This window comes from Lycium barbarum, chromosome 6 (assembly GCF_019175385.1).
Source record: "Lycium barbarum isolate Lr01 chromosome 6, ASM1917538v2, whole genome shotgun sequence".
Classification (NCBI taxonomy): Eukaryota; Viridiplantae; Streptophyta; class Magnoliopsida; order Solanales; family Solanaceae; genus Lycium; species Lycium barbarum.
The window spans coordinates 124620184-124763199 of NC_083342.1; the positions used below are offsets into that span (position 1 = coordinate 124620184).

At 33.9% G+C, this 143016-nt stretch overlaps 14 protein-coding genes and 2 pseudogenes across 19 annotated transcripts in view; 9 read left to right on the plus strand and 7 right to left on the minus strand.

Moving 5' to 3' along the window:
* LOC132598599 (mitotic spindle checkpoint protein MAD1) overlaps positions 1 to 462 on the minus strand; it is a 12029-nt gene extending 11567 nt beyond the window's left edge. For all 3 annotated transcript variants that reach the window (XM_060311569.1, XM_060311568.1, XM_060311566.1), the window contains exon 1: positions 191 to 462. In XM_060311569.1, coding sequence (XP_060167552.1) covers positions 191 to 367 — 177 coding nt within the window. In that variant the 5' untranslated portion in view covers positions 368 to 462. The remainder of the gene's footprint in view (positions 1 to 190) is intronic.
* A 5429-nt stretch (positions 463 to 5891) lies between these two features.
* LOC132644586 (DELLA protein GAI1-like) lies at positions 5892 to 6513 on the minus strand (annotated as a pseudogene).
* A 16297-nt stretch (positions 6514 to 22810) lies between these two features.
* LOC132598600 (auxin response factor 1) lies at positions 22811 to 29777 on the plus strand. Its single transcript, XM_060311570.1, has 15 exons — positions 22811 to 23094; positions 23644 to 23788; positions 24303 to 24421; positions 24650 to 24745; positions 24844 to 24900; positions 25013 to 25165; positions 25278 to 25362; positions 25786 to 25876; positions 26049 to 26213; positions 26582 to 26701; positions 26828 to 26903; positions 27352 to 27517; positions 27601 to 28049; positions 28361 to 28551; positions 29059 to 29777. Exons 2-15 carry the CDS (start codon positions 23743 to 23745, stop codon positions 29204 to 29206), a joined length of 1962 nt encoding a protein of 653 aa, XP_060167553.1. The 5' UTR covers positions 22811 to 23094; positions 23644 to 23742; the 3' UTR covers positions 29207 to 29777.
* An 8450-nt stretch (positions 29778 to 38227) lies between these two features.
* LOC132600127 (non-specific lipid transfer protein GPI-anchored 30-like) lies at positions 38228 to 39838 on the plus strand. The gene is made up of 2 exons (XM_060313236.1): positions 38228 to 39039; positions 39493 to 39838. Exons 1-2 carry the CDS (start codon positions 38718 to 38720, stop codon positions 39594 to 39596), a joined length of 426 nt encoding a protein of 141 aa, XP_060169219.1. The 5' UTR covers positions 38228 to 38717; the 3' UTR covers positions 39597 to 39838.
* Positions 39839 to 41429: 1591 nt separating this feature from the next.
* On the plus strand, positions 41430 to 42306 carry LOC132598602 (uncharacterized). Its single transcript, XM_060311572.1, has one exon. It carries the CDS (start codon positions 41549 to 41551, stop codon positions 42065 to 42067), a length of 519 nt encoding a protein of 172 aa, XP_060167555.1. The 5' UTR covers positions 41430 to 41548; the 3' UTR covers positions 42068 to 42306.
* A 230-nt stretch (positions 42307 to 42536) lies between these two features.
* Positions 42537 to 54352, minus strand: LOC132598601 (DExH-box ATP-dependent RNA helicase DExH9). Its single transcript, XM_060311571.1, has 15 exons — positions 54057 to 54352; positions 53304 to 53591; positions 52498 to 52698; positions 52192 to 52410; positions 47654 to 47992; positions 47216 to 47320; positions 46954 to 47064; positions 46081 to 46331; positions 45530 to 45653; positions 45129 to 45411; positions 44893 to 45047; positions 44478 to 44627; positions 44159 to 44391; positions 43323 to 43587; positions 42537 to 43053 (listed from the first exon to the last, which is right to left on the minus strand). The coding sequence occupies exons 2-15, from the start codon at positions 53568 to 53570 to the stop codon at positions 42775 to 42777; spliced, it is 2982 nt and encodes a 993-aa protein (XP_060167554.1). The 5' UTR covers positions 53571 to 53591; positions 54057 to 54352; the 3' UTR covers positions 42537 to 42774.
* A 1432-nt stretch (positions 54353 to 55784) lies between these two features.
* LOC132598605 (zinc finger CCCH domain-containing protein 5) lies at positions 55785 to 64067 on the minus strand. 2 transcript variants are annotated; one of them, XM_060311575.1, is made up of 9 exons: positions 63519 to 64064; positions 61787 to 61939; positions 61559 to 61696; positions 61224 to 61382; positions 59528 to 59620; positions 58690 to 58806; positions 58304 to 58378; positions 57880 to 58103; positions 55785 to 56979 (listed from the first exon to the last, which is right to left on the minus strand). In XM_060311575.1, exons 1-9 carry the CDS (start codon positions 63879 to 63881, stop codon positions 55962 to 55964), a joined length of 2340 nt encoding a protein of 779 aa, XP_060167558.1. In that variant the 5' UTR covers positions 63882 to 64064; the 3' UTR covers positions 55785 to 55961. The 2 variants fall into 2 exon arrangements, with proteins under 2 accessions (XP_060167558.1, XP_060167559.1); XM_060311576.1 differs by lacking the exon at positions 58304 to 58378 and having other exon boundaries at positions 63519 to 64067.
* Positions 64068 to 65299: 1232 nt separating this feature from the next.
* On the plus strand, positions 65300 to 70387 carry LOC132598607 (NADPH-dependent pterin aldehyde reductase). Of its 2 annotated transcripts, XM_060311577.1 has the most exons (6): positions 65300 to 65427; positions 66486 to 66747; positions 68210 to 68279; positions 68771 to 68964; positions 69509 to 69681; positions 69925 to 70387. In XM_060311577.1, exons 2-6 carry the CDS (start codon positions 66490 to 66492, stop codon positions 69992 to 69994), a joined length of 765 nt encoding a protein of 254 aa, XP_060167560.1. In that variant the 5' UTR covers positions 65300 to 65427; positions 66486 to 66489; the 3' UTR covers positions 69995 to 70387. The 2 variants fall into 2 exon arrangements, with proteins under 2 accessions (XP_060167560.1, XP_060167561.1); XM_060311578.1 differs by lacking the exons at positions 65300 to 65427; positions 66486 to 66747 and adding an exon at positions 66764 to 67654.
* Positions 70388 to 71067: 680 nt separating this feature from the next.
* LOC132644587 (disease resistance protein Roq1-like) lies at positions 71068 to 73029 on the plus strand. The gene is made up of 3 exons (XM_060361185.1): positions 71068 to 71081; positions 71180 to 72281; positions 72368 to 73029. Exons 1-3 carry the CDS (start codon positions 71068 to 71070, stop codon positions 72644 to 72646), a joined length of 1395 nt encoding a protein of 464 aa, XP_060217168.1. The 3' UTR covers positions 72647 to 73029.
* A 5849-nt stretch (positions 73030 to 78878) lies between these two features.
* On the plus strand, positions 78879 to 81186 carry LOC132598604 (disease resistance protein RPV1-like). Its single transcript, XM_060311574.1, has 3 exons — positions 78879 to 79537; positions 79868 to 80972; positions 81047 to 81186. The coding sequence occupies exons 1-2, from the start codon at positions 78960 to 78962 to the stop codon at positions 80934 to 80936; spliced, it is 1647 nt and encodes a 548-aa protein (XP_060167557.1). The 5' UTR covers positions 78879 to 78959; the 3' UTR covers positions 80937 to 80972; positions 81047 to 81186.
* On the plus strand, positions 81050 to 83759 carry LOC132598603 (disease resistance protein TAO1-like). Its single transcript, XM_060311573.1, has 4 exons — positions 81050 to 81448; positions 81537 to 82442; positions 82532 to 83216; positions 83302 to 83759. Exons 1-4 carry the CDS (start codon positions 81254 to 81256, stop codon positions 83424 to 83426), a joined length of 1911 nt encoding a protein of 636 aa, XP_060167556.1. The 5' UTR covers positions 81050 to 81253; the 3' UTR covers positions 83427 to 83759.
* A 613-nt stretch (positions 83760 to 84372) lies between these two features.
* Positions 84373 to 85411, minus strand: LOC132600128 (putative germin-like protein 2-1; annotated as a pseudogene).
* Positions 85412 to 87083: 1672 nt separating this feature from the next.
* LOC132600129 (putative germin-like protein 2-1) lies at positions 87084 to 88153 on the plus strand. Its single transcript, XM_060313237.1, has 2 exons — positions 87084 to 87276; positions 87403 to 88153. Exons 1-2 carry the CDS (start codon positions 87153 to 87155, stop codon positions 87948 to 87950), a joined length of 672 nt encoding a protein of 223 aa, XP_060169220.1. The 5' UTR covers positions 87084 to 87152; the 3' UTR covers positions 87951 to 88153.
* Positions 88154 to 93809: 5656 nt separating this feature from the next.
* Positions 93810 to 101784, plus strand: LOC132598608 (uncharacterized). Its single transcript, XM_060311580.1, has 12 exons — positions 93810 to 93967; positions 94738 to 94875; positions 95104 to 95277; positions 95686 to 95768; positions 95889 to 96087; positions 96882 to 97003; positions 97635 to 97701; positions 98703 to 98753; positions 99653 to 99705; positions 99855 to 100065; positions 100299 to 100469; positions 101354 to 101784. The coding sequence occupies exons 1-12, from the start codon at positions 93914 to 93916 to the stop codon at positions 101414 to 101416; spliced, it is 1386 nt and encodes a 461-aa protein (XP_060167563.1). The 5' UTR covers positions 93810 to 93913; the 3' UTR covers positions 101417 to 101784.
* Positions 101785 to 102094: 310 nt separating this feature from the next.
* On the minus strand, positions 102095 to 114786 carry LOC132598609 (dynamin-2A). 2 transcript variants are annotated; one of them, XR_009566615.1, is made up of 23 exons: positions 114125 to 114786; positions 113115 to 113165; positions 112866 to 112986; positions 112643 to 112732; positions 112125 to 112186; positions 111924 to 112038; positions 111437 to 111779; positions 110996 to 111143; positions 110341 to 110442; positions 110114 to 110233; positions 109091 to 109174; positions 108884 to 109011; positions 108538 to 108622; positions 108219 to 108357; positions 107699 to 107775; positions 106420 to 106476; positions 105118 to 105265; positions 104878 to 105029; positions 104451 to 104564; positions 104306 to 104373; positions 103859 to 104031; positions 102521 to 102798; positions 102095 to 102404 (listed from the first exon to the last, which is right to left on the minus strand). XR_009566615.1 is itself a non-coding variant. In XM_060311581.1 (22 exons), the coding sequence occupies exons 1-22, from the start codon at positions 114269 to 114271 to the stop codon at positions 102638 to 102640; spliced, it is 2685 nt and encodes an 894-aa protein (XP_060167564.1). In that variant the 5' UTR covers positions 114272 to 114786; the 3' UTR covers positions 102095 to 102637. The 2 variants fall into 2 exon arrangements, 1 of the variants encoding a protein (XP_060167564.1); XM_060311581.1 differs by having other exon boundaries at positions 102095 to 102798.
* Positions 114787 to 118721: 3935 nt separating this feature from the next.
* LOC132598610 (chloride channel protein CLC-c-like) lies at positions 118722 to 126933 on the minus strand. Its single transcript, XM_060311582.1, has 7 exons — positions 126506 to 126933; positions 125476 to 125676; positions 124680 to 124857; positions 123105 to 123367; positions 121840 to 122109; positions 119627 to 120755; positions 118722 to 119138 (listed from the first exon to the last, which is right to left on the minus strand). Exons 1-7 carry the CDS (start codon positions 126706 to 126708, stop codon positions 119049 to 119051), a joined length of 2334 nt encoding a protein of 777 aa, XP_060167565.1. The 5' UTR covers positions 126709 to 126933; the 3' UTR covers positions 118722 to 119048.
* Between the last annotated feature and the right edge of the window lie 16083 nt (positions 126934 to 143016).

The following is a 143016-nucleotide window of genomic DNA, read 5'->3' on the forward strand; positions in this document are numbered from 1 at the left end:
TTGAATCCATCCCCAACAGTGGAATTCCACAAAGTGGGGTACCTTGGAGGTAGAGAGGTGACCCTCGGCTCGAGGAAAACCAGGTCTCAGCAGTTAGGAAAAGGAAATACGATAGTGGAAGTAACAGAAATAGTTGAATTGACCCTAAAAATGAATTGGATATTGGGGGGATTGGCAAGTGAATAAATACCATTTGGCGGCATTGATAAGTGCAGAGCATTTGGTCGGAAGATTGAGGGTGATTGTGATGGTGAGATGATAAGGGTGTGTCCTCGAATATGACGAGCGGCCTATTGCCCCCGGAGCTGGGACTACTTCCATCTTCCTGTTCCGCTTTTCGCTTCAATGGTGGTGTTCTCACTATCATTATTCTTCCTAGGGTTTTCACGCACTATTTGCTTTCTGTTGTCTCCTTATGGAGTATCGGAGAAGCAGCTGCTCCCACTATTTCCAAAACTCACGCGCCAATTCGTCATTTACTGGAATAATCCCTCGTCATTTTGATGACCCGAATCCATTTGGGCAACTGCTACACTCGTGGGCTTCAGCCCAGCACGCACATGGAATTAATTGGGCAATTCGCAAACTTTTTTTGGGGTGGTATTTAAATTTTGCCCCTCATATTTGTGGTATTTAAATTTTGGGCTCAAATGCGGATATCGAGCACCAACTAGAAAACCAAAGAACATGAAAATTGAGGTAGGAGGTTCGATAGTTTTTCAAAAGTAGACCTTAAAAACAAAAAACAAAAATTAACTTAAATAAATAATATTAGGACCTAAAAGTAATTAATTAAAAAGTTTTAAAAAAATTCAGAGCAAGAAGATTTTTGGACCTAAATCTGTATTTTAAAGCCATATTTTAGACAAAAATACAAACTAGTTTCACTTAATTTTTTATTTTTTTATTTTGGGTAATGAAAGATAATTATTTAGGTGTAAAACAAGAGTTAGAAAAATTATATCCGGAATATACTAAATTAAGCAGTACCAAAGAAAACCAGTTAAGACTACAAGAGTTAATAGATATAATATCATGATTAGAATATAAATTACTACGATATATAAAATCTAGAAAAACTTTAAAAAACCAAAAGCAATTTGGACCATATTGATTGTATGAGAACACTACCCTTTGTTAGACAAATACAAATCAATCATTGGTATTTATATAGAGATATAAAGGAAAGACGAGAAAATCAACAAGTAGAAAAAGCCTTAAGTGCATATTTAGAAATAATAAATTCAGAAACTTTATCATCACTAATACAAAATAGACTTTTACAAAGTCAAATTAACGAAGAAACAATCTCTGCTATAACTTGGGAATTACACGGTATAAGAGAAGATATAGAAAGACTTACAACTAGTATAGAACATCATAAACAAGTTTGTAAAATAAAAATCCCGTTAGGATAATAAATAAAGCTAGAGAAATAGATATCTTAAAAAATCTAGAATACTTAGACTTAAAAATATACCCAGAAAAGAAGTATAGAGCATTAACAGACCATAGTATTATAAAGTGTAACTTTAGTAACGGAGATCATATATTACATAGTGAAGACAAACAGTTAAATACATTAGTAGATTTAGTCATAAATTTCAGTGAAAAAATACAAGAAAATAATAAAGATATCACTAGAATATTAGAAGTAGTAGCTACATCTCAGACTAAGCAAAAGAAAACCTTTGAAAAATTAGAACAAAACCTAGATTACTTAAAAACACAAGAATTAGAATTAGAAAAGAAAGTTCAGACTCTAGTTAATAAATTTAATCTAGAAAAATTACCTACAAAAACGGAAATAGAAAAGTTAGTTAAAGTTATTATAGAAAAACCAAAAGAAATAGAACTAAAAACAACCCACATAGTCTCTAAAATAACACAACAAGTAGAAGTTTTAACTAGTGACATTAGAGAATTAAAAAAGACATTAGCAGAACTAAAAGAAATCACTCTTTCATGAGTAGACCAACATTAGTTCAAGAAGAAGCCTCAAAATTAATAGAAAAATCTATACAAGCAGACTATAAAGATTATATACCTAGCGCTAAATCGGACCAAATAATAATACAACAGAATACTACTATAATTTCATTAATATTAGAAATAATAAAGAAAATAGAAAAAATAGTACCAAGGTTAGAATTATTAGACGAACGCATTTCGTGGTTGACTGAACAACAAAGAGAAAAAAATAAAGAGACGTTTAAAAATAAAGAAGTTGACGAATTAATAGACCAATTAAAAAAAGGTAGAAATAACACCTCAAAAAGATAAAGTTAAAGTAATGGACCTTCTTTCAACTAGACAAAGAAACGAAGGAGGATCAGAAAGGCAAGAAAGACAAGGAGTAAATTTTTCAGATAATAGAATAGATAATAATTTCTTATCAAGAATTTTAAATAGAAGAACCCCAGAAGAAAATAATCAACAGTTAAGTGAGGTAATAGACGTAGATAGAGATATATAAATTTTCCAACAAAACCAATTGAAATTGTTAAATCCAAAAACTTTATATAATATAAGACAGTTTTCAAGTACAGCTCAATTATATAGACATTATAGAGAACAACAAATATCAGCCATAGGAAATAAAATTACTACCATAAATTTAATAGACCCAGTAGCTGTGAGACAAATAAAAAATACTAGAAGAAGTTTAATGCATATGGGATTAATAGTAGTAGGATTAAAAGGACTAACTAGAAAGAACTTAGGAACTAAAGTTTTAATAGTAATTTATGACGATAGATGGTCAGACATGAAAAAATCAATAATATATATATATATATATAAGATGATGGCATCATAGAGATTTTTTTAGAATAACGTGTCTCTTAAGTAAATGAACATGATACCATATTAGTATATTTATATATCGTGTTGATATCATAATTTTGAGGGCATTTTAGATAAATAGTTGAGGGCATTAAAGTGAGGGAGGAAGAGCTAGTAATTATTTTATTTTTCGGAGACAATGACATTTTTTCCCCAATTAATAACTCACATTAAATGTCTTTTGACAAAGGGTCATTTGCACTTTCGTTTCTGTTTTGTGCTGCTCTTTAATTTTTGTCTAATGCCTTTCATAACTTATAATCTTTTTTGCATGGCATAAATTATTATTTTCACATCATAATATCCCACAAGCTATACTCCATCCCTTACTTATGTCGTATAGACATAAATTCGATTTTGAAGGATACAAATTAAAAAACTATCCATTTGAAGGAAAAACCGCATCAACTTCTTCTTTGCGAAATTATATACTATGTGGTACTACCTTTTATTCTTGTTCTAAAAAAAAAAAAAAAAATAAAAAAAATATATATATATATATAATTATAAATCCATACTAAAACAAGTAGTAATACCTCATCACTTATCATTTCATGCATCTTATAGTTCTCTCTCTATTTCCCAACATCGTAGTCTTCTAATTGACGAATTGAATTTGTAGATCAGGATAAACATATAGTTTTATCTCATTTTGATAAGCTAATGCCAATGTTTAATCTACTTGCGTTGATTATTTGTTTAGTTTATTGTTTTTCCTTAAGATAATAACACTGCTAATATTTATAATATTAAGGATGTTAGGAATCTTATTGAAATATAGCATCATATGTAAAATGATTAAAATTTAAATTTATTAAAATTTAAATTTTGACACAAAACCCTATCGATCACATAAGAGGGACATAATTTAAACAGAAAAGTGTCAAATATACTCCTGTGCTCTCAGAAATGATTTAAATATAACTCTCATTATACTTTTGGTCCAAATATACGTCTGCCGTTATATTTTGGCACTGATATACCCCTCGTTTTAATAGAGGGACACGTGTCATCATCTTATTCACATGTTTTAAATATCCCCTAATTAATAAAAATACAACTCATAACCCGAATTCCAATTAAAATAGTCTCAAGCTCCGCTTAAGTTATGGGAAATTTAACAATGTAATGAAAACACTGTCATTGATTACAATTTAACTTATACAAGTGTATTAAAATGTGGAAAAATTAGCATACATATATTAAAAATACATGCATCAGACTTGGGAGTATCTAAAGAAACATGTTTTAAGAAGGGCAATTCCACAAAACAATACATGTAACATTATTCAATCGTGCACATTTTTTTTTTGTGTTATTATTCACTACACAATAATTCATGAATTCTAATTCCAATATAATTACCATGCAAACCAAACGATCCTCTAAACTGTTTTTTTTTAGAGAATCTAACTGCATACTACATGTTATTACACTTGTCAATTATATAAAAGATAAGCTAAAATAAAATTCAAAATAGCAGTGCTTACTCCGGTGCCTTCTTTTTTTTTTTTTTTTTTGGTTAAAACTCCGGTCCTTTATAGTTGCCATGTTTGGCTTTTACGTACCTTTTAAAAAACATCACTAGGAAGAGTTCTTTAGCTAATTTATCTTTGTTTATTTTTTAATTGTTAATCATATTAATGGATCTTCAAAAAATATTCACTTTATTTATGTGCTTTATCCGTCAATTCACGCGTATGTACTCTTGAAAATTCAAATTTCTATGCTATTATATGTATGTCACTTTCAAGAGCAATTAGTGTTAACGATAAAATGAGATATTTTAAAGATATTTCTATTTTAAAGATACTACATGTATACCCCTCAACTTTGTGATTATTAAGGTAATACATAAAAGACCATTTTTGATATGTGATGAGGTATTACTACTTGTTTTAGGATGGATTAAGGTACTACATAGACCATTTTTGCCAAAAGGATATATTTGCACTATTTCTGTAACGATAGGGGTATGTTTGCATCATTTGTGTAACAGCAAAATTATAAATGTATCACTTTTTTAACGAGAGGTATATATACTCTAAATCGCAAAGTTAAGGACATATTTACACTTTTGCTTTTTTAATAATAATTATTAATGATCATGACAGTTGACAAGTCAAAAATGACCCAAAAAAGTACCAACTTGTGAATTTTGAGACTCCCAAAAGGTCCCTTACAAAATTAAATCCGTGCAAGACTGTCCACAAAAATGTAGCGCCAAAAAAGAAAGACAACTAAAGATAGAGAATTCCATACTGGCCGGCAAAGTGGTACGTGGCAATTAACTACGGTCTAGAACTTTTTTTTTTTTTAGAAATATCTCAATATGAAAGAAAGCTACTTGCCTGTTCTTATTTAGCTGTAACCTGTATGTATATTCATCCCAGTAAACTCAGGATTTTAACCATGGTTAGTTTTTTGTCTGGGCTATTGTAGGTATAAAAAGTTACAAATGTACCCTTCCAACAAACACACAAAAGTTTTGTCTAGTTACTTTGGAAGTAGCTAAGGTTCTTCTAAAGTAAACCCAAACAAACATGTGGAGTTCATTTCATGGCTCTTCCATATTGGGCCACGCTTCTATACTTTCACTTCCATTATTGCTTCTCAAGGATCTCCATCCATTCTTGTCTCTTTTTGTTTTTTTATTTTTTTAATTTGTTAGTAATGTTTTATTTATTTATTTACTTTTTGTGGTTGGCTTCACTGTTTGAGTGGGCTATGCACTCAATTTCCCAACTATCGTGGGGCCCTTTTTCCCCATATCCTCGTTCTCCTATTAGTTCGACCCATTCCACTAAAGTTTTGACCAAAATGACAAAATTAGGTTCTTGCTAGTTATAATACCATTTCTACTAAATTCTGCTTAAATAATTTTATTGTGGTGGTTTGGAGGACAGACAAAAGGTACGTAAACTCCGCGGATGTATTAAATACAGAAAAGGGTCATATATATTCTTGTACTTTGAGAAAAGGTTAACATATGCCCTTCATTATATTTTTGGGCTAAATATACCTCTATTGACTAACAAACCACTAACGTTCCACTATTAACGACCAATTAGTTTCTAATCAAGATCAGCTAATGAGTTTGCAACAAAGCCTCTAAATTCGAATTCAACATTGATTGAATCTGACAATTCAGCTAATTTCCACCCAACTTCTTGTAAATGGTTGGTATTATCGTGTGATGGAGAACCAATTCTAGTTAATCTGAAAAATGGTGGACCACCTGGTCTTAATGCTAAAGCTTGTAAAAGAGCAGGCCATCGCATACCTTGTTTCATACTGAAATCAATAACGTGGACCTTAGTCTTGTTTGCAAAAGCTTCAAGAATGGCTTGATTAGCAGTGAAATGAGCAAATTTAAGGGAAGGGCAAGTCTCATAAAACTGCATTTGTAGTAGGTCGATGAGAGCAGAATCTTAGGGTTTGAAGGATACAATCTGTAAACTTTTCTAGTAAGAGCTTCAACAAAATATGTAGCGACTTTTTTCATAGCCCCAGCTTGTGAAACAGCTAAGAACCCAATTTGCTTCAACTAATCATGTTTTCTCGTTGAATTGCTTTAGCGCATGCCATTAATGTGTGCACTAGCCTTACGTCGTCTATGGAGGAAGGTAAGTTTGAGCTAAAATTAAAATTAAGACATATGGTAGTCATTGGTGTTAATCAGATTGATTAGAAACTAATTGGTCATTAATAGTGGTTTGTTAGACAAAAGGGGTATATTTAGCCCAAAAGTATAATGAAGGGCATATATAAACCTTTTCTCAAAGTACAGGGGTATATATGACCCTTTTCCGTATTAAATATATAGCAAATGTAACTATGAAACCTTATATAAGAGATTATGGAGGATGCATATTAAGTGTCACACCCCAAACTCGGTGAGGCGTGATTGGTACCCGGCACTCTACTGGGGCCGAGCGAATCAAACTGTAACTCGCATCATCTATGTCTCGATGGCAAAATAAGGCCAAGAAGGCCAATTATGAATATAATATCATGCATATGTATATATACAATGGGTCCACGATGCCGACATAACAACTGACAAAGCATGACTAAGCAGTATACAGGAAACTGTCTGCAAAGCCTCTAAAAACATGACCAAAGTACATAAGTCGGGACATGGCCCACTACAACAAAATATAATATTTAGCTACGAAAATAATAGCTACGGTGCAAAATTCGTCACTAATTATTCACTTTTCGTGACAAAATGTCACATTTTGTCCTTAAATACACGAGGCACATATTTTTAGTGACGAAACACAAAATTTCATAGCAAAGTTTTGTCCCCTAAAGTTTTCCTCCAAAAAATGAGTTGGCGCCATTTATTGAGTACTATTAGCCACGAATTTAAAGTTATCAGTGACACATTATTTTGTCATTAATGATGTACCCAATTTGTGACAGGCTGATTTTCGTCCTAAAATTAGTTAAATTTTGGAGACGAAAAACTTTTGTCGCAAAAACCGTGTTGATACATTAGCGACAAATTAAAATTTGTAGTTAATCATTGTAAGTTTTAGCTACAAATTTTTATGTTTAATTGTGACCTTAGTTTTTGTCACTAATAACATAAACAATTAGTGACAGACAATTTATTGTCTCTAATCAACATGCGACTTAGTGACAACAAAATTTTGTCACAAAATATGTAATGTGTTAAATAGCGACGATTTAAAAGTTGTAGTTGAATGATTTAACTATTGGCGACGAAAAATTTGTGTAGCTAAAATCAATGATCTTTGTTTACTATTGTTTATGGCGACAAGTTATCGATGTTCAAGTGTGTCCAGATAGCGAGCATTTTCAGAAAAACTAGGATATTTATGAAGAAATCAAAGCGGGGCGAAGAAAGGAGGAATGAGATGATGTTTCAAGTTGGAAAATCAGCCAAATTCAGGCGTCCCTACAACAAACATGATATTTAACTATGAAATTCTTAGCTACAACATAAAATTCGTCATTAAGTATATTTGTGACAAATCATTATTTGTCTTAGTGATGAATTTTAGCTACGACACAAAATTCGTCACTAATAATTCACTTTACGTGACAAAAATTGCATTTTGTATTTAAATACAAGAGCCACACATTTTTAGTGACGAAACACAAGATTTCGTAGCAAATGTTTTGTCCACTAAAATTTCCCACCAAAAAATGAGTAGGCGTCATTTATTGAGTAACATTAACCACAAATTTTAAGTCATCGGTGACACATTATTTTGTCACTAAAAGTTTACCCAATTTGTGACAAATCATTATTTGTCTTAAAATTAATTAAATTTTAGGCGCGAAAAAGTTTCGTCACAAAAATATGTTGTTACAATAACGACAAACTATATAGTTTGTAGTTAAACTATTTAGCCACAAAATTTTATATTTAATTGTGTCATTTACTTTTGTAACTAATAATATAAACAATTATTGACACATATGTTATCGTCTCTAATTGACCTGTGAGTTAGTGACAACAAAGTTTTGTCACGAAATATGCAATGTCTTAAATAGCGATGACTTAAAATTTATAGTTAAATAATTCTACTATTTGCTACGAAAAAAATTCGTAGCTAAATATGATATGATCTTTGACGGTGATTGTTTATGATTATAAGTAACAACTTCAAATACTTTTTCAAGTGCTCTTCATAGAAAACATCCGGACGAAATCACAAAATGATGCGGTAGCGCCCAACACTATATCTTGTATATGTTAAGGCAAGTGTCAATGCAAATATAAAACATAATGTGAGTCAGGACGTGATTCCGCAAAGAGAAATTATACGAAGATAATGTCAACTTCCAAGCCTATGCTTTTCAAAGGTGCTAAATGTTTGTCGTTTTTTATTAACTATTTACCGCCAACATGAATTTTTTTTTTCAGAAAAAAAAATGAAAGAAATTAACCATCCAAAGGCTCTCCACTTTTTTTTTTTTTAATTAAATTGTTAAACTTCTTGAATGTTAAACAGAGAAATAATTATTTATAAAAGTTAAGAATATGTTCTTATTAATTTTTGTGCTATTTTGTCATTTCATTTGGGAAATATACCCTAATATGTATTATACTTCTTTACATAATTAATATATCTATTTTGTTTATATAAATTAATTACATATTATTTCCTAAAATACATAACGTATCTAGTAATTTGAAAATCAAATCATTTCAAGAAATAGGTGTCTAATTGTGTATGTATTCAAAATTTTCAATTTATAATCATTTACGGCTTAATTACTATATTTACTCTATTCATTATATATATATATATATATATATATATATATATATATATATATATATATATATATATATATATATATATATATATATATATATATATATATGTTAAGTTCAAGAAGCTTAATTCTGCACTTGTGAGATTACACTAGGTATATTATTGTTTTGGTTTCTCACTCGGTGTCTAGTACCCGCTTTAGAATCCTGCTAAATTTAGATTCGCGTCGGGAAGTCTCACGTTGAGGGGCAAAACGCTCCCTAACAACGGTGTCTCCATACCCAAGGGGACTCAAACCCGAGACCATAACAGGATGAAGGAGGACTTACCACAACCCTTGTTGGTATTACACTTGGTATGTTGTTGCTGTTGGAAGTTCAAGAAGCTTAATTAATTAATTAACTACTTAATTTATCTCAATTTGATTGATTTTTAAATTATATTTCGAAATTATTTTAATTTACAAAAAATTGATTTTGATTTCTATAAAAATTGGCTATTGAGCAACAATTTGGTTACAATTAAAATGAAAGAATCACGATTTAAATTACAATTGTAACCATATTTAACGCCTGAACATTTTGCTGATTCGCCAATTTTTCTCATTGTAGAGGCCTCAAATTAGTCAATCCGTGTGTGCCACGTAGCCTCGCACGTGGGATTTTACTTCTCATTATTAACTACTTAATTTATACTGGGTATGTTGTTGTTGTAAGTTCGAGAAGCTGAATTAATTAATTTAATACGTAATTTATCTCAATTTGATGGATTTTTAAATTATATTTCGAAATTATTTTAATTTACAAAGAATTGATTTTGATTTCTATACAAATTGGCTATTGAGCAACAATTTGGTTACAATTGAAATGAAAGAATCACGATTTAAATTACAATTGTAACCATATTTAACGCCTGAACATTTAGCTGATTCACCAATTTTTCTCATTGCAGAGGCCTCAAATTATTCAATCCGTGTGTGCCACGTAGACTGGCACGCGGGATTTTACTTTCTCATTATTAACTACTTAATTTATACTGGGTATGTTGTTGTTGTTGTAAGTTCGAGAAGCTGAATTAATTAATTTACTACTTAATTTATCTCAATTTGATTGATTTTTAAATTATATTTCGAAATTATTTTAATTTACAAAGAATTGATTTTGATTTCTATACAAATTGGCTATTGAGCAACAATTTGGTTACAATTGAAATGAAAGAATCACGATTTAAATTACAATTGTAACCATATTTAACGCCTGAACATTTAGCTGATTCGCCAATTTTTCTCATTGCAGAGGCCTCAAATTAGCCAATCCGTGTGTGCCATGTAGCTTGGCACGCGGGATTGTACTTTCTTACTATTAATCTGGGCCATCCAAATTTGATCCAACGGGAGTCTCTTCCTTTTTTTTTTATTCTTATATATATAATTAATGATCACCGTCTGATCATTTGATCATACAGTCATGTTTTATTTAGACACTTAATATATAAAGCTTTTTCCATTTTTCTTGTGTCTGAGGAACACTTTGAGTGTGTACAATCTTTTACTACGACATGAGCCTCGTTCATAATCGAACATACAAGAGTTTTTATTTTTAAATTTCTATTAAGTAATTTAATATAAGAATTTGGTGGGTTATCATATTAATAGCCAAATAGTTAAATCGATTTTTTAATTTTTCTTTTCATTTTTACAATTCTAGTATGTATTATATGATTTATTTATGTTTGATTCCCATTGTTAAATTAATGGTGACTTAATTAACTCAATTTGGAAGAAAAAAACACAAAATCAATAACTTGGGACATGAAGCATAATATGCTCTTAAACAAAAAAGAATTACACAATTTGGTGGTACGTATGTAGGACCTTGATTACCCCTTTAGTATTAGTTGGAGATAAATATTAATGAGTGTAGTCTGTAGAGGGAGGGAGAGATAATCGTAGAATTAGGAGAAAAATTTGGGCCAACCACTTCTCCACTCCCTATGTTTATGGAATAATCTATCCCACCACTTACCTTCACATGATACAACTCTCTTCAAAGTTCAAACTCAGATTCCCACCCAAAAAAATAGGTAGCAATGTCTTTGGCTCAGTAACATAAAAAAGAAAACTGTCTTTTGGCGCATTTTATTTTAAGTTTTTAGCTCCAAATGAATTTTAGAATGACCACCATTTATATGAGAATACAAATGAAAAAAATTACATTGCAAAGTGAAGCCTCCTAAAGAAAGAGCAGGTATGCATTTGAGGAGATCAAACATGTGTAATATTATCTAATTCATTCGTTACTATTTTGAATAAGATTAAACATATATTATTTGAGGAGATCACATGTGTAATATTATCTAATTCATTCGTTACTATTTTCTGCTTAACGTCTTATGAATGTTAGGTGCGTGTTGAGTATCAAGAAGTCTCCTAATGTAAAAGTTGAGTATTCCTTAACTTTAAAGAAATGCGGAAGTTGAGTTTTTAGAAGAAGGGAAGCCTATTAAGGTAATAGTTTTGTGTGTGAATGCACATTTCAAAGTTAATAACTAATCAGTTCTACATGTTATTGTAAGTTTATAATCTCTTTTAGCATCGGGTTGCATTAAACTTTATGTTTATATTTTTCTCATTCATTTTCTTTTCCAAATTTCTATTACTCTTTATGACTAATTAAAACTCTATATTTTTAACAATTAAGAAGACCTCGTAGTTTACCAATTATATTTTGTTTAGGTTATGAAATCATAAGTATAAAATCTAATCAAATCTTATTTTTACCCTTCTCTTATATGAAAGTGAGATTGTATCAAGACCTACTTCAAGTATACCTCGGTTAAACTTCCATATTCGACATATTTTACTTTCTTACGCCTTTTTATTTTTATTTAAAAAGCTTGTAATGAGATATGTATTATCTCAATAAAACTTTGGTTCTTAATTGTATGGGTGAAAACTTCTGTATAAATGCAAGTGCAATGTAAGTTTTCATCGTAAAACGTTTACATGCATTAACAATTATTTTATCTTTAAATATGAAAAAACTTATCATTTTTAAGAATTCTCAAATTAATAGAAAACAATATAAATACAAATTATAAATATCGCCGCTATGAATTTAAGCGTCATCAAATATTTGTAATTAGTGACAAAAAACATTTATCATTGAAGGCTTAATTTATAGCGACAACTAGATTATTCTTCTCAAGACAATCACATTTTCGTCACAGGACTTTATTTCGTCATAGATTGACTATATTTAGTGACAAAAACAACGTTTGTCCCAGAACTGTCTTCTTATTGACTACAAATTAACTTTGTATTGTATGACAATTCTAATTGTCCCTAATGATTATAATTTGTAGTGACAAAATTATTTGTCGCTAAAAGCAATATTTTTAGCGACGAGATGATAGTTTTAGCTACAAAATTGTAAACCATTTTTATAAAAGCAAAGTCGTCACTAATTTATATATTTAGGGACAAAATAATTTTTTGTGTATAAAAAGTAGTCTTTAGTGACAAAATTATGTTTGTTCAACCACGAAATACACATTATTTTAGAGACAATAGATTTCGTCACTAGTTAAACTAAATAGTTAGTAACAAGGTAATTTCGTCGGTATTAATGACCTTTTTAGCGACAAAAACACACAATCAACCACAATTTTTATACTTTTTTTGACGAACAAGTTCGTCATAAATAGTATGCATTTAAGGACGAAATTATTTTTTGTAGCTAATAAACTTTATTTAGCGACGAAACACTAAATTGTCTTTGTATACTATTAGCGACCCATGTTTAGGGACGAATGTTTGACGATTTTTTTTTCGTCACAATTTTTTTTTTTTTTTTGTGACGAAATATGAATTTTAAGTGACAAAATAGTTTTATCACTGATAATCAAATTTGTTGTAGTGGCCCCCGACATACCGATAACGCAAAAATACATACACAAACCCAGACTCGGCAATGCTCCAGGAAGAAGTGGAGTTTACCAATCTAAACTGGTACCTGGAGGCAGCCTACTGTGGAGGGTCCTCGCCTCATTTGTCTGCTCCTGCGGGCATGAACGCAGCGTCCACAAACAAAAGGACGTCAGTACAAATAATGTACCGAGTATGTAAGACGGAAAGCGTAACATAATAAACCTATACTGCAAATAAAAAGGATAAGAATCAACCTGGCACTTCTGACTTACCAATGAGAATCTAGTATGCATATCTCTCTATACTCTCATATATTTAACTACATCTATGTACAATACTGTGTCTCTAACTTACTTATCGTCCTGCTGCTAACTACCCAACTAATCAGTGGTAACTGTCCTACCGGCCGTAGCATGGTGGTAACTACCCAACCAGCTATAGCATGGTGGTAAATACATATCGGCCATAGCTCGGCGGTAATAACTACCCAACTGGCTACAGACCAGTGGTAAATATGAATGCATGTGCTGCAGAACGTGCAGCCCGATCCAAATACCCCCTATAGGCACCCTTTATAGACTTCTAGTACTCATTCTTTACCTATTAGCTTCTAAGCGCTTCTCATGGTCATCACTTATCTGTTAATGCCTACATGATCACATAAGACTTGTAAGCATATTTCTGAGCCATTAGGACTTCTTCCCGATTAACTAAACCTCAAACAAATCCTAAGATACATCATAAACCTCTCTTCTAGAATTAAATACCTCATTAGGGGTCTTCTACTAGCTCACTATTCATGCCTTGCAAAGCATTCCTTAAGAACACATTTCTAAATTCATCGGAGTGACGTAAGGTCGGTAAACCTCCGATTTCCATTATGGAGCTAACATCATTGGCATATCTCACCTTGAAGGAATAGCAATCATAAGGTGAGACCAACATCAGTAACATTTTAAGAAGATCAAGAATGTAAGCTTCTAGCATTTCTATGAGAGGAATCGTTATAGACATCATTTGTAAAAGTTCGTAACAATAAGATCATGCCTTAAGAAAAAAAAGGGACAGCCTTAACATACCCTGTCGTCTCCTTACTACTTAACGCTTATCCTCCCGAACTTGTAAATCTACATTCAAGATGATTTTCACCAAGGTTAAGTCGTTGAAACGCTTATAAGATCAAACTACTTCAATTGGTAAGCTAGCAAAAATTGGACAACATTTCCCCTATATCATCTACTTCCTCCAGTTTCCAAAACAACTCCCAAACATCAATAACAACGTCAACAACGACATAATCAAGATACTACATGACAAACATATACAAATACATCCGAAACTTCCTTCGAAAATCAGTCCATAGGCCAACAACATCAACATATCAAACTACGACCTTTATGCCACATTTTCCTTTACCTTAAACCATTAAAATCCTCCAAAAACAACTTAATATCAAAGTCAAGATGAAGAACATATCTTATACTTGAATAAATTCAACTCACACAACTTGCTTCAAAACTAAACTCACCACAACATCACGTAGAAGCAAGAACAATCACTTTCCACGGACTAGTTTAGCGTAATCTTGTTGGATCCTTAATCTAATAGGCTATAAGTGCTTAGGGGATTTGTTGAGAGGTTTCTAGAACTCTTGGAAGTGTAGAATGATGAAAAAATGAGGTGGATGGGGGTATTTATCCCCCTTTAAAGTCGGCTCCACCGACTTCAACTTTAGCCTTCGCATTCGCGAAGAAGCTTCTGACGGCCAATTTTGAAACGTCAATAACTTTCTACTCCGATGTGATATCAACGAACGGTTTGTTGCATTGGAAAAAAGACTCGCTGAACTTTAGTTTACATAGGTTATGGATTCCGTTACTCCTCGTATTCTAGAATATATGCCTCTCTAAAGCTGACCCAAAATTTCTCTCCAAAATTCTGCCAGATTTTTCCAAAATTTCGACAAACTTATTTTCTTCAATTTGCTTGATCCCGGAACCTTTAGATACTTGCTTAGCACTTGTTAAGAGTATTCCTTAACCTTATAAGGGTTCCATGACCTCTCCGAGCTTACGTTAGTTTACTCACAACGCAAACGACGCGAAAATTTTCGAGGTGTAATATTAAGATAGGTGGCTAGTTAATTGAACGTAGTTTCACTTACCCTTCCATACTATAGTTGCAGTACTAATCTTGTAGTTTCTTGTTCTTCGATTTCTGCCATTATCCGTTATTTCTTGTATTACGATTGTACTATTATTTTTGTTGTAGTTGTTGTTCCTTTCTAATAATGTTTTGTCATGCTATATTTAGCTAGCGTTTGACCATAAATTTCCATTTTTTTTTTTTGAATAACTTGATTTGGGTGAAGTTTTTTAAGTTTTGAAAATGTGTTTGTCCATAGTTTTTCAAAACATATTTCACTTTTTGTTTTGGAAAACATGAAACATTACTGATACCCATGAGTTCTAAAAACTATCAAGAATACTAAACCATACAAAACATACATACTTGTTAATCCCAAATTATGCAGAACATGATATTTTAATAACAATTGCTAATAACACACTTACTAGTTACTACAATTCAAATTACAATACAAAGATCAATTAGTTGGTTGAGCATGGGTTTTCCATAATGGAAGTCTCAGGTTCGAAGCCCCCTGCCTACATCAGCCAGGGGATTTGCCTTATGGGTCAAGCTCGTTGCACGGGGCTTGCCTAGTGTGGATTATCTCTTCTGTGTGGTTTACAGGCTATTACACAAGAGCGGGGATTACCCTACGTACCCGAATGGTAGCGGATGCGGGTTCCCTTGTCATATATAAAAAAAGGATCCATCAGTGCAAGAAAAAAAAAATAACAATAGTAACTAGCTATTATTTAATATAATCTTTCCAAATTGTACGAACAATCTCTTCACGACGAGCATGCATTTTCAAATCAGATGACCGAGGAACATGGTATATAGAGTTGGTTGAGTCATAAATAGATGGTGCCTTTTATAAAATACAAAAAGTTTGGAGGAATTTTTAAAGTTTTCAAAAGGACAAAACATAGATCTTGGGCCAAAAATAGATTTTGAGTCAGAATTTGAGATTTGTTTTTAAAATCTGTCAAAATTTTATGGCCAAACAAAAATTTGAACACAAATCTTCAAAATATGGTCCCAAAATCTATGGCCAAACAGGAGCTTAGTATTTTGTCATGACTTTTTTACTTCCGTACTGATATGTTTTTCTTGAGCTGAGGGTCTATCGGAAACTATCTCTCTACTTCCCAAGGTAGGGGTAAGATCTGCGTACACACTACTCTCCTCATACTTTACTTGTGCGATTATACTAGATATGTTGTTGATGAACTTTTGTCACAAATTATTGTAAGATCATGAATTGTTATTGTTAATTTTCAAATGTCGTATTACGAATAAAAATAAAAAGACTTGTCAGTCTACAAATTTACTAATCAATGAAGATATGAGGGGTTGCTCCGATGATAAGCATCTTCCACCTCCATAAGTTCGAGCCACTAAGGAAGCGAAGAGGGGAAGCTTCTAGGGAGAGTTACCAAAAAAAAAAAAAAACAATCGATCAAATTCGATCTGAGCCTGATAACGACGACGTGAGGGTGCCATAATTTCCCAACTTTTAAAGTTAATATAGAAGTGTCTTTTTATACATATAAAACCCAACAAATTCTTCTCTCTCGTTCAACGTGGGACAATATCCCTTCATTTTCCTTTTATGATCCAAAAACCCAACACATTACAACACATAACATGTATTGTATTGTAAATGTACTTTATACTTTACCTTAGAAGTTTTGTAACCCCATAAACTCACCTAATAGTCACAATGGAAAGAGAGTTGTAAGCAAAAGGGTACTTGCTTAAATTGGCGCTTCAGGAGCGTGCGTGCATGTTAACATCGATAAAAAAGAGTTATATATATATATATATGTTAAATAAAGTGAACGAGTCAAATATACCCCTTTACTTTAGTTTATTGGCTAACTTTGTCTTCTGTTAGTCAAAGTAGTCAAATATACCCCTCCATTAGCTGAAGTATACACATATATCCTTGAATGGATGGAAATCCCCAAATCAGCCAAATTACCCATTTAACTAAAATTACCTATGCCCCATAAGTTATACCAGACCCGACCCCAAAAAAAAAAAAAAAGCTACATGAATTAACTTGTAAAACTGCAAAGATATTCGATTAATCTCCTATTACAAGACAAATAATTTCTTCTGTCGTTTCTTCTTAACATAATACTATGCAAATTTATGCTTAGAAATTAAGAAAAACAAGTAAAGCTAAAATTTAAAAACATGTAACACCAGTAGTAATAACCACAAACGTACTCAATTAATCACACTATTACTCGATAATATTTTTTTCTTCTTAACATCGCAAAATTCTGCTAAAACATTAGAATACACACACTTGCAAACCAATAAAAGATACATAAATTTCATTTTTACAGATATATAAACAAAAATGAAACGATGATTAAAACTGATAAATTATCTGCAATTGAAAACATTCAATGTGATGATGAAATTAGCTTCGACAGAGTAAATAGTTTTTTTTTTAGTTTAAAAATAAAATAAAACATACACTACAAATTAGTGCTTAGAAATTAAGAAAAATAAGTAAAGATAAAATTAAACAACACATAACACTACGATAATATTCTTCTTCTTAATTAGCATAGCAAATATTGCTTAAATTTAAGAAAACATGATCACTTGCATTTTTTTTAAAGCTACATTTTTTTTAGGTGTGGGGGAAAATTATTTTTTGGGTTGGGTCGGGTCTAACTTATGGGGCATGGGTAATTTTAGTTAAATGGTTAATTTTAGCTAATTTGGGAATTTCCATCCATTCAAGGGTATATATGTATACTTTGACCAACAGAGAGGTATATTTGACTACTTTGGCTAACGGGGGGGGGGGGGGGGGGGGGGGGGGGAAAGTTAACCAATAAACTAAAGTCAATGGGTATATTTGACCCTTTTTACAACTTAATATAAGCGAGGATGTGATGGTTTTGTCGTCCTCACATCCTCACAGCATCATGTAGAATTCTTACACGTGGCTGCTTTGATTTGTCCTTGCATAGTTTCATTTGCTTATTTTTGCTCTCATTATTAGTGAAGACCGCTTCCACGTGGGCATGTATAATTGATGTGTTGTGTGGTTGTTTCAAAAATCTCTTCTTGTTGCTTATTAGTCTATCCCTTTGATCTGTATTATATGTTGTTTTAACTTTTATATTTAATTTAAAATAATTAATTACTTATATAATCAAGCATGTATTATTATTTTTCCATATTTTGATAAGTGAATAATTTCAAAAGCAAGAAATGGTATTAAATTGATAGTATTTAATTAAGGATTAATATAGTCAAAAGATTTCTTACTTTCTAGGGGTGAGTAATTTCTGAAAGGGTGTGCCCAAGCTAAAAACACCATATAATGTGAATTCGAGGAAGTACCTTTTAAATTATTTGTCCTTAGAAGGGTAAAATTTAGGTAATTTGTGAGCCAAATTTTCTTTTTTCAACTAAAACATTTATTAGGTTTTATTTTAAACGTCTAACATGTTGCATCTTTAGTGAGATTGCATGTGCTTACAAATACAAAAAAGTAAAAAATTATTGGATGGTGTTGTATAATGTTGAAGATGAAGGTAGGATTACCATTCAAAATCAAATTATATTCATTATCTCTTCTTTGATTAACTAAAACTAATTATATGAAGAATGAATTAAGGTCGTTCCTTGAATTTCGTCTAAAAGTAAGGTTATTTTATGTTTCGCCTCGAAACATAAAATAAATGAGTGAAAATTTAATAAATATTAAAAGATATCTATTTCTATCTATAAATAAAAATCGCATTCTCACAAAATCATAAAAATACTAAATGATATTCGTCCAGTTTTAATTATCATGCTCTATCATGTTTATAGAATATAGAATCACTTGCGTCCCTTTGATATTTGCGAATGTTTCTTACCAAACTTGCTTCCTCATAAATAATTTAAAAATTATCTAATTATATGATGAAGAAACTTTAATAATTATGAAAACTTATCAATAAAATATATTTAACCTACAATTACATTAAATTAATTATATAATAGACAAGTATAACATAAATTATACTTATTAGATAAAATTTAATAAGTAGGTCCCTTAAATAAATGAAGGCCAAATAATAGGTGCGCAATTTCAAGTCAAAATGCAATTGTATTACGTGATTGCTTCATCTGTCCAACTATTAGAGTACACGTATTTTCTCGTGTCAAAAATAGATATAAGTCAGAAGCATATTATACATGTGTTAGAAACACATCTTGCTTGCTTGGTACAACGAAAATCTTGCTCGGTTGTAGATTAAAACAAAAGGGAACGGTTGTAGGGGATGGCAACTCATATCATACTGAAATGGGAATTGACTAATCAGGAGAAAGGACAATAAATGAGGGGACTGAGATGTCATTAAACCACACAATATGTGACATTAATGTCAAATCCCACTCAAGCCATCATCAATAATGAAACACACCCACACAATTAAGCAATTAAATAGTAAACCATTAATTAATTAAAAGCAACCTGTCAGATTAACTTAATTAATCCAATTAATTAAAGTATCTAAGGAAAAGAAAAAATCGCCAATTCCCAATAGAGTTTGTTTTAACGCGCGTGGACACTGGAGAGGAAACCTGTTGGCGTTTCGGGGCACGCTATTCTTCTCTGTTTCTTATTTATTTATTATATTATATTATTATTTATTTCTTCCTCTACCCACCCCCCTACCCGGCCCAAATCAAAAGATCGGATCTAATTATGAGTGCAAATGAATCCATTCTTTTGACTTCATTTATACATTAATCAATATCACATCAAATATTTTTTCAGTCTAATAAAGCAGTTAAAATCCAATATATACATTTTTGTTTAAAGAGAAATATTCTTTTTATTTTTTATTCCCCTTAGCCTCTTCCTTTTTCCCGATTCCCTTAGCCTCTTTTCTTCCCCTCGATTCCCTTCTCGTTGACATTTTTGGGTAAAAGGAAACTACATATAACACATCGAGAGGCAAAAATAAAATAAAATTTATGAGTTCAGAATTTCAATTAGTTTAAGTTATTGAGATCTCAGTTAATAATTCACACATATTCAATTAAATTCTTAAGACAAATATAAAATTTGAACTGAAGGGGTTTGATTGAACCGATAAATTCTAGGCTAGCTCTACCTGCACAGGCCTTAGTATTTTCTTGACATGTCTTATATTATCAGACTATAAAAGCTCTAAAAGTTAATTTACATCCCAATGAATTTTGATGGGTAATTATTTGGTATTATTGTATTTGTGCGAGAAAATAGACCTCTAATAAATTAATTAAAATAGATAAAAATTGGTTCGAACACTATCCTAAAATTATAAATTTTATTGTTTTTAACCGACATAGCTATAATTGTTTGTGGTGGCAGTTGATCTATACTCGACATATAATGAATGTATAATAAAATTATAATCAGTGCACACTGGTTAAAATCACATTAATTTGATCCTAAAATTAGAAATTTTATTGTTTTTAGCCAACCGCTAAACCAACATGGCTATAATTGTTAGTAGTGGCGGTCTATCTATACTCGACATACAACAAATGTATAATAAATTAATAATAAGTGCACACTGGTTAAAATCTCATTGATTTGATCCTAAAATTAGAAATTTTATTGTTTTTAGCCAACTGCTCAACCGACATAGCTATAATTGTTTGTAGTGGCGGTCCATCTATACTTGACATACATCGAATGTATAATAAAATTATATTAAGTGCACACTAGTTAAAGTCACATTGATTTGATCCTAAAATTAGAAATTTTATTGTTTCTAGCCAACCTCTAAACTGAAATAGCTATCATTGTTAGTAGTGATGGTCTGTTTATACTCGACATACAACGATTGTATAATAAATTAAGTGCACACTGGTAAAAATCAAATTGATTTGATCCTAAAATTAAAATTTTTATTATTTTTAGCCAACCGCTAAACCGACATAGCTATATTTGTTTGTAGTGGCGGTCGATATATACTCAAATCAGTGCACACTGTCAAAATCACATTGATTTGATCCTAAAATTAGAAATTTTATTATTTTTAGCTAACCGCTAAACTGACAGGGCATAATTGTTAGTAGAGGCGGTTTGTCTATACTCGAAATACAATGAATGTATAATAAATTAATAATCAGTGCACATTGGTTAAAATCGAATTGATTAGATCCTAAAGTTAGAAATTTTATTGTTTTTAGCCAATGCTAAACCGACATAGCTATAATTGTTTGTAGTAGTGGTAAATATATACTCAACATACAACGAATGTATAATAAAATTATAACAGTGCACACTGGTTAAAATCACACTGATTTGATCCTAAAATTAGAAATTTTATTGTTTTTAGGCAACCGCTAAACCGACATAGCGATAATTGTTTATAGTGATGGTCGATCTATACTCGACATGCAACAAATCTTGATAATCAGTACACACCGGTTAAAATCACATTGATTTGCCTAAATTAGAAATTTTACTGTTTTTGGCCAACCGCTAAACCGACACAATAGCGATCTATACTCGACATACAACAAACGTATAATAAATTTATAATCAATGCAGAATGGTTAAAGTCACGTTTATTTGCACTGCATAACAGTTAAATTTCTAAAATAAAAAAATAACTTCTTATTATGAACTTTGCTTCGCTATTGTGTAATGTAATAATTTCCTAAAAGATAATTCTTAAGTAAATTATTAAATTTGTCTTTACAGTCACAAGGAATTACCGAGTGTAGCATTAATCGTTTGTTTTTATTTTGACTGTTCTACAGTAATAGCACTCCTTCCGTCAACTTTTACTTGTCTACTATGAACTTTGCACATTTTTTAGAAATACTCCTCTGTCTCGTAATAAATGTCATCTTAGCTATACTTTTTTGTTCCATAATAAGTGTCACTTTAGAATATCAATGCATATATTGAATAGTTTTTTCCATCTTTGCCCTAGGATAAAAAATGATAATTTTTTTTATTCAAGGCCCAAAGTTGGATTCACAATGTCAAATTTTGAGTTAACGTGACAATGAAAGTTTTGGTCTATGAAAGATAAGATTCGTAAGAGGCAAAAGAAATAGTAGTACTTTAAATGATGATGGGTGGATTCCCAATATCAAAAGATGAACTACTTGTACATGCTCTAATCATCAATTTTTTTTTTATTTTTTATTTTTTATATAAGGATAATTTGGTAAACTTTGCACTTCATCATTGATTTTTTAATATGCGTGTTTTTAGCTAAGGTAACATTTATTATGGGATGGAGAGAGTAAATAATAATTGGTATATAATTTTAATGGATTTAAAATTATTTGCAATAAGAAATTAATGCCAAAAGTAAAACAGAAAAAATAAATAATTTTTTTCTTGATATGTGAATGTGAACAAGTAAAAATGAAAATTTATGGAAAAAGTGAAAAAGTAAAATTGAACGGAGGAAGTAATATTTTTGATTTATATTTGCAAAATCTCGAAATCAAATGCGCATTGTTTAGCCCCTGTTATTATTGCTGCTGTTCAAAGTCTAACTTGCTTGACGGTTGACACCGCTGCTCCACACAGTCCAACATATCAACCCAAAAAAGAAAAAGTAGAAAAGAATTAAATAGAAAAAAAAAAGTATGTACATATATACAGATTGCGTGAATATTTGTAGAAAGAGAAACAAAAGGAGCACTGTCGGCTTCAACCAGGCAAAAAACCAATCACCATTTTCTCTCTCTTCCTCCATTATAGCTTTACTCTCTCTTGTGAACATAAAACCCTAACTTCAGCTCTGTTTTTGTTCAACTAATCGATCTATTTATACTTGGAGCTTTCTTCTGTGAAGTTTTTAAGCTTTTTTTGAGTGTGTCGTGCATGGAAATGAACGTTTTTTCAGCGGATTATGATGAGATATTGTGAAATCGAGGTGAATTCTTTTTAAGGTAAGCTTTTTGTCTGCTTTGAATTCTGATTTTGCCTTTTTGATTCTTTTTTTTCAAGAAAAAACTCGCTAACCTTTGAATTTCCATATGGTGAGTGGTTTCTGTATAGATATATGAATTTTAGTTGTTAGTGTTTGTTTTGCTTTGGTTTAGATCTAGGAGTTGTCTTAAGTGTTTCGATCTGTAATTAATTTCCAGTTTTTTGAGTATAACTTGTTAGTTTTTTTTTTTTTTAATGTTTTCCTCTTTGTGAGCAGTTGATGTGTGTTTTCTATATCAGTCTTCACTTGTGTTGTATGAATTGGTGAACACAAAGTCTCTTCTTGAGCTCTAAAATCACCATTTTTTGGGATCTAATTAGGGCTTTACCTTATGCCTTTGTAATTTTTCAATTTGGGTAATCTTATGTTTTACTGTAAAAGGGGCTCTAATATATACATAGCAGGTGTTTGTGCCCAATTGTTTTTAAGTTAAGCATATTATTTGAGGTCATAATCTTCATTTGTTCACTATTACTTGGTGTATTCTGATTCTTGTGGGTTTTGGCAGTTGGATCTGATTAATTTTGCTGGGAATTCTTCGAGAGGTATAATCGTCTGAAGACACAGATAATCACTAAAGGGTTGGTGACTTCAAATTGATTTTCTTATGGCACACCTTGCTGCAAATCACATCGGTGGCGGGGTTCATCAAGGTTTGAGTTATTTCCTCTTTCAATTCCGATACTGTTATGTTAATAAATAAAATACTTCTAGTAGTTTGTGCTTATATAGATATTGCTGACTTGTTTTTCCAAATTCATGTACTATGATGCATCTATTGGGGATCAATGAACTCATCAAGCTGATAAGCTACCTGTAAATGTTACTGATTTAAAAAAAAAAAAAGAAGCTACCTGTAAATGTTGGTTTTTCTTGTACCTATTTATCTTCCTCAACTGACATAACCAGTTATATGCAAGTTCAATTGAATTAGTCCTCACTGTGGCTTGCTTTATATTAGTTTTTCATTTGTTCATGTTGCTTAGTAATGTTTTTATAATATGCACATAATGCTATCCCTGTATGCTTCTTCCTTAATACATTAACACTGATTGCACTTGTATGTCGTTTGTATGCTAGTAGCCAATTCCTGTGCTATCACACTGTGTAGTCCAATAAATGTGTTACTTGTAAAAGTGAAAGTAACATTGTTTGATCTTTCTGTAGGGTCTGGTCCAAATGAGGCATTATACAAGGAACTCTGGCATGCCTGTGCTGGACCTCTTGTAACAGTTCCTCGTGAAGGGGAAAGAGTTTATTATTTTCCACAGGGTCACATGGAACAGGTATTTTTCATTTTTCTCTCTTCTTTTATCTTTTCAGGTCTTATGTGCACTTTCTAATTTTATCGCGCAAACGTGTACGATATATAAAACCTCAATCATAGTGTGATGTTTCATTATGTTTTTTCGTTGCATTTCTACAACAGTTTCATCAAACAGACGTTTGATATCTGGTGATGCTTTTCTGTCTCTAACTCATTATGATTCTATATGATTGCAATCTGTTTCCAGCTTGAAGCATCGACGCACCAGGGATTAGACCAACAGCTTCCTTCTTTCGATTTGCCGGCTAAAATTTTATGTAAAGTGATGAATGTTCATCTTCGGGTAAGTGCCATCATGTTTTTTTTTTTTTTTAAAATAAATAAATTAGTTCTCCCTTCCTATGTTTGAATTATGGTAATAAGTACCATTATTGTTTTTAGGCCGAGTCCGAGACAGATGAGGTGTATGCACAGATAACTCTGTTTCCCGAAGAAGATGTGAGTGTCACACTTTAAATCTTTGAGGTTCTTTATTTGTCATATGACAATTCCAAAACATGCATTTTTTTCTTAACATCCTGCATTCTCCTTTTGTCTTCTGTGGATTTAGCAAAGCGAGATCACAAGCCCTGATCCTCCTGTCGCTGAACCTCAAAAATGCACTGTCCATTCGTTTTGCAAGACCCTTACTGCATCTGATACTAGCACCCATGGTGGGTTCTCTGTGCTTCGGAGGCATGCAGATGAATGTTTGCCTCCACTGGTAAGCTTGTATTTCATAATTATGCCTTGTCTTGGCTTCACCCTTCTGAACTCCTCTACCTATAGCTATTTATTCTTCTTATTGGTAGCTTAATTTCTTGCTACATGTTCAGGATATGTCTCAACAGCCACCGTGGCAGGAATTGGTCGCGAGTGATCTGCATGGCAATGAATGGCACTTTCGCCACATTTTTCGAGGTGATAAGTCAATTATTTTGCTTTGTTTCCTGTGGTTGTCATAACTTGGACTGCAGATTAAAGTTATTGTTGAGTTGTGTCGGTAGAGTTGTTCGTAGATGGAGTGAGGAGGGGAAGGAGAACTTCTTCTTTCAATCTAGTGGGTGAAACTTCCGTTAGGGTGTGGTGTCCGAGTGGGAGATATGACTGTTTGTTGGTCAGTTCGTAGTAGGAGTCAGACCAGAGATCATTATTTTGTTTTATTTCCGTCGGAAAATGGGTCTTTATCTTTGCTGTGCTGCATTTTTCTTCGTATTCCAATCAGATTTAAGACCTCTACTGTGTATAACTCGTGTTTTGTTGTTTTAGAGTGGAAAACCTAAAGTTATGATATACTGACTCTTTAATCATTATTTTCGTAATGAATGTTGTCTCCATGTTCAGGTCAACCGAGGCGCCACTTGCTCACAACTGGGTGGAGTGTCTTTGTCAGTGCAAAGAAATTGGTTGCTGGAGATGCTTTCATCTTTCTCAGGCAAGTTTATGAGTAACATATCCAGCCATATTTTTGTCTTAAAAAATAAAAAATAAAAAAATTAAAAAATAAAAAAATAAATATCCAGCCATATTTTACTGGAAGTGTCATTTACTTTGTTTTATAAAATTTCTCTTCCATAACCCTTGCATCGTTTCATTTATCTCTGCAGGGGAGAGAATGGGGAGCTTCGAGTTGGTGTTAGGAGACTCATGAGACAGCTAAATAATATGCCATCTTCTGTTATTTCAAGTCACAGTATGCATCTGGGTGTTCTTGCAACTGCTTCTCATGCTATCTCGACTGGGACCCTCTTCTCGGTGTTCTATAAGCCTAGGTAGTTTTTCTCTCCATTTTATTGGATGGAGCTTCCTGTCTCGATGTGTCAATTTTTCTGCAAGGCTTATTGTTGGTTTCCTGTTCTATGAAACGCGATGCTAGTCTGATTTCACTGAGACTGGCTATACCAGAATTTGCTTGTAGTAATTATTTGTTCAGCGAGCATTATTTTATTTGCAGGCTGGTATAATATTAGCAAGCAGGAATAGTGACTGACCTGAGCTTTTAAGAGACTAGAGTAGTATGCATGTTGTGATACTTGGTTCTTATTGCTTGGCAGTCATTTCAATTTCTTTCCTTGCTTCTGAATCTAGATTCTTTTACTTTCCCTGTGGATTTAACTGGTACTAAAACTGCTGTTTTCAGGACTAGTCAGTCAGAATTTATTGTCAGTGTTAACAAATATCTTGAAGCACGAAATCACAAGCTTTCTGTTGGGATGAGGTTTAAGATGAGATTTGAGGGCGAGGAAGTTCCAGAAAGAAGGTAAAACATCCGAATATAATAGCTAGCTTTTAGGTCTTAGAGATCTGTATTACATTCAGCCAAATTACTTGAAGGACTATTGGGCTCAAACTCAATTAACCCTTGGCTACTTTGTCTGTTTTATAGGTTCAGTGGAACAATTGTTGGTGTTGGTGATAACACATCTTCTAGATGGCCTGATTCTGAATGGAGATCCTTGAAGGTATTCTACTTTTTTTTTTGTATTTTTTGTATTTCCACGAGTGACCATTCAAGCTTGCTGTTAATGGTCATTTTAGGCCTCTTTGTGATCTTGTTTTGGTTGATGAATGCTGTTTAGAGGTCGTGAAATTTACTCTTCCCAACCCACTCTCTTTTTGAGCTGTTGCCCACTAAACAACATTCTATGTTCTTGTTTATGTTGGCCCAGAGAAAGGATAGCAACCCCTCTAGTTTTTAAGTATTCGGTAGCTCTACACGTAATGTTATTGTATTCTGCGATATCTACTTAGATTTTACTGCAATGTGGTTTACTATGGATTATAGAATTTTGCACATGGAGTTGTCACCTGTTGCTGTAACCGTTGTTTTTACCTTTCTTCCCATTTTCTTTGCCACATATCCTGTAGACAATAGTTTACAAATCCACTTTATGCATTTGACTCGTTCAGGTTCACTGGGATGAACCGTCGTCAATTTTGCGTCCAGATAGGGTTTCACCATGGGAAATGGAGCCGCTTGTCACAGCAGCGCCTACAAACACCCAGCCTCCTCAAAGAAATAAGCGTGCTCGACCGCCGGTTTTACCCGCGCCGGTGCAAGAACTTCCCGCTTTAGGTCTGGAATCTTTCTCCAGTGCTGTATTATTGTTTCTTCTAATGTAATAACACACATTCTCATTGACAACTCTCATTTTGTAGGAATGTGGAAGTCTCCTGTTGATTCTCCCTCATCATTCTCATACTGTGATCCATCTCGTGGGCGAGATCTCTACCCTTCACCCAAACTTTCTTCTGCCGCAAAGGGTCTGGGGTATGGTGAGAACGGTTCCATGGCTCTTTCCACCAAATCGATGTTCTGGTCAAGTCAATCGGAGACATGTACAGAGTCTGTTGCACCTGCTAGTGAAAAGAGACTGGCTAATGGATATAGGTTATTCGGAATTGAGTTGATGGATCGTCCAACCATAGACGAAAATTCATCAGTTGCTATGCCGAGTGCTGTAATGGAGGATCAGCCAGCTGATGTTGATTCTGACCGAAACTCAGATCCATCAAATCCAATTCCTTCAGTAAGTTGTGAGCTTGAGAAGTCGTGCCTGAGGTCTCCCCACGAGTCTCAAAGCAAACAGATCCGGAGTTGCACGAAGGTACTCTAACCTTGGTCTATTACTGTTTTGAATTCGTTCTTTCACAAGCAAATGATTATCTGGACTATATTTTTTCAGTGCAGTGATTTAGTATTGTCAATACATATAGATTAAATGTTAACCAACAGCTAGCTCCTAGCTTGAGTTATGACACTAGCTTAAAAAGAGTTGGGTGTATAAAGATTTTCCCACCTGTAGAAGCCTACTACAGTTGCATCGCTTATTGCCTTTCTGGTGAAGTAGTAGACCTGTTTTGTGGGGCCTTTGTTTTGCCAAATTGATTGACATGAGATTCTTGGTATTCTTCTTAGGTGCATATGCAAGGGAAAGCAGTTGGGAGGGCAGTTGATCTCACAAGATTACATAGGTACGAAGATCTGCTTAAGAAATTGGAAGAGATGTTTGAGATTGAAGGTGAACTTCGTGGATCAACCAAGAAATGGCAGGTAGTCTACACAGATGATGAGGACGACATGATGATGGTTGGAGATGATCCATGGCAGTAAGTCTGACAACCTTGGTTATGTTCCACTGTTCTATTTTTCATTACTATATTGTGCTTAAACATTCAATATTCCTTGCATAGAGATAGCTACTTGCATTTTCTGAGTAATATGGATTATAGACAATAATCAATTGTCTTTCATAATCCAATACACACAAAATTGATTTTTGGAGAATTATTTTTGTGGTTCTGTTATGTCTTCGGGAGCACAGTTTTGACTAGCTGTCAGTTTCTTAGAGTTGGTTAATACTTGATCAGTAATTTGTCCAGTGACAAGTCAGGTTATCACAGAGATAAAGGACAGTAAAAGATGATTGAAAACTGTACAGTAGTTTTCCTGTTAATATCTTTTTCAGAAACATCATTTCCTCACTGTGAGAAAAGAAAGAAACGGAAATGGCCTTTCATTCTTGAATTAGTTTTATAAAGTATCTAAACGAGATAAAGTTTCCTTATGTCCTACTGACTTCGATTCATTTGGTGCAATGGAAATGTGGTATATAGTGAATTCTGCAGCATGGCTAGAAAAATTTTCGTCTATACAACTGAGGAAGCGAAGAGACTTTCACCAAAGATAAAACTTCCTGTCGAAGACGTGAAGCCAGGCAAACCAGTTTCAGATGCAACTGTTAGCAACGAGGAGAAGGCATAGGAAGTGGGTCCAGTTACTTAATACCTATAATTTGTAGAGGAGTGGGGAAAGATGGATCTGACATCAGTCATAGTTTTGGTTTTTTTTGGATGTGCAAGTGATGCCGTGCGTGACAATTAGCCCATACTGGCATGGCTGATTCAGTTAAGGATGCTGGGCTGGCAAGACAAAAAAGGTCGGCTTTTCATTTTTTTTAAATGAAAGTATTCCTTCATCTGGCAGAATCTCCATCCTAGTATTATCTTATTGTTATGATTTCGTCAAGAAAGGGGAATCTTATAATGCTTGCTTGTTTGGACCTCAGATAGACGGGAAAAGTTTGTCTGCACCCATCTCTAATGGGGAGATGTGGAGAGATACTTGCTTTACTTTCTGTTGCATTTCTTTTTCTGTTTGGGCCTTTTTAAGGCTTTTTGTTTAAATATGAAGTCATGTCATGACAAAGATGGCTTCTGTATATATTATTATAAAAAAAATAGCCTTTGCAATTACATTCGGGCTCTGATGAATTATCATTTGTATTTAGGTATCTTTTTCATGATATAGTACTATAATATTTTATTCCAAAGTATTCCTTCATCTGGCAGAATCTATTGATTAAATAATATATAAAGCAATGTCCTCGACATTTCTCTTTCATATCTCTTCTACATGGCACAACGAGGTTCTACATATTTAAATGACGCCAGCATGTACACCTTTTATTGACAAAAGAGCTCGTCAAGGTCAAATCAACGTGTCATGTTGAGTGTTGCAATTGGCTTCAAAGTAGACTTATTGGAAGCGTTAAAGGTTCGGTCAAGGAAAATATTATTATAACTAAGATACATGAATCGAAACGCATGGAAAAGTAAATACTTTGTTTCAATATATATGAACTTATGTTTTTATTAGTTCATGTAAAGAATGATCTCTTTCTATATATGGAAACATTTATTTTTATGTAATGATTTATAGTCACACAAAGTACATGTGACTTAGGATCATAAGTTTAAAAGTTTTCTTTACTTTTTTAAATTTCATGTCTAGTTAAATGGGTTCATATAAATTGAAACGGAGGGATTATTAATTTTCACTTTTCGACTCCAGTTTCTCTTTTCCTTCTGAATAGTTTGTTGTCTCACCCAAAATTTTACTTTTCTTGCGTTGGTTAAATTTGCGATACGTGTATTTAGTTCTATTTCTTCTTTTCTAAAATCCTCATTCTCTAGGATGGTTCTCTACAATTCAAGCTACGATCCTGTTGAAATACTTACATGTTACGAAATTGTGATTTGACTTGTATTATAAGTACTATTTTGCTTTCCATATTTAGTAGTTGTAACTGAACATGACTAATTCGCAAGGTAAATAGAGAATCGTTTACCACGTGGTTGATAAAAGAGTCATGAAATGATGGGTTTGAGCAAAAGTAAAAGAGTATAGAAGATGGTTATAGGAAATATTCAGAGAATCAAGGCTCTTACAAGTCACATCTCACCAACCAAGCAACTTCCACAAATAAGTAAACAAGTAAGACCATATGTCGGCCCCGGTTTGTTCACTTTACTAGTAATCAATGATTCACATTGACATAATTGTGCTGGACTTGGCATAAAAATAGTAAATTTTTCCCTTACAACACTATTACCTTATTAGTCCGTTCAAGGAAAAATAATAAATTTTTAAGTTTTCTTAATGAAATTTTTTATAACCAGACAAATGCCATGGCATATTTAAGATCAGACCTTTTAATTTTTTTTATAGTTACACAAATATTATAACATATGTAAGACCACATAAATCAAATATCTTTTTTTTTTAATTAAATTTTAAGTTAAATCAAATTATGAAAAATAAAGTAAAACGGAGAAAGTACAATTTTTGACAAACCACTATGAACTATTCTAAAAGGAATTATGCCATTGAGGTTTTTGGGGTAGTCAAAGTTCTTTATGGTTTCCGCGTCCATAGATGATGCTTAGCATATCTTGGGGTGGAATTAGCGTGAAAGAGAAAGGAAAAAGAAAAGGATGACATATAAGGTTTTTTCTTTTTCAAGTTATGCCTATCTATTACGTATTATGATTCGAATTGTATAAACATGTAATGTGTATAAGGTTTTGAGGTTTTAAGATTCTAGTTCTTTTCCAAATTGATGTTTAATCATATCATCTTTGAACTATATCACATATATACAGTTAATTTTTTTTGATGAAACAGTTTTTTTTTTTTTTTGATGAAACAGTGTTGAATGTTAACAGCACTTGGTCTAGTATGCCTCCCCACTAGGGGACTTGAATCATGCCCCTAAGACTTACGACGACTCCTAAACTCTAAATTTAAGTAGTGTAGATTAAAGTTGCAACTATTACAAAGTTTGGCATTGCTCACAATTACGTCTTTCTTTTTTCTTTCTGTTTTAATTTGTCAGCTTATAGAAGTTGTTGGCTAACATAAGATAAGAGTAACATTCGAATTTCATTAATACCACCACGGCCGAAAAACTTATTCACACAATTAGTAAACATAAATTTATTTTATTTTTTAAATATATTTATTATATATTGGGGTAGGAACTTATAAGATGAGGAATCAAACTATCACAGTAGTCAGCCGATTTCACTACCTCTACCCTTTAAAAACCATTCTTAGAATAACGAGTTATAGCTAAAAAAGCCTTTAACATGATTCTAAAAAAAAAAAAATTCACGGATAAACAATTTTGGCCTTGCCCTTCAAATTAGACGCGGATTAATGATTTGAAGCTTATGTATTCCTACAACGATTTTCAAGTTTACTTTACAATAATAACCTGGTTTACAGTCAAATATTTATAAATATTTAATATTCCATCTGTTTCAATTTATGTGAACCTATTTGCTTATTAATTTGTACCAAAAAGAATGACCTCTTTCTATATTTGAAAACACTTTACCTTTAGGCAATGATTTATAGCCACACAAAATAGATGTGACTCATTTAGGACCACAAGTTTAAAAGTCTTCTCTTCTTTCTTAAACCCCGTGCCTAGTCAAATAGGTTCACATAAATTGAAACGGAGGGAGTAGATTTTTTGATATATATACAAGGTATAGAATAAAGCTACTGTATTCACGTGAATCAGAAACGACACTCTAGATCCGCCCCTGCTCAAAATGGGTCATTTGCACATTACCCTTCAAAGGCACTGGTCTTTAATTTTTGCCGCTCAAATTGGTGGTTTTTAATTTTTGTCCTTCGCTAAAAATCCCTTGGTTTCGGGTTCGAACCCGCACTCAGTCAAAAATAAAAATAAAAAAATCACAAGGTAGAGTTTGGATTCGCAAGGCGGAGTTTTGCATGCCAATCTCTACCTCAGACAGAGTTTCAAACTCTACCTTAAAGCAGAGGCAATTTCTTTTTTATTGGAATTTTACAAACTTCTGCCTTAAAGCCTCACTTTTGCCCGAATAGGCCTAATTTTGGTTAAAAGTTTGCCTTAACGCAAACCTCTGCCTTAAGGCCTAACTTTGCTACAAACCTCTGCCTTGTGATTTTTTTTTTCATTGAGCTGGGGTTCGAACCCAGAATCTCGGGATATTAAGTGAAGGCCAAAAATTAAAGACCAACGCCTTTGAAGGACAATCCGCACAAAAAAATGGCTCAAAACCTCAAAAAATACCTTTTTTTTTTTTTGCACAAATTGCCCTTCATTTGGGGTGGTCTTTAATTTTTATCCTTCGCCTAATACCCTGAGGTTGTGGTTCGAACCCGGAGGTTTGCAAAATTCTGGCCAGGGTAGAATTTTGCAAATCTGTCTAGGCAGAATTTGGGCCTTAAAGGCAGAATTTGCAACTTGCAAATTCTGCCTTGAAGGCCAAAAGTTAAAGACTACCATTTTGAGGGACAGAAATTAAAGACCACCCCCAGCGAAGGCCAATCCTGCAAATTACCCAAATAATACAACATAGGCCCGTTAGTTGAACCCATGATCTGGATTTGGGCCTTACGTTTAGCAAAATTTGATCCATAATTATTATTCGATCGTTTGTTCATGGTCCCGAGTGCATGAGATAGTTAATAGTTTGGGAATTGTTGACCAATCGTGTGATAGATGCCAAAGCTGGTTCAAATTTGCTTACATAAGAACAGTTGAAAATAAAAGAAAGAAATATGGTTCTTTATCTTGCTAAGAATTTCATATATGTATTTGTTATTTAGCTCCACATTTTTTATCAGTAACTCCATATGTATGAGTTTGCTCACATTGTCGATCTCAAATTCGAATAAAAGAGAAAAGTTGCAGTAAGTTGATAATTATCATAAAACTAATCAATTTATGGTGAATACAACTAGGATTCCTATAGTAGACGTCAGTTTACTTAGAATAGAGGAACACTTGTTATTTTTTGTATGTTTGTTTACTTAGAATAGAGGCACAATTGTTATTTTTTGTATGTTTGTCATGTGCTCGTCGGAGAAAAGTTGTTTTCACTATATTAATTAAAAAACAAACTAAGGAGCCGTTTGGACAAGGTTTGAAATCATGGATGATTTGAAACCATGTTTGGACATGTAACTTGGATATCTTAAGTTGTATTTTCTCTTATAGACATAAAAACTCCACAAGTTGTGAAAACTATCAAAACATTCCCAATTCTTATACAATCTTACCAAATGAGCAAGTCATAGTTCATAACAAAATTAATTCGCTACTAGAAGGCCTTTCTAAAAATTACAACATCAATTGATCAAACTTTAGTTCAATAAAAAAGGAAAATTTAACATGAATAGTAATGTAACTACTTTTTAATATAATCCTCCCACATGGTAGACATAAATAAAGGTTCGTGAAAGTTAATGAGGTTGGTAAATGGTTGGTGGGAGTAATTGTTAAAAATATTTACCAACTTATGGGTCTTTTTTTTAAAATATAAACTTATGGGTTAAGTTTTATATTTTTTTTTTTTTGAAAACATGGTTTGAAACCCCAAATCATGCCTTTTTGGATGATTCGTGGTTTCAAACCAAACCATGAAATGAAATGCATGTCCAAACGCTGATTTCATCTCATGGTTTCAAACCGCATGTCCAAACGCCTACTAAACATATTTGTTCCTAACTTGTCTTGGTGATCAAATATACATTGAGTCGCGAATCATATTTCAACCCCGTAACTCAAAACACTTTGTAAACAATCTCGGGTCATTTGCACGATTGCCCTTCAAAGGCACTAGTTCAAACCTCGGCTCAATAAAAAAAAAAAAAAAGAATTTCGTAGCAAAATTAGGCGTATTCGGTGAAAATTTAGGCCTTAAGGCAGAGTTTTGTAATTTTTTTTATTTTTTTTGCCTTAATGCAATTCTCTACCTTAAGATAGAGTTTCGCCTTCAAGTATAAGGCAAAACTCTGCCTTGTAGAGTTTCGCCATGCCTGAAGGCAAAACTCTACTTAAGGCAGAGTTTGAGGCAAAACTATGTCTGGCTAATCCAAACTCTACCTTGCGTTTTTTTTATTTTTTATTTTTTGACTAAACGGGGTTCAGGCCCGAAACCAAAGAGTTTTTAGCGAAGAACAAAAATTAAAAATCATCAATTTGAGGGGCACAAATTAAAGAACAGTGCCTTTGAAGGGCATTCAGCACAAAAAAATGAACAATCTCTTGTTACCGTTGGTTAAAGAAAAACTCTATTCAATTAAGACATTTTTTTTTTTTTTTTTTAAGTTAGAGAATTAAGTAACTTATATTTTGCTTATACCTTCAAATAGCAGGTTACGCGCATCAACTTGTTGGGTTGAAGTCTTTTAGCCCATTTTAGTCTAAATTTGACAAATTAATTTGGGCAATTCGCAGCAATGTCCCTCATTCAGGGTGATCTTTAATTTTTGGCCCTTAAATTGCTGGTCTTTAATTTTTGTCCGTCGCGTAGAAATCCTGAGGTTCTGAATTCGAACTTCGGCTCCTGCAAAAAAATAAAAAATAATTTCTCAAGACAAGGCTTGGGAAAATTTATGCCGGATCCGGCATAAATTTTATGCTTTAAGGCAATTTATAAGGCAGACTTTTATGCCTTAAGGCAACTTTTGCTGGAGACAACATAAGTTGTCTTAAGGCATAACTAAAGTTATGCCGGATCCAACATAGGTTGCCTTATAAGACAAACTTTTAGTTATGCCTTAAGACAACATATGCCGGATCCGGCATAACTTTTGTTATGCCTTAAGGCAATTTATGCCGCATAAGGCAGACTTTTCTCAAAGCCTTGCCTTGCGAAATTATTTTTATTTTTATGTCTGAGCGGTAGTTCGAATCCAGAACCTCAGTATTTTTGGCCACCTTTTCAAGCGAAGGACAAAATTTAAAGACCACCAATTTGAGGGGAAAAATTTAAAGACCACCTCAACAGAAGGGCAATCCGCGCTAAAAAAAATGAATTAATTTGGTCTCAACCCATTGTTACTGCCCTTTTGATTCTAAGAGTTACCCGACTTGTAAAAATATTACCTATGTTACATTGAAAATGTATATAATTTAAATTAAAAAATATATAGTATGCGAACGTATCTATACATTTTTATACCATTCAAGTCTCAAGATATGTCTTCACCCATTTGCATAAGTTGGTGAAAATGGTTGCCCCACACCACGCGTCTAATTCTGTTAAAGGTTGTTCTAGAAATACTTAAATCAAATGCACACGTACATATAAATACTTTAAAATATATGGAAGAGGGCCTTACGTTTTCTTAATCATTATTTTAAACGTACACTATTCTAACTGTTTGTCGACTTATATAATAAACTAGATGGCGTATGCCCGTGCACACTCTGAATTATATGATGTATTTATGTGTATGTAGTTATGTACAATTGTAAAGATTTATGTATTGGGTAGTGATAATATATATATTTTATATTGCTAATAAACATATCTAAATTTGCACCATCGATGCATATATATAGATGAACATTAATACATATAAACAAATGTTATTTGTCTATTAAGTGAAATTATGTGAGCATGATAAAATAGTGAAAAGTAAAAGGAGTGTAAAAGTGACACGTGGCCAAAAATATAATTAATACCTGACACTTGAAATGACATCATCTGTTGTGATGCAATTTTTATGAGCAGGGGCAAAATAGGGAAAGTACGAATATATTTAATACCAAGCTACAGTAAGATTCTACTTTTAGCTAATGAAATTATTCAATGGCAAGTGCTTTGACCAAATTTCCCTTGATTTACGATCCACTTCTTCAACTCATGCTTTTATATAGTTTAGTTTTAAAAAAAGGAATTTGTCTATTACAAATTAAAAACTAAAAAAATGGAAGAAATTGCACGAATTGTCCTTCAAATGGGCTGGTATTTAATTTTTGTCTTTAGCAATTAATTTTAGGAGTAATTTCAATAATATACAATCCAGCATAAAATATTATATCCACGTAGTTATATTTTTAATTTACATCTGTATAACCAATTTTTTTTTACAATAGTGTTTATACACACGATATACAACATTATATACTTACTGTAAATAATGTGTCGATCTTATATAAAAGTGTATAATAATGTATAAAAAAGTTATTTTGGGTAATATTAAAAATATGAGTCATTTCAGGTAAATATTTTTCCAAATAGACATGGGCTGTTATTTTTCCTAAATTTTATACCTAGTGGCCATAAGTTTTTAATGGTGCGAAACATAACTTGTGAGATATTATGATACAGAAATATAAATTTATACCCCACAATTTTTTTTTTTTTGGAGGGACAAAAATTAAACAGCAACACAAAATAAGGGCATAAGTGACAATGAGCCTAAAAAATGGGGAGAAAGTTTTGGTAGGACCCACAGCACACGTGTGGATCCCCACCTTATTTTTTTATTTTTTACATGATTAGGAGCTGGATCTCCTAATTCTTCACGTGGATCTACTATTATGAAAGAGTGGACCCCACCTTAAATTTGTATTTTTATTGGTACTATTATGGAAAGTGGGCCCCAACTTAATTTTTTTTAAAGATTTTTCTACTATAGAAGAGTGGGCTCCACCTTTTTTTTTTTAATTTTTTTTTTACTATTATCGAAGACTATTTATAATTCGTCTTCTTGATGTTATTCCTCATTATTTGTGTGAGACGTATGTGTCTAAACTTATACCCAAAGGTATAAGTTTTAAATCTTTTGGTTTTATGACTTCTTTAGCCGTTTTTGTGTTCAATTTAAATCGTTATTTCTTTTTTCCCGAACTTCTCTTCTTTACATTTTCTCTAAGCGTACCTTTACCATTTTCTGAACTTATTATCATTATTTAAATATCCTTTTTTTTTTTGCAATTGTCTCCTAATTCTCCACGCGGATCCACCTTAATTTTTTTTATAATCTTTACTATTATAGAAGAGTAAGCCCCACCTTCATTTTTTTTTCATTCCTACTATTGTAGAAGATTGGGCCCCACCTTTTTTTTTTGTTTACAATTTTTCTACTATTAAAGATTAAAGAAGATTGGGGCTCACTTTTTTTTTTTTTTTTTTAGTGACTGGCGACCAAACTATATAGAAACTATGTTTCTATATAAGTAGTAATGAACCTCGAGATTTAGTGTTACAAAAACCATGTTTAGAGGATCAAATGATCAACCCTAAAATTATTCTAGAAATTAATGTAAGAGAATACATAATAATTCATTTATTAATTGGATGCAAATAACGATAATAAATTTCTCCATATAGAAACGTGGTAGGTGAGTAGGTGACTTGTGCTCTGTTGAATTGTTTATGCGTCAGGATAGGAGAGCTACATTCGTGGAGAAGGAAAACAAGTGGCACACAGTGGGATATTCTTTTGACTTTGTAGTTTTTGTTTCCTTTTGCATGGTTAAGGAGTAATTAAAGGCACTATTGAAAAATTAATAATATTTTTGATACACATACACTGCCAAATTTTAATGGAACAATAAGTATTTCTCTACACTAATTGTATATTTGATACTGCTGCTTCATTGTGCAGCTTCTTGAAATGTTGTCTTCAAGTATTATTACTCAAAAAAAATAAAAATAAAAATGTAGCTTTGGTTCTTCTGCAATATTGATTATCTATTTACCAACCTTGCACATTTAATTTCTAGTTAAGAAGAAATTGCAGATTCAAATACGACACATGTACTAATTAAGTGTATGCCGTCTCCAAATAGACATGTTAATTCCCAGAAAACTGTTTATCTATATATAATTGCGAGTCAAATAATTCATTGGACTAATTTGCCAATTTGGGTGGTGATCATGAGAGAGTGGAAAACTGAGGAAAAAAAGAAAGAAAATGCCTACTTAGAGATTTAAGGTATGTAGTAGCTCAACCTGTCTTATCTATATTTTTGCCGTCTTAATTATAATATGTCTAAATTATCAAAACTTTGAGACACTGTTAGATCAACAACCAACCATCCAAGTCAAACTTCCTTAATATTTAAACATAAGTTTTCATGCAAGTATTCAATACTAAAGAAAATCAAGAACAAAAAAGAATCAGACATTGATTAAAAATGGAGATAATGAATAAGTTTATGATGATGATCATACTATTGTCATCTGGATTAATGGTGCAACAAGCTTTGGCTCAGAACAGGAACTTTATAAACAGTTTATTTCCATGTATGAATTTTCTGAATGGATCAAGAGGGGATCCACCAGAAAGTTGTTGCAATCCATTAAAGGATATGATAAAAAACATGCCTGAATGTTTGTGTCAAATGGTAAGTATTAAAGGGAGCAATGTAGCCGAGCAATCTGGGATTAACATGAATGAGGCGCAAATGTTGCCTGCTAAATGTGGACAGCCTGTTAATTACATGGGATGTCTTAAAGGTATGTCACTCGAATCATATATAGGCAGATTTAGAATGGGTTCAATTGAATGCCACTGTATGCTTGTTTCATTACCCTCGAGCTTGTAGTTAAATCTATTTTTTACACACTCCAATTTTACGCGATCATTTTACACACCAAACATTTCTACGAGTGTATATACGTCGTCAGCGCGTGTTTTACCAACAAAATGAAGTGTGTGAAGAGTAAATATATATTCTTATCATTTATTCGATCAGCCAGATTTGATAAATTGATCCAACAGTTTAAATTGTTTTTTTTCACATCCCCACCCCCCGGTTTTTTTTCCATACTTTCTGCCCTTTTTCCTTTTCCTAAACTATAAGCAAGATGTCTAGTTTTTGAATTTTTTCTTGATGCAATTAAACTCGACTGTCTTTTATTAAAATCCTATAGTACTAATTCTATTTCAAATTTTGTTCTTGGTTTCAGGAGCATCTAATTCAGATTCAAATTCAGCTGGCTATTCAATACGGACTTCAAGCATGACAATATTGCTGGCTGTTGCTTCTCTGATTTTTGCTCAAGTTTTATGAACTACAGAAATACAGCCTTAAAGTTTGTGCTTTTCGGGCTGGGCTCTGTTGATATTCATCATTATATTTTAAGTACCTTTTTTGGAGTTAATTGTTGAATATTTAGTTAATATAAAATTTATTTACTTTGCGTTTTTTGTTTTTCTCCAGCTATAGTCAATTCATCACGTAAGCTACATGTGTATACTCTGGCTTTTAATTTTTGCTGTTATATTAAAATCTCCCTTTGTATTATCTATCATGTAGTAAACTTAAAATGTTTATTTTAGACTTTACAAAGATCAAGCCCTTTTGTAAAATAAACTGTTGACAAAAGGAAGAGGCGCTGCATAGAATTCTTTTTCGTTCATTGTTGAAGTAGACAAAAAAGATGGGCTAAAAAGTCAGCAAAACAATCCAAGATTAGCACTAAACATTTCACTATTTCCTCTGTTCTAATTTGTTTGTCTGGTTTTGACTTGATACGAAGTTTAAGTAAGTAGAGAAAATTCTTGAATCTTATGATCTTAAACTAAAAATATGTAGAATGTACCAAAATGTCCTTTAATCTCATGGTCTTAAACATTTCAGATGAAAGATTGAAATTAAAGAGTTGCCAAAAAAGGAAAAAAACACTTTTCTTTAATCAAACTAAAAAGGAAAGTAAACAAACAAATTGAAAACTATTTTCAAAACGGAAAACGGCCAAAATTACCCCTGAATTTTGAGAAATAGTTTATTCATACCCTTCGTTATACTATTGGGCCAATTATGCCCTTACCGTTATATTATGGTCCAAATTTACCCCTAATCTAAACAGACTGCCACATGTCCTAATCCTACACGCCCAACCCATTTCCCCCAAATAATTTCATCCAGATCAAATAATTATCCGGATCCGACCCGGATGAAATTATTTCACCCAACCCGTTTTGGCTTATTTCAAACCCAAATACAATCCCTTTATTTTCCAAGAGATGGCATCTTCTCGGACAATCTTGCCTGACAATTCTGAACTACTGATTAATCTCCTCTCGAAACAAGGAATTACAAAATTTCTTTAAATTTGTGAACCACATGATTGACCAGATAAAAAGTTCAATCCCAATTCGGGTCACGAGGCTTCAACTTAGTTAAAGACTGCAAGGTAAAATCACTGAGTTCGACCATGTAATGAAATCCCTAGCGAAGCTCAACTTCAGTGGGTTGTTCCTTCACTCTGTAAATGTAAAATCAGTGCCTTCGGTCAAGCCAAGATTAATACGTTCACTGAATGATGTTTATATGAAACGTGTTTCATTTTTAGAATGAAAACAAACCATACAGAATGCTCTTCAGTTAGATTCACTTTAACTAAGTCATAAACTAAAGCTCTATTGAAGTTCTTCATTTTTCCGATCCACAAAGTGCTCTTACAGAACAGTTATACCACTAATAAAAAAGATATGTAAAAGAAGATAATTACTGTGACATTGAAATCTTAGCTAAATGATAAAGGATTGTATTTGGGTTTGAAATAAACAAAAACGGGTTGGGTGAAATAATTTCATCTGGGTTGGATCCAGATAATTATTTGATCCGTATGAAATTATTGGGGGGAAATGGGTTGGGCGTCTAGGATTAGGACATGTGGCAGTTCGTTTAGATTAGGGATAAATTTGGACCATAATATAACAGTGAGGGCATAATTGTCCCAATAATATAACGAAGGGTATGAATAAACTATTTCTCAAAGTTCAGGGGTAATTTTGGCCCTTTTCCGTTTTGAAAAAGCTGGTGGAACTAGCTTAGCAAAAAGGAAACGGTCATGAAATTCGAAAAAGCTTCTCATTGTATTCTCTTTTTAACGGATAGTATATCATTTAGTCCCATCTCTTCTTTCCCTTAATTTGTGCCCACTTTGTTTACACATACTTCACAACAATCATCATCTTAGACACACACCCTCAGTCTTGAAAATAAACACCAAGTCTATGAAGATAACAAAAGCCATGAAGAAGCTCAAGTTTTGGTCAAAAAAGAAGAAGAAAAAGAGAGCACCTCTTCTTGAACAACCACCATCACCACCACCGCCGCTCCTTCCTTGCTATTATCACTGCCCTTATTATCCAATTCAGCCGTCAGCACCACCTTTGCCACCGTGGTTCGAGTACGAGCAGCAGAAGCAGCAAGCAGCACATGATGACTCAGTTTTCACAACAGAACAAGGTTCAAGTTCAACATCAGTCAATTTGAGTCAAACTCTTGGTACTGATTCGCAGCATTCTAATAATGTTGGTGAAATCAATCAACCAAAACAGACACCGTTGGATAATACTTTGCCTCAACAGAATATGGTTCCGAATCAAGTGTATGGTGCACCAGTAATAGGAGAAGCAAGAACTGAGAGAGCTGGTGGAGCTTTTGGATGTGTGATTAATTATGGAGCTCATTTATTCCGTTGTTTCTTTCCTTGTTTTCACATTCGAGAATTGTCTGCATGGAAAGGCTGAAGCAAAGCCCATATCAGACTACCATTTCATTTGCTGGATAGTTGATAACCCTTGCTTTCGAGGTGCGACCACCAATTGTATAATGGACTCAAGAAAGCTAGGACTGGTTTACTTACCTTTTGCATTTGCCTCTATCCGGAAACTAATTTGTTTCAGTATTTTTCGAAGAGACACACCTTATATGTTTATAGTAATAAAAGTTACGTTGTATAAATATATTTATGATTCTTCCCTTTTAACATTATTTAGGAGTGATTTATTTATCAGTTTAATCATTTAAGTAAAATAAGTTTGATTTGAAAACATACACAAATGTAAGGGTGTTTTCAGATTTATGAACATGAATACTGTGTCTCATAGCTATAGATTAAATCATTTTTTTTTATTCTAACTGAACGTATACGTCAAAAATTGTCTTCAGCTCTAATAGATTGAATGAAATTAATTTGTATTTCATGTGGAGGAAAAATTGAAAAAACCAACTAAATTTGAAACAAGAATAATCCGTTGGTTTATGCTGTATATCTAATAAATAATAAACTGACATAATTAATTTGGTTTTAATTTAGCTGAAGAAGAGAGTCGTGGATACCCCCCCCCCCCCCCCCCCCCCCTACAAGATTTGAGCACTTAATTAGTGGCATCACCTCCATCTAACCTAACCTCTGTATATGGACCATCGACAGAGACGCCTCAATATTATATATCTACAAATAGAGAGATGCAGCAAAGACAATGTCCCTCTTGATCTTGGCAACAGCCTCTTCAAATTTTGCCTCAAGCACAATATCCCCAATGGATTTTGCAGCTTGTATTAGCTGCTGAAGAACTTCCTCCAATCTCCTGATAGCCCTGATTAGACTGCCCTCAAACACCGGAGTCATTTCCATGATCTCATAAAACTTAGATCCTCGAGCCCAGGCATAGACGGCCTCCATGATATCAGGTCGGAAAGAACTCACAAAGTTCTCAACGTCTATTTGGACCTATTGAAAGCACAACAGAATTAGACAAAATGGTAAATATAACAGCAATAGTTGCTCTTTTGGTTGTGGAATATGGAGGGTCTTCGTTAATTAGCTTCTTAATACTATTGAACTGATGTTACGAATTCAAAGCGGTGTTAATGTAAACATGTTCAGTTAGCCCGAAAAACTGGTAGATATTACACGGTAAAACACGTTCATTCAGCTATGGTATTCTATACCATAATTGTCAAGCTTTATCAGCATATAACCATTCAGATGACACATACCTTGCTCTCGAGCTGAACTTTTGCCACCTTCCTAGCTGTATCCTGTAACTGTGCAAAGAGCAACTCAAGCTCTTCCCGGGGTTTTTGAGCATCTTGAAGCTTTTCTTGCCACACAAAACAAGAGAGAAGAGAGACCATCTCCTCCACTTTAAGTTCGCTGAAGGTCCCATTGAACATCAATTCAGTCAAGGTCAACTCATCTGCGCTGCTGATTTCACAGGCAACCTTCCCTTTTGTCTCCACAAATTCATCCCTTGTGATGTGTCTGCATAATTCCCAACTTTATAAGCACTTTCATGCAATCCACCAATCAGAGCAAAGTCATAAAGAACAAAAGAATTCCAGAGCAAGAATCCGTGAGAATAGATGACATGAAGAAGAAGCAAGTACAATACCAAAAGAGTACCAAAGTGTATTGCAGAAACAAAGATGGTTCAATAACTCTCCTGAGGTCTATTTTACATTGATTATTATCCCAAGTTAAACAACTGCCATACCACCAAGTACCACATATCAAAGGAAAGGATCAGAATTACAGTAATTACTTGGGAAGCTACGGGCTTATTACAACACAAGAAACATTTTGTATGTTCCTACACCTTTGAAAAGGTAAAACAAATTGCAATATAATTCTGAAGTAGAAAAGAGGGGAAAAAAAAAAAAAAGGGTTCAACAATGGAAAGTATCAGTAAGATATAAGAGCAATAACAATATTAACAGCATGTATACTCTAATTTTGACAGCTGGAATAGCCAACACAGTGTAACTTCAAAGAAGAAACAGAGCCTGTCAGCAAAAACAATATGAGGTCGGTAAGATAAAGGAAGTAGATTTACCCGAGTCTCCTAAGAGCTCTTTTCCTTGCTTTAAGTTCATCTTTGAAAGCTAAGATAGTTGAAGTACGCATTGTTCTCTTAATTGATTTGATTTTACTAGTAAGTTCTTTCTTCTTATGCAAAACCTTAAGCTTCTCATTTATAAGGGGAGACTTCGCTATCTCGTACTCTTCAAACAGACCCTCCAATGCCTCTATCCTATTTGAGGCCTTCCTGTACGAGCTACTTTGAACCTGCAGAACATGCATCGAATGAACACCAAGCTAACCAGCAAGTTAATACCAACAAGTGGGGGAGAGAGAGATAGACTGCTTCTGACCTTCATGTCATCTTCTGGGTGTAAGAGAGGCATGCCCTCTCTTGAAAATCTATTGAGAACTTCTGAAACCTTCTTTAGTGTATTTTGTCGAACTTCCGAAGGCAAAAGATCCTTTGGTATCACAAGACGGACACTGCTCAAACTATCAATCTGTCAATAAATTGTTTAGCAGAACATACATTAGCTAAGCCACACAAGCGGAACCACAAGCACACATTTAAGGTGCATGATTGTCAGAGTAAAGGACAGCAAATTTATGTCATCAACCATTTCTATATTGTCTTTCATGACCTACCAGATAGAAGATACATGGAACATATGATAACAGATCTTCAGATCTATGAAAATCAACGGATTCACATGCAGAAAGAGAAGGCAAAAGGCATAGAAGGCTAAAGCGGCCTAAGGAGCTTACCTGGGATAAAGGAAGAGAGACAACAGCTGGTTCCCCAGTATCCTTCAACTGGACAACTTTAATTGTTTTTCTACCAACTTCATCCTTCTGCACTATACATCTTGTGAGTACATCTAATGTATAGTTCGCGTCCTCTGGTTTTTTGTTTGCATCATCTGACCATGACATTCAACTAAAAGATAAGGAATCTAACTAACAAGAGAACCCATCTGACATCGATTTATAACTCATCTCACCTTCAGAAAGACCTTTCACCCTTTCAAAATTAATTATTACTCCCCATGTGACTTCTTCCTTGATGGAGAAGGTTGGAACATCAACATCAACCTTTGTACACTCAATGCATACAAGCCTACCAGGCTGCAAGAAAGGTAAGCAATATTTTGGAGAGAAAACAATGCCACGTACATCCCTCTTCAAGCTCTTATATTGTTCTAGCAGATTATAATATCTCTCAAGGCTGTCTTCTTCTTCAATCACAATTGAGTCTCTCTCCTCTTGAAGAAGTTTTGCTTGTTTCTGGCAAGAAAAAGGAAAAATAAAAACAAGTCCCAGAAGAACTTTACCGACAGAGAACCCGGAGTTGAGACTATGATATTTAAAAAAGAAAAAAGAAGAGTTGAGTCAATTGACAAACCTCAAGATCAGGAAGTGCACGATCTGCTTGAAATTGATAAAACGAGTTACGGAGCAGATTTTCGGGATGACCGTCTTCAGACCGTATTTGATTTAAAAGCATGTTATAGCTTAAATGGAAGGCACTGATATACACAAAATAGAAGTCAACTACAAAGTTGAAAGTGTTATACGATGATAAGACAGTTTTTTTTTTTTTTTTTGTGTGGGTGGTGGGGGGTTGATAAGACAACGATAAAACAGCTTTATTCATTTTTTATGACCAAAAAATCCCCGGGGCCAGTGGCGCACCCTTCGAAACTCGGTGCATAATGAACTCGCCCCTTACATAGCCATACTTATTTATTTAACCAACTATTCATTTTTCAGCAGTGCCAAATAGCTGTATAGTTGTTATCAATGCATTATTTGCTGTCTCTGTCTTATTAACTGTACGTTGAAACTTCTTAACCTAGGGAAAAAATAAAGAACATATTCTGCTCCTCCTTAAGAAAAAGAAAGATAATTTACTCAAAAAAGTCTAGACTTAAAATGAGAATTCAAAATTGGTACCTGTTTAATGCATCAGCACTTCCTTTTAGCATGAATTTAGCTGTAGAAGGTTCAAGCTTCTCATCAACCATAAGGATGCAGATCCCACGTTCATCAATTCCCCGACGACCAGCACGACCACTCATCTGAATATACTCACCACTGGATATCCACCTAAACTTGTCTCCATCAAATTTACGAACATTTGTGAAGACAACAGTTTTTGCAGGCATGTTCAACCCTATACTGAAAGTCTCTGTGGCAAACAAACACTACAAGAAAATCATATAAAGCAACCTGATCAGTATTGAGATTAGTAAGAATCTCTTACAGAGGATTAAAGTATACATGTAGGAAATTTATGCATATGCAGGTCCAAACTTGCATGAGTAAGTATCTATGTGTATCTATGACTTCAGAAGTACTTAAAGTTGAGGTAAACATCTCTGAATAAAAAACCAAAAGAGATGATATATATATTTCTCCGGCACCTTCATAGAATGATGGCAGAAACATATTTCAGATGTAGAGCCTAAGCAGGCAATGGACACTTAAACAGGAGTATAGGTCCCAACTCATGGTCCCACTATGAACAAGAACTTTCTCGCTAAAACAGAAGGTGACCTAAGAACCAAAGCATCATTCTATCACTTAGTTGAGATACTATTAGTACTCTATCATAGCATTAATAGATTTGTAGATTTTGAGCATTCTCATCTACTCCATAACTGCAGAAAATTTTCAGGACACAAGACAAATAGATCTTTGTAAGCAAGCATAAACTTAATTCTCTTCTTCTGAGAATGAATGAAATCAAGTAGTCACATAAAAATACTTCTCCTAAGAGTAATAGGATTAATTCTTCGAAGCAATTAAGGATTTCTTTACTCCAACCTTAATGAATCCTTCTTGGAACAGGATTTCAATCACTTCTTTCAATATAGGAAGCAAACCAGAATGATGCACACCAATTCCACGTTTCAAAAGGGGAAGCATATTTGAGACCTGCAATGTCGAATACAGCAATCAACAATTAGCAAGTACTCTATCCAAAGATTTTTAAACTATGAAACAATAATCTTCACATAACAGAACCAACTGCATAACCTAATATCTCAGCTATATGACTAATAAAAAATAAATATAAGATGCTCACCTGGGGCAGCTTTTTATCATCATCCGACAACATGTCCATGGCACTCCAGAAAATAGTTTCAATATTCACCTTCTCGTCATCATTATTTAGATCCATTTTGGCCATCTATTCCATATTCAAAAGGCAAAATAGTTGGCCTATTAACCCAAGAACCACCGTATTTAAACAGAAATAAATGCTCTCATGTGCCAACAAATAAAAAAATCCAAATAATCACGGAGTGTTAGTTTTTAAAAGTGGATGGAACAAAATATATTTCTACAGTATGGAATGTCATGTCAAAAGTTGATGGCATGTGCTCTTCTCTTTGAACCAGGTGAGAAAGGGGTAAAATAGAGAAGAAATCAGGAAATTGGTATGCTGGTATGCCAACCTCAGAGTACAGCAATATAACCATTTACGAATTATACGCTTCAGCAAAATACACAGAAAACACACCTGCATTGCTAGAAGTTCACATTCTCTTTTGCTGAAGCTGAAACATATTACAGGATCATATTGCCGCTGGATAATCATTTTAACCATCTTGAATATGTCACTATCCTCGCCAGATTTGCCAACAACCAAACCCTTCTGCCACTTCCCATTCTCTCGTTTCTTATCCCCTTCATTGGCGGGAACAAGAGCATTCAAAGCTTTCTGAAAACTATCCTCACGAAATTTCCCTTTATCATCAACCACCATGTATAACCCATCACCACCAGAAGGAAATATATAATGCTGAAGTGGTGTGGGTCTATAGTCTGTATAAACAATGTGACATGGCTGCTGATGGACCTGCACTATGACAGACCAGATTATTATCCCACCATAAGATTCATAAACAGGTTAAACTTTCATAAATTAGTATCTCAGAAAAACAAGAATAACTCAACATTGGTCTTTCTAAGTGGTGAAATATTTTAGTAATAAAAGCTCTCCTCATCGTTTGCCATTATGGATTACTTGATGCCTCAGTTAGAACTGACCAGAGTAATTGGTAGATACAGCTATTGATTTGTCACAAAAAGGGGAAGAGATTCATGAGTCATGGGACTCCTGAATAGGTAGGGAAAGAGAGGCAAAGGGATTAGGGGAAACCCCCTAAGCTTCTACAGTAGTTAAGTTTCTTTTGCAGTTCAGGATGAGCCAGTGGTCCAGCTGGATCTAAATAATGGCCTTGTACCCCTATGTCAATCTTTAGTCCAAAACTCTTTTCTTGGATTCTCTCTCAGAGCATCATCCTTAACTAGCCCACGCTACATATTCATGTTCCCATTAAAGGGAAGTGAACCTAAAAATGCCCATCAGATACTTGGGCTTCCGTATACATCCATAACAAATACGCATCATACAACAAGCAAACATTTTTATTTTCCTAAGATATAAATAACAGGCAAATATTACACAATTTAAATGGAGTAATGTCTGGTCACTGAGGATTCATATAGTGGCGACCCAACTTGTTTGGATTGAGGTGTAGTTGTTGTAGGCAAATTACAAGATTTTTTTTAAACCTGGATGGTAGCATCTTATAATCAAATAACAGCCCAAGATTACAAGATGTCAGATTATTACACTTACGTTTTACATTGTAAAGAACATGCTAGTAACTTTGTAAAGAGTACAAAGTTTTTCCAAAGAATGGCCAACTCTCATAGAAAGGGCAATACCATTGACAGACTCAAAATAGGGAATGAAGTAATTGAAGACAAAGGAAGGATCAAGGATGGTATTCTGGAGTACTATCAACAAATTTACAAAGAAACTGAATCTTGGAGACCCTCAGCTGTCTTTGAAGGTCTGTCAAGTCTCAACACAGTGGATAAAGAGGACCTTGAACTTCCTTTCACCGAAGCTCTCATGACTTGTGCCCCTGACAAAGCACCAGGCCCTGATGGTTTCACTATGGCTTTCTTTCAAAAATCATGGAACTTCATCAAAGCAGACCTGCTAGCAGCTTTTAATTTCTTTCATCAGAACTGCCAAATGGTGAGATCATGCAATGCCTCTTTCATTGCTCTTATCCCAAAGAAGAAAGGGGCCGCAGAGCTTAGAGATTATAGGCCTATAAGTCTTATAGGCAGTGTCTACAAATTGCTGGCCAAAATTTTAGCTAAGAGGCTCGGAAAAGTGGTGGATTCCTTAGTTTCTGGACAGCAGAGTGCTTTTCTGAAGAATAGACAGATCACTGATGCATCTATGATTGCCAATGAAGTGCTAGACTGGAAAATTAAAAGTGGTGAGACTGGGATCCTATGCAAATTAGATATTGAGAAAGCTTTTGATCAGCTTAACTGGGCTTATTTAGTCAACATTTTGAAGCAAATGGGTTTCGGGGAAAGGTGGATAAGGTGGATTTATTTCTGTATTTCGACAGTGAAATTTTCAATTCTGGTGAACAGAAGTCCAGTTGGGTTTTTCTCTTCTCAAAAGGGACTCAGGCAGGGGGATCCATTGTCCCCTTTCCTCTTTATCATTGCGATGGAAGGATTATCTCAGCTGTTAGCAAAGGCCAAAGAACTTCAGTGGATTCAAGGGTTCCAAGTGGGCAGAAATCCTTCCACCTCAGTCTCAGTCTCTCATCTACTCTATGCAGATGACACCCTTATATTTTGTGGAGCTGATTGTCAGCAGGTCTCTAATCTCAACACCACCCTCATGATCTTTGAGGCCATCTCTGGACTTCATATCAACATGCTTAAGAGCACTATATATCCAGTGAATGAAGTGACCAACCTAGAAGCTCTTGCTGATATTCTTAGCTGCAAAACAGGCTCCTTTCCCACTACCTATTTGGGACTTCCTTTAGGTGCTAAATTCAAATCATCTGGGATATGGAGTGGGGTCATTGAAAGAATGGAGAAAAGACTAGCCACTTGGAAGATGCAATATCTCTCATTGGGTGGCAGGCTCACCCTCATCAAAAGTGTCCTAGACAGCATTCCCACTTACTTTATGTCACTCTTCCCTATGCCAAGCTCAGTTCTAAAGCAAATTGACAGGCTTAGAAGGAAATTCCTATGGGAAGGTAACAGTGTTACTCATAAATTCTCTTTGGTCAAATGGCAATCAGTTATTCAACCCAAAGGCCAAGGGGGGCTGGGGATTAGAAATCTTAAGTTTCATAACAACAGCCTACTCATGAAGTGGCTTTGGAGATATGGTCAAAATGAGGCAGGGTACTGGAAGGAAATCATCAAAGCTAAATATGGTATTCAAGACCACTGGACTGCAAAGAAAAGCAATGAACCACATGGTGTTGGAGTATGGAAACACATCAGTAGTCTCCAAGAGGAATTCTTCCAGGCTGTCTCATTCAAGGCTGGAAATGGGCTCAAGATCAGATTTTGGCAGGACAAATGGCTTGGGGACACTTTAGTAAAAGATTTATTTCCCTCACTATTTCTGATAGCTTCTAACAAAGAAGCAACATTAGCTCAATATAGAGTTAACAACTGTTGGACACCAATTTTAAGGAGAAACTTACAGGATTGGGAAGTTGATGATTTTCTTTCTCTATTAGAAAGTTTGGGACAAGTACTTTGGTGGCAGATTTTCAGGACAGAATACTCTGGGGCAATTCTAAGGAAAAGATTTTCACTGTGAAGGAATGTTACAACAACTGGTGCTCTCAAAATAGCCTTTTAGAGGTTTGGCCTTGGAAGCTTGTATGGAGAACCAGACAGCCTCTCAGAGTTACTTGCTTCACTTGGACTGCACTGAAGGAAGCATGCCTAACACAAGACAATCTTAGAAGGAGAGGTGTAATAGTCGTTAACATGTGTACCATGTGCAAGCAGACCAATGAAAGTGTCAACCATCTATTTTTGCACTGCCCTGCAGCAGCTAGCCTCTGGTTTTTCTTCTACTCTATGCTTGGTCTACAATGGGTAATGCCCTTCAACATCAAAGATGCATATGCTAGCTGGATACTCTGGAGAGTTGACAAATCCATTAAAAGAATTTGGAGAATGATCCCAGCAGTAATTTTTTGGACCCTATGGAAGGAGAGAAACAACAAATGCTTTGAAGGAATCTCAACTCCTATTTGCTCTCTAAAGTCTAGGTGTTTAGTTAGTCTTTTTAGTTGACATTTTTTTGCCCCTTTAAACAATGTGGGTAACTTTCTAGATTTTATCAGCTCCTTTTCTCTAGTTCAGTAGAGATAGGATATCTTTAGATTGTTCTACAGGTTTTGCCAAGCCTGCCAGCTTTTCCTATCTGTAACCTTGCATCTTCTTGATGTTTTACTAATGAATTTTATTACTTTACCAAAAAAAAAAAAAAAAACATGCTAGTTCACTACCAAGCATATATCAATCAATCAATCATGTCAGAAACACCATAAACATCAAATTATCTGCACTGCTGATAAAACAGAATCAAATCCCCTTGACCCTTCAATACATAGACATGCAAAACCTATCTACTTCGTGAAGTAGTTTATAAAGGCAGCAAGGTTTGTTTTTTAATATTACTTTCAAGACGTAAGCAGCAGCATTATGATCATGAGTTCTTTTTTTTAAATCAAGTAAAGGTATTTTCATTCATAAACATGGCCAAACTGGCCATATACATGGGGTATACCAAAAGGTAAAGAATCTACAAAATATGATTCTCTACAAATTCCGCCCAATCATCTATACAACAAGGAACTTTCTGTTTACACCAAAAGAAAATAAGGGAGCGGAGGCTACTCCTCAACTGAGAGAAACTCAATTCTACTCCTTCAAAAGCTCTCCTGTTTCTCTCTCTCCAAACTACCCACATTAAAGCAAGTGGAACCACTTCGTCTTCTCCTCCTTCTCCAATAAGAAGTTCTTAAAAACCAAAGGAAATCAATAAATAACGTTGTTCCAAATATACCTCAAGAATTCCAGTAAACTTTCAATGAAGGCCGTTAATAAATATAGTAGGAAGTCATATACATGAGTATATGAGATGGTTTCAAGCATCAAGCATACTGATCAATTTCAACGAGTTTTAACAAGTACCTTTGCAACCCAATCCGCAAACTCTTTAGCATTGGGCACCGTGGCTGAGAGGAACACAAAGTGAGAATTTTTGGGGGCCATAACAATGCTTTCCTCCCAAACTACTCCTCTTTCTCTATCACGCATGTAGTGTACCTCGTCAAAAATAACCCAAGCCACCTCCCTTGTAAAATCTGATCCTTTGTACAGCATACTACGCCAGATTTCTGTAGTCATTACCTGAAATCAAATCACACCTTAGCCTACCAAAACCCAGCACGGATAAGAAAAACTATGAGCAAAAGCATCTAACAGAAACTGGCATACCAGGCAAGAAGCATTTGGATCAATCGTGACATCTCCAGTCATCAGACCCACATCTGAAAACTCCTCTTTGAATTCTCTATACTTCTGATTACTAAGAGCCTTAATTGGTGAAGTATATACTACTCGCTGGTTATTTTTCAGCGACATGGCAATTGCATACAATGCGACAACTGTCTTTCCCGCTGACGTGTGTGCTGATACCTACAGGCACAATTTCCAATTCAGTCCCACCACCTTTAAATATACAATTTATCTAACAAAGGCGTGATTTAGAGAATCTGAAAAACTGTAATTTTCCGTCGTTATATAATTGCCACACATCTGCAATCTAAAGAATAAACTTACAATATTATAAGAAAAAGTAGGGTACGAGATAGAGTTATTATAAGAAAACAAGATAGGATAAAGCATAAAATATAATTATTAAATAATAAGCAAAGGCAAAATGAGAATAAGAAAATACGATAACAACGCAACGACACCAAATAATGGGACTTTTCTTTGTTACATAAAATGGGACTTTTCTTCGTTACATAAAGATCGATTTCACGATACGGTACAATAAAATTTAAGTGACAATCAATGGGACTTTGCGTTACATAAAATGGGGCTTTTCGTCCTTACATAAAGATGAAATTAACGATACAATACAATAAAATTTAAGTAACAATCAAAACAAAAATTATATTCAAAGTAATAGTACAATATAATACAATAGGTAACAACCATCCAATCAAGCTGTAATTAGGGATTGGGACTTATTTGATTGACTGATCAATTTATCTATTGGGAAAAGGCAAACTTACCATGACAGATTCACCATTATTAAGGCAGTTGATTGCTTCAGATTGGAAAGGATCGAGCGTAAAAGGGAACTCCTTAGCAGGTTTCGAGTCTTGTTGAGGCAAAGTGGAAGTTGAAGCAGAGGGCACATACCCTTCTGGATATGATACATCATGCAAACACGCCACTGGCTCGCCGACACCTAGTAAATCATTCTGTTTCAACTGTTTACTTGGAGGTATATTATCTTCATTGGAGAATTCTTGTGATTTCCTCTTAAAAGAACCCATCTTTCACTATTACTCCACAACCTATAACAATTCAATCAAGAAATTAAACCATATTCAGTCAAACTGCTACTTTCAATCAAGAAATTAAGCCATATTCAGCAAAAGCTACTACTTTCAATCAAAAAATTAAACCATATACAGTAAATATGCTACTTCCAATCAAGAAATTAAACCACATTCAGTAAAGCTGCTAATTCTAATCAAGAAATTAAACCATTTTCAGTAAAGCTGCTACTTTAAATCAAGAACCATATTAAAAAAACTGTTACTTTAAATCAAGAAATTAAACCATATTCTTTAAATCAAGAAATTAAACCATATTCAGTAAAGCTGCTACTTCTCTGACGTGTGATATAACACATGCTACAGGTACAGATACATTTATTAACTTCCAATGAGAAACCTAAACTATTTTACAACATGTATAAAACAAGAAATTATTAGGGAAAAAAAGAAGAAAAAAAAAAAAAGAGTGAGGGAAACGACCTTGTTTGTAAAGAAGAAATAAAAACTTTATAGCTATAGAAGAAAGAACTCTAAAAGAGAAGTTTAATTGGGGCAGCCCTTTTTCAATAAATATTAGTATGAAATTTCTCTGAGTTTCTTTGCCTGCCAACTTGTGGACCTAAAAGCTAAAACTTGGAGGGGCTGCTGGCGGCTACTTCCCTCACTTCGTTTTCTCAGGCGGGGAAGGCAAAAAAGAGACGGTCAAAATCGCAGGGTTGCCTATTTATTTTATTAGTAATAAATCTCTGTGTGTGTTTAGTTTAGCTCGGTGGTGATACGGCTATTTTGGTTATATGTGCTCATTTTTAAATTAAGCAAAAAATGCTAAACATTTAGGAATCATAAATATGGAGCACGAGATGTTACTTTATGATAAGTATTTTTCTTCTAATTAAATTACCCTAAATTATATGTTAATTATTTTATGTGATTTTGTATTTTAGTTCCCTTAATTTCATTTTTCATTCTATTTCTTGTCTATACTTTAATCCATTTTGACTGTAGTTTAGTTGATATAACTAAGTGAAAAGATCAACTAAAATCGAACACATACTTATCTATTGCAATCTGCAGATGATATATATGCAATAATTTAGCTTTTGGTGATTGTTGTCACACGGTTATTATTATTATTATTAGGGCAAAGGTGCAAATATACCCCTCAATTTTGCGACTCCTCATTACAAAAGTGGTATATATATACCCATGTTGTTACAAATTGACGCAAATATACCCTTTTCGCTGACGGGATTTAAAAAAAAATTATTTAGGTTATTTTTTAATTAAAAAAATGCCACGTGACTTTAAAAAAAAGTCTAACCATTTTTTTTAGTAGACATACTTTTCTAAAGCCACATAGTAATTTTTTTCTAGTAGGTTGGGTCTAGTTCGTTTTAAAAAAATGAATAGACTTATTTTTTTTAAAGTCACGGAGATAATTTTTTAAATCGAACCAGACCCGACCCACCAGAAAAAAATTACTATGTAGATTTAGAAAAGTATGTCTACTAAAAAAAATGAGTAGACTTTTTTTAGAGTCAAGTGACATTTCTTTTAATAAAAAATAACCTAAATGATTTTTTTTTTTAAATTCCCTCATCAAAAAAAGTATATTGCATCATTTTGTAACGGCAGGGGTATATATACACCACTTTTATAACGAGGATATATTTACTCTAAATCGCAAAGCTGAAGGGTATATTTACACCTTTGCCCTTATTATTATTGTTACTGTTGCTGTTGTTATTATTATCAAAAGAGTTTTTGAAACCAAAAAGAAAAGAGAAAAGAAACCCTTCCATTTATGTAGAGTAATCCTAAAATTGAGCGGCGAAAGTCAAATCTTCTTTCACATGTATTTGTATCAAAAAGAGATAGGCGCATTCAGAACTTAAATTCATTTCTCTGTATAACATCTCAACTGTATAACCCTTAGGTGTTCCTCAAAGATTGATTTTACTAAATTTTGGACATAATTAGCTCGTCCTCAAAATAGAAAAGTTTTCAGAAAGACGAGTAGTACAAAGTTTCAAATAGTACTGATGGATTAGTTTGACCCCGTTAAGTTAAGAGTTAGTAATCTGTTGCTATTGTCTAATCAGAAATAGCTGACACCTTAAGTAAGGCAACCAACGCTAGGTACTTCAGCATTGATTGGAATAAATGGCCATATTCCCAACTCCCAAGTCCCCACTGCAGTTGGGAATGTATCAGAGATTAACCTGATTTTCATTCAGACAAAGTAAAAGTCCATTATTTACAATCAAGACCAAACTCAGCAATGGTCGATGCATATAACTTCATATGCTACCCTCAAGTTCTTTCCAGCATTTCAACTGATTATATAAGGTATGAACCTCGTGAAAATAATAATGCAGTGCCGTCTTACAAGCTTAACTTAAGTTGTTTGTGTCCAGCGTAACTCCTGTCTTTTTCATAGTGCCCCCTATCATTCTCTTTAGATCTTTTTGACTTCTTTGCAGAGTCCATCCTATCCCAGTTCCCCGTCCTTTTTTGGCTAATTGATCGGCTACTCCACCTTGTTGTACTACCACTATAGCCCTCATCATCCTTCAACTCAGATTCCACATTGTGATCTTCAGAATCATCAATTACAGAGTTCTTACTAGTTTTAGAGTGTGTTCCAGTAGCACCTTCATCAGGTTCCCAGCGGCCTCTTTTTCCAATGTCTTCATTATGGTGATAATGGTAATCCATACCTGAATCGACACTCTTTTCAGAACTTGGCTTTCTTTTATCTGTGATAGCAACAGTCCAACCTCCAGTAGTATTACTATCATGGCTCCCGCTTCTCTTATCCCAGTGATCAGGTGATGATGTAACACTGTTATGACACCTAGACCTGCTTCTTCTTTTCTTGTGATGCAAATTTCTGTCTCGTTTCTCATCCAACCACTCACCACTTGAAGCTGTACTATGATCTTCCTTCCTATATCTTAAGCCCCTCTCTCTGTTTCCAGATCCTGCATCTCTACATCTACTCTTTTCTGGCAAATCATCACCTGAGTCGAAATCACTAACTACTTTTTTGATGTCACCATTACGATGTTGACGCCCCATTTTTTCATTATGGTGGTTTCTTGATCTTTTCCTTGTGCTGTGATGGCGCCTAACTCCCTCTTTCTCTCTGTCAGATAAATCCCAATCAGACTCACTACTGTGGTATCTATTTTTACCATGTTGATTTGTTTCCTCTTCATGTTGTCTTGGCTCCTCATGTCGTTTCTTATCAAGAATTTTGCGCCGTTTTCTATCAGTACAGTCACCTCTCTCTTGATGTGTCCTCTTATGAACATCATAATCCTCATCGTGAATCCTTGAACTTCTGTTCTCCCTTGAGCGAGATCTTCTCTCCCTTGAATCGGACATTATAGAGCGATGCCTGTCATTTCCAGAAAACTTAGCAGAAGTTTTACTTGAACGTATTATAAATAACAAAAAATTATGCTAATAACAAATCTACGCCTCTTCTTGTCAGCAATATTCTCTGGTGCAAGAAAGCCACATATTATAGCATAAAATGTTTTAAAAAGGGTGTTGATTGAATGCTAACCGTGCTTTCTGCACTCTATGCTTGTATTACGGAAGAAAAAGGAGAGATTTTCATCACCAACAAAAGGAGAGAGCCAGCCATTTGGGAACGCACAGAAGACAAGAGAAAGGGTATAGAAATGATATTCAATATGAATAGTAAAACCATGTCTGGACCAAGCCATTTTATTATTTGTCTTTTTAAAGCCCTTCACCACTGTTAGTTGAATCCTACTCATTCATGCAAGGAGTATTAGACCATACAGACCTATTCTAATATTCTACCAAATTACTCTATACCGGATCCAAACGACAAGTCACAGTATCTCATGCTCAAGATTGCTATGCATCCACATATTCACCCATACCTTTTGGAAACTTAAAACATGCAGGTATACATCTTTCATCTACAATCAAAAAAGCATGATGATACTGAGGGAAGAAAGAGGAACCAACAGGTCTGAGCAGAATTACATATCACCTAACCCAATTTTGGGTTAGGTTTGACCCAATTTTCTTTAACCTGTTCTTAACCCACCACATTCAACACAACCACCTGATTGCCACAACTATAGATCCAACAGGCATGTCTCAATGTGATCTCTTAAGATCAGAGAGCCCCATAACTGAAGTATCATTTTTGAGATGGGCATATCAGCATATTCTTTTATGAAGATGAAAGTATCAAAGATATGATCTGATAATCGATACATTATCAAGTTCACATGAAAGATACCAAAAGCTAACCGACCTGTCAGAATCAGCTGCCAGCATCTTGTGGGAATTCAATACCCGTTCTGAGTTTTTCCGTTCAAGCCGTCTATCATAGACAGACTCATCAGCATACCCAAACAAAGCAGCCATCTTCGTAAGCCAGTATCTTGGTGGAGGTTTGTCCAAGTCCGCCCATTCATAATCTCCACCAGGATTGCGGAAACAATGGATGAAGTTGCATGCCGTTCCACGGGAGCATGACTGTCAACACGTGTGTAATTCATGTTAAAAAAAGGGAGGAACAGAAGATCTTAATATCAGAACCAGGTAAACAATAAAGATGTTCTTTAACTAATCTACTCCCTACAAGCACTGCTGACCCCCCCCAAAAAAAAAAAAACAGAGAGTAACTAAGTTATAAACACAGAACTCAAGCAAGAGCAGCAAGATTCAAGTTGTACCTTAAGCTTAGACTTCATGAATTCCCCACATATGGCAACCTTCCATTTTGTTACACTAACAAACTCGCATGTGATCTATAAAGAACCAGATATGCCAAGAAGAAAAACAATTGTCATTAAATTCTAGCCATGTGGTTCAAGAGCAAGTAAAGCGCATATATAGGCTATTGTGATCCCTAGAAGTGTGTATTTGCATGCATTAGGGTGTCAGTATTATCAATGTCGGCTCTCCCAGGGTAAAAAGAAACAATATGATATATTCAAAAGGGGAAATTTCATGTGCTTTCACGCGATCAATTCTCTTAAAAGAAAGTTACTAGAATAACAAACAGCAAAATGCATCTCATTTGAACTGCAAACCATTAATTTGAATGTTAGTCAAATACCTGTTTGCCAGCGAAGTAACGTCCATTTATAGAATGATAAGCAAGCACCGCAGAATCTATATCTTTGTAGTGTACATAAACATTCCCTCGCAAATGAGATGAGCTGTTTCTACACACCTAAATGTGGAAACATATTAGTTGGTTACACAATTAAAGGAGAATAAGAAGCAAGCTCCTTCGCTAACAGCATTATTTTGCAAATAAAACTTTTCATTGTTATGTGACACAGCTCTCCAGAAGAGCTCCTTGGTTTACATCTGCAGATACATGTTTTAGATTCTTAAAGCTTCTCCTGAATGTCAAGATAGTTGGGGCTTTTTTTGGGGGGAGTGTGTGTGGTTGGGGGGGGGGGGGGGGGGGGAGATTTGGGGATTCCCATATTCGATCAAAGCAAAAGAAAACTAAGGAATCATTTTTGTTGCAACTTTTCCAGGACTTATTTTAGAGGAAAGTTTTCCCTGTGGAAAAGTCATGACAATTCCCACGTTTTTCCTGCTCACAAACTCACCTAAAGTGCAACGCAATTAACTTTCTAACACTCCTTTTGTTTCCTTGACAACCAAATGTACCTAAGAGAAAAGGCTAGAAATCGCAAGGCAACAACTCAGCCTTTGACATCATTCTTCTTTCAGGAAGGAGTAGCGAAACCGTGATTCTACTATATGCATGAGTTCTTACTATTTGCGACTAACAGAGGAGCAACATGCTTTAAAAGAGTAGACAAGACACTGCTCACTGCCAAGAAATATTCCTGCTGTCACTGATTTGGAACTTACATCCTAAATTGAGAACATAATAAGCAGTAAATTCAACAACAGAAAGAAAGAGACTTCACTACCTTGAAATTTATAATTTCTCCAAACTTCAAAAATTCTGTGTGAACATCCTCATAGAATTCCTCAAAACTAGATTCAACTTCTTCATCTGTATACTGTAGAAAGAGAAGAACAGAGGACAACAATTGATTGCATAAACATATGCAGGGTATGTGAAAGACAAATGGAGGTGCAAATACAACTAGCAAGTACTTAAGCGACTAAATAGCTAACAGATAACCAACAAGCTCTAACATAAGCCAAAATTGGAAAACCTCAAAGATTTTGCAGATTGTACTACAGAGAGCTACCGAGAAAAGATTCAGCACGCACACTCATGTATGCATAAAGACTACAAAGGTATAACGAATTAAATCCAATAAACGAAAATCCGGATTTGAGCATTTAGTACTGGACAAACTACTATTTTCCAGAGATAAATTAATAACCTTCAAATTTGCTAAAAATAATAGTTGTTTTTTAGCCCTGCAGCAGAAAATATAATTATAGTGAAGCTTATTAAATAGAGGCAAACTTGTAACAGAGATCTACAAGTCACTTTATGTCAGTTATGCAAATAGGAATATACTCTGCTAGATAATGGTACGGCGTTGACACAAATTCTGACACTAAAACCACTGCCATCTACTTGAAGCTATTGGAAAAGAACCTACGCTTTAAGTCATTGTGAACTATGTATTTCCCGCCAAATTAGTCACGGTATATGTAAAATGAGCAAGAGAATCAGAAGCTTGATGATTAGATTTTTGGATGATTGTTAAGACATTATCTAGCTCCTCTATCGGCTTGACTATGGAAAGAGGGATCTTGTCAATCGTCAACGAGTACCAAAGAGCTACATAGGTTGCACCAGGTACCAAAGAACTTTGTCAATCCCAGACACATCTCTAAAAGGTCTAACCCGCAGCTTCATTGCTAATCTTTAAGTTACCAATTACACGCAATAGTAATACCTTTTATGCAAGAAAGGCAGCACAAATCCCATTCAAAAATAATTTCTTATTTGTCTTCCTTTTCTCTATTACCAAGAACAGATGGGTAAATAACATGAAGAAATTGCAAAAAGATAGAAATCACAAACATACAACTGTTACATTCAGAATTCTTTAGCTCACTTTGCAAAATAGGATACAGAGTTGGCTAAGAGTCTCCAGCTGAATCGGCGCAAGAAACACGTGCCTCCAGAATTTTCAGGGCAGATATTCTGTTTTAAGGGAGTTAAAGAAAAACGAAAAGCTTCTACTGTGAAGAAAAATAAATTATTTTTTGAGTATAAAAATATATTACTACTCAAACATAATCCATCGCCCATCACTTGGATTGCAAATGAAGTGACCACACTTAAAGAAAAGGGGATACGATTAAGAAGAAAATGACCACAGAGGAAAAAAGAGGATTAATGTTCCAGCCACAGGTTGACATAATATTTCATTACTCATTGGCAATGACAACCAACATTGATCAGTACTGATGCAGCTAAAGAAGCAAAAAGGTAGACCTACCCAAAAATTGAAAGATTTATCTATTCAGGCTTGTACTTTTTTGCTTTTGTAAAGAGAAGCATAAGCAACCTAAGGAAGAACTGACCAATAATTTCAGAATAGAAGTTCCAAAGAAATGCAGTAACTGAAAACTATTAAAAATTAGCAAAAACTAAAATCAGGATACTAGAGCCACATGAAGACTTCATTAACAGACCTCAAGCCCCTCATCCTGCTCCCAAGCAAAGCCAGGTCCACAGTACATGTTCTTCATGAGCAGTGTGCAGGATTTATCGGGATAAAAGTGAACCCTACTGCAGCGTGAACCAAATCGACAAGCCCCGGTTTTAAGGTGGAAAGGGCAATGAGCTTTATCCTGCCATGTGATAACCAAGAAAGCAGATGGTCATGCTAGACAAAATGAGAGAAGAGAAGAGAGTAATTATTTTGAATATTAGAAGTTTAGCACATACGGAAATGGGAATAAATGTCATCATTATTTAGGCAGATCTATGACAGAGGGCATTATAATTAGGATTTATAGATATTTACCTGCTCAGTTCCAAAATTAGGAGTCTGTACAGCAACATTCTCCAACAGCTGTTGTGCTGAAAGAGATGATGCATTCTTGAAGTCAGCAAAGACTTCAGATTGTGGAGGCAGTGGATTGGATGTTGGCCTATTGGGATCCTGCATGAGGCAAAGGACAGTTGATTGCTGAAAGAGGACAAAGGATGGATTTGGGAAATAAACATATTATAGAGAATTACAGATTAGTACCTCTTTCACAATCACAGGATCTGGATCCTTCTTTTTCACTTTCACTTTATTCCTCTTCACAATAATCTCATTTCCTTGCCATATAATTTCAGGAGGCCCGTCTTCTACATATTCCCACTCATCATCTCCATCTTTCTCATTCTCAAGAGCAACCTGCTCAGATGCATGTATATAAAGAATATCATTTTTTTTTTTTTTTGATAAAGTCATTTACTATATGAAGTATATCAATGGACCGTGAAAATCATAGCACTTAAAAGAAGTAAGACAGACACAGCAGGTCTACTAGGGAAAGGAGAGAGAGGGGGAGACAGAGAACGAGTCACGGACATTTGCATATGCTGCTAAATTATTCAAAAGTTTTAAGAAACAATGGAAGATTTGATGTTTTTGTAGAGAACCGTGTCTTTTTGTAGGTCTCTAATTATTGGTATACCTCTTGTATATGAGATTTTTCCCATTTTTAATGAAACTATTCCTTACTTGATTAAAAAGAAGAATGATTGCAATTAAACATGGTAACATAGATTATTTGGATCAAAGGACCCATACCTGAATCTCTATGCATGTCAAACAAAAGAAATTCATGCACACATATTTTACTAACACTTGCTATACTAGATGTGGCAATAGAACTAACTTTGCACACAATAGTAAGCTGTTCGCTGAGGTCAATAATCTTGAAAACACAAACTAATTTATGCAGTGAAAGAAGCACATGATATGCTATATTTTCCACTTGGTTTATGTAAACGTATTTGAATTTTGACACTAAATTAAAATAGTTTGTGTTTACAATTTCTCTCCAATGACCAACCCCTATGTGCATTCTCTCTGCATCGCACTCATTGTTAAACCACAACATACTTTTGCATCTCTAGAAAGCATCCACCAAAATGTAACCTACTACTACAAAGTTCAACCGAGTCCCGAAAATGCAAAATTCTCTATGCTTGCTTAGAACTGACGGTGGTACAAGGATTGGGAAAGTTAGTCACTTCATATTTCCTCTTATAACCAAAAAATGCTGGCAAACTTCTGATTACTTTCATTACTTCCTCAATTTTGTTTCTCGTCACAAAAGTCCATTTAACAAACATCCAATAACCTTAGTTCCCAATATTAACAACAGCATACCCTAGTCCCATGAGTGGGGTCTGGGGAGGATAGAGTGTACGCAGACCTTACTCCTACCTAGGAGGTAGAAAAGCTGTTTCCGATAGACCCTCGGCTCGAGGAAAAACAATTCAATGCAATTTGGCAAAGGAAGTAGCGGAAATGAAGAAGTCATGGCAAAATACTAAGAAAAGCATGACATAACATTTTGAACAGTAACTACTACAAAATAATAAACTAATCAAAGTGCAAGAAGAGCATATAGTAACAGAAATCGAAGGGCAACAACCTGTAGGCAGGAGCGGAGCCAAGTAGGGCTTAGCGGTTCATCCAAACCCCCGTCAGCGGAAAATTACACTGTTTATACATGATTAAAATTATTTTTTATGCATATTTTTTACTCTTCTTATTTTGAACCCCTTTAGTGAAAATCACGGCTCCTACTACAAGTAGTAAGGAATTGTTTGGCACTTTCGCCTAATTTAATCTAACCACGTTGATAAACAGCCATACACAATCTACATAACTCAAAGTTGACAGCTAAAAAGACCTGTTCGATTGCATCTGCATATATTAAAGATAATGTGAAACTTTGTTTGGCGTGAAGTGTGTATACCTGACTTTGTTTCGCTTTTTCTTCCTCAGATTCCACTCTCCTTCGTTCTTCTTCTTCTTCTTCTTTGTTTCGAGCAAGTGCTTCGAGAAAGAGCCTTTCTCTCTCCTCAAATTCTCTCCTTTCTCTCTCTAATCTCTCCTTCTCTCTCTCCTCTTCAAGCTGTATCCGTCGAAGCTCATCGGGATCATTTAGCTTAGCCTCTTCTTCCTCACGCGCCTTCTCAGCGAGTTCCTTACGCTTCTGCTTCCTCTTCTCCTTCTTCGTTAACTTCCTTTTCTCCTTACGATTGTTGCATATCTGATAAATTGTTTGAAGTTCCGGTGCTTCCTTGTCGTCTTCTTCCACTGATATCGGTTCCGTCATCGTCGATGTCTAGGGTTTCAATAGAGGCCGTGTTAGTATGCTGGTTTCTATCAAAAATGAAATCGGACTTTTGATCATGATACGGGAGGATGGCTCAGTGTTTAACCGCCCGCGCGACCGGTACATTCTGGGTTCGAATCACACTGGAGCGAAGTATGAAAGTGTGAAAACACTATAAATCCTCCTAAAATAGGAAGAAAAAAAAAACTTTTAATTTTTAATTATTTTATGCATTTTTGTGCTTTATTGTTAAAAGAGTGTTAAAAAAAAAGTATTCCCTCCGTATTTAACAAAAACTTATTTTAGAGGAAATCTGCTTTTTCAGTTTTCACAAAAGTTGAAAATTTATTTTTGTTATTATTTAAAATTACTTATTCTTTTCACTAAAAGCTAGGCCAAATATTTTTCATCTCTAGACTCTCAAGCAACAACCACGTTTCCATACCACCTGAAGTGTTCCAAAATGCATATTACCACTAAGTATTATTTAGTTGGGATTTGCAAATGACTTATTGCTTTCCCGCAGAAGAAATGTTATATATGTGCTATTGTTGTTAACATAGAGAAGAACTCTATTTGTATTGGTCTTCAGATACAGCGTGAAATCATTCTGAGCTAAGGTAAGACTATAACAATTAAACTAATAAACGTATTTTGTCACATGTAAGGAAAACATGATTGTAAAGAATCTTGAGGAGCTGCATTTCTATCCATAACACAACTGTAGTTGATGAACTAGATACAGTAGCTTTAGTGGAGTTTTAAGGAGGAAAACATTTTCTAATTATTTCATGTTTGATTGATCAAATATCTCTATGGAAGAAAAATCTCTATGAGTTAATTAAAAATAAGGAAAACGACTTCATTAATTAGAAAAACAAGTTACACATTGATTGTGTTCTTTTATTCTCGAGCACACCTCATCTTCACCCCGTTAGCTCCGGTCTCCACCACCCACTCCCCTACCTCTACTTTCACATGTCATAGTATTTATCTAGATTATATACAAATACTTTTAAGATAACTGCATATGAAAGGAAGACAACAAAATAAACCAGACATAAGCTTATTTTCCTAAAAAATATTTTTCTGAAAAATATTTTCCTTTCAATAGCAAACACGCCTTAGTGGTGAAGTAGGATCAGATTTGGGGTCTTATTTCCAGACGTTAGCGTGTTTTTTTTCTGCTTTGTAAATACGAAATGTGTTAATAATAAAATTCACTTACCAATAAAATTAATATATTTTTCATTCTCTAAATAAGTGTACCTTTTTAAATAAATATTTTTTGACAAAAAATTGACGAAACAAGCTAGGAATAAAGTACTTTTTTTTTTTTTGAAAAAAGAGTAAAGTAGCAATTCAGCTGTGTGGAAAAAGAAAACTGCTCACTTTGATCTTAGCTCAGTTGGTTGGCGAATGCACCGCTGTAAACCCCAATGTAATTAGAAAAAGCTTTTTTTATTTTGTATTTTTAAAATACTGCTCAGAATATGAAGCCGGGGAAATGAAAAGAACCGTATTTCTTCTGCTTTATTTTTTGTTAAGACATGACAGAGAAAAGGATAAAAATGGTCCCTTAACTATGATAGTAGGTTTAAAATAGTCCCTTAACTATGCATTTAACGGTTTTAGTCCTTTAAGTTTGTTACAAGTTAACAAAAACGGTCCCTTAACTATGAGAGTAGGTTCAAAATAGTCCCTTAACTATGCACTTAACGGTTTTGGTCCTTTAAGTTTGCCATAAGTTGACAGTTTTAGTCTCGATAAAATATTCATCGAACTCTATTTGTTAGATTTGACGAGAACTATGAAAAAAAGAGAAAAATTAGTGAGAACTCTAGATCGGTCAAATAACTCGGGACAAAACCGACGGACGTTAGTCGGTTATAGGAAAAAACTGAGGAAAAACCTACAGACTTGATAATGTCAAAAAATAGCGTCTCGGAGCACAAAGACCGACGGATTCTGTCGATTAAAATCGAGGGAGTCCATTCGCTAAGTAAAATACACTAGATTCGTTTTTACTGAAAACTAAATACTTCCAGTATAGTGGTTCTTTTTTTTTAAAATAGTTTCCGCGCATTTTTCCTCAAAAATAACCGATGGACTTCCGTTGGTTTTCGTAAAAAATAATAAAAAAAAATTAAAAAAAAAATAGTGTCCCTCGATTTTATCCATCGGTTTCCGTCCATCGTTTTTTTCGCTTGTTTTTTGTAGTGACAACTTTTTTTGTTTCTGCTATTTCTAATTTATTTCTAAAGTCTAGTGTATTTTATTTAGTCAATGGAGTCCCCCAGTTTTAATCGATAGAGTCCGTCGGTCTTTGTGTTTCGAGACATCATTTTCTGACATTATCAAACCGTTAAGCATACTTAAGGGACTATTTTTAACCAACCCTCATAGTTAAGGGACCATTTTGTCAACTTATGACAAACTTAAAGGACCAAAACCGTTAAGTTCATAGTTAAGGGATTATTTTGAACCTACTCTCATAGTTAAGGGACCATTTTTGTTAACTTGTAACAAACTTAAAGACTAAAACTGTTAAGTGCATAGTTAAGGGACTATTTTGAACGTATGGACCATTTTTGTCCTTTTCTCAGACATGACACTACCGCCAATGCCAACGATGGCAGGAAACCCCAGTATGCGATTAGCCGGAGGAGGAGCGAAACGGACGGTGTTAATCACCGGCGTGAGCCGAGGGTTAGGCAAAGCCCTAGCCCTAGAATTGGCAAAGAGAGGGCACTTCATCATCGGCTGCGCTCGTTCTCAGGACAAGCTCAATGCCCTTCAACCCGAGCTCACATCCGCCACCGCTCCTCCTTCAGAAAACAAACACCTCCTATTGAATGTCGATGTGGTAATAATCCCTTTCACATTTTTACTTCGCGCCGCCCTTTAGTCTATAAATTCGCCCCTCGTTATGTGTGAACTGTATTTGCATCCGGAATCTTCCATCAGAGTTGCATGTCAAATCTACTCCCTTCGTCCATTTATACTTGTCCACTACACTAAAAATAGATTACTTGTCCAATTAAGAAAACCAAGAGATAATACCATCTTATACCTATTATATTATTTCCATTTTTTTTTATGAAACTGCTATCTGTAATATATTATTTCCAATTCATTTCCCAACATATAATAATTAGGGGTGATAACTAGGATTATCATTTTATTTATTGCTTCTTAAGGGCTATGTCAAGTCAAACATAGACAAGTAATCAGGGGCAGAGGGATTATACCTTAAAGGTTTTTTTTTTTTTTTTTTTTTTTGGGTTTCCAGTTTAGTTTACTGAGGAAATTGGTTAAATTATTCAGTTACCGGGATTACTCAAGTTGGTCATTGTCTATGGATTGGCATTTGTTTTTAATGTTGTTGGTTTTGATGACCCAATACATTATGAAGATACGGCATTTTTTTTTTTTTTAAGCTACAGTCATAGAATTAGGTCAGTTGAGGTAAAGTATACCATGGAAAATATGATTAGAAAAGCTTGTGGTCCAGATGAATTTTGGAAGTGTCTTGGAGAGGTTGACGTAGGATGACTTGTCAAGCTATTCAATGTTGTATTAAGAAGTGGTTGGATGCCTGATGAGTGGAGAAAGAAAAGATACTACTACCAATAGTAAAATCCCTTGTTGGTTAAGGAGAGATGGAGTACATGTTTGAAGTTGAGCAGAGTTTTTTTTGCACCTCCTCAATCAATACTCCTCTTTATATTTCTGAGTACTTGCTCTCCATGTTGCTCTCATCTAAAGCTCAGGTATTTGTCTTAGTTGAATGTTATTGTGGTGAATAAACATATTAGTTGACTGCAATAATGAATCAATGTGTGTGTTCATTTGTATAATTATACAATTTCATTAATTTGTTTGACAAAATAACTTATCATTCTCCATGCATCTATCGACATAGAGCCCGTTTTGATTAGCTGAAAAAAAGTGGCTTTTAAGCATAAGTGCTTAAAGTATTTTTAAGTGCTGAAAGTTATTTTATAAATAAGCAGTTACGTGTTTGGATTAAAGTGTTTAAAGGGTTTTTAGAAGTAAGGGTAGTATTGGAATTAACAGAAAATATAAGGGATAAAAGGGTAAAGTTTTGGTCAAACCAAAATGGCTTTTAAGCCAAAAAAAAATAAGTTGGGGTTGAGCAACTTCTTGGTTTTGGCTTATTTTAAGCACTTTTTAACTTAATTTAAGCTGTTTTCTATTTTTGCCAAACACTCAAATAAGTTAAAAATGGCTTATAAGCTGGTTTGACCAACTTATAAGCCAATCCAAACGGGCTCATAGTTTGTGTTTTTTTCTTGGCATTTCAGAGTCTAAATAGCAGCGTTGAAGAGTTTGCACGTGCTGTTATGGAGAAAAAGGGCGTTCCTGATATCATTGGTACTTGATTTACAACCTTGCTGTTGCAGTACAGTTATTTTATTTTATAAAGGACATAGTGATCTTAACATATTTGCTCCCATTACAAATATTAAAGTGCAATCCTATTCCTTCCACTCTATCAACAGCATTGAATTGATCTTTTTACGATTTGATACTTCAGACGAGTTTTTTCTGAAATTTTGAGTCTTTTAATTTAAAAGAAGAATATATTGTACGTGAATGCACTGTGCGATGGACCGACTAAAAATTGGAGAAAGTTGATCCTATTTAAGGATGTTATTTCTCAGTTTCCTGTCAGTTCTTCACAGTGATAGATGAATCTAATTTAACCCTTAAATGATTATGTCACTTACCCAACCGGAATGAAGTTTGCTGAATTGGCAGGTTACACTTTTTATGGCTTTAAATTGGCACTCTACAGGTTGTACTGGTCTCTTTTTTTAATCTCACATTCAGACAAATTAACCTAAAATATGAACCTCGTCCAGTGAACAGTGCGGGAACTATTAATAGGAACAACAAGCTTTGGGAAGTGCCAGCTGAAGAGTTTGATTCTGTCATTGATACTAATCTAAAAGGAACTGCAAATGTTCTGCGTCACTTTATTCCCCTAATGCTGGAGAAGAAGCAAGGAGTGATTATAAATATGTCTTCTGGATGGGGAAGATCTGGCGCGGCACAGGTAAAACTCAGTTTCTACTGAAATCACCTGAACTTTATCCGTAAGGTTCCCATAGTTCTACTCTAGTCTGTTAATCAGATTGCTGATGATTTGCAAAAATGATGTTCTTGTATGCTAGATGTTCATTGGATCTCATATTTTATGTCGCTAGAAAGTTCCACATCATAAATATCTTGGATCTTTTCCTCATAACTGAGGGAAACATTAAAGGGTTGATTAACTTAATTTTGCTAGGTTAATCTGGGTGACATTTGAGTACATTTGCACTAGATGACTTGTAATGACCATGGAACTCAAAATGATCCTTTAAGCATTTAAGAACCTAAGTTGCATTCATTTTTAGGTCTCAAATGTGAACTTTTAAACTGGCACTTCAAAATTTGGAAGTTAACGAGGAAGAAAATGTATGTGAAGCATTACCAGAATAATATTGCAAATGGATGATGAAAAAGCCTATTTAATTTTATTTCCATTACTAGCTTATATCACTTCCAGGGGTTCCGAGTCTGACTAAAATTGTTGAGACGTGATTAAATCTTCACAGGTGGCACCTTATTGTGCTTCAAAATGGGCAATAGAGGGTTTGACAGGGTCAGTTGCGAAGGAGTTGCCCCCTGGAATGGCAGCTGTTGCACTTAATCCTGGTGTCATCTACACGGACATGCTTCAGTCGTGCTTTGGCAATTCAGCATCCCTCTACCAGACACCTGAGTCATGGTACTTAATACCTTCCACTTTCACCTTCCTCTCCTCAAACTCGTGAAGAACTAAGAATTACTCATATATGATTGCTTTGGCTGTTTAAAGGCAAGTTTGACAGCTTTATCCAATTGGTACATGGGGCTTGTCTTGGAATACTGCAATTTGGCTTTTAAGTTTGAAGTTATTGCATTTGCTTCAAGATGAGTTTCATACTCCTCTACAAGTTTGCTAATTTTCAGAATCCTTCTACCTTGGCAGGGCTCCCAAGGCAGCTAATATGATACTAAATCTGACCATGGCCGATAACGGCGCGTCTCTTTCTGTGTAAGTTTATGCAGTTGAGTGACATACTAGCTTTAGTAGGTAGCAGAGTGATGGAAACCACCAGCATTTGACTCCATCGAGTATGATATCATTATTCCCCCAGAGTTGTCTTATGTTTTTGTGAGTTTAGGAGATTTGAAAGATTTGTAATGTTTTGAGCAACTAAGCGGGGGTCAAAGGCAGTTTAGGCTTATGTAAATTTTTGTCTATTTGTTTGATCAAGTAGGTCATTTTTTCCGAGCAATGTTCTTGTTTTCATTGCTATTTGCTAATGTATCAGCTGGTCATCCTCCTAATCATCCATAACATAACCAGATTTGCCTGATAGCTAGTACTTGGTTCGTGTAGTTATTGCCACTCTGCTATTATATAATTCTGAGGTGCATTCTTTCATTCAGTAATGTCTTCTAGTACGGGTTGCTTTTTGTTTGTTTGGAGCAATTGGTTGGGCTCTTTTTTCACTTCATTATTGTTTTGGGTTTTAAAAAAATATTTTGCAGGAAGTAGTTATTTTTTTAATCCCTTTGGAGGAATTGTTTTGGGTTTCTATATATCGTTAAGTTCCAAATCATTTCACAGTCTTTTATATGATTGGTTAACTAAATCGACCAAGCATTATTTGTTATATAATGTATCAATTATTTAGAACAAAAAGATCACGTTGAAGGGAAAAAAAACGATCAGAAGAGATAAATGAACAAGATCTATTTGGCTCGGAGTCTATCCAGTTGTGCCGACGGCACTTTCAAACAACTAAAAAAAAGTTGGTTAAAAAGAATATATGTAAGCAATTCTTGTCCTACATATTTTTGCAAGTATATAAGAGGAATAACACGACTTCAAAAGCTTTGTCGATGGAGCTTTTGGCACCTGATTGTCTCCAAGATCGGAAAACATACAAATGTCACTTTAAGGTGTGAAACCTGTTAGAGCTCGTGTTTTAAAAACACAATTTCTTTAATATGGGAGTTTAATTTTGTTTTTAAACCAATAAAGAAAATGTTTTTTCACAACAAAACGAGACCCCACTTGTTTAATTTCAAAGAAGTTTTAACAAAATCGAACAAAAATTGGTAAATGGAAGGTAGTAGGTAGTTGCAATTTATTAAATTTGTTCTCCACTACTTAGCTAGTTGCAATTTATTAAATTTTCATCTTGTTTCATCTCTTACATTTGCACGTTACTCAGGCACGAGGCAAAATTCATCGAAAAGATCACCAAGGAGATACTCAAAAGATTGAATCGCACAGTACTTCGCGTACCTTCATACACAGTTGGATTAGAGTCTCGTGTGAAGGAGGTTAATTCATGGTTACGGGATGAATCCAGTGAAGTTGGCATTGGGGTGATCTGTGGACTTGGTGGCGTAGGAAAGTCTACTGTTGCTAAAGTAGCTTACAACTCTAACTATGACAGATTTGATGGCAGTTGCTTTCTTGCAAATGTCAGAGAAATCTCAGATAAACATCCAAATGGTCAGGTTTATTTGCAAAAACAAATTTTTGAAAGTATTTTGAAAGGCAGAATCGAAAAAATATACAATGCTGATGAAGGAATTGTCAAAATGAAAGATGCTATTGGCAACAAAAAGGTTTTTATTGTATTTGATGATGTGGATCAGCTGGATGTCTTGGATTCACTTATTGGGACAAGGGATTGGTTTTATCCAGGGAGTAAAATTCTCATAACGACAAGGTGTGAGAAATTGTTGAAGGCCCATGAGAGGCACATTTTATTCAAGATTAAGGAACTTGGAGACGATGAGTCCCTAAAGCTCTTTAGCTGGTATGCTTTTACACAAGGCCACCCTTTAGAAGAGTTCAAGGTGCTTTCAACAGAGGCAATACAGCATTGCGGTGGGCTTCCATTATCCCTTTATGATTTGGGTGATTTTCTTTCAGGGAGAGGTATGGATATATGGAGAAGTAAATTGCAGAAATTGGAAGCAATCCCTCATAGCAAAGTTCAAAAGAATCTTGAGATAAGATACAAGTCTCTAGATGATCATGACCAGAGGCTGTTCCTCCTTATTGCTTCGTCTTTTGTTGGGAAGGACAAGGATGATGTTATCAAAATATTAGAGAACTGTGATCTGCACCCAACAGTTGGAATTCAAAACCTCATTGACAGATCCCTCATCAGCATTAATGACGAAAATAAGGTGATGATGCCTCCACTTATTCAGGACATGGGGAAAGAAATTATTCGTCGGGAATCACCGGATGATCCCGAGAGATTGTGTAAATTGTTGAACCAATGGGGTCTATCAAATTACGTGACAGAGAACAATGTAAGATATTAACTTTTCTATTCATGTTAGCTTGTCTTAATAGATTATGAAGTGTTCTTGTTTCTCACACAATCTTTCTGGAACAGGAAACTGATGCAGATGGAGGAGACCTCCCAAGTGGACATGTGTCGGAAGATGGTCTTGTCCCAGCAGCTGGTCCTAATGGTGCAAAAAGACCATACTATCAAGATTTGCCAGAAATAGCTATTATGCCATACCTAGGTAATTCGTTGAAAAGGCGATTTGTAGGACTTCTTTCGACGTTCCCCTATCTGGTGGCCTCAAAAGATTCTTCCCATGATGAGAGAAGTACTTGTGAAGATGCCTTCTTCTTTTTCCGGAAAAAACAACATTGTACCGCTTAATCATGTGGAGCTAGAAGATACACAAGAGTACAGTGAGAGTCAGGTTTCAATCAGAGTCATTATCTGATAAAATCTGAGCATCTTTATGCTTGGCATACCGTGTTAGTTGCACAATTTTGTAAGTTAAAGAGGTACATTCAGTTCTGTTATTTTTTATCAGCTTGGGTGGGCGATGGTGTAAATTATGTTTCATTAACTCATTGTACAGTCATAAGATCGTTTCTTGTAGCTGCATAGTTTGCTTTAGCAAACAGTTCACTGGAAGGAACTAAAAATGTAACCTTTAACCATTCCTTTTTAGTCTCCAAAAATGTTGTTTTTCCTCTTTTATATTTCTAATTAGACAGCAGGGCTCAAATATGAAATAAGTATGCTAGTTTTGACGTATGTATGTAACTAAGTTCAATTGCTGAATTACAGGTGATTCTAGTAGCTAAAAGCAGTACCTTTTCATTTACTCTCAAGGGTATTTTTCGTTGCTTTGTGAGCTTCAAAACCATATCCAACTTTTACATGGCTTAATTAATCATAGTGAAATATATAACGTGTTTGGTTACTGCTCTGTATCAATCAAATTGGAGGCATAAAAGCTCGATCTTTACCTTTTTATGGGAAAGAATGATGGCTAAAACTTAAATGATATGGAGGATTTCAACTTGTTATCCAAGGATGCAACCTAGTGGTCAATGAAGTGGTTTGATAACCATGAGGTCTTGGTGGACAAAGTTATCTTGTACCTTCCTAGTGGAAGGTAGTAGGTACCCTGTAGAACTAATCGAGGTCTAAGTATCTCGTGAAATTAGTCGAAGTGCACAATTGGCTCGAGCACCACGATCATAAAATAAAAGGAATTTCGACTTGTTATTTCAAACGTCTTGTAACACCAGTAACTTTGTCTTCACATGTTGTTGGAATAATAATATGCCAATATTGAAAAAGAAATACGATTATTAGAATCTGTTCACTAATAATGTCCTTTTGAGAAGTCTTAATCCAGAAGTAATTACCAAAAACATTCGCTAGTTCCATAATTTGGACGAAGATGGGTGATCATTAGTAAAACATTCTCCTACAATAAAAAATTTATAGGACAAACATTTTATTGTATTGTAAACTCTGCGTTGATACGGTGAAATATGAATAGTATAACACTTCCATATTCTTACGTAAAAATAATAACAGTAGTTGATTTTAAAAGTTAACAAAAATCAAACACAATGGAAGCCAGTGAATAAACTCGTTTAGGTGATACCAACTAGTTGGATTACACCTTAATTAGTGTTATTAACCATATTTTACGTCTTGGTGTTTGTAAACTGTCTTTAATCAATAAACGTGAAAATAAGTAGTATGTGATATAGAAAATCTCCAATATTAGTGAACCTTTAATTTGCCTTAAATCTGTTCTGTGTTGGAACAAAATTAGCTTAAATAGAGGATACATGTTGGTTCTGTGGGTCTTAATCCTGGAAAGAAGAAAGTACAAAACTAAAAAAAAAAGAAAAAAAAGTACACAAATAAGATAAATTTTGCCAATTTAAGTATTCTTGAATATGGTTCATATCAGTTGAAAAGTAAATGAAATTCTACTTTCATATTGTTAATTTTAACCTTTTGTTTTTCATAAGGTTGGCATTGAAGGTTTGCACATATGACTATATGAGGTAGGAACTCTCACTCTAGAACCTGTGTCCTATTGTAGAAATGTGCTAAAGTAGCATTGTCTTACCTTGGTTTTCCCAATATAATTGCAATAAATAAAAGATAAACTGTGTTGTAAGAACTACATATATATATATATATATATATATATATATATATATATATATATATATATATATATATATATATATACTAGACGGCCTATGTCCGTGCTGCGCACAGACCCAACATTTTAAATTATAGTGCATCTATGTGTATGTAGTTGTCTTTGAATAGTGATGATAATATATATATATATATATATATATATATATATATATTATGTTTAAAACACGATTAATATAACATTGTAGTTTGTGCTCCGTATCTAAAATTTTATTATATTAATGTTTGCTACGAATACAAAATCGACAAATTTATTAATATTTTTTTAAAAGAGAATAAAAATAAAAAAGTAATTAAATTCTATCTTATTTTAACATATAAATATTTTGAGTATATTTATTTTAGTGAACATAACAAATAAATGACATGGCGGAATAGCAAATACAACAGTTTAATAGCTAGATTAGATCTCAGGCTAATATAAAAAAAAAAAAAAAAAATTGCATGGTTTGACTACTTAACTTTTTGAAGAAAAGTAATTTCATTTGCTGCCACTAATGGATTAATACGCACGTGGCAAGGAATCCATCATTATTGACTTAATGAGATACTTTGGAAATTACATGAATATTGTTTGATTTTTTAATATGGAGTGCACTTTTTTTTTGGACATTATTAATTTGCACTATTTTTATGCATATATATATATATATATATATATATATATATATACTATGTTCAAAACACGATTAATATAGCATTATAGTTTGTACTCCGTATTTAAAACTTTAGTATATTAGTGTTTACTACGAATACAAGGTCTGCACTTTTTTTTTGACATTATTTTTTTTTAATATGGGGTTCACTTTTTTTTTTTTTTGATATTGCTTGATTTTGTTAATATGGGGTTCACTTTTTTTTACAATGAGTTTGGAGATGGTGGGTTCCACTTTTTTTTTGTTGCTTAATGTTGTTTAGTATGAGGTCCACCCTTTGTGGGGTGCACTTTTTTTTTTTGGACATTATTAGTTTGGACTATTTTTATGCATATAATATATATACATATACTATGTTCAAAATACGATTAATATAACATTGTAGTTTGTGCTCCATATGTCACGACCCAAATCTGACACTCAGGCCGTGACCGGGCACCTTTCGAGCTTCTACCCATAAGGCGAACCCTCTAAGCTAATCATGCGAAAATTAACGAATAAAATGAATAATACGCAAAGTCTCATAATATAAAGAAAAGTGCGGAAGCGAAATACAAATACTGAGTCTTGCCCATAAACCCCATAAAATGTCTAAGTCATGGAACTACTAGTCTGAATATAAAAGTACGAGACGTAGCTCGGAATACTGCTAAGTCAACTAAAGAAGAAGAGGCCGCCATGATCTAATGGTGGCTCACCTCCACTGAACTGGACTGAACAAAGTTGGAATGAATCAAGTATCGGCTACCTGGTCACCGTTAACCACACCTGCACACATACAACATCAACAAGTGTGAGTCTAAAAGACTCAGCAAGATCATCGACACTCTCAGCTTACCCCTGGGGCAAGTCTTTGAAATTCCTGATAATGCATAAAAGCAATTACACAGTACAAGTATATTAAATATATACAAACACTGAAGCTAAGCTAAAATCATGAAGCACAACCAAGCAGAACATGAAATACTCTAAATCTGAATCTATGCTCACGGGACATAGTACGTATTTATCTATGTCTTACCCCGTCTTCCGGAGAGGGCATTATTTACCTCCATCTTACCCGGGTTACTTAAAATTCTAGCATCTATCTCTCACCGAACATCAACGGGACATGTGGATGTATGCCCCTCTGAAGATATGATAAGTGGAACATACATCCATTCAATACCACTTCTAAACTTTACACTTATATAAATAGTATCTATTTAAGCGAAATTACGCTAAAGGACTCATACGGTCATTACTTGAGAAACTTGGAAATTATCCAATTTAGATCATGCTTGCCCACTCACACGAACTAAATGGTTTAAATGCATACATACAACACAAACCATATGCTTTTTATGAAAAACAAGTAAACTAAGAGTTAAAACCTCACTTGCCTTATAACTGGAACGCAACCTCTCTTGAATTGTCAAATTTCCTTCAAACAATCTTCAATAGCCTCAATCTATTCAATACCATAAATAAATTATCTAAATTAGTCTAGGGAAACAAATCCTATAATTTTAGATTTAGAATTAAATCTCAATATTCTATACCCTGATTCCATAATTCTTTTAAAAAGTGAAATTTATATCTCAATATCATTAACAAATAATTATATAATATACTTATATATGTCTTTGTTCCACTCCCAACATCCCAAAATAAATAAAGTTTATCGAGTACACTGAAAGAAAACACAAAAGAAAGAAAGAAACAAAATGAGCAAAGAAACAAAAATGAGCAACTACATGGTTGCACGTGAATTGCAGAAAAGAAAAAGAAGCAATTTCACAATATGAGCCCAACTCTCTGCCAACCCCACAATTTCTCATAATAGACAAAATCACTTGCAACATGATTTCTTAAATATCAAAGTCAAGCATGCTATGTACCTGAATCTTCTAAACTTTGGAAAAAGTTCACCATGTTAGCTGTTGCACGGCAATTTTCATGCTCTCTGTCCGTTTGTTTTTCTCCTTTTTAGGTTAGAAGTAAGTTAATAATTTTTTTTTCTTGTATTTTCCCTCTACCCTATGAAAATATAACGTGCACAGTAATCAGAATAGTGGGCTTGGCCCACTCACTTAACTAATTCATGCACCTTTCATATACTATATCATAAATAAATATAATATTTCTAATAATAATCTACATATATATTTTAGAAATATATAATTATCCTCTTCGATATGAAACCTGCTAAAATTAAATAAGTTGCAAATAAAGAAGTCATTCTAGACGCTTGAAAAAATATCGGGTTGTTACACCGTATCTAAAACTTTATTATATTAGTGTTTGCTACGAATACAAAGCCAGTACTTTTTTTTTAACATTATATTTTTTTTAATATGGGGTTCACTTTTTTTATTTTTTATTTTTGATATTGCTTGATTTTGATAATATAGGATCCACTTTTTTTTTCCCATGAGTTTGGAGATGGTGAGTTCCACTTTTTTTTCTTCCTTTTTTTTTATTGCTCGATGTTTCTTCTTTTCTTTGTTTTTATTTTTTATATTGCTTGATGTTGTTTAGTATGGGCCCACCCTTTTGGACATTATTAGTTTGCACTATTTTTATGCATATAATATATATATACTATGTTCAAAACACGATTAATATAACATTGTAATTTGTGCTCCATATCTAAAACTTTATTATATTAGTGTTTGCTACGAATACAAAGTCTGCACTTTTTAATATGGGGGGCACTTTTATATATTAGAATTATGGGGCCCACAATTTTTTTTTGCACTTTATTTTTTTTGACATTGTTTGTTTTTTTTAATATGAGATTCACTTATGGGGCCCACAATTTTTTTTTGGACTTTTTTTTTTGACATTGTTTTTTTTTTTAATATGGGATTCACTTTTTTTTATATATATATATATATTGTTTGATTTTGTCAATATGGGATACTATGTTCAAAATACGATTAATATAACATTGTAGTTTGTGCCCCGTATTTAAAACTTTATTACATTAGTGTTTGCTACGAATACGCACGTGACAATGAATCCATCATTATTGACTTAATGAGATACTTTGGAAATTACATGAATATTGTTTGATTTTTTAATATGGGGGGCACTTTTATATATTAGAATTATGGGGCCCGCAATTTTTTTTTTGCACTTTTTTTTTTGACATTGTTTTTTTTTTAATATGGGATTCACTTTTTTTTTTTTTTTTTATATATTGCTTGATTTTGTCAATATGGAATACTATGTTCAAAACACGATTAATATAACATTGTAGTTTGTGCTCCGTATTTAAAACTTTATTATATTAGTGTTTGCTACGAATACGCACGTGACAATGAATCCATCATTATTGACTTAATGAGATACTTTGGAAATTACATGAATATTGTTTGATTTTTTAATATGGGGGGCACACAATTTTTTTTTTATTAACCTGGAACGGCCCACAATTCTTTTTTTAATTAAATTGGAACGGATATATATTACTACTATTAAGAAGAGTGCATATATTAGAATTATGGGGTCCACAATTTATTTTTTTAATATTAGTTGTTGTTTTAATTAAATTGGAACGGATATATATTACTACTATTAAGAAGAGTGCATATATTAGAATTATGGGCCCACATTTTTTTTTTAATATTAGTTGTTGTTTAAATTGTGGGCCCCACATTTTGTTTTTTAATTAAACGGACGACGAGAAAGTGAGTTGGACTCAGTTTTCTTAATAGTAGTAAAGTAAAGTAATATGTATGGCCAATCTGTTGTCATTTACAAGGTTAGTTAATTTATCTGTAGACCTTAGGTTATGTAAATTTTAGAATATATTTGCTGTTGATTTTGACATGTAGAAACAATGCATGTACCTTCTTAGGCAGCCTGCAGATGCAAATCACCTATTTATATCTTCAAGGAATCTAAACAATTGCTTCTCAAAGAACAGTCTTTTGTCAGTGATTAATCAAAACAAAACAAAAATGTCTCAGTTTGCTTATCATGCATTTCTGAGTTTGGCAACAAAAATAGACAAGTCCTTTGGAAATCATCTTCATTCAGCTTTATCAAATGCTGGTATTCGTGCATTCAGTGTTAATGAACTTGAGATAGACGAAAAAGGGTGCAAAGAATTGCAGAAAACAATTCAAGGATCAAGAATTCTGATTGTTGTCTTCTCAAAAGACTATGCCTCTTCAGAGAGGTGCCTTGATGAACTTGTGTTTATACTTGAGAGCAAGAAAGCTTTTGGAAGTTTCGTTCTACCTGTGTTTTATGATATGGATCCATCAGAAGTCAGGAAACAAAAAGGGTGTTTTGAACAAGCCTTTTTAATGTATGAAGAGAGATATAAGTCCGGGACCGATAAGGTGAAGGAATGGAAGGCTGCTCTAACAGAAGTTGCTGATTTGGGAGGAATGGTCTTACAGAATCAATCTGATGGGTAAGCTCTAACTTGCCTTTTATGTTTATGTAGATATTCAAATTGTTTCATTCCATTTTCTGAGATGATCTTTCATGTGACTGAAAATGGAACTCATTGTACTAACAAAATGGAGTAGTACTTTATCCTCACTTTTAGACGGTTGCATATCAAATATTAGCCTGTTATCCTCACTGGTGCGTGGAAACCTTTATTTTTACTTCCCTCTATTAATCTAGTTTTCATTAATTGATGAAAACTAAAGAAAATTCATAAATTATAAGTTACCTTTGGCTCAGTATGTGATTTATTCTTGGCTTTAGATGGTATTGAATATTATCTAATTTTCAGGTGTGAGTCAAGGTTTATTCAAGAGATTGTGAAGGTGGTGGCAAGAAAACTAAATCGCGCAGTTTTAAGTGTTGCTGTCCACCCAGTTGGAATAGATTCTCGAGTTAGAGACATAAATCTCTGGTTGCAGGATGGATCAACTAGTGTTGATATTATGGCTATTTATGGTATGGGGGGAATAGGTAAATCTACACTTGCGAAGACTGCTTACAATCTTAACTTCGACAAATTTGATGGCAGTAGCTTTCTTGCTGATGTGAATAAAACTTCAGAAAGACATAACGGTCTGGTAAGTCTACAAAGACAACTTCTTTCAAATGTTCTAGGGAAGAAGGTGGAAAAGATATACAATGTCGATGAAGGAGTCATCAAGATTCAAAAGGCCATCTGTTGCAGAAGAATTCTTCTTGTTCTCGATGATGTGGATGATAGAGATCAGTTAAATGCTGTTCTTGGGATGCGAGAATGGTTTTATCCCGGAAGTAAAATTATCATAACAACCAGAAATCAGCACCTGTTTAATGCTAGTGAGGTCTGCAGATGTAAGATGTATAGGGTCACGCCATTGAATGCTCAAGAATCGATTCGACTCTTCAGCTGGCATGCTTTTCAAAAAGAAAAATCTTCAGAAGATCATGAGGACCTTTCAGAAAATGTGATACTTCATTGTAAAGGGATTCCTTTAGCTCTCAAAATTTTAGGTTCTTCTCTTTGTGACAGAAGTATAGAGGTGTGGGAGAGTGCATTGAGGAAGCTGAAGGCAATCCCTGACTATAAGATCCTGGAAAAACTCAGAATCAGCTACGATTTGCTGCCAGATGATGATGTACAGAATCTATTCCTCGATATTGTCTGTTTCCTTGTTGGAAAGGATAAAGACTATGCAGTTACTATACTCGATGGATGTGGTTTTTTCTCAGTAGTAGGAATTCAGATTCTTTCAGATAGATGTCTGATCGAAATGGACAAGGATAAGCTGAAAGTGCATTCATTGATTCAAGATATGGGAAGAGAAATTATCCGCCTAGAATCCCCTTGGGAGCCCCAGAAAAGAAGTAGAGTTTGGTGATACAGAGATTCCTTCGATATCTTGAGTGCAAAAACTGTAAGAATCTTATCCTAGATTGTGTTTGCACTATAATCGCTATCACGACTAAACAATTGTTGTTCTTCTATCAGGGAACTGCAGAAATTGAAGGCCTAGTTCTTGACGAGGGAACGCCCACAAAATTGTCCAAAGTAGTTAAGTCTGTCAGATCATATTTCTTCAGTGAAGATACTGGTCTGGTGGGTCCTAGAAAACGCCGTAAGAATTTGGAGCATTTTGATGATGCCAGCGCAGAAGGTTCAAACAGTATAGAATTTGAAGCTGATGCGTTTTCCAGAATGCAGAGGCTGAGGATACTCCAGCTTAGTTATGTAAGATTCACTGGATTCTATAGTTTGTTTCCGGAAAGTCTAAGATTACTGTGTTGGTCTGGATTTCATATGAAGACCATGCCTGAGGATCTCCCTCTAGAGAGCCTGGTTGCCCTTGAAATGAAAAAAAGTTGTTTGGAAAAACCCTGGAAGGGAATTAAGGTATGTTATAAATGTGTTTCCTTTTCATCTACTGGAGGAAAATGACTTTTGAATCAGACTTAACTTCACCTCTTATTTCATGTTTCAGATTCTCAGATCATTAAAGATCCTCAACTTAAGTCATTCCCATTTCCTAAAAAGAACTCCTGATTTTTCTGGACTTCCCCATCTGAAAACTTTGATCCTGAAAGACTGCAGTAAGTTGGTCAAGATTCATGAATCAATTGGATGCCTTGACGGACTCGTCTATCTGAACTTGAGAGACTGCAAGAATTTAAGGAAGCTCCCTGGAAGCTTTTGTAAGCTCAAATCTTTAGAAAAACTTATTATCTCTGGCTGTTATAAACTAGTTACATCAGCAATAGAGTTAGGCAAGTTAGAATCTTTGACAACCCTACAGGCCGATGGAATGAATTTTGGTAATGCGAATTCATGGAGGGCCCTCTGGCAAACTTGGTCATCAAAGTTGAGAAGATCCCCAGATTATAACCAGTTTTCATTCTCTTCTTTATCAAGTTCGCTCGTTAGATTAAGTCTTGCTAAATGCAACTTAACAGATGACGCTCTATCCTTTGGCCTCAACAACCTTCCCTCATTATGCTTCTTGAATCTAAGCGAAAACCTGATTTACAACCTGCCTCTGAGTATTAAAACTCATGGTATGCTCCAAGACCTTTGGTTAGATGGATGTCTGAGCCTCCGTTCTCTGCCAGAGCTTCCTCCAACACTAGTTAAGCTGAAGGCAGTTAGATGCTTATCACTGGAAACAGTTACAAATCTACCAAACCTAATGTCAAATCTCTTTTTAGATGTCATGGAAAGTGAGAATTTAAGTGAGATTTCAGGAATTTTCAAGCTAAAGCCCATTAATAATTTTGAAGTGGAAATATTGAATACTCTAGGCCTGCTTCTCAAGCTGGATAACACAGTAGATACAGGGGTGGAAATATTTAATAGGTTCACTAACACAAAAAGGATATATTCAGTACAACAGGCAAGTTTGTTTCTTACGGTAAATTTTCTCCTCAACCTGTTGAGCAGATCCAATGTAAAATACCTTTTTTTTTTCTTGTTTGGCATCAGGGACTCTATGAATTTGGCATCTTCAGTACTTATTTTCCAGGAAATGAGGTTCCAAGCTGGTTCAACAACAAAAGTGAACAGAGCAAGTTGACCCTGAAAGTAGATTCACTTCCTTATATCAACATAACAGGGCTGATCATTTGTGTTGTCTATGCACGTTCTAGTCCTCGCAAATTTCGCTATTTTGGTGACAGTAAATTTGGGGACGGGCATACATTTTATATCAAAGTCCAAAACATTACAAAGGGCCTTAAGTGGATTTATGCCCCATCATTCATTGGCATTCCAGGAGAGAACAACAGGTTGACATTTTTATGCCACTGGAAGTTTGGGAAGTATTTACAAACTGGCGATCAAATTAATGTTTCATTGCCTTGTTGGAGTAAAACTTTTAAGATGAAAGAGTTTGGAGTTACACTTGCATATAACAAGCCAGAATTAGACCAGTCCTCAGCATCTACTAGTGAAACAAGAGTGCTTGCAACGCGACATACTCCAATTGGTGATTATCAATCCGAAGAAAGTGTCATGGAAGGCTTTATGCCTTCACATCAGTTGGCGGTTCATCGTTACTACCTTTCCCACCCTGATTACTATGTGATCCGCGACAATGCAGATTTAGTTGTGAGGTCAATTTTGAATGAGAAATTGTTTGAGGATGATTATGTGCAGACTGCAGGTTCAGGTCTGTGCTTCATATCTTGCATATCAAAAACTTTATCTTGACAGTTACTCATTTATGTACTATTGGATGATCATGTTTAATGTAGGGTCTAGTGATGAAGCAGGACCGGAAGAAGAAGATGATGATGATAGCATCTTTGATTACGATGAGGATGAAGATGATGAGGCTACACTAGCAGAGTTAGAGAAGATATTGCAAAGATCTTGGTGAAAGAAATGAAACAATGGTGCAGCTAGCAGCGTAACACATTGGCTGACCAACTCAAAATAATGGATTTGTTATACTTGAGGTGAAAGATTCTAAACATATTGGCTATGTATCAGATGGTGTAAAATCATTACTACTTTTTCACCCAGAAATGTTTTTGCTTAAAGGACGAAAAGGGATAGGCAGCTGCTAAGTTGATGTCATACGATATGTTTTAACCTTAACCACAATAATCAACATTTGTTTGTTTATGTAACTACTAGTTTATGATTAGGAGCGTTGCACGTGTATGTCAAACGTCATATTGAAGACCACAAAATTTGTCTAGCTTGTAAAGTATCCTCCTTGGTTATGCTAAGCTTACTTTCAACATTGCATGTACCAAAGACATCTAGGCTTTGGTGCAGGTGATTTTGATGTTGAGGAAGACAGTTGTCGTAATTATCATCAAGTTTTTAGGACGCTCATGCAATATTATCTTCATAAGTTGAGTTATGAAACCGAGCTAATAATTAGAATTTACTTCACAAAGGTCCTGTGCACCTTGCAGTTCAAAGGGGTGCCAGTTCCAGAACTGAAATGCAAATATCTTACTCTAGAGTTTGATATATAGCTGGCCTTTTGCGAGCGTCACCTCATGCTGAGACGCTCAACATAGACATCGCGACTATACCTTATGATAATTCCCACTGCCACTTTGAGTTAAGATATTTGGCCAAAGGAGATAATACTGATTTGCAGAGTTGGATTTCAAGCTTCTATTTTCCCGACATCCGATAAGATATTTGGCCAAAGGAGATAATACTGATTTGCAGAGTTGGATTTCAAACTTCTATTTTCCCGACATCCGATAAGCAGATACAGGACAATATCCTATCCACAGTTTCAAAATCATTATTGGAGCATCATATTTCCTTCAAAAGTTAAATACGCTATATTTAACTCCTTTAACCAATCTTTGTTCAACACATCAACCCTCAAACGTGAATGAAAATCAATCCAAAAGACCAATATTCAATCTTATTGACATATAATACTACATCTTCATAACATGTAAGAACATCATCAAATGGTACGTTTCAACAAACAACCACGAGTAATTGGTTTATTGTTTTAGTTATTATCCCACCAAAATTGTTCTTGAAGATGATCAATTGTTTTCTTGCCAACTTGGAATGCTCTAGCAAGGACAGCATCATTAATTGGCGGATCTGAGCCAAATACTGCATTTGCAATGGTGATAACTCCTGGATTTTGGCTGCTGAGACCAGCAAATGCAATAACATTAGTCTTTCCCACATTAAGTTGAAAATGGATAAGACCCTGAGGAAAAACGAAGACATCGCCAGGATTCAAAATCTTGATGAGTAACTAATTCTTCATATTTGGGCTAGGGTTAGAAAGGACGAAACCAACATAGAGTCTTCCCTCGATAAAAACAAGAACCTCAGTTCCTCTAGGATGTGTATGAGGCGGATTAAGACCACATTGTGCAAAATCAATACGAGCTAAAAAAATGCCAAGAGTGTTTAGTCCAAGCAAATTGCTCCCGTTCATAGCAGTTATAGTTGATCCAAGTTGATTTGACATATTTATAGGTACGTTTAAGCTTGGTCTGAAGAAGTCATCGGCAGCGACAAGTTTCGGATCCTTGCAAATTTTTCTATTGACAAAAACGGTAACAATAGTTAGAAACCAAAAAAGAAAACAAAAGAAAAAAACAAGTAGAGAACAAGTAGATAAATACGTTATATATTGGCATTTAAAGCGAATTAAAATTGAGTAGTAATTAATCTCATTTACCAGTTGCTTTAGAGTCATTAACAGCAACACAAAAATCCTGCAAGGGACTAGGGTCGGAGGCAGTGCTAGGTGAAGATGCCAAAGCCATTATGGCAATAGTTATTACATGGAACTTCAGGTCCAAAGCCATAATTAGACAATTATAATCTTTTAATTAAACCGATGCTGCTTTAATTATATTTCTGGTAAGCTTGAATTAAGGTGATAGATTTTGCATGGGAATGGTGGCTATTTATAGATGAAATTTCTTGAATGAGTCCTCAAATTAAACAATGAAATAAGCTAGCCTCTTAATTACCAAGTCATCAATGATTAGTTTATAATAAACCAAAATCCTGAACCCTTCTTCAACAACTACAGAGACTAATTAATCCCCGGGGACATTGGAAATGGTCAGTATTAGGAAATAAGAAGAGTAGCAGAGAAAAACGAAAAATCTTAACTACAATCATCCCTCTATTTCATCCACTCTGCCAAATAAACAAATATAAATGATTCAACAAATCGAAGTAACAAAGTCAAAGTTGGAAAATTAGAAAAGGTGAAAGGGCTAATACTGCTTCAAAACTTTTAATAGTTTACATGCTTTGAGATGGGAAACGTATGATTTAAGTTTAAGGGAAGGGATATATTATGCCAATTCAATTAATTCACACTTATTTACCAATTCAAACTTCCCTTTATTTCACCAATTTCTTATTACTGCTAATATATTGTGTCACAATGTACTTATGTCCCCCATGTATTGACCCAACTTGCGAGTTTTTCTCTTAATTCTATTACTATTATAAAATGATTACATGGAAGTAAAGTTTAGCTTCTAGATGATCTCCATATTTGAGTATATGGAAGCAGACTCTGGATCACCTCATTAAATCTATTAAATCATATTATGTTGATATGATTAAGTGTAAACACCGGCTTCATGTAAATTTTTATTCTTCACTTTTCGTAATTCTAAATGAGCTCTTGATTGAAGTGGAGACAAAGTAAGAAAGAAAACCACAGAAATTCAGATGGACACAAGTGTGAGGAAATAGTAAAATTGCTACATAAATTTTCGTACCATCAATTTACCAAATTTTATTTAAGAATTCAAGTAATTGATCTGGTTAATGAATTGATAAATTTTAAACTTACCAAAATGAATATTAGCTCTGGATGTTAATTAGGAGTTAGAGACAGTAAGTTCATGTTCAAATATTCCAATCCTGTTTTGGCGGCTTATATATTTTTAATAACTTCTATATGTTGTAGGGACTCGATTTTCTTATTATTTCTATTGTTAGAAAGTTTCTATAATATTAGTTATAACATTAAGTCCTCAAGAAATGTGATTTAGAGCACGTTTGGATTGGCTTATAAGTTGCTTATAAGTTGTTTTCAGTTTTTTTGAGTGTTTGGCTGGCCAGCTTAAAGTCATTTTGTGCTTAAAATAAGCTCAAAAAAATAATTGGGCCCATTTAACTTAGCTTATTTAAAGCAGCTTATAAGCTGAAAACAGCTTATAAGCCAAAAAAAAAAGTTAGACTACCCAACTTATTTTTTTAACTTATAAGCTGCAAACAGCTTATAGGCATAAGCCCATCCAAACAGACTCTTAGTCATTTATAGTAGGGAAGTAGTTGTTAACTGTTTGCACGTTCACAAAAAGTTATAGCAAGATTTAAGTCATTATAGACTTATAGTTGTTGACGGAACGTCACGACATATTTGTTTAAATATTCACCATTGAAGACTTGGTAATGCAGAAGCCAAATCCACACTTTGTTTAGTGGACGTTTGGATACAATTTTGATCAAATTGTTATCTATATATAGGTACACCTCTCTACTCATATTACTCACACAGATAAAACAGAGTACATCAATTAAATTGTCTCAATATATATCTCAATATATATATACACAGATTTTCTAGTTGGTGATGGCTCTCAAGTACTTTGTATTAACCATTGCCTTATTGGCTGTGGTGACTTCAATAAGCCATGCATCTGATCCTAGTCCTTTGCAAGATTTTTGTGTTGCTGTCAATGACTCCGTGGCTGCTGGTAAACCCACAGAATTTGATACTTATTTTCAATCATGGCTTTCCCACTTCATGCCTATCTTGTTTGTTGTTTTACTTCTATAATATTTGTTGTTATTTGTACTTTCTCATTGTGATTTCTATACAGTTTTCGTGAATGGAAAGTTTTGCAAGGATCCAAAGGATGTCACTGCTGATGACTTCTTCAAGTCAGGTTTAAACGAACCTGGAAATACTTCAAATCGAGTTGGATCTGCTGTATCTGCCGTAAACGTCAACAACTTACCTGGACTCAACACTCTGGGCATTTCTTTAGCTCGTATTGATTACGCACCATACGGTCTCAACCCACCTCATACACACCCCCGAGCAACTGAGTTTCTTGTTGTCCTTGAGGGCACGCTCTATGTTGGCTTTGTCCTTTCAAACCCCGGTCCAAATATGAAAAATAAATTATTTACCAAGATTCTACATGCTGGAGATGTGTTTGTTTTCCCGATAGGTCTCATTCATTTTCAATTTAATGTGGGAAAGACTAAGGCCGTTGCATTAGCTGGACTCAGTAGTCAAAATCCAGGAGTCATCACTATTGCAAATGCAGTATTTGGCTCAGACCCGCCAATCAAGGACGATGTTCTTGCAAAAGCATTCCAAGTTGACAAGAAAGTTGTTGATTATCTCCGATCACAATTTTGATGGGACAACAACTAGATTAGTATAAGCTAAATAATAACAATGGTGCTTTTATTTGTGCTTATGTTTGGAATTTAAAAAATCATAAATAAATCTCATGATCTAGTCTTGTGGACGGGTTTCACTGACCTTTGTATTGGATGTACTAAATGGGGAATTCTTATGGTTTGTGTTTAGTAAAATTATGTTTATCAGTTTATCGTTTTCCGTGGTCATGTTCATGTTCTGAAAACTATAAACAAGTGTCAAATTAAAACACGTTACAGTATTTTTGATATTTTGCTCTAAACTATTATTGGCATGTTTATGATAAACAAATGAGGCATTGCTCTTTGCCATTTTTATTTACAGAGAGTTGCAAAGTGCGTTAGTCCAGTGGCGTACGTAGGATTTTTTGTAAGCGGTGTCGACATTTTAACATAGGAGATGCATCGTTGTCACACCGGTTCATTTGAATCAGTACTTTCAACACGGAGCATAAATTTGTGTGTAAAAATCTGCTAAAATTGCAACAATATATATGAGTTTTGCCATCCTACTACATGAAGGTGGACAGTAAGTTAGCGCCCTCCCCAATATTTTGATTTCCTTAAATATTGAACTCATAAAATTTAAATTATGAATCTGCCTATGCATTTTAAGGAAGTAAAAATAAATGAACAAATTATTAAAACAACATCGTATATAAAAAAACGCAATTCAAATCATATTATTAAGCATAATGCAAATATATTACTAGAAATCATCTAAACAAAGGTCTAAGTTTAAAAAGACAAGGCAGCTACTGGGGATTCAAACTCCCGACTTCTCATATGAAACTAGCGCTCAGACCGCTGCACTAAGAAGTGAATACTGCTAGTGTTATCTTCATTATACTTATATTATATTATTTCTTTTTCCATATTCTTTGTATGTGTAGTTAGTTATAAAATTCAACCAAGCATCGTCGGATGACACCCGCCCTTCTTAAATCAGCCCCTGAGTCCACCCATTATTGGAAAAAGAAACAGTAAAGAACTGTTATTTAGTCCTTAGGGCCTGTTTGGAAAGCCACCCAGGTAATTGGAATTGGGTGTAATTTGGTATAATTACACAGTTTGACCTATTTGTTTGACCAAGTAATTACACTCTCCAATTCTAGGGGGGGGGGGGGGGGGTGAGAACTGGGTGTAACTACACCCTATAATTACAAGGTTACTTTTTAGTTTGTTTATTTTTTGTTTACTTTAACTTCTTTTTATTATTTATTTCTATTATTTTAATTTCTTTTGATTTTTAATTTATTCTTTATTTCTATTACTTTAATTTATTTTTTATTTTTACTTTTTAATATTTTTATTTTTTTAAAATGTATTTTTATTTTTATATTATTTATTTTTCGTTTTCTTTCTTCTCATTCTCAACTTTTACTTCTTGTGGTTTCATGTAATTGCTCGTATTTTTTATTTTTATTTTATTTTATTCATTTTTCATAACCGTGTTATTATTCTAATTTTTGAAACTACACCTCTTAATATTGGAAAGAATGAGTCATTAACAAACTTGACATATAACAAGTGACGTTATTAAAGTAAAATTTCGTTGTGAATGAGGTTATAGACTTATATTTTTCCTTTCTTTTAAATTATTTACTTAAGTTACGTTGGAACTTACTTATGTAATGTTAGAATTTGATATAAGAGTGTTATGGTAAACTCTTTCTTTTGGATTTTGAATTTAGGTTATATTTTGAATTTTAAGTTATTTGCTTTCACATTGCATGTTGTTTATTTTTCACTTACACTTGATGGATTTTTTGTGTCAAACATTTGAATAATGTTATGGCATTATATTTATAAATATTACTTTTTTGTCAACATCCGATCCATGACATTCTCACAAAAAAAAAATCTTCTTTTAAGTTTTATAATTAATTAAAATTAAATATTATTTATTTGAAAAATATGTATCAATTATTTTTTACAATATTAGTTATAAATATATGATTATTAATTAATATATTTTCAAGAAACAATGTGTTATTAAATAACTAACTTAATATCATTTATAAAGGTAAATATTTTTTAAATATTAATTTTAAATGTTTTATAATTAAATTTTATTTTTAAATTAAACTAACTGTGTAATTACACTTGTGCAACCAAACGACACGCTTGTAATTACACTGTAATTACGTTATGACAAACAAACAAGTCGTTGTAATTACTAGGCTGTGTAATTACTACCTAGTAATTACACCAATTCCAATTACCAGGTGGCTTTCCAAACTGATCCTTTAAGCATTTAAGAACCTAAGTTGCATTCATTTTTAGGTCTCAAATGTGAACTTTTAAACTGGCACTTCAAAATTTGGAAGTTAACGAGGAAGAAACTTAACGTATGTGAAGCATTACCAGAATAATATTGCAAATGGATGATGAAAAAGCCTATTAAATTAGATTTCCATTACTAGCTTATATCACTTCCAGGGGTTCCGAGTCTGACTAAAATTGTTGAGACGTGATTAAATCTTCACAGGTGGCACCTTATGTGCTTCAAAATGGGCAATAGAGGGTTTGACAGGGTCAGTTGCGAAGGAGTTGCCCCCTGGAATGGCAGCTGTTGCACTGAATCCTGGTGTCATCTACACGGACATGCTTCAGTCGTGCTTTGGCAATTCAGCATCCCTCTACCAGACACCTGAGTCGTGGTACTTAATACCTTCCACATTCACCTTCCTCTCCTCAAACTCGTGAAGAACTAAGAATTACTCATATATGATTTGCTTTGGCTGTTTAAAGGCAAGTTTGACAGCTTTATCCAATTGGTACATGGGGCTTGTCTTGGAATACTGCACTTTGGCTTTTAAGTTTGAAGTTATTGCATTTGCTTCAAGATGAGTTTCATACTCCTCTACAAGTTTGCTAATTTTCAGAATCCTTCTACCTTGGCAGGGCTTCCAAGGCAGCTAATATGATACTAAATCTGACCATGGCCGATAACGGGGCGTCTCTTTCGGTGTAAGTTTATGCAGTTGAGTGACGTACTTGTTTACCCCGAATTGAAATGTCCTCTATTTATAGTTTTGCCCCATGGGCCTTACAAACAACACAAAGTCTTTTTAGAATAAAGAAACCCTAAGAGGATAAGGGAGGACTGTACGGTCTGACACCCGTACGGTCGTCAGTACAAAATGACATAACGATCTTGACGCGTGGCGATTCCGCAACTAGTTAACCAGACCAACGGCCACAATCAATTCGGACATGGAGAAACCGGACCAACGGCCACGATCAATTCGGACATGGAGAAACCGGACTAACGGCCACGAGAACTTGACTTGGAGAAGACGGGCTAACGGCAACGCAGAGTTTGGTCCGGAGACACCGGACCAATAGGTTTACTTCTCTTTTCTCGGATCAGCCACAATGGGTGGATCCCCCAATCTGAAGGAAAGACCGATCATACTCGTGCTCATTTGGTCCTACCCTCGGCCCCCGGTCTCACCGGTCTTGCATATATCAAGTTTTTACCGTATACAATACTAGCTTTAGTAGGTAGCAGAGTGATGGAAACCACCAGCATTTGACTCCATCGAGTATGATATCAATATCCCCCCAGAGTTGTCTTATGTTTTTGTGAGTTTAGGAGATTTGAAAGATTTGTAATGTTTTGAGCAACTAAGAGGGGGTCAAAGGCAGTTTAGGCTTATGTAAATTTTTGTCTATTTGTTTGATCAAGTAGGTCATTCCGAGCGTTCTTGTTTTCATTGCTATTTGCTAATGTATCAGCTGGTCATCCTCCTAATCATCCAAAACATAACCAGATTTGCCTGATAGCTAGTACTTGGTTCGTGTAGTTATTGCCACTCTGCTATTATATAATTCTGAGTTGCATTCTTTCATTCAGTAATGTCTTCTAGTAAGGGTTGCTTTTTGTTTGTTTGGAGCAATTGGTTGGGTTCTTTTTGCACTTTATTATTGTTTGGGTTTTAAAAAAAATATTTTGCAGGAAGTGTACTTTTTTATCCCTTTGGAGGAATTGTTTTGGGTTTCTATATATCGTTAAGTTCCAAATCATTTCAGAGTCTTTTATATGATTAGTTAACTAAATCGACCAAGCATTATTTGTTATATAATGTATCAATTATTTAGAACAAAAAGATCACGTTGAAGAAAAAAAAAAACGATCAGAAGAGATAAATAAACAAGATCTATTTGGCTCGAAGTCTAACCAGTTGTACCAACGGCACTTTCAAACAACTAAAAAAAAGTTGGTTAAAAAGAATGTATGTAAGCAATTCTTGTCCAACAGATTTTTGCAAGTATATAAGAGGAATAACACGACTTCAAAAGCTCTGTCGATGGAGCTTTTGGCACCTGATTGTCTCCAAGATCGGAAAATATACAAATGTCACTGTGTGAAACCTGTTATTGCTCGTGTTTCAAAAACTCAATTTCTTTAATATGGGAGTCTAATTTTGTTTTTAAACCAATAAAGAAAATGTTTTTTCACAACAAAACGAGACCCCACTTGTTTAATTTCAGAGAAGTTTTAACAAAATCGAACAAGAATTGGTAAATAAAAAAATATGAAGAATGTTTCCTCAAGAAGTTCTTTAAACAAAATTTAAAGTATATCGATATATGGGTTTTTATTTTAAAATTCAATAAAAATAGAGACCTTGTTTTATCAACCACGAGGTTCATGTTTAAATTCAACATAGACAAAAGATTATGTAATTTCTTAAAGGGAAAAGGACATATATGGCCGCTCGGCCATAAATAATCCCATTCTCTAGCCCAATTTTTCCCAAATCCAAAATGTAGCAATTAAACAAATCTCATCCATTAGCCAAAACTTAAATAAGACAATTTTCAAATAAAAATCCAAACACAAAAATGTTTGAGGCGATTTTTATATATAATATGTGTCATTTGTGTATAAAATATGTATCAGTATCTATCTGTAATGTATAGAAACTGTATAAAATATGAATCACTAAGGTATGTATCATTTTTGTATATAATATGTATCATTTGTGTATATAATGTGTATCAGCACAGTGCAATTGCCCTGTATAGAATAGAAAATTGTATCATTTTTGTATATAATATGTATCAATTTTGTATAGAAAGTGTATATATAATTCCAGCAAGTGTATATAAACTGTATCAGTCTTGTATAGACAGTGTATCATACGTATAAAAAATGTATTATAGAAACCGTATCATTGTGTTATGTAATATGTATCACTATTGTATATGTAAAAAAAATAAAAAATCACATCATTATTGTATAACATGTGTATAATAAATGTATCATTAACGTATAATTTATGTATAATAAATATATAATTAATTTCAGCATATGTATATAAACTGTATCATTCTTGTATATAAAGTGTATATGTAATTCCAACATATGTATATATGCTGTAGCAGCCCTTTCGTGGTGACGTTTTTGTGGCGACTAAGTCGCCACAAAAAGTCTTTTTTTTTTAAGCATCTGGTCTGTTGGGCCGGCCAGTCTTGGCATTATTTTGGGCCGACCGGCCATTTTTTGGCATTAATTTGAGCCGACCAGACTCCTGATGGAATTAAGCTCAAACAGTGATTAAATGTGAGATTAATTTGGCTGGGTAGACACACAGTATCCTTTTCCCTTTCTTAAAAGCTACCCAAACACCATTAAAACAGAGGCCTTCTTTTATCTTGTTTATTCACTTTCAAAATACATGGATATGAGGAAAAAATAGTGATATTTACATGAAACTAGATAATTTTATTTTAATGGTCGTAAATTCATGCCACACATATATTAATTATAACTAATATTAAGTGATTAAATTTGTATGCATCATGCATATATTGATTTGACGTCTGCAACATTTTTGGTGGCTACAATTTCACGCAATAAATAGATAGTAAAACACTTGTAAACCAATAATAACAGTGCTCAGTCCCTAAACACTCACCACACCAGCCATGGCCATTGCTCCTTGTTCACCATTTCTAGGCCATCTCCCTTTCCACCTTAAGGTCTATTCTTCTCTCTTAAAACTACTTGCTATTGCTATTTACACTTTTTCTGCTTTGAAATTGACTTTATAAAATTTGCTACATTCATTTAATCAATCAGCTAACATAGGTTGCAAAGTTTAAATAGACTGAGTTCATCCAGAATAGCGTTTGCTTTCATAAATTAGATTTTATTAGAAATTGCTTCACTTAATCAATCAATTAGTTAATATAGTTAGGTTCTACTTTGCAAAGCTTAAAAAGGTAGAATAGCTTTTGCTTTTGTAAAATTAGAAATTCAAGTCCGATTAGAAATTGACTTAGTTTTCACTTTATAATTGCTTCATTTAATTAATCAATCAGCTAATATAGTTAGGTCCTACTTTGCTAAGCTTAACTTAGACTGAGTTCATTCACAACAGCTTTTGCTTTCAGAAAATTAGAAATTCAATTTGCTTATATAGTTAGGTTCTACTTTGCAAAGCTTAAATAGGTTGAGTTCATTCAGGATAGCTTTTGCTTTCATAAATTTAGAAATTCAATTCTGATTAGAAATTGACTCAATTTTCACTTTAAAATTCCTTTATTTAATCAATGAATTTGCTAATGTAGTTGGTTCTGCTTACAAAGTTTAAATAGGTTGAGTTTATTCAGTATAGCTTTGTTTTCATATAATTAGAAAATTCAAGTCCGATTCTTAGTCGTAGAATTATCATGTCAATGGATTTTTCATGTGCATCAACAACAACCGGGGTTAATGGTTTTTGTTTTTTTTTCTGTTTGTATTGTAGGGGAAATCGCTGTTTACCCACAATCCTGTTTGCATTTTCAAAGTAAAAGCACTGTTTTGGGGTTCAAGAAGAAGTGTGAAGCCTGCTGAGAAGAACCTTTCACTTGGGGAATTCTCTTTATCTGGTGCAGACTCACAGGTATTTCTTTCTTTTTTTTTCTTTTTTTTTTTTGTGTGTGTGTGTGTGTGGGGGGGGGGGGGGGGGGGGGAGTTGAAACTTACCAGTGATATTACCAAAACAAATCAAGAATACAATCTACAGATATAGTAGTATTTATATAGTATTCCTTTTGAAAGTTATGGTAGTTATACTGATAGTTTCTTCTGATATTACTTCAAATGTTATTAAGTTTATCTTTTGTTTTAGGGGGATAAAGGAACTTGTGAAAAGATATCCATTTCTGTGGTTTCCTCAATCACAGAGGTTTCACCAGAAGAGTGGGATTCGTGCAGTCTTGATGCCACTGGTCGTCAGCAGTTTAATCCCTTTCTCTCACACGGTTTTCTTTCGAGCTTAGAGGAGTCTGGCTCTGCCGTGGAGGTTATCAATTATCACCTTTTACTTGAAAATTCTATGCCATTATTTGTCTTTTCTCTCTTTTGCTGTCTTTTTGTGTTTAGTGATGTTTATATACGTAAAATTTGTTTCTGCCTATCTATGTCAATAATATCTGTTGTGGAGAATATTCTGTCTTTTGCTTTATTTATACTGTTTTGTTTATCCTTTCCATATCTTCTAATATCACTGTCGGAATAGCCGCGAGCCTAACTCTCGTTCAATCAACTCATAGAGACCTAGGCATCTAATCATGTTTTTTTTTTAATTTTTTTTAATGAAGTCTAATCATGTATTTCTTCTATCCTCTATCTTCATAATCTTTAGTTTATGCTGTCTCCGTCCTTGTTATGACCTCATTTTGATGGAACAAAAGCTTATGTTCTCTCTCAGGGAACTGGCTGGATACCGCAGCACATCATTGCTCAAGATGAAAGTAATAATATTTTAGGTGTTGTTCCTCTCTATCTCAAAAGGTTCAACATCTGCCATGCTATATGTGGACTATACTTTTCACTTGCTTCTTCTGCTGGATAATTTCTCGAATTTTTGTCATGAACATGCGTTGGCTAATTCCTTCTGATCCAATTTTGCAGTCATTCTTATGGTGAATACGTGTTCGATAATTCTTGGGCAAATGCCTATTATAGTTATGGTTTGAGCTATTATCCAAAGCTGCAATGCTCGGTGCCTTTCACTCCAGTTTCTGGCCCGAGGATCTTGGTCCGTAACACGTCACATAGAGATCAGGTCTTTGACATCTTGGTCTCTGCAATGAAAGAGTTAGCAGTCAAGGTATGCTTTTTGTCGTGTCCAAACACACTTAATAATACTTTGGATTTTCTAAATTCTTTTTAAACTCGTTCAGTTGTAAGTCTGATTCTTTTTATTTTGCTCGTTGGTTATGGAAGATTCTGCATATTAAAGCCAGTGTTTTTGTTATCCTTATTTAACGGAAGGTATCATTTCTTTTAGTCTGACTTGATGAAGATTTGTAAGTTCTAAGAAGCCAGAAGATAAATCTGCTCTGTGGTGGAGATCTCCATTGTCTATGTCAAATAACTTGTTTGAGAATTAAGGTTATGAATTTGATAAATCAATTCCCTAAGAAGAAGAACCCTCATGATTAGTGTGATCAAGGGAACATATATGCATGGCTGACAGAAGTCGAGGCACATGGCATACGACATGCTAAATGTGTTGTTGAGGCGTCATACTTGTAAAATGACCAGTACCATCTCGGTCAAATTGCAGAAATTCTGATAGGGCCATTAAAATCTCCAAATTTCTTATTTGGTTGAAGTTACTTCTTGAGCGACAAAGCTTATGAATGAGCTCCTCTTGTTGCTTTCGTCCTAAGATATTTCCTTCTTTTGGCCTCTTAACTACAGTTAAGTTACATAGTTTGATGATACATAAAGTAATTCGTGCTAAGTGGTTAGCTTGAGAATCTAGTACATGATTTCATATTTTGCCATGTGGCCCATACCTTTATTAGTAAAAATAACTGTTCTGGAATGCATTAATTAATTTCATATGCCTAAAAGTACTCCATTTTTCTGTATTGTAATGACATTTTACCTTGACAGTTTAACGTTTCATCTCTACATATTACTTTTCCCACTGCAAATGAGTGGCACAAGTTGGAGGAGAAAGGTTTTCTGCAAAGGATTGGAATGCAGTATCATTGGAAAAATCGTAATTATAAAAAGTGAGTATGTAGATCTACTCCACACTAGAGAACGTTACTTTGAAATTTAGAGGAACGAATTTCACATAGTTGTAGCTTGTAGTTTATTCTTTTTCTTCTTCTTGCTTATCATAAGCATCAAGCTATAGATTCCAAAGGCCTCATCTCCTGGTTGATGTGTGGATGAAGAAGCTTGATGCTTATGATAAGCAAGGACTTATTTGTAATTCGGTTAAATGGGTTCCTACTAGAACTGGTAGTACTTTTATCAAAAATCCATTCAAGGGGGTGGCCTCGCTGTCTTAGAGTTGGAGTAACAACCTTGGGAACCAAGGTTCAAATCCGGCACAAGTGACACTATGTAATTTGTTTTCATCTCTCTAGACCTAGCTTGTTCCTGTGCTGGTGGGAGGTAAAAAGGTGCCCAGCAGATTAGTCGAGGTGTGCACAAGCTGGTGAAGACACCATAATTAATCTCCAACCGAAAAAAAAAAAAAAAGTCACCAAAGTAATTGAGATTGCTTCATCTGAAGAGCATTACATAGACCTCTACATTTTGTCCACACTTCTATGTGTTCATATTTATCACTAAATCATGTTAATGAGTTTTTATTTTGTTTTGATTTTTATAAGTTTGTTCTTGCATGTTCAGCTTTGATGAGTTTTTGATGGACATGAAGCAAAGTAAGAGGAAAAACATTCGTCAAGAACGCAAGAAGGTTTGTAGAAGTAGTGCTCTTTTTCCTTGAAAATTGCATGGTCAGTTAATAGCTCTAGAAGGTTTTCAGAAAACACTGTATAAAGAAAAGTATTTGTATCCAAAAGGGAATCTAATTGAACATGCCTTTAGTCACACACGTCCATGCAAGACTCAGTATCACAAAACAGTTATTTAAAATATAGCAAAGGAGAACAAGTCTGCAAATGACCAGAGGACTTGGTCCTACATCTAGATTATATCCGATCCTACTGGAAACATGTTTATATGTTTTTTTCTCAATAATAATTTTAGAAAGTTCACCATGAGTATTCTCTGGGATGAGGGGTTAGGGCATTTTGTAGGCCCCTTTAGTGGTTTTATCAGTAGTCTAAGCTTGGAGAAAGTAAAAAATGAATGTGGTGTATAATAATAGACACGCCCTTTTGGTCACACATGCCCATGGCCCAATTTGTATCATAGAGCTCTTCGTAAGAATATATCACATGACAGAGAACATATTTGCACCACGTGGAATATATAAAGTTTGCTTCAGAAAACCTAATGACTAGAGGATTTTGGTTCTACATCTAAATTATATCCAATCATGTTGGGAACGTGTTTATAGTTACTCTCTTACAATCAAGAACAGATATATTACTGTTGTATAAACAAGGCTTTATTATTGTTTATTTAGTTTTGCCAAATCTGCAGCGTGTCTATATCTACGAGGTAGGGATAAGGTTTGCATACACTCTACTCTTCCCAAACCCCACTTGTGGGATTCCACTTGGCATGTTGTTGTTGTTATTGTTAAATCTGCAGCATCACTTTATTGGCATGGCGGTATTGCTGCAGTGCCATCTTTTCTTCATCCTGTGTTCTTACTTATTTCTATCACATTCAAGATTTGTTCTTAGAGGAGTCGAGTGTTTCCTTATAGCTAAATACATCTTTTACTTCCTTTCTCTTCTCAATGTCTTCAAATTGGCAAAATACTCATAAGATCTTCTCTTATTTCAGATATTGGCTCAAAATGTGACCATGAAACGCTTAAGAGGATCTGAAATCAAGGTGTGTTTTTGCAGCTTTTGACTTTCCATTTAATTAGTTACTTGAGCATATGTGACTTTATTGGGATAGGGTATATTTTTCTCGAGAGTAGTAGCAGCAGTTTATGTATTGTGATGCATTGCCGGTCTAATTCTTTACTCCGGTCTAATTTTTTTACTTATAACAAGGTAAGTAATTATCCTCCTAATTAAGTAGATGGTATCCTAGAATATCATATAGAATAGGCTACAATGTTCAGTTATTTAAAAACAATGAATACATATTGTGAATCTAGAAACATCTTACCATCAGACTATATTAATGTTATTGATCTTCAATGTTAGATAGAAGACAATCTAAGTAGCTTCTTTTTTTAGTATGTGGTGTTCGACTTTATTTTCTAAGCTTAAATAGACTAGTTGTGCAAATACATAAAAAAAAGAACGGATTGGTACTTTTACTAGCCTGATTTATTTATATGTTTATTTGTTTTTTACTTATTATCCTTGAGCTTGTGGTCTATTGGAAACAGCCCCTCTGGCTCTACCCGTCAAAAGGTAGGGGTAAGGTCTGCGTACCTTCTACCCTCCCCAGACCCCACCTGGTGGGATTATACTGGGTATGTTGTTGTTGTTATTCTTTTTTTGGGGATAAATGACCTGATTGTGATCATGTCATCTACTAATATCCTTTCCCAAGAATTTAAATATTGTGTGCATATCATTTATCTCTTTCTTTCTGTGTTGGTTTGGTGTAATCCGCTCAACACTTTTTCAATTACATTGTGAACAAAGGAGGTCCTTTACAGCTGGACTCCCTTCACCCAACATCCCCCAAATTAATTATGATTTTGCAGCTATTATTATGTCCTTGAATAAGATTGAAATTCTCATTTCATGCTTGTCTATTGGTATTGGCAGGCCAGCCATTGGGAAACATTTTATAAGTTCTACAGAAATACAACCGATAACAAGTAGGAGTTCTTTTCTTTGGACCATAAGCTTTTTCTCTTTACGATGCTATTTTAATTAAATTTTAGTTAGCTATATTATTCTACTTAGTGTACTTTACAGCTGTATTTCAGTAACTGCATTATCTAATCTGTGTTCTCTGTCTCTTTAGGTGGGGTACTGCTTATTTAACGAGAGATTTTTTTCATCGTATGGGTGCAAAGATGGGTGACAATGTACTGCTTATTGTTGCGGAAGAAGGTGATGAGCTTGTAGCTGCAGCCCTTAATCTTATTGGAGGAGATACCTTGTATGGACGACTATGGGGATGTCTCCCAGGAGCCTACTATGCAAATTTGCACTTTGAAGCATGCTATTACCAGGTATTTTAAACCTAAAATTAAAAAATAAAAATAAAAGAACGCGCCTTGCAGAATGAAGGTTTTCTTGACTTATGACAAGTGTTCACAGATATATCTACTTGTGTTTTTCACGATGTAGACTCGCATTTTTCAAGAATTAGCCTCTAGCGGTTCAGAAGTAAACAGGCTCCTCTGAGTCTTTAGTGTTTCCTGCTTAAAAATTGATATCTAAGTTCCCTTGATCTGTTTTTCAGGCCATAGACGCGGCGATTGAACTCAATCTTAGCACAGTAGAGGCTGGTGCTCAGGGTGAACACAAAATTCAAAGGGGATATATGCCAGTGACTACTTACAGCTGTCACTATGTTCTAGATGAGGATTTTAATCGAATCATTGATGATTTCTTGGTACGAGAAACTGCCCAGGTGATTATTCTTCCCAATGAAAAGCCTTTCGCATGACTGTTGCCTTTTTCTCGGATGTTTCTTTCCTCAAAGGAAAGTTAAAAAAACGAAAAACTTAATTCTTCCCATAATACGTAAAGGAGACATTTTATGAGCCGAGGCACCTAAATGACGAGGTCATAAGGTTGTCTTGAAGTTAGAAAAATGAAACTGTAGAGCTGTATAAGACTTCTTTTACCCAATCAAATGCTAGGAAGCCACATTCTCAGTGTCACTGTTATTTCCTGTCCTTTTAAGCCAGTAGGTTCTAGATATTCCGACCAGTTTGTAACCTCATTTTATGCTATGTTACCATATCTTGGGGACAAGGTATCATCCAGATAAATCTGCTAAGGTTGGATTTGAAGGACTACATAAAAAGTTGTCTGCTGTAGTCCCAATGCACTGAAAACTCTCCATCGGGATATGAGTAGAAATCAATTATAAAACCACTACCTTATTGTGGTTGACAGGTAATAATATGGTGGTCAATATGTTTTTTTGTGGGTAACTCCTATAATTAGTTTTTTTTCTTCCCTTAATATAACCCTGGAAATAAATCAGATGAAAGAGGTCTAACAACAGACTTCTATGGGCTCTCTTTAATGGACTCTTCCCATCACTCTGAACAAGTTTGTTTTTGTTGTGTTTCTTTCCCTCCAAAATCCTCCAGCTGTAGCTTATTTTAGATTGTTATACAAAAATCTCTACATAATCGGTTAAGCAAAATAATTGTGTTGATGAAATAATGGTGTTAAGTTGCTTTTGCAAGATTATCTTCAAATTTCTGAAAATGGAATCGCATCAATGTGGATGCAGCTTTGAGGGGCTTTTACTGATGTCTGTCTGCTTGCATTTTCCTACAGGTTAAACTTGTTATGAAACTATTACAGGATTCTGGTCCCTTCAAGGAGAATATATTGAATTGATTAAGGTGTTTAGCATCCAAATTTATATATGACCAAACTGTTCCCTGTTGAAAGCTTCTTATATTTCACCAATCAGGGTGGCATCTTCTGTTGGCTGTGCTAGCAGTCCATTTTAGAAGCATCCAACCATGTTTACGGGGGAAAATGGCATTTAGTCTTCTATTTAAAGCATTAATCAGGACAGATGAGATCATTTCAAGCTGTTCCGCAGTTTATTCACAATATTCAGAAACTAATCTTGGAGAAACTGTAAATATCGGACCACAATGCAGTAAGAATCTTAGCCATGTACAGAAAACTGATCAATGTTCATCCTGTATAGAATCATTATCTTCAATACGTATTCACAATATTGTTCTTAGACCTTAGTCATGCACTTATCATAAGTTCGGATTATCATTTATCTTGTTTTCGCATATAAGCAATGAGTTATTGCCGTATTGATTCCTGGAAAGGAAAGTACCACAGAGATGACAACACGTTTTAAGGTTAATTTAAGTCATATTAAATTATTAGTTTATGGGAATATCCTTGTATGCACCTCAAATGAAAGAGAATTTTATGTTAAATGGAAACAAGTAGTGCTATATTCCACCGCTGCGAAACCTGAACTCGAGACAAAGAGACGAAATGATCCAGCACAGCAAGAACAAGTTGCAAGCACTCAAAACTCGGGTAAATGATAAAAATAAAAATAAAAATACGAGGAGGAGAAGAATGTAATGATTCAATTATAGAACTGTGACAAAAAGAATCACTACAAAACTTTTCACTTGGTGTTTGATGGAAACTTTAAGCTAAAGGTCAAACCTAAGGATGCAACTGCAATCCTAAAGCATCAAATTAGATTATAAAGCAAGGTATCATCTACGATAGAAGTGTTTCACCAACTTCACTAAGCAATCTCGTCAAAATTTAAGCCCAGTTAAAGCTCAACCAACACTAGAGACAGCCACCCACCCCGGCAAAATTATACATGAAGGTTGTCCTGAAATTCCGAACATGAAACCAATATGTAGCGCCAGGGTTAGGATTGAGCAGCAACTCGAAAACTTTTTTTTCGTTGGTCAATGGAGGCCACTGGACTAATAGCTAAAATATTACCTAAAATGTGGAAGCTATGTATACAAAGATCTAGTGACAAAATCCGAGCACATCAAGAGCCCAAGAAGAGAGCAGGAACCAAAACCTCCTCAGCTGCCAAGAATATGAATCAAATGCCTAGGATCTATATCCAGAACCAGGAGGTGCAGGTGGCAGCCGGCTAGGTGTACGACGACTTCTAGACCCTACATCATCATTTTGGGCTCCATTTGGAGCACCATCAAATGCAGATCTCCAGTCATCACCTGATGACCGTCCTCCAGATCTTGGGGTGTTTTCTGCAGATGTCAATATAAGTCCCAATTATAACTTAAAAAGAAGCACAAGGCATCAAGGGTAAATAGAATATTGGTGATAAACTAAGTTTGTAGAAAGCCCTTCGCATATACAAATGAACTTGGAGAAAGAGGATGAATTGAAGATTGAAGCATAGTGATCTAGAACGTTCAATTGTCAGCATTGATTAATACAAGGTTCACAAACAATAATTCATGCTCTAGCTGCTATTTCAGCTTTCTCTTATGCTGTTAATTCATTTACAAGTTTGCGGATTAGGGGCATGGTGTAGAGTGATGCTTCAACCATGTTATCTTTTCACACCATAAAGAGTCTAAAATCTTAATACTTCATTGCATCTACTTCATTTGTTATTTAAAAGCCCACAAAATTGGAAGTCAGCTACGACCTTACTTGAACAAGATCTAATCTACAGGCTCATACCACTGTCTTGAGTTCTAAGTGTGACACCCTTCATTTCATTGTCAAGAAAAATAATAATATTAGAAGTCAGTTACGTCAGCTTGTGGTATTAGACTAAGATTTATGTCCCAGGTTCACTAGACCTATCTTTTACTGAATTGTGGTCCTGTCGAACTTAAATAACATCTTTCTAGGGGATATCTTAATCATATACTTAATTTTATCATGGCTCACTCAAGTTTCTAAGGGCAAGTGCCAACCACTTCAAATCCGTGTAACTTCAGCAAATATCCTACTAGGTAAATACACTCTAACTCGTGGTCTAGGCATCGGTATCCAATATAGTTCACCAGACGGCACATTTTTGGAATTCTATTATTTCTTTCTATTTTGTATCATCAATACTAAGTTGTCGTATTCAAAAGCAGTCATTTCAGCTCATGAGCATACATGTGCTATGTCATGGTGAATTACACATTAGAGGAATTCATTTTTCATTTTATTTTTATGGAGGCCGTATTATACTACAAGAGTTCGTTTTGATACTTTGAGATGGCAACATATTAACATGCTGGAAAGCAGTCAAGGAATTGAAGATTAAGGCTTCAAGTAAAAGCTATTAAAGGATTTGCCAAATACCAGCTCCATCACTATCTGAGTAGCTAGACACAGCAGCTGCTCGGTTATCATGAACACTGAGCTGCTGAGTGACCTTAGCAAGAAGAGAGGATTGTTTCTGCCAGTGCTCCCTCTTACGCTTCACATTGTGGTCTTCCAGAAGTAGCTCTTCGATCTTTGCTCTACTTTGTGCGCTACAGTCCAAATGTTGATACACAGGGGTGCAGTCAGAAGATAATAAGAAAGAAGCAAAGATGATAAACAGTAAAGAGAGTTTTGTTACGACAAACGAGGGTGTATGCATAACACTTTCATGGGCCATAGATAATCAGGGTTGATCAGTTTCGCGTAAAGTAATGTGAGATTGGTTTCTTATATGAAAAAAAAAAATCCTCAGCATACGTATGCGGTGAAAATCAGATCTCCTAGTATCCACGATTCCTGAAAGGAAATACAGCTGCTGCTAACCTGACAGAACTGTACAACTTATTAAGCATATCTTCTCTTGCCTTCTCTACTTGGCAAAGAACAACTGCCTGAAAAAACAGGTAATCAAAGTTAAACAGGGTATGGAGAACAAAACTGCAGGGAGTAACGATTAGATTATACTGACCTTCGGTACATTAGCTGCTAGACTGTTGAGAACAGCTTCAACATAACCACGTACTTCTTGAGCCATCCATCGAAGTTCTTCTTCTGGATCTGCAGGTTTCCTAGTCATCGTGTCCTAAATAGCAAAAGATCCAAGTATTTTCCATGTCAAATATTTGAAAACAGAGATTATGGAAAGAGAATATTCCATAAAAAGATGGTGTACAAATTAAGTGATCTCAAATCAAGAAGTCAAAATTTGAAGAGATTCTTTAAAGTTAAGACAAGAAGAATACTCCTGGCACTAAAAAGCTTTGTGCAGTAAAACATTTGAAAACAATGGTAGTAATCTGGTAAGGTAAACAGAAGAAATTGTTTCTGATGAGTAAACTGAAGGAACATTTATAGACAGTATCTGAGTCTTTAACAAACTGTATTTTGCTACTTACAAGTGACCCCTCTGATGAACTTTGCTTCATAGGTTGATTAGAATCAGCAGCAATAACTTGACCTCCTTTAGAACTTATGACAGTTTTAAATTTGTTTAACCACTCATTCTTCTCAGCCAAAGTTTCTGCCTTAAAAAGAACAGAACTTTGGGCTGCAATACAGAAAATTTGGTTGTAAAAAGAATGAAAGAAGGAACCATATAATTCCTTGCACAAAAAGTATGTAGGAATGTGCACCACCTTTAAGAATAGTCTTGTATTGAACCCTGCTTGTTAATTTGAACACAAGACTAGGTCCTTTTCCTCCATCAGGCCCAGTTGCCTTTTTATCTTTTAAACTTTTTGATGGTGCTTCGTCTTCTTCAGAAACCTCTTCAAGATTACATTCCTGAAAGTTCCGTATAACATGTTACATGATAGGCTAAAGGCCCAACGTATCCACAAGATGAATGTTATAGAGATACAAACATTTAAAGTGGATGTTCAGCCAGTCAGTCGTACAAGATTAGACAAAGGATCATAGTCAGCTGAAGATGCAAGTAGCACATACAGAAGATAAGATTTTTGGCTATATCCAACATAAATCTCAATATGAATTGGTCCATAGGTGCAAAACTGTGATAATTGAAAGGTGCTAAATAGGGATGAGGTAGACCTACAATCACACTGAAGGAAACTGTTTCAAGAGATCTACAATCTCTTAAAATGGATTCAGTTACAAGCAAATAAAATGGAAGCAAAAAGATCCATATAAGTTATGCCATCTTCGTGAAATGAAGGCTTAATTGTTGGTAATGAGGATGAGTATGAGATTTAGAGAGCTTCTAGTTCAAAAATCACCACTGTCAGCGAAATATTTTCACATGCTTGCAGCAAGAAAACGAGTTGACGCTAAGCAGACGCAAAAGCTAAATGTTACTCCCATAGCTATTGAGATGGCTCATCTGATTTTCTTGACTTTGATATTATAACTCTTCCAATATTTGATTTGCACATGATGTGGTTCCTATATCGAACACAACCCTACAATCTGATGCTGCAAAAACCTCCGTAAGTTTTTTTTTTTTTCCTGACAACTTAAAGACAACCTTTTCTGGGCCATAAGAGAGCATGGAAAGAATAAATTATCCTTCAATGATGTATACAACCATGAAGCATAACATGCCCGAGCAGTTTGACCAAGAGCTGTGTTATATGTATTGGTAGTTTGTTAACTTTAACATGGAAAGAACAATATATATGAAACAAACTGAAGCCAGAAAACATATCAATGTACCAAATGATAAAGAAAAGCAGCAAACAAATGTCAAAACAGATGAAGAACACTTTTGGCATTTAAATACCTCCAATTAAGGCGGACCACCAGATTGTCAAGGCCTACCCAGAAATATTAGCAGAGTAACAATTGGAATAAACGAAATGAACTCACAGAAGGCTTTTCTAATAAATCTATAAGAACAACGTGCAAAATACTTATCGAAAATTGAATGTTAAATATCAAAAGAACTCAGATCTCAAAAACAACAATCAGCATTTTAATACCTCCAAAGTAATTACACCATGGAAGTGCCGTTCTTCTTGCTTCTTGGTATATCCAAGCTGCAAAAGCATAACTAAAATCTATGAAACAGTTGCACAAACTAATTGGTATGATATCTCACATATTTTGCTAAATATTTTTACTTTTGATTTCCTTGATGAGGCACAAATAACCAAATAATATCAAGACTTATATATAAATACTACTTATAGAGATGATATTGCCTTAGCAACCATCTATATACATCCTAATAATCTGAGAAAAAGGGTGAAAAGCCAGCAAAAAGTAGAGAAGAGCTATAGTCAATTTATTGTTAACTTCACACAGATCTAAAGAAAAATAAATCTTAACTATTCAAGAAAAAATTAAAAAATGTTCAAATATACCACATACGTCAACCCCTAGAACTATTTTTTCATTCTCCCTTTTCTCCCACCCACCCACACACACACACACACACACACACACACACATATATATATTGTACAGGTCTCTATACTACTAGTGGGAGCTCAATTTTAGCTTTTTTCCTTTTAGGGGGGACAAATCTCATGTACAAGAAATATATAAGGTGACCAACATGGAGAACAATATTAAGTCATATTATATTGATCTATAACCGGTAGTACACAGGTATATTAGTGCACAAAGAAAGGGTCCAAGTAAAGGTTCCAGTTTTTGTCTGTTCGCACTCTTATTGCACAGATAGTACCCTACTTGGGGATGGTTTATCTTCCAAATTCTTCCAATTGAAGTTTGGCTTTGGACATATAAGTTCTTCTAGGTTTTTGTACAAACAGTTTATGAATTTTGAATATTAGGAAAACTGGAAAGATGTATAAAGAGAAAAGAAAAACTTCGAAAAAGTAGACTTTCAATTTAAATAGGCCGAAATACAGGTGAAGAGAAACTAATTTGGAATTTCATTGGTAGTATCAAAATACAGAAACATATTATCATTTGGTTTAGAATACAAGTAGTAACATCTAGTTCTCAAAAAAGAAAAAAAAAGAAAAAAAAAAAAAGGATACAAGTAGTAACATCTTTTCACTGCTTGATATGAACTAAGCAACTACGAATAAGACATGAACTTGCAGTAAACACAGAAGTATTGTACTTCTACCTTTCCTCCTTTCTACTATGAGCTGTTGACTCGTTATTGTTCTCAAAATAAATGGTAAGTTCCTACAATTAACTCTAACAGCAAATACTAACGATCACATACATATAGTTAGATCCAGTAAAGCATGTTAGCATGGCTTAAAAAGCTACAACGCTGACCTTTCCAGTCTTCTCATTTAAAACAAACCATCGTTTGCTCCAGCCACTTTTTTTATCACTTTTCTTTAGTAGAAACCCTGCATGTACAGGAAAGGTATGTGTAAGAACAAACAAAGCTAGCACTTTGGTACAACAAGAAATCCAAATAAGACAACTGGGAACCATGTTACAGTTTAAAGGTCCAGATAATCGCATCAGCTTGGAGGAATGTATTTGACTATAAATTCTCACTGCAAGCAAAAAGACTTATCCAGAATGGCATATAAATTCCTAATAAAAAGCATTTTTTAAAAGTTCTGTACTTAATTGATATCTTTTAATGAGTGTTTAAGGTCAAGAATCACTAAAAGTTAGTGTGAAATATTCTCAGTGAAAATGCTATTGTGGAAAGTCAAAAGAATTTTTAGGAATGCCATGTAGATATTATTAATGGCTATGTCTTAGGAATTTCAGGAATTAAGAAGTTCTCTTATTTCATGTACTTCAGTATAAGATTTTATTTCTGTAAGCAGCAAAGCACCTGCTGTTATCTCCCCATCGGGTCCTGCAGTCTTCAGGACTGGTCCTTCTTGTGAATCCTTATCTTGCTGACCTGATTTATCCTTCCCTGACTTTGAGTTTCCACCACTTTGTTCACCTCCAGACTGGGAACTGGTTGCCTATATTGAAAAGTTGTTGCAATTAGGAGAGCTTTTCTACTCATTATAACCATGGAAGGAAGAAGGAAAAAAAAAAAGAAGAGAAAATCCAAGTAGTTCCAAAGCTTCAGAACAGCAGAAGGTAAAGAACTCAAGCAATCAGTACTCTGTAGCCTGTACTCGTTAGAAAGACTGGCATACCCTATTCAACATGGATTGCTCTGCCTCTGCTGCCTTTTTGGAGGATTGGTTCTTCAGGCCGTCGTCACGCCGCTGCCTATCCATCCTGGAGAAACCAAAGATGTACCGTTCACCAAACAGCAAATAATTGGGAGCAAAAAGTAAAGGACATAAATATCAGAGAAACATGCAGCTCCCAGTAATATTTGTCTCACATTGTGATTAGCCTTTTGGAAATATAATTATTAGACATTTTGACATAAACCTGGTTATTGCTGTAATCGAGGTAACAGAAGAAATACAAACCAAAATGTGATAACAATATATTGGAAAGAGACCAATGGAAGGAGCTAGATTATGAGCATACCGCCTTTGCACCAAACGGATAAAGTGCTGTGGAGGGACATACACCCGCTCCATGTCAACAAGGGCAATAACCATATTCTTTGCTTCAGTTCTAAAACCATCAAGAGCAGTAGTCGCAATTGCAATTACCTAAGATGAATTATTTCCATAAGAAGCCAAGAAAATCACAAGATTCAACTTGTAAATTACAGATCCACATAATGGTCACCTCTTGCTTAAAAGGAGGATATTTTCCAAGACCTGGTGTTGAATTAGCAGCTTTTGCGACAATATCGACAAGTACTCGGTGCACCTACCAAAATTTCTAAAGTGGCTTAGACTGTAGAAAGAGGAACATACAGAGGGAACTTGGACAGATCGTTGGAGAAATGTTCAAGCAAGCATAATTCTCACTAACTGTCTCTGGCACAGATAAATGTTGCAATCAACTTGCATTCATTTTATATGAGAGTATTGCCAAAGGCCAGCCAAGCTATTGAAAGGAGAAGAACAAAAACAAAATGCTTCTGCAAGACAATTGTATAGTGCCAAAATTGCATAATTTCTTATTAACATGACTGTCTCAAGATGAATGTTGGGGGATTTCACTGGGTATGTTGTTGTCTCAAGATAAATGTTTCCCATTAACTTGGGGGCATTAGAGTATTGCCAAAGGCCAGCCAAGCTATTGAAAGGAAAAAAACGAGAAAAAAATGCTTCTGCAAGACAATTGTATATTTCCAAAAATTGCTTAATTTGTCATTAACACAGTTGATAAGAGTAAATTAATACTAGCCAAGAAATCACTTAATGAAACAATGAAAGGGTATCAAAAGGCTGGAGGCAAAGACTGTGAAAAGGTCCTACTAACCACAACTGTTGTCCTAGTATCATGTTTATAGGTGCTACGATCATGAAATTAGAAATTTTCATTTTTTTTTTTGTCAGTTAACCAAATAATTGATATCCATGTGCAAATAAACTAAAATGATCATAAAGGGAAGGGGAAAAAACATGAGGTATGTCATGTGGAAAAAAAGACATAAAAGTTGCAAAAATATTTTCTACATCTTTTCCCTTTTGGTGGTTGTCAAGAACAGGGAAAGTGACAACAGCTACAACAACTATTATGCCTCAATCCGAAATGTAGTTGTGAAGAGGGGGATAGTGAGATACATGAAAACTACTGAATCACTCAAGCAAAAACTAACAACCGTCTTGATTAAAGCAGATAATATTGAATAGGGATCACCTCTTCGACACAAAGTGTTGAAGGTTCTTTAGCCAGCTCCAATACACCCTTTATTAAAGACCTTAAACCTTTCTCAGGAGAAATAAGGTAAGGTTGATAGCCATCTGCTTCTAGCACAACCTACAACCAACATGAAAGGGTCACTAGAAAAAAATGAAGAATAAGGAAGTATTCATTAAAGAAGGAATATGCACTTGACTGAAGCCATGATGGAGTAAGAAATATACCCTCTTCACATTTTTTAGCTCAAAGTGTCTATCCAAAGGAAGCTGCTTAATCCTATCAGGGAATTTGCCTTCAAAACTAGCAATTACTTTCCAACCACCACCCTATAGATTTAGCATACATGCAGTGAGTATATAGCCAAATAAATTAGTAAGTATATAGCCAAAGAAATTACACTTTCAACCAAAATAACAACTAACATAACACATGGTTCTGTATACCAATCACGGATCCCAATTGCCAGAGGGCCCTCTAGGTTAACATTATAAAAGAAAAACTGAAAACGGAAACTTGATAAATGAATTCTCTTTTGTATAAGTTGAGCAAACTTGATAGATGAATGTGGCTACACCATGCACTCAATCTGGACATATTTTGACACCCTCTTGGTGTGCCATCAAGAAAATACTTTTGATGTATTAGAAAAAGTGTTTCCTACCGGCTTGTCGATAAACATATACTAACAAGAAGGAAAAAACTAATAAAGATAGTATTCACTTCCAGTAACACATAGCTTGATTTCTCAAAGGACAATTCACTTTTAAATTGGACAAACTGTTTTGACAGAAACTTTAAGCAACACGTTAACAATATCATGATTACAAACTGTAAAAGGAGTAATTTGGCTTTCATTCTTTTTCCTAATCCAAGACTCACCTCTCCAGTTGTAAGATGTTCGAGAAACTTATCCTCGAACTCACGACAAAGCTCAAGGGCTAAAGCTTTTGTACCTTCAGCACTATTAACCATTTGTTCGCCAAACTTTACCAGTTCATCCTTTACTGCTTGAGATTTTCCCTGGAGCCTGCAGGAGTTATAAAGGGAGGATTAAATCATGTGTCCTTACAAGTAGACAATGAAAAAAAAAATAGATAAAAGGAAGTAGATGGAGACTACAAACTCAAATATACCATACAACAATGAGCAACCTGTTGCAACTTTAACATAATTTTTGGAGGCCAAAGTATGTAAAAAAGAAATCAGCGAAGCAACATGCTTAGCAAACTAAATTGGAGAAAACTGAAACATTTGTATCGAAACTAATTTTACCAAATGTAAATCAAGAACGAGAAATTAAACAATGGAATAGGCCATCACCCTGAGAGTAGATTTGGAAGTCTGACTTTCATTCGGTTACGGATCTGTTGAGCAAGGGTCTCCACTAATGCTAGCCTACCAAGCTTGCTTTGAGGAGCCTTTGTTAATATTGATTTAAGACTTTCACTCTCAGCACGCCACGCTGTTTCTAACGAATTGTCATTGCCTACACCTCCCGACTGGGCTGAGGCTATAGAAACAGATTGACCAATCAAAGCAACCCATGGTATATCGGATGTGCTTGGTGGTCCCTGGTTTAGCAAAAGAGCATGGATAGCTGCAAGAACTTTTGGATCTGAAGCTGCTTGATCTACTTTGCTAATAATACCTATGGTTCTAGTACCTATAGCATTAGCAAAATATGCTTTGAGTGATCATGAGATAGGGAGAAATGAAGAAAATTTTCTGTGAAATACATATTTACTCGGAAAAGTTTTATTTCTTTGAAACAAATAATTGAGGCACAAAATTTGATAGTACAACTTACATTCTCCATCATGCTCCTTCACAAGTCTAAGTGCTTTATATGTGGAAATTTCTGGTGCTAGAGCAGCAGGAATAACAACTAGTAATATGGCATCGCTGCGTGCAACATATGTACTCTGTAAGGGAAAAATAACAGCCTTTAAACTCTTATAACAAAGGAAATTTCATTCATGAATTCCATGATGGGCAATCTCGCACTAACCAATGCACCATCAAGATGTCCCTTATCCACTCCAGGTAGATCAACCAACTTCAATGGAGGAGCTGTACAGCAAGGAAAAACAAAAGGCAGTTGAAACAGAAAATTTTGCCACAAAAACAACAAAGAAAAGTAGAAAACTATCTGCTCATGCAATTTGGACAGAGAAACATCAGCAAAAGACAATCCAAATTTCAGATCAAACATCAAATAAACAATCAACATAGGGCAAAACAAATAAAATTTAAAAAGATTTTTTCCATTACAATTAAGGTGCAGAGCAAAACTAGTATATCTCCAGGTACTATACCAAAGTTCAACTAAATCCAATGACAAGTATCAGCAGAAGAATCAAGGATTGAAAACTCCAATAGGAAAAATAATGTCAACCAATATTGGAGTTAGCATCCTTCTAATTTCTAAATGTGTTCAATACTACTACTAGATTAACACGGAAAACACAAAGCGTAAACATCCACACCACTCCTAAACTTAGCTGTAAACATCACTCTAAGACACACCTGTACTGGTTCGAAGCTTCAAATATATCTCGTCTCGGCTCTTGCTTGAGATCTTGCTTAGTCTATCCTGTAAAGAATGGCGAAGAGCACCTTTTGTTGGGCCAAAGAGTGAACAAGTATAATCAGAGTATGACCTATTTATAAGCCTTTGGTGAAAATAGATTCATAGAGAATTGTACTATAACATGAACAAAGGATATTGCAGCTTGGTAAAAGGCCTTACTTGCAGAGACTTGTTGGGATTTACTGTCGATTTGCAAAATAATTGATTTGCTGCTTAAGGAGCTATCCTTTTTAAGTTCAATGCATATAGGAGCACGAGTAGCACCTCCTTCACCAGTTGGCTGGCCAAATCAAGGTAAAAAAAGTATGGAAACATGAACAGAGAGTTGCAGCAATATCTTATCGTATGAATCTATTTGTACTCTTAGACATTATAGTTAAAATAAAATTTTAAGTAGAAGAAACTAACCAAAGCAGGATGTCCTATAAGACTGTTCAATACAGCTGATTTACCAGCACCCTGAGAAATTGTCAAAGATTAGATATATTATCCACGCAGTAACCAGAAGTGAATGAAGAATTAACCTGAAGATTCTTTTCACAACATCGGGAACAATTCAGCAATCATGCTATAAATATTTAGTTTGTATACAAAATTCAAACTCATTTTGGAACCAAATGGAGTGTGTGCGCTTTTGTGGGAGGGGGGGGGGGGGGGGGGGGAGGAGGAGATGGGTATTGTGAACAATTGAAGCCATTGTTAAATAACTTTGTATGTCTGTGACTTTATCAAGAAATAAAATCTATGTGTATCTTTTGTTAAACTTAAAGGACAAAAGTTACCTAAGTTGAGCTCTTTAAAAGGACAAAGGCTCACAAAGTTATTGGACAATCATTTATACTTGTTATTGTCAGCTAGTTATGCAACTGCTTGTTCCATGAGCAGGTGAGAGCAAATACTACAACAGCAACAACATACCCAGTTTAATCCCACAAGTAGGATCTGGGGAGAGTAGGATGTAGGCAGACCTTACCCCTACCTTTTGTGAGGTAGAGAGGCTGTCCCCGGTAGACCGTCGGCACAACGACGCATAACCAAAACAGGCTAGAAAGAAAGAAAAAATATCGGCAGCAAATGAAGCAACAGATAACAATAAAAAACTAAGTAAACAATACTATACAAGGACTAAATAGTAATACTACAAATAAGGAGACTAGCCGCCCCCTGTCTCTCCCACATAAAGGTGCTACAACACTCAGCAAATACTATAAACCACATATAGAATGTCGCCATTCCTCGGTACGCGAAAAAAGCTCATATTTACATCAAGTTGACAAATACATATCCTTCAATACAAAAATACGCATGTAGGTAGTACTTCCAAAATTCCCATACAAAGTTGCATTGCATTGCATTTAGGAAAAAATAACATAACACAGATCACAGAATATAGCAAAGCAATCACAAATCAAACTTACAGTATTGCCAAGCGCTACTACATTAAGGAACGTTGAAGGCCGTTTATTAGACGAAGCCGCCACGTCATCAATATCTTCATCGGCTAACAATGCAGCCGCTTGCCTCATCGCATCGCCGAGCTGCTCCAATTCATCAATCGCCTCCATTGATCCAAATCAAACAATAACCAAAACTACACCGTTTAACAATCAGATCACTCGTACACCAATATACTCATACATTACATGCATAAATGCATTTGTAATTTTTTATTTTTTTTTTATCTCCTTCGAGTAATAATACGATCACTGAAATTGCACAGAACAATGCAATTACAAACTACGAACAATTATCTCAAAGTAGGTTGAATTACAGCTGATTGATGGAAGTTATTGACGGCGATGAAGGGATAGTTCGTTGTTGGAGATTTAACAGATACCGAAAATGTCGATAATGAAAATGCTTTCTCTGATTTGGTATTCGGTTTTATTATTTTGTGAAAATGTTTTTTTTTTTTTTCCTTAGAATTTGATCGTTGGACTGTCATCTGGGCAGTTACTACAAATTAAATATCAACCGACTAATATGCGCCTTTACGTAAGGGGGGGACACCACCTGCATTTTGCTTTTACGACTAATTACAATGAGCCCTATCTACTTTTGAAAATTACACTAATTAGCCATCCAAAATTCCAACTGTATTTTCTTGCAAAAATATAATAAGTGCTTCTGAAAATTAAAAATGTTATATTTTTGTCAAATTCAAGAAAAAAAATAACTGGTGTTTCCAACTATGTCCTTAGCATTAAAGAAGTAGTCATGTTTAATATTGCTCAATTCTTAAAAAAAAAAATCTAATAAATATGGGTAGTTTAGTAAACTCTACATTGTATATATTGATTTCTTAATGGGCGTGATTTTTACTAAGATGACATTTATTTTTGGGACGGAGGGAGTATATTCTTGTAGGATTAATATGAAGATTTGAGACCCAACTGACTCAAGGTGGTGTTGAGTCTTCATACTAAGGACCCGTTTGGACATGATTTGAAATCATGGTTTGAAATTATGTTTGAACATGTAATTTGGATATTTTAAGGAGTATTTTCTCTTATAGACATAAAAACCGCACAAGTTGTGAAAACTATCAAAACATTCTCAATTCTTATACAATCTTATCAAATGAGTAAGTCATAGTACATAACAAAATTAATAAGCTAATTCATAACAACCGGCTCAAAATTAATACTAGAAGACCTTTCTAAAAATACAACATCAACTGATCAAATTTTAATTCAATAAATAAAATTAAACTATGGGTCTTTTTTTTTACAAAATTAAAAGGTTGGTAGACATAAATAAAATTTGGTGGAAGTTAATGAGATTGGTAAATGATTATTGGGGGTAATTGTTAAAAATATCTATCTACTTATGGGTCTTTTTTTTACAAAATTAAAAGGTTGGTAGACATAAATAAAATTTGGTGGAAGTTAATGAGATTGGTAAATGATTATTGGGAGTAATTGTTAAAAATATCTATCAACTTATGGGTTTTTTTTTACAAAATATAAATTTATGAGTTAAATTTTATATTTTAAAAAGTTGAAACTATGGTTTCAAACCATGATTTCAAACGCATGTCCAAACGCTGGTTTGAACCATGGTTTCAAAACTCATGGCCAAACGCCTACTAAATTCGAACTCGTAGTATTGTGATACAAATGCATTATGTGATTTTTGTATTGCATCATTGCCAATTTTTTGTTCTTTTCCCACTAACATGCTGCTATGCTATTTTTCTTTCTTTGTACTTTTATCACCAGCAATCACTACTGAATCATGTCTAAGTCATCCTATGGTGGGTAGTTTGTGATTAACTTTTAAGAACTATATGATATTTTCTTTTCTTTTTTCCCTAATTTCATCACTTATTGCCTGGCAATTTTTCAATGCAAATCTTCGAGGATTAGTAAATTAATGCATTTTAATTTTAACAAATGTAGATGCATTCTTTACAACTAATTTCCTTATAAAGTGGGTTAATTTAAGTGTAACACCCCGTACCTTTAACTTAAGCTTTGACCATGATCCTAGACTTAGAAAAAACCAGATAAAAAATGTGGAAATTTGAAATTTCCTCTTCAGTTGTAAGATGGTGGTTTACGCCCATGAACAGTGACCGTATTTCAGTATACGGCCCATAATTCAAGTCGTAAACTAGTACCAAGGATTTCTGAGCATTCTGGAATTTGGCATTTGGATGTCAAATGGTTAAATACGGACCGTATTTCAAAATATGGCCCGTATTTCAAAACTCATTTGGAATTTGGGAAAACTTCCTTGATGAAAGTTGTAGAGCTTTGAAATACCTTTCCAAGGGTATATTATGGGGGTCAAACGGACATCTGTGCAAAGAGTTATGGTCATTTTACTGAAGAGACGCAGTGCAGACTGTATTTCAAAATACGGACCGTATTTCACAATACGGCATGTATGGATTTCGGGTCCTTTTAGTTGAGTTCATAATAATAATGACTGGTGGGTTTCATTAATGAAAAGAAAAGCGGAGGCCCGCCATCTGCTAGCATTGTGGTTTTCCATCGATTCTTTCAAAATACGGCCAGTATTTAACTGGGCGAAAATTTTAATTTTTTTCAGAACAGTATATATTCGTCCGTAACAGTTCACGTCATTATTTTTCATTCCTTCAAGCCCTAGAACGACCTCCTACCCTCCTCCATCATCAAGAACACCAAGGTAAGCCCACTCTAATTATTCCAACTCAATTCTAACATATATTCTAATAATCTAAGCAAGAAATTATTGTTCCTAATATAGGGTTTTCAAGAAAACCCATCTCAAGGTTCAAGAATCAAGATTTAGGAAATCTTCTTCAAAACTCAACTCTTTAATTCAAGCTTTGAAGCAGTTAAGGTATGTAGAACTTTCATCCACATGTGGGAATCTTTACGTTCTTCCCCATGCTTCGTTTCTTGATATCCATGAAGTTCAAATCCTAGGGCATTAAACCCAACATATTGGTAGCCCGTATTTATGTACATGAATTTTGTATCTATATTCGTTATTGTATTCCTAATCTTCCATTACGGTTATTAGGAACCCTAGCTTAATCCATGAATCATGAATTCTTCCTCATGTGTTCTCATTATGTTTATATGAAACTTTATGATTTTATCTACCAAGTTACAAGCATATTTTCAAGTCAATTATATATATAATTATGAACTTATTGTTATTACTCATGAATCAAGAACATGTTTGCAAGACTTTGACAACTTATCTCAAGAAATCATATTACAAGATATTTCATGAAACCATGTTAGAAGTTATTTCGTGAAATCATGATTACAAGTTATTTCACGAAAATCATGGGCTTCTTAGCCAACTATATCATGTTCATGTTTTTGGGAATTGCTTAGTTAACCGAGAAGGCTCAGATAGCCTGAAACTACGTTGCTACCGTAGGATAAGGGTTGTCAGCAAGGAGGCAACACCTTCATTATGCAGTTTGGATCCTTACATGCTTATTATTACTTAAATCTCATATCCCTGGCAAGGTGTGAGTGTTCTGCTGGTAGGACGCAAGTACCAGAATCATGTTGTCGGTTATACTATAGTGTTCCCCACGTTACAAGCAGTTTTACATACATGTATTTTCATTGATTTACTGTTTTCAGACTTTACTCACGTTTCATGCTCATGTTCAAGTTACATTCAGTTTCAGTTCATGTCCTATACCTATATTGTGTCATGTTCTTCATTTCAGCAGGTTTTACATACTAGTACTATTCACCATGTACTAACGTCCCTTTTGCCCGGGGCCTGCACTTCACGGTGCAGATACTTGTTTTCAGGAGCATACACCTGCGCAGTAGGATCACCTCAGTTATCAGCTTATTGGTAAGCCCCACTCCTCTCGAGGTTCAACATGGAGTCTGCATTAGTATTCAGTTTATGGTAGTGCAGGGCCATGTCCTGATAGTTAGCATTCAGACATGTTTTAGAGGTTTCATAGACAGATGTTAGTCCACAGAGTCAATTATGCTTTCATGTTTGCAGACTGTTATGTTTTCATGATATTTCATGCTACGAGATAATTTCAAGACTTTATTCCGCAAATTACATTTTCATAATTCATTTAAATTGCATCATATAGATTATATTGTTTTGATGCCCATGTTGACAAGCAAGCCATGAGATTCGCTCGGACACATGCAAGCAAGACCCGAATGCCGTGTTACGCCCAGACCATGGTTCGGAGCGTGACATTAAGTCCATGCTTTCCTCTGTTTTTTTGGGGATATAAAACTCCTCATCCCAGAGTGGGATTATACAAGCATCAACCTAAAGCTCTAAAAGTTAGCCACATCTCATTTGTTCACTTCCATATTTCCTCCCCAACTCATTTTGTTTAAATTCTTTATTTGTTGATTTTTGTTTGTTATGTACACTGGATAACTGACCCTGTCACTCTTATTGATATGATTAACATTCCAAATAAAATCATATCAACTATAAGCAATAATACAATTAAAAGACCCTCTTGATCTTTTACATCAAAGATAGCAGAAGAAAGGTCATATTACCTGCAAAGCATACACACAAAATAACTCGATGCCTTATTTTTCCATCACTTCCAACAAATTTTTACAATTCTATTAAATTAACAATTATATTATCTATCTGGGTATATCTTCTGTCGATTAGCAATTCAAAGAGAAATTTGTGATTGATTAATGTGCTGTAAAAGTTTTGTAATTCGATTCGTGTGCTGCTAAGATCATCTTTCTTCTATTTATTTAACAAAATGCAAATTTAGGAAGATTGTAAAGAGCTCAATGGTGGAGTGTGTATCACACTTTCTCTAAATAATAATGGTTGGCCACTGTCCGTTGAACTGTTGAAAGAGTTAGGTTCTCCTGTTTACTTGTGATGGACCAAATGTGGGTACAATCCCTTTATATGCTCTGGCATAAAGTCATGCCTTGTCAAGATTCCAACAATTGGATCCCTCTGCAAATTCAAAAGAACAAAATATTGAGAAATAGTATTGTAGAGTTGAATGCACAAACAAACATCAGAAACTTCAAACTATATGTCAAGACATTCATATGATGATTTTGTTATGTCATGCAAATCTTTCTTTTTTCCGTATTTAAGTTATATACACTGACAGTGTAAAAAATTTTAAACTATCTGTGTATTTTAACTACAGTCAAACCTCTCTATAACGGAGTAGTTTGTTCGGATACTTTTTGGATGCTATACCAAAATGTAGTTATAGAGAACACATAATATAAAATAACATGAAAAATCGGTTCCAGAAAGAATTTGGCCGTTATAGTGAAATGTTATTATAGACAATGGATGTTATAGAGAGGTCGAGTGTAGTGGTATCAGGCAACCTGTTTTTATTATTCAGATTACTGGTCTCGCTAATGGAAAGTAACGTGTAATTATCCCGGACGGAGCCGGGGATGAGAAGGCAAAGATAGACTTACCCCGGTAGTCTTTGGGACGACACACAAGTGTCTGAGACCGAGTTGTCGGAAAAGAATTGCAGCTTTGGCCAGAGACATGGTTTCCACTACTGTATATGGAGATGTATTTGTGATAGGATGGAGATCGACGTACATTTCCATCTCCTCATGGGAGAAGGACAAATCCTCAAACTTAAGCCCCTTCCCTGATCCTGGCTTAGCGAAATCAAATGCATGAAAACTCTTCAAAATATTGGAGCCGCTCAATACACTATGTTCCGTGAATTTTTTCCCTTTGAGTAAAACAAGTAGATGTGACCTTAAAACAAGTCCACAAAACTCCGGCGCGTCTGAGAATGGCGGCACATCAATCACTGGAAACCCATTGTGTCTAGTAAACTTCAACGCATGTACTATGTTCCCTACCTTCTCAACACCTGAAAATGTTACTAAAGGTCCAGAACAAACGTCTCCTGCAACCAATTGCCTCATGTATGGCTCGGCATGTGCTTCCAGGTAAGGCAAGCCTTTCATTTTCACAATCTGGTCGTAGACACCCTTGTTAAAACTATCGGCCACCGTTTTTGATATAAGTAGAACAAGCATCACCAATGGAAGCATTAGCAAATTATTGGTGAGCTCAAGTAGTATGACACAGAGTGATACTGTCATCCTCATAGTACCACCAAGGAAAGAGGCAGCCCCAAGGAGAGCAAACAGGCCGTTATTAAGATTAGAGACCGAACCCAAGACAGTCCCAACAAAACGTCCATATGAAGCTCCAGCAAGTATGACGGGAATGAATAGCCCAGAGGGAATAGCAATTCCATAGGTAATAACACCAAGGCAATATACCCCCACGAAGAAGACAAAAAGTGTAGAAAAGTGGAATTCGTTTGGATTGTCTGACCTAAACAAATTGCGGATGGCGTCGTCATTGGTATTCATAAACAGGGAGGCCATATCATTGTAATGCCCTGCTGGACACTGGAAATTCTTATAGTTTCCAGAGCGACCAACAGTAGGGCATTTTTCCTCCAAGCCAACAGGACACGGTGTGCACGTTGCAAACCATGGAAGACCATACGAGCAAAGAGAACTCAGAATTGAAATGGTCATTACGAGCAAGACTTTGAAGGCAGGACCTCTCCTGCAATCAATTGCAAAATATCAGCTACCGAGAAAAATCAAAAGCAGCATCCAAAGCTCAAGCACAAAGAATATTCAAATAGTAGAACTAAAATAGATAAAAAACAGTGGTAAAAGTGATAGCATATATAAAATATAGAAGCAACACATAAATAAAGGATATCTTTGACAAGCATCAAATAACTTGGGGAAGGAAGAACATTAAGAAATAGGTTTTGATAGAAAATAGCAACGGGCCCATTTAAAGTGAGCTTTTTAAAACTAATGTTTTGCCTATATGCCCTGACAAGTACACTTTTACCCCCCAGGGCGGACCTAGTGCATTAGCTATGGGGTTCGACCGAAACAAGTAGTTTTGGCTCAGACCCTATATGTGTCAAAATATCGACTAAGTTATTATAAAAATATATTTTGAACCCATTATATCAAATGGAATGTGGTAGAATCCCGAACCCAAACTCATAAAAGTTCAAATTCTAGATCCGCCTCATGACCCACGTTATGGAACAGTTGTATTTATCTACTCCAAATGGGTGAGAAAGAAAGGCACAAACGAAGAAAAAAAAGCGGCAGCGTAAGAAAAGAAGCAAACACATGCTTCAGGAAAACTTTAAACACTTCTTACATTTGTGGTTGATTTCCTCAGGTTAGGGCATGCACACTGATAAGTTGCATACTAATAACTAGTACCAAGAGTTGAGGTAACTAAACATGTTGAAATGTGTGCCATCTCTTCTAAAAGCTTAAGTTGTTAGAGAGCACAAGATGTGGGATTTCACTGGGCTGTTGTTGTTGTTGTAAGTTGTTAGAGAGCACGTGTTTATTTTCTTAATTATATATATTCTCAACACGTCCACTCACGTGCGGGACTGATTCTTCTTTTAATAGGCCAAGCATATGAAAAAATTCTATTTTATAATGAGTGGCAGTGAGATTCAATTCCAGGACCTCTGCCCGCTCTGCTACCATGTTGAAGTGTGTGACCATCTCATCTAAAAGCTTAAGCTGTTAGAGAGAGCACGCTTTTATTTTCTTAATTATATTCTCATAAAAAAATATTGTGTCAGCAGAATAAAGAGACTTACTCATTAATGATGCTGTAAGTCCGGAGGACCTTGTCCACGAGATAATTATAAAGGCTTCCCAAAAGGCCTCCAAAAACTCCAATTGACAATACTGCCAGTACATCTACAGTGTTATAATTAGGTACTCCTGAATTCACATCATACATTATCAAACCTCCTTGACCAAATAGTCCACATTTCCCACTCCGACAGAATTGAATGCAAGATCTGAGCACCATAGCTACTACAGCAGTCGTGAAAAAAGTCCTCCAAAGTAGAGCACTTCGCCACCTAAAACAGAAAATAGAGTAGTTGAATATTTAAGACTGTAAGCCTTCTCACAACAATTACTAGCCAATAAGCAACAAGAAAAGAACAGGAGAACAATAGCATCTTCAAATGGATTATTGGTATGCTGTCCTTATAAGGTTCACGAAAGCCACAGAACCACATGATGTTGAATCTTTGACACTCTTGAAGACACATCACACCCACTGCCTTATAACATTCCTCAGTCTAAGTTTTCTATTTATCTAAATCAAACAAGTATAATGGGTGGGTCATGGTTACAACTTACAAACAATAGCTACAATACTCAAGTTCAAAGTCTATTGATACAGCAACTCCCATTCTCCCTGAGTGGTTGACAGGGAGATATTAAATTCAAAGTATTCCCAGCAAAACCCCTCCAAAGCAGAAGTTGATACTTCACAAATTCTACATGTAAGATCGTGTTCCTGAAACCACGGGAGATGGAGAGAAGTTCTTCTCCAGCATTGTCCATCGATTGGCATCAATTGTCTGAATTAATATGCAGAGATGAAAATTTGCGAAAAGTTGTAATTTACAGTCAAAATGCAATTGAGCATGCTTTCACCAAAACACGTGGAATACCCTTCACATATCAGCCCATAGCACTACACTGACAAGTTGTCCATGGAAGGACATCAATCCTCTGAATTAATATGCAGATTTGAAAACTGAAAAAAGTTTTGATTTACAGTCACACTGCAATTGAGCATAACAACAACAGCATACCCAGTAAAATCCCACCAAGTGGGGTACACTGGAATTAAGCATGTGTTTGCCAAAACACGTGTTAGGAATACTCTTCACATATCAGCCCATAGAACCATAGTCACCACATATCAGCACCATATAACTACACAGATGTTCTTCATATTGATTCATAGGTCCTCCATTTAATACAACAAGGTACTAGTAAAAAGCTTTTTTCACTTTAATCTCATTAAGAAATCAAATACAGAGATAGGAGGGAGACAGACCATGAGGCTACTTCTTCGAGAGCAAAAAGAACACCACCAACTGGGGCACGGAAAGCGGCTGCAACACCAGCTGCAGCACCGCAGGTGATCAAATCTCTACGGTCACGGTCATTTTTGAAATACTTCAGCCACTTCCATGTCAGATGATACTTGCGGGAGCCACCCTGCCCAAGTAAGTTTGCTATGCAAGCGCCAGTATGGACCATGGGTCCTTCCTTGCCAACGACAAATCCAGCAGAAACACCCAAAGCAGAACCAATTATCTGCCAAGGTGTTAAATACATATGAATTAGTGTTTCCAGGAATGGCTTTCAAATAAAGCATCACAGGGTTTAAAGGCTTCCCAACCGCAGATGACAGAAGCACAAGCAGAAATATCATTTGAGTCTGCTAGAGGAATGACAGTTTGCTTATACAAAGATAATTTTTTTAATCAAGAATACACAGCAAAGGTACTAAAACATCTTTGATAGTTCAATGTAATGGTTTTCTTTAAGTTTTTTATTTTTTGTATTTTATGATATAAACTAAACCCATCTGTAACAATAGTTGAGTTTCCTCCATAACTTTAAAAGAGTTCTATTAGAGAATACCCAACCATGCAGACATATGCTTTATTAAATGTCTTGAACACTATGGAGCAAGTTCATAAATCCATTATCCTAATCCATATCTCTTTTTCTTAATCAAGATGGAGCGGCATGCTTCAAATACTTTTCATGGAAGAGTACAACAATTGCCACTACCTCCAACACTTTACATTCTTATTATTGGTAAGTCAAAGAACTTTTTTTCCTTCCTCTTTGTTCTCTTTTATGGTAAGGTGGATGTAAACTTCAGTCAATCAACAAGGCTTCAATCTCAAACTAGTTGGGCTCGGCTAAACAACTTATATCTATTCCATTCTACTCAGGCTAATCCCGTTCCAATACTAAATAAGTTTCTTTCAATGCAAATCAGAAGTATGTAAGATTGTTAATTACACTTATCCCTATATGAGATACGTCTTTAACCAAAATAATGACAAACACTGGACCTAAGCTCTCTTCTTAGCTAAGTTCGCATTTATTTCAAAGAGATATTAGGTTTTTCAGACAATTTCTTTTTACATAATTTTAGGTTTATCCGGTCCTTTTACCACATCTAATCACCATGACATTGCAGTTTTTTCTAATGACGCACCATAGTGCTACACTTATGCGCTTGTGCACAAGGCGCTACACGGAACATGACTAGTTCATCTCCAGTGATTCTTATTTTACCCTCTATGTGTGCTACTTACACCCTCTATCAGATATGATCACTTTTAATCTAACTTAATTCGTGTAACCACATATCCATTTTAACATCTGCACTTCTCTTCATCAAAAAAGAAAAAACCTGCACTTTTACGATGTTCATTTTGAGGACACATTCGGTCTAGAGGTACGACAATAACTCTCATATAACACTGTTTGCTTTGGCATCTGAACTGTGACTAGTAAGGTCAAAAGCCCTACATCAGTTTGATAAGAATACCCTATCACCCATGTCTGCATTCAAACATGGAAACATGACGGAGAGAGAAAGACCCACCTTCACAAATAAAGTACTTGGAGCTAAAATGGAATGAGCATCCACACCGTTCAGATATGCTTTAACTTCAGGTATTCCCGACCCTGCAGCTGCAGGTGCAATATATGCACATATGATACCGGCACAAGTCGCAAGAACCATATTACAACCTGCAAAAGCAGCAAATGCACCAAAATACCTGCAGTAGAATTAAAATTACTTTATAGTTACTTCAATCAGGTTTAACGATCAAAAAGAAGTACCGGAAATAAACCAGTAACTATCCTTCTAACTTGAAAGGATGTCAAAAATTGCTTGGACATTGCCACCCTTGCAACAATGAGAAAAAGTATCCATGATATCTGCATTAACTCAATCCTTTTAACTTAAAAGGATAACTGAGCTAAAGTTAACGCAGTTTCCATCCAGACGCGATTTTTTAAGATATTAACTACCAGTATAAAAGACTCCCAAACACCTAAAGATTCAAACCAAAAGTAAGATGAAGAAATGTTTGAAAAAATAAATATGCTGGTACAATTGGTAACTACTTTGCTTTAGAAACAAGGCTGAAAGATGTTCGAGGCTCCTAAGGCATCTTAACTATGACATCACTCAAAAGTTGCAACTCAGTCTTGAAAACCTTCAATAGCATCTTTCACAGTTTTAAAATAACTTGAACTATGTCAGTTGCAAGTTTTTATATTATGAAATTTAATTAAATTCCACATTTGTGTTTGTGTTTATACAAGATAAACCAGTTCAAAGTTACCACAGATATTGAGAAGCTATTATCATGGATGGAAGTTGTACTTACTTATCCTGAAGCATTAAGTCACTAGCGAGCAGGAGCTTGAAGCCAGCAATGTTTTCCACTGCTATGTTTAAGAAGAAACCAACAAGTCCTGTACTCAATCCAATAAGAAGCACAAGTGTCCACTTTAGGAATATATATTGAAATATCTGGACCTTTTTCCGAGACCTCCAATCTTGCTTGAATAGGTCATTTTCAACAATCCTGCAAAAATGAATTAGCAATGAGACTATGTCAATTACCAGGGGCGGATCTACAGCCCATTAGGGTGAACGAACACCCTCGACAAAAAATTACATTGTATATATAAGGTATTTTTACATATTTTATGTGCATATATATATTTTGAACACCCCGGACACAAGAGTAGGGGATGGTTCGGTGGTTTAGGGGGTTCAAAATTCACCTTGAGGTTCCAAGTTCAAGCCTCGGGCTCTACATTTATTTTTTTTTCGAACCCCCTCATAGAATATCCTAGATTCGCCACTGTCAATTACCACACTTCACCAAGAACTTCAGCTCTCAACATTCACTGGCAGGGACGACTACCTACTACCTTGTTAGAGCAAGGAGGATGATTCAACTATAAACAGACCCTCCAGTTTGTAATTAACAATAGAGACTATAATATTTAGGCATAAATAGTTCTTGATTTTCTAGAGCTCTCCTCCTTTTATTAATTTTTTCCCCTGTTTTTTCTTCTCTGCCATCACCTAGATAAAAAGACCATTCTTTTATCATCCCCTTATTCACTCATCTAGCTGAACAAAAAGAACAGAACTTGGAGAGCCATATAGCAAAATAGAGTGGAAACGAAAAAGCCATGATTTTCAACCAGATGATCAGATATTTAATAAAGATAGGCAACACCATGCAAAGTACTTACCTTTGACTTTACCAAAAATAACATTCAACAAAAAAAATGCAAGAAGATTCAATAATTAAGGAAGAAGAAAAAGAATAAAAATAAAAAAAGCAACCCCATAACTTAACACTCCAAAACATAACAAGCAAAGAGAAATCAGAATCATACTCATAATCAAGACTTTCAATGGGGCAAACATTGGCTCCTATAATTGCAATTTGTGATGTATTATTAACTCTGCTCTTGGAAATAAGCAATGGCTCTCTTAAACCACTATCAGAAATATTTCTTTCTAAATCTTTGCCATCTTCCATTATCACAACCCCAACTCCTCCTTCATTCTCAATACCATCTTGATGATCTTCTATCATTATTACCTCCCAAAAAAAAAAACTCTTTTTTCTCTCTATATATTACTGTACATCGAATCTATACATAAACCCCACTTTCAAGAAATCACCTAATCTTTAAAAAAAAAATCTAAAATTTATTTGATGATATAATACTAATTATGTAGAGGTGCATAAAGAGAGAAATAAGCGGGAATTGCGTGAATGGTGATGATTTTATGAACAGTCAGCGGTTTGCTATATATATATATATTGGAATTATATTTCCAGTCTTTTTTTATGTTTATACGCGGATTGAGCAACATGTGTTGGTGATTTAGTGGCCTAAACATTGTTTAGATTAAGATTAGGAAAAATCTTATTTTTGGGAAGTTAATATTTTTTCTTTTTTCTTTTTTGGATAGACACCTAGGATTTCCATTGTATAAGACGAATCTATCATATTCTTCTAGATAGGACGAAATTTTAGAAAAGATATTAGGTTAACCTAATCATACGTAAAGTGCACATTGAAATTTAATGAAGAAAGCACAGTTACCTAAATTGTTGTGTTTCACAATAGTGGATTAACCGCTGGACGTGTTATTAGTCTGTCGGTTAACAAGTTCATTAAGAAGTGACGGGAAAAAAAGAAGTTAATTAAGAGGTGAAAATATTAAGAAATCGTCTAACTTTTAAATTGTATCGGATAATACTATTTAAGAATATCAATTCCTCATGAATCGATATTATGCTGGTATGAGTTTAACTATCGTGCACGGAATGTGTATAATTTTTTCATTATCAAGTTAAGATGATATGTGAAAATATGAACTATGTTAGTAAGCTAAATCTAGTAACCTAAATTGTAGTAATTTGTTATAAGAGGTTTAATTTAATAGTATGAAAGTAATTTTGAGATAAGCTTAAGAGTCTCTTATGGTAATAAGAACTTATCAGCAACCGGTATTAACAAAAAAAAAATCGAAGTATTTTGAAAGTATTAGGCCGTTGGTTAACCAGTTAAGCAAAAAGTGACGAAAAAATAAGTTAATTAATAAGCTAATATATTAAGAAATCATCTAGCTTTTGTATTGTTATTCTTAAGTAATACTATTATTATATGAATATGAGTTTAACTATCGTGCACGAAATGTGCACTATTTTCATTATCAAGTAAATGTGATATGTGATAACATGTAACAATGTTAGTAAGCTTCATTCAGTAAACTAAAAATTATAAGAAGTTTAATTTATAATAATAGTATAAAAGTGATTTAGATAAAGAGTTGGATAGGATCTGTGCAAGTATACTGCGACAAATCAGCCTAGTTATACCAGGAAGTAAACCTGGCAACCGATTTAACCGGAACCGGACCGGTAACCGGTTAGGGAACCGGCCGGTTTCCGGTTAAAAAACTGGAACCGTTTAACCGGTTCCGGTTTACCGGTTTGAAACCTCAAACCGGAACCGGTCCAGTTCAAAGTGTCCAAAACATGTTTTTTTTGTTTTTTGTATTTTATATATATATATATATATATATATATATATATATATATATATATTATAGTATTTATTAGTATATTGTAGGTATATTTACATATGTTATACAAGTTTATAAGTAAAGTTTAAATATTTACTGACTAACAGGCTAACAGCAAGTCAGCAATACAGAATATACGTATACATATATATATATACCTAAAATATAGTAAGAATATACTTTTATATATATATATATATATATATATATATATCAATATATGTATCAATATACTTAGGTTATATAACTTAATATATATAAATATGTTTAAGTTATATATAGCTTATATATATGTATAACTTAATATATATATATATATGTGTTTAAGTTATATATAACATTATATATGTATAACTTATATATATATATATATATATATATATATATATATATATATATATATATATATATAACTAAAATATACTAAGAATATACTTATAATATATAGTATACTTATACATATATATATATATATACCTAAAATATAGTAAGAATATACTTATATATATATCAATATATGTATCAATATACTTAGGTTATATAACTTAATATATATAAATATGTTTAAGTTATATATAGCTTATATATATGTATAACTTTATATATATATATATATATATATATATATATATAACTAAAATAACTAAAATATACTAAGAATATACTTGTAATGTATAGTATACTATAAGTATAACTTAAACATATATACATTAATACATATATATTTATATATATAACATTATAACTTATATATATGTATAACTTACATATATATATATATATATATATATATATATATATATATATATATATATATATAACTAAAATATACTAAGAATATACTTATAATGTATAGTATACTATAAGTATAACTTAAACATATATATATATATATATATATATATATATATATATATATACTTATAATATACTTATAATATATTCTTAGTATATTTTAGTTATTTTTCAAATATATAACTTTTTAGTTTTTAATTTAAGTATATTCTTAGTATATTTTAGGTATATTCTTAACTTAATAAAAGTAAAAATATGAACACAGGTAAATAGAAGAAAGCTCAATGAGCCATATATTTTATTCATTCTTGGATAACATTTATTTGCAAGTTGTAGTTTTTTTTAACTTGCAAATAATACATGAGTTGTACAAAAATAGTAGAATAATAAAATCACCAATTTTGAACCATTTCGTTAATTTCCCCCACATTATATTCGGTCATGGAAATATCTTCAAAGTCTTCCATTTAGTCCGGTCCACTAGCTATCAAATCTTCAATTTCTTCCTCTTCGCCTTCCTCCGCTTCTAAGTTTTGGTTGTTTCGCTCCGATCTAATCCAATCCAATCGCGAATGCACACTAGTACTTACAAGCTAAAGCCGGATAATAGATGTCTATGGTCTCCAATTTGTTGTCTTCCTCGGCTAAATGCGCTCTCCGAAGCCACGGTTGATACTTGAACCGTAAGGATATCTCGAGCCATTCTTGAAAGTACCGGATAACTTGCCTTGTACTTCTTCCACCATGCTAAGACGTCCAAGTCATCCAGTTCCTTGATATCCACATTTGGCTGCATCAAATAAAAGTTATATTCATCAAAGTTTGCAGTAGAAGAAGAAGTTGGCTGTGAATGTAAAACTTTTAAACCCGACAAGCCCTTTTTGCTACTCTGAGAAGTAGTAGGGCGTGGAGCAACGGGTGTAGCACGTTCTTCCAAACTAGAATGAGTAAAAACTTTTCTAAACTCATCATCAATAGCGAGTTCGGCTTCAGCTAAAGATGGTTGAACTCCCTCTTCAATTTCTAAAAATGTATAAATTTGACTAACCAAATTTCTAGTATAAGACACTTTTAAACAAGGATTTAAAAGAGAACCCAATATAAATAAAGTTGGGATGGGAAAAAAATACTTCTTAAATTTGATTATCATTTCAAAAATAGCTACTTGATAATCGGGTTTATATTTATACTCTTGTAAAACTCTAGCTATTTCCGCTAAGTAGGCTAAAATTTCGGTTACCGTGGGATAGAATTGTCTAGAAAAAACAAGAGTTGCATTATAAAAAATTTCTAAGAGTTCAACACATTCTTTAACATCTCCCAATGCGAATAATTTAACCAATCATCACTATCAGTATTATATTTGTTGTGAACTTGTTGTATGGGAATCCTATACTCATATGCTTGTTGTAGCATAATGTAAGTGTAGTTCCACCTAGTCTCAATTTCTATTTGAATTTTCTTAGGTCTAAGGTTATTTTCCACACAAGCATTCTTAAAATCTCCAATTCTTCCCCTATTAGCATTACAAAAAAGAAACGCAACCGCATCTCTAACTTTTTGAACAGAATCTTCAAAATGCACAAGACCATCTTTAACAATTAAGTTTAAAATGTGACAACTACATCTTACATGAAAAATATTTCTTAGCGGAGAGTTTAGTTCTTTTTTTTATAAGACCTATCGCCTTTGTATTATTAGAAGCATTATCTAAAGCAATACAAAGTGTTTTTCTATAAATGTTAAAAAATCTCATAATAGTAAACATTGAATCGACTAAAATTTTTCCATCGTGACGACCTTTTCATTCATCATATAAAAAAGCTATTTTTTTTTTTGCATAACCCAGTTGTCATCAACCCAATGACATGTAATAGCAAAAAAATCTAACTTGTTAAGACTAAGACCCAAATCAGCGGTAAGACAAACATTACAATTTAAAGAATTAAATACATGGCGCAAATAAAATCTATATTTTTTAAACAAATCTATAACATCGGCTCTACAAGTACTTCTAGGAATACCCTCAAATAACGGATTATAACAACGTTGAATGTAAGTAACAAACCCCAAACCTGAGGGAAAGGAAAATGGTAAACAATCATAAGCTACCATTTTAGCTATTTCTACACGCTCTTTTTTCTTGTCATACTAAAAATTTCTATCGGTTCGTGGGTCTATCGTCATTTGAATCCCCCCCACATTTGAACCCGTTTGCTCTCCCCAAACATCCATATGTTTGGTTCCATATGAGCATTTAGTGTACCCGTTCCACCATCCTTACCAGTTCCTTGCTTAAAACTAAATACTTGTCCACATAGGGTGCATGTAGCTGATTGATTTTCCCTATTCTTAGTCATAAATTTCCAAACTTTAGCTGTTGGCTTACGAGTTCTACGCGGTTTGTCTTGTGTATGTGATTGTGCAGGACATGTATCTCCTATGGAATTTTCGGGGGGTTGTGTTTCATCATCATCATCTAAGTCTTCATTAAAAGTGTCGGTAAAATGTTGTTGCATTGCCTCATGACCTAAAAGTGGATTATTTCCACCAACATCAATACCTAAATTAGGTGTTTCTTCCACAAATGTTTCCTCATTAAGCCTACCCCTAACAATACCACTACTACTACCGGCACCACGTCTTAATCTCTTTGACATTATTAAATAGAATTAATTTAAATCACAATCAAATAAATCACAAGAAAATAAATTATAACAAATTAAATTGCTAGAATTAAATTGCAAAAAATAAATTGCTAGAATTAAATTGCGAAAAATAAAGATAGAGTTGGAACGAAGGTACCAAATTACCAGATTAATTTTCAACAAAGTGAAGGCGGCTAGAATTGCAAATCCACCAAAGCTACTTCGGATTGTTGCAAAATCACCAACTCCACCAACAATATTATAATTGCAAAATTAATAATTGAAAGTTGAAACTATAATAAGACTTTGTGGCTAATTATTGCAAAGTGACTATAATTGAGAGATTGAGAGAAAGATGAAGAAGAGTAAATTGGTGTGAATTAAAATGAAAATGAAGAAGGATTTATATAGGGGTGGGGATGGGTTAAAGTGTTAAAAAAAAAGTTTGGGGGGTTGGGGGGCCAAAAAATAATTTTATGACCGTTTGGCAATGGTCATTTTTGCAAATGGACCGTTGCCAACGGTCCATTAACGGACAGGCCCAACCGCCCAACGGCTATTTTTTTTTTTTTTTTTTTAATTTCACCGGTTAAACCGGTTTAACCGGTTCCGGTTTCAAAAATATCGGAACCGGACCGGTAACCTTTTAACCAGTTCTACTGGTTCCGGTTCCGATTTTACCGGTCCGGTTATCGGTTTTAACCGATTTAACCGAACCGGTTGATGGGTTTACCAGGAAGTATAAATGGTATATTTATCTTTGTTTCGGTATGTCCTATACAGAGTACTTTTTGCGTTCTCTTGTCAAGTTTTGATTTGACATTCGTGACAAACAGAAAAGGGAAACAACTAATCAATAATCACCATTCACAATCTTTTTTCTGGTGGTCGCTATTACAGTTCACGTGTCCCCACTTTGCTACTACTAGTTTTCCGACTTTGGCTAAAGACTGAAAAAGAATAATTGAAAGCAACAAAAATTAGGAATAAGAATATAACCTACATAATATATACCAAAGTAGCACTGGTATTGATTCTACAAACCTTTTTTTTTTGTTCCTCATTGAGATTTTCATTACATATCTGTTTTGAGCTTGCTTAGTTTGAATTCGTGTCGAAAGTGTTCTCTACTAAAATCAACTTCATTCTCAGTAAGGATGGAGGGTACTTACCACCCCAATATAACCTTTGTCAGTGATTCTTTAAACTGCTTGGTATAATTTGTTAATTTGCTATGAAAATCACATACAACCACAATGTTGTAGTAATAATTTATCATTAATTAACTTTTACATTGATCAATAATTAATGCAACTCTTATTCTTTATATGGATTTGAAAACAATGATGTGAGCTCACGTAGTATTAAAATATTGATAGTCAATTCTGCTTGGTTTATTCATTTGTAATTCATATTTTACGCTAACCTTGCACAAATTGTAAGATGTCAATATCCAACAATTTGTCAATCATCTCCCACAGGCTCAGTGTAGTCAAAAGCAAGCAAACAGCATAAATTTTTACCAGTCTACTGAGGTTCTAAGCACAAAGTACAATTAAAACCTGAACTTAAGTAAAAGCAAAGAACTAGGGAACAAAAATTAAAAATATAAGTTCTAGATAGAAACAATAATGAGCCTGATAAAAGAATGGAAAATGTAATTAATTAATAATATAAAGTAAAAATTATGTCATTACTAAATTCAAGAAATAATTTAAATTTCTGATTTAGAAGAAAATATTGCTCCCCACCAAACGACGTCCGGGTAGCCGCACAACAACAAAAAACAAAAAAAGGTCAAGGAAAATAGATCGTGCCTTTTGAGTGCACTTGAATTTTTATTTTATTTTACTCTATATTGTATGGTATTAAATCACATCTAAGACTACATTATTGCAAAAGTGAGACTCTTCGGATATACTTAGGTGGTTACAGCGCGCTGAAAGTCATGGGCAACGTTGGCATTGATTGCACATGGCCAAAAAAATCTTACTTGTACTACTAATTAATGCTAAACACGCAATAATTAAAATAGATGCACATTAAAGTAGTACTTCATTCGTTCTAATTTATGTGACACTTTTTTTTTAGTCGGTCCCAAAAAAAATAATATCTTTCTATTTAGTAGTAATAATTTAACATTAAACTTCTCATTTTATCCTTAATGAGATGATTTACGGCCACACAAATATTTATGGTTATTTTTAGACCAGAAATTTTAAAAATCTTCCTTTCATTCTTAAACTCTGTGTTCAGACAACCACTTTCACATAAACTAGTATAGAGGGAGTAATATTTTTCCGAAGGGTAAGTATCAGAAAACAATTTCGAACATTTTTTATGCACGCAAGGCTCCTTTAATTAAACAATACTCGTATTCAACAAACCGAACTAAAACTTTTGCTAAATCTCAATTTCATTTTAATGTTCTCACAAAAGATAAAAGTAGTGCATATTGGTCTTGGTATTTAACATTAATTGATAAGGAAGTAAGAAAAACTGAGTTGTTAGGACGAATTGCTGATAAATTCCGTTATTTGTATGTATAATGCGAATGTTAATTATTGTTGGATAAACTACTGATATAGATTCCGAGACAAAAATTGTACTGCTAGGTTGTGTGCAACCGACTATCATATCTTAAAAATTGAATAGATTCTATCGAGTCCGGAGCCAAAATGACATATTTTTACAGCAATTAGACCAAAATAGGCTGTCTTTTTTTTTTTTTATACCCAAATGGGTATTTCGTTGATCATTCAACGAAATACCCCAGTTACTGTTCATAGCAGCAACTCTTTTTTTTTTTTTTTTTTTTTTTTTTTTGCTATTTCGTGGATTGTTCCACGAAATAGCTTTTTTTTAAATTTTTTTTTGCATTTCGTGGAACAATCCACGAAATAGCTTCTTTTTTTTTTAATTTCGTGAAAAAAATGATTATTTTTTTTACATATCATGACACAATCCACGAAATAGATGTTTTTTTATTTTATTTCGTGAATAAAAAAAGAAATAGGAAATTATAAATTTTTTTTGTTTTTGCATTTCGTGTATTAAAAAACGAAATAGGATAAATTTTTTTCTAATTTCGTTCGTATAAAAAGGAAATTGGAAAATATATATATATATATATATATATATATATATATATATATATTATTTCGTGTATTAATGAAGGAAGTTGATTTGTTTTTTTTATTTTTTTTGCATTTCGTAATCTAATGAACGAAATAGGTTTTTTTTTTTTTTGTATTTAGTGAATAAAAAAACGAAATAGGAAATTATATACATATATATATATATATATATATATATATATTTTGCATTTCGTGTATTAAAAAACGAAATAGGAAAATAATTTTATTTTCATTTCGTTTATATAAAAATGAAATAGGAATATATATATATATATATATATATATATATATATATATATATATATATATTTCATTCATGTACCAATGAAATATTTCGTGGATTGTTCCACGAAATGCAAAATAAAAAAAATAAAAAAAACATATTTCGTGGATTGTTCCACTAAATGCAAAAAAAAAAAAAAACAGTTTTATTTATATTAACGAAACTGTTTTATTTTTTAATTTAAAACTGTTTTTTTTTTATTTTTTATTTTGCATTTCGTGGAACAATCCACGAAATATAAAAAAAAAACAGTTTTTTTTATATATTTTTGAAATTGATCTTATATATATATATATATATATATATATATATATATATATATATATATATATATTCCAAATTGATTAAAAGCCATTTTTTAATTTTTTTAAAATATATTTTTCAAAAAACTTAGTGTTTAACTGTAAGGTTATTTTAGTCAACTTTATATATCGAGAAAATTAGTCAGCTTTATTTTCAAAAATTGAAACCGCAGAAGTAAAATTGACATTCACAGATACATTATCCCTGGATTTTTACGTTGAAATCTATTGCGTATCATCATCTTATAAGTAAATAAAACTGAAAATTTCATGCCAATTTGGGGAAAAATTGAAATTGAATGTGATAAAAGGCGTTTTTTTAAAAATCGGCTCGGCCAAACCGCCTTATAGCAGTTTGTGTGCATAGATCTCGGAAAAATACCCAAAATCAAAAAAAAAATCGCGTAAATCGGACGTCCGAGCGCAAAGTTATGACCATCTAAAGTTTGACGACTTTACAACTAGTTTTTCTCCCTATATTTTTTAGAATTATATTTATATTTAAAATAAAGTTATGTCTTGACTTTACAACTTTTTTTTTTTCGTTTATTAAAAAACGAAATAAGATTTTTTTTTATTTCGTGAATATATAAATGTTTTTATAAATGAAACACAAAAATATATATATATATTCATCCTATTTCATTGGTACATGAATGAAATATATATATATATATATATATATATATATATATATATATATTCCTATTTTTTATTTTCCTATTTCGTTTTTTAATACACGAAATGCAAAATATATATATATATATATATATATATATATATATATATATATATATATATATATATATATATATATATATATATATATATATATATGTATATAATTTCCTATTTCGTTTTTTTATTCACTAAATACAAAAAAAAAAAAAAAAAAAACCTATTTCGTTCATTAGATTACGAAATGCAAAAAAAATAAAAAAAACAAATCAATTTCCTTCATTAATACACGAAATAATATATATATATATATATATATATATATATATATATATATATATATATATATATATATATATATATATATATATATATTTTCCAATTTCCTTTTTATACGAACGAAATTAGAAAAAAATTTATCCTATTTCGTTTTTTAATACACGAAATGCAAAAACAAAAAAAAAATTATAATTTCCTATTTCTTTTTTTATTCACGAAATAAAATAAAAAAACATCTATTTCGTGGATTGTGTCATGATATGTAAAAAAAAAATCATTTTTTTCACGAAATTAAAAAAAAAAAAAAAAAAAAAGCTATTTCGTGGATTGTTCCACGAAATGCAAAAAAAAATTAAAAAAAAAGCTATTTCGTGGAACAATCCACGAAATAGCAAAAAAAAAAAAAAAAAAAAAAAAAAAGAGTTGCTGCTATGAACAGTAACTGGGGTATTTCGTTGAATGATCAACGAAATACCCATTTGGGTATAAAAAAAAAAAGACAGCCTATTTTGGTCTAATTGCTGTAAAAATATGTCATTTTGGCTCCGGACTCAGATTCTATCTATAGTCATTGTTATGGTTTGAAATGTAATACTATTCGACCCTCTCTTTGTATCAATGTATTCTCAAATCATTTTATGGTCGTTTTTGAATTTCCAAATTCACCTTCTCTTTCACATTCAAAACATGATAGAGTTGGTACATCTGAAAAAATTGTGGCAAATCTAGCCTCCCAAGTTATCATTTTTAGAGCGAGGAAAGTCTCTCTTTTTCTTATTAGAAGTATAAATAAACAAGAAAAGCATCCATCCAATAAAATAAAGTCAACAGACTTTTTTATTTCACCACTAATAATTCTTATAAGGTTAAGTCCCCGTCAATCTATCAGCAGATTTAATTATTTCACCCACTAATAATTCTTATAAGGTTAAGTCCCCGTCAATCTATCAGCAGATTTAATTATTTCACCACTAATAATTCTTATAAGGTTAAGTCCCCGTCAATCTATCAGCAGATTTAGTTTTTTTTCTTATATTTTGCTTTCAAACATTCAATGGCTCTTATGTTCGTATCATTATCGTCATATTGTCACCGGCCTCTGCCCTATGCAGATGTTTTAATTATCATGACGACCGTCCACACCTAATGACAATTTGGGGAAACACAATCAAAGAGTCAAAAAGGGTGGTTTATTTTTTCAGATGATATTATTACTAAGCAAATCCATGTGTTTCACGTTTCTTCATTGGCACTTTTTATTTGGATCTACCCTTTGACAAGTGGAACTGGATCAATTAGACCTGCAAAAATTTCTTTATGTGTTATTTTTCAAATTTCTTATGGCCTTAAGGGGGGCCTTTGTCCTTTTGTTCTTCATAATATTCCACACCCCATTACTTTAGTTTTCCCTCATTTTTCTTGCCACCGGTAAGTTCTAGAAATTCTATTTTTTTATCATAATGAGATTAGAAAGTATATTGATTAAAAGGAGTTGATTCATTATGATAATTATCTCAAAAAGTCGTTTTTTTTGTTTTGTAACAGAAAAATCATTAAATTATTATTACTTCACCTATAAAGTCACTCAACCAATTCAAATAATATTCCCGATACATATTGTGGATGTGTGATTCTTTTAAGCCAAACTCTAAGAAAAATAACTATCCATTTTAACTGGTAAATTGTCACACAAATGTCTATGACTAATTTTAAATCATAAATTTCAAAAGTTTTCATTTTCTTCTTAAACTCTATGCCTAATCAAACACTTTCACATAAATTGGGACGAATAAAGTATTATGCTTTTTTACTGAAAAATTTCATGAAAACACCATGTGATTTGCAATATTATAGGAGTAGTGATTTTTAATATTTCCTTTTCATCGCCAACAAATACCCAATGAGTTAACACATATGAGACCATGTCCCCACACTCGCACAAAGGCACCTAAATTTAATTGCAAACGACTTTTATTCATGCAATATTGCAATATCAATCTCTATCAATCTATTTGCAGATATGCATTGTCCCCTACAGTGGCTAGGAGTAAGCGTAGTATTGTACCCACAACTTTCTATATTGAGGGGCCAAATAGCCAAAAAGAAAATCATTGTTTGCTATAATCATGATCACTCTTGAGAAGTGTTTTTTAAAAGTGTTAATTCAACAACATTATCTGCCAAGTCACTTCCTTTTTGTCCTTATTTTTTCTTTCGGAGATCCTAGAAGTCAGGAATAATTGTTGTTCCAATATTTGAAAGATAATTTTACTTATTTTTAGATTTTAATATTTTTCTTTCTCTTCCGTACCTAATGAACGAATGTTTAGTGCGATTAGATTATCACGCAAGGAAATGGGTGTCTACTTTTTTGGACGGTTTTAATATTAGCAAATTTATGTCTTTTCACATTAGTTGGATTCTTTTGTCCTTTTATGTTTTTATAGCTTTATCGCTGGTTCAAGAGTTTCTTTTTTCTTTCGGTTAAATGTTCTAGAGATTCTCTAAAGAGAAAAAAACAAGTGGCTAAAGAATTCCTTAATTGTCCAATTTCAACTTGTCTAAAACTAAAGTTTAAGTGACACATTTGAAATGTAGTTGGAGTGATCAATTGAAATAACACTAGGATGAGGTGTTGAAATGAAAAGTGATGTTAATTTTACGGGGTCACTAATGAGTTTGGCCATTAATTTATTGTTATTCTTGAAACAGTAACTGTAGTGTTATTATGAGTACATTGTCGTGTTTAAACAGAATCTCATCCTTTTTAATGGGTCTACAGTTTCTACGGAGTAAATGAATTTCCAGTACTTTAATAAATCTTTAATTTTAAGAAAAATTTAGGTGGAAGCAAAAAGAAAATATTGATTATTCTTTAATTTGTACTTTTTAATTAGTTTTCTTAAAAGATGATATGTCACACCCCAAAAATTTATTTACGAGTGTTTTGAAATGGAGGGAGTAGTATTTAAGTAAAAGAGTCAGACAATTAACGTGGAACATATCAATCAGCAAGCATAGTTTCCTTCTTAGAGGAAAGACCATTATTATTACGTTGTATTTCTAAAAAATCGAACATTAAGAGCCTGTTTGGATGAGTTTATAATTTATGATTTATAAGCATACGACATAAGTTAGAAATCCTAACTTATGCATTGCGGCTTATTTTTATTATTTTGGTATAAAAATAAGTGATCAATAGCGTCTTTTTATCTTACCTAAACACTATAGAAGTGCTTAAAAGCACCAAAAATAAGTCAAACCAAACGGGCTCTAAGTCATTATTATAGAGAAGAGTAATATATTTGTTACGGTCCATTTTATTTGTCGTGTTTTCTTTTACACACATTTAAGAAAATATTAACTAAAATGATAATTTGACTAAGTTATTTTTATTTATTCTTCGATCTCAATTTAGTACTATTCTTCGATCTCAATTTAGTACTATTCTTCGATCTCAATTTAGTACTATTCTTCGATCTACATTTATTGCACAAAGGAAAAGGTGAAAACTAATTCTTCTAATTAATATATCTTATTTTTTCTAAAATAATAATCATTTTGGACTAGTTATTTTTTATAATCACGACAACTAAAATAGACCGACAAGACTAACAACAACGGTGATCACGCCTTATTTCCAGTACTAGTGGCATTTGGCCCGGGTCCAAACTACTTTAAAATTTATATTTGCATCTTTTTTATGTGTTTTTTTTTTTTGGCTACTCTAGTTTTTGTTTTGTTTTTGTAATATTTTGTCATTTGTAAAGGTAGTTCAATAATTTCTCGATGTTGCTAGAATATTAAATCATATAAAAAAATTGTAAGTTAAAAAACAACATTTTCCTTAGAGTATATTTAGACCTCCTTTTTATTTTTAAACAAATGCATGCACCAAACTCTTCTCCTTTTTATTTTGCTAAATTTTCTTTAGATTAAAGTCTTTAACGATTCAAATTGAGTTTTGCCTTTTGTCATATTAACTTAGTTTCTTATTTCTCAATTAAACTGATATTGGTTAACCCATTTTTGAAAGAAACAAATAATTACAGTATTCAAGTAATATCAAAAATACTTATTGTTATAAATTGTTGTATGATAACGTCAATGATGTTAATTTATAAATAAAGATAACATTTAAATTGAAACAACAAAATACTTTTTTAGATGTTCCTTCAAATTAAATCATACAAAAGAAATTGGAAAGTAAATGAAATTATTTGTTTTTCTTACTTTAGTCTTTCATCGTCCTTAAGAAATGATGTATTTTCTAATTCTTCTTAATTTAATTTAACTTTTTAAGAAATCTATATTGTGATTTCTTAAACGATGTAGTTTTAGTATATGTTTAACTAACCATTTGTCCTAAATTATATAAAATATTGATTATCTCATTTTTTGTAAAACATTCCAATATCCAAAAATGTGAAAAACAATCACTCTCATTTGAAACTATTAGTATTATTATTATTATTATTCAGAGAGCTTAACTATATTTTGAAATTACTTTGTTGAAATATTTTTAGTTATATATGAAAATAATTTAAATTAAATAATTAAGCATGTACTAACGTAGAAAGGGAATGTCACGAGAGCTTTTTTATTTGTCTATAATAAATTTCATAGGAAAACATAATTTGAAACAAATTTAATAATTATCTCCACATAAAAGAAAGACAATAATATTTGGATCAATTTTAAATTTGGTTGAATAAATAGATCCTTGTGGAGTCAATATCACTTTTCCACATCATCACTCCTTATAGCATAAGAACCCATATAGTTATTCAAATTTACCTAAATGGATAAGAACTTGCAAGGTAATTAAAGAATCAACTAAGGGTAAAATGGACCAAAAAATTCATGTGAGGACTACAAAACTTTGAGATCCTCTCTTATATATAGTAGTATATCCACGTAAAAGAAAGACAATAATCTTTTGATCAATTTTAAATTTCGTTGAATAAATAGATCTTTTGTGGAGTCAATATCACTTTTCCACATCATCACTCCTTGTAGCATAAGAACCCATATAGTTATTCAAATTTACCTAAATGGATAAGAACTTGCAAGGTAATTAAAGCATCAACTAAGGGTAAAATGGACCAAAAAATTCATGTGAGGACTACAAAACTTTGAGATCCTCTCTTATGTATAGTAGTATATCCACGTAAAAGAGAGACAATAATCTTTTGATCAATTTTAAATTTCGTTGCATAAATAGATCTTTTGTGGAGTCAATATCACTTTTTCACATCATCACTCCTTGTAGCATAAGAACCCATATAGTTATTCAAATTTACCTAAATGGATAAGAACTTGCAAGGTAATTAAAGCATCAACTAAGGGTAAAATGGACTAAAAAATTCATGTGAGGACTACAAAACTTTGAGATCCTCTCTTATATATAGCAGTAATATGTCGTAATCGACTATAAGATTTCTTCCTGATAATTATATAAAGGTAAGAATATCAAAGGAAATTGCGGGACATTGAATATTAATTTACCAAATTAATTTCAAGTAAGTTTGGAAGATACCAAAATCTTTACTTTCCAAAAGAAAAAATCAATCAAAGGATAGTTTTTCACTTATTAACGGACCTCGTGTAAGTCTCTCCGTACTGTGAAATACATCAAACAATATACCCATTCACCCAACCTCAGAAAAGGAAGACATAGTAGAGTTTATTATTATAGAAAAAAATTAACTGTAATAATGAACTTCCTTCATTATAGTAACACATTGCAGTCTCATATACAAATGGCGGACCTGAGATCTATACAAACCAAAGTTGTGGAGCATCAATCAAGGATTAAATGTCGCAAGCTAAATGAATTACGAAGCAATAGAAGTGGAAATAGATTGCTTAATGGTTGTCAAGCTTAAGAGGAAGTACAACATTATCCGCTTCAATCTATTACTGAAGATTATAGATATATGTTGCAGCCTTGCTGGTCAACAAGGTCACGATCAGATATGTCTGGAGAGAAACAAATCAGTGTGCCGATATTTTAGCAATTAAAGGACATAAGTACATAACTATGACGAGACTTTGATATTCGAGAATAATGTATTTAAGGACATGAAATTTCTTCTTCTAATAGATTTAAGCCACGTTACTTATGAACGATTTTATGATCTTTACTTAATTTGTTATTCTCTATACCAAAAAAAAAAAAAAGGTAAATTGGGTTATACAGACACATACATACACTTAAGGGTCGGTTGGTTTTGAAACAAATTGTACTATGATTATAATACTAGGCTTATAATAAAAGAATTAAATAATAATATAATTATTTAATGAATATACTTCTGAAGATTTCTAGAGGTTGGATAAAGAAAAACAAATATTCCAACAAAATTTTACTTTGAAACAAAAATTATAACTCCAACAATATTTTACTTTGTAATAATACCAACATATTCAGTGTAATCCCACAAGTAAGGTATAGTAAAAATAGAATGTATGCAGATCTTATCTTTACCTTCGTAATAAATTCTCTCAAAAATATTTTTCTAAAAAGATATTTTAATCATTCAAGCCCTATGTTTAATAGAATTGTGAAAACTTAACACTTTTTTTTTGTAAGGAACCCTTTTCTTTTAATATTGCCATGTGATGAATCTAATAAATTTGGTCTACTGAATGTCTAAAGGAAAGAAATCCTGAACCACTTTG

Bases quoted from the DNA above. Each gene is read 5' to 3' on its own strand.
- LOC132598600 (XM_060311570.1), top strand. From the start codon at position 23,743: ATGGCACACCTTGCTGCAAATCACATCGGTGGCGGGGTTCATCAAG. The intron at 23,789-24,302 runs GTTTGAGTTATT...ATCTTTCTGTAG, and splicing joins CGGTGGCGGGGTTCATCAAG to GGTCTGGTCCAAATGAGGCA. The intron at 24,746-24,843 runs GTAAGTGCCATC...TATTGTTTTTAG, and splicing joins TGATGAATGTTCATCTTCGG to GCCGAGTCCGAGACAGATGA.
- LOC132600127 (XM_060313236.1), top strand. From the start codon at position 38,718: ATGGAGATAATGAATAAGTTTATGATGATGATCATACTATTGTCATCT. The intron at 39,040-39,492 runs GTATGTCACTCG...TCTTGGTTTCAG, and splicing joins TTACATGGGATGTCTTAAAG to GAGCATCTAATTCAGATTCA.
- LOC132598602 (XM_060311572.1), top strand. From the start codon at position 41,549: ATGAAGATAACAAAAGCCATGAAGAAGCTCAAGTTTTGGTCAAAAAAG.
- LOC132598601 (XM_060311571.1), bottom strand. From the start codon at position 53,570: ATGGGTTCTTTTAAGAGGAAATCACAAGAATTCTCCAATGAAGATAAT. The intron at 47,993-52,191 runs GTACTTGTTAAA...GTCATAGTGCAG, and splicing joins TTGCGGATTGGGTTGCAAAG to GTCCATCAGCAGCCATGTCA. The intron at 47,321-47,653 runs GTGTGTTTTCTG...AATATGGAATAG, and splicing joins GTGAACTTCTAGCAATGCAG to ATGGCCAAAATGGATCTAAA.
- LOC132598605 (XM_060311575.1), bottom strand. From the start codon at position 63,881: ATGACGGAACCGATATCAGTGGAAGAAGACGACAAGGAAGCACCGGAA. The intron at 61,383-61,558 runs GTAAATATCTAT...ATCACATGGCAG, and splicing joins CTAATTTTGGAACTGAGCAG to GATAAAGCTCATTGCCCTTT. The intron at 58,807-59,527 runs GTAGTGAAGTCT...TTCCACATTTAG, and splicing joins GAGAAATTATAAATTTCAAG to GTGTGTAGAAACAGCTCATC.
- LOC132598607 (XM_060311577.1), top strand. From the start codon at position 66,490: ATGACACTACCGCCAATGCCAACGATGGCAGGAAACCCCAGTATGCGA. The intron at 68,965-69,508 runs GTAAAACTCAGT...AAATCTTCACAG, and splicing joins GAAGATCTGGCGCGGCACAG to GTGGCACCTTATTGTGCTTC. The intron at 69,682-69,924 runs GTACTTAATACC...CTACCTTGGCAG, and splicing joins TACCAGACACCTGAGTCATG to GGCTCCCAAGGCAGCTAATA.
- LOC132644587 (XM_060361185.1), top strand. The intron at 72,282-72,367 runs GTAAGATATTAA...TTTCTGGAACAG, and splicing joins ATTACGTGACAGAGAACAAT to GAAACTGATGCAGATGGAGG.
- LOC132598604 (XM_060311574.1), top strand. From the start codon at position 78,960: ATGTACCTTCTTAGGCAGCCTGCAGATGCAAATCACCTATTTATATCT. The intron at 79,538-79,867 runs GTAAGCTCTAAC...TCTAATTTTCAG, and splicing joins TTACAGAATCAATCTGATGG to GTGTGAGTCAAGGTTTATTC.
- LOC132598603 (XM_060311573.1), top strand. From the start codon at position 81,254: ATGCAGAGGCTGAGGATACTCCAGCTTAGTTATGTAAGATTCACTGGA. The intron at 81,449-81,536 runs GTATGTTATAAA...TTCATGTTTCAG, and splicing joins AACCCTGGAAGGGAATTAAG to ATTCTCAGATCATTAAAGAT. The intron at 82,443-82,531 runs GCAAGTTTGTTT...GTTTGGCATCAG, and splicing joins GGATATATTCAGTACAACAG to GGACTCTATGAATTTGGCAT.
- LOC132600129 (XM_060313237.1), top strand. From the start codon at position 87,153: ATGGCTCTCAAGTACTTTGTATTAACCATTGCCTTATTGGCTGTGGTG. The intron at 87,277-87,402 runs GTAAACCCACAG...ATTTCTATACAG, and splicing joins CAATGACTCCGTGGCTGCTG to TTTTCGTGAATGGAAAGTTT.
- LOC132598608 (XM_060311580.1), top strand. From the start codon at position 93,914: ATGGCCATTGCTCCTTGTTCACCATTTCTAGGCCATCTCCCTTTCCAC. The intron at 95,278-95,685 runs GTTATCAATTAT...GTTCTCTCTCAG, and splicing joins AGTCTGGCTCTGCCGTGGAG to GGAACTGGCTGGATACCGCA. The intron at 97,004-97,634 runs GTGAGTATGTAG...TTGCATGTTCAG, and splicing joins AAAAATCGTAATTATAAAAA to CTTTGATGAGTTTTTGATGG.
- LOC132598609 (XM_060311581.1), bottom strand. From the start codon at position 114,271: ATGGAGGCGATTGATGAATTGGAGCAGCTCGGCGATGCGATGAGGCAA. The intron at 112,039-112,124 runs GTTAGTGCGAGA...TTTCCCTTACAG, and splicing joins GACATCTTGATGGTGCATTG to AGTACATATGTTGCACGCAG. The intron at 109,012-109,090 runs GTGACCATTATG...AATTCATCTTAG, and splicing joins ATCCTCCTTTTAAGCAAGAG to GTAATTGCAATTGCGACTAC.
- LOC132598610 (XM_060311582.1), bottom strand. From the start codon at position 126,708: ATGATAGAAGATCATCAAGATGGTATTGAGAATGAAGGAGGAGTTGGG. The intron at 123,368-124,679 runs GTGGGTCTTTCT...ACACCTTGGCAG, and splicing joins CAAGTACTTTATTTGTGAAG to ATAATTGGTTCTGCTTTGGG. The intron at 119,139-119,626 runs GTAAGTCTATCT...TTGAATTTGCAG, and splicing joins TCGTCCCAAAGACTACCGGG to AGGGATCCAATTGTTGGAAT.